Source organism: Amblyomma maculatum, chromosome 1 (assembly GCF_055883805.1).
Source record: "Amblyomma maculatum isolate TAMU_Amacu chromosome 1, ASM5588380v1, whole genome shotgun sequence".
In the NCBI taxonomy this organism is placed as follows: Eukaryota; Metazoa; Arthropoda; class Arachnida; order Ixodida; family Ixodidae; genus Amblyomma; species Amblyomma maculatum.
Genome location: NC_139344.1, coordinates 447,231,285 through 447,375,463, shown reverse-complemented (window position 1 = coordinate 447,375,463; position 144,179 = coordinate 447,231,285). Strand labels below are relative to the sequence as shown.

Below are 144,179 nucleotides of genomic sequence, written 5' to 3'. Positions count from 1 at the left end.
GTCATAATGACCCTGGACATCAAAAGGGCATTCGATAATGTCAGCCACGAAGCGATCCTTAGGCCTAGACAACGTAGAGTGCGACGCAGAATCCATGGATATGTCAGAACCTTCCTATCTGATAGAGCTGCCATCATCGGCATGGGAAACCTTCGATCGAAAAACATTCACGCGCCAAACAAAAGAACTCCCCAAGTATCAGTCATCTCCCCTAATCCTCTTCAATGAATGATAAGGGCTTAGCTGGCACAAAAACTAGAGAAGACCGAAGGCATCAGGCACGCCATGCATGCCGACGACGTGACATTCCGAAAAACACCGGTTCCTTCGGGGAGAAGCAGTGAAAAGAGAAGAAAAACTACAGAACACGGCCACCTGTGTACAGCGGCATCACGTAAAAAAGAGTGCTCGCATGCTCGACCAAGGAATAGGAACTGCTTCGAGTGTGGAGAGGCCCGGACCGTTCCCCGGACCGTTCCAATTTAGCGACAGCCTGACACAAAACATCTGCCCAGGAGGAATCTCCAAGCAGGAAAAGACAACAATAAGGATATAGGGTATATGGGTTCAATCCAACAAATGGAATACACACACTTTTGTCCTGCACAGAGCCACAACGCTACATGTTTCCATACCCCTGTGTCGGGCGGTCCGGTAGGGTGGTAAGAGTGGCTTCTAAGGTGTGTTTTGCGGGCCACGTGAAGACCAGGCCAAGTTGTTAGGAAGTGGTCTAGTGTGGCTTCTATAGCAGGGGCTGAGCAGAAAGGGCAGTTCATGAAAGCAGTCTGGCTGGTCCAGGAAGATTTTACAGCAGGCATTACCGCAGCACCCACGCGGATTCTTCTCCGGCGAGGTAAATTGCCGGGAAGGTTTGATCCACACAGTGGAAATAAAGCACGCATGGAGCGGCGAAAAAATTCTTTTACAGGCACTACGGCACCTCCTACGGAAAACTTTAACATAGGTAGAGGATATGTCCCTTCCTGAGAACAGTATGAAAAAGAACTGAACAAGGGTAAGTGGGGTACGCCTCAGTTCGCAGATGAGCCAATGTTTCGACAAGTGGACTTGTCTTCGTCTCGGTATGGGAAAATTCTAAGAACTGCGGTATGTCTTGGGGCTGTGCGCGCGTGTTGTTACACTGGTATTGGTTCCAGGGACTCCGTTTGTGTGCACATGTCGCGGGTACTGACAATGGCAGGTCGTGGGCGTTCCGGTTTGTTGTCAGGTTTGTGCGTGTTCAGTTGATCCGTGCTGGCCAGAGGGGTTCGTGTGATAGGTTCACATGGCTGCATCAAGTTAAATGACTTCCTGATTCTATACTTGATCAGGATGCAGGATCAGGATACTTGATCAGGAACAGGATCCATCATCAGTTTCTGTAAGACGGAGCATAGTGCGAGGAGCCCACACCACATGGACAGGGCAAGGATAAGTTTACACAATATTGCCAATATCGCTGATAATGTCGAAGGTATTAGCCATTCTCTGTAATGCTCGGACTGCTTGGCTGGATTCTGTATGCAAGATCAAAATGGTCGGGGGTGCAGCATATGGGCGGTCTGCTAATGTAGACAAACATTCGCGAATGGCAACGAGCTCTGCTATTAGAGAAGGAAGGTGCGTTGCATCTGTTTTATATGGACATATGTGGCGTATTTCAGGAAGCAATGGACAAATGAGGGTAGTATGTGAAATCTCATAGTTAGTGCTTGCGGTTACATAAGCTTGAAGTGCCCCTGTAGTGTCTGTGAAATGATCTGGCTCCGCTTCTTGCACCGAATGTTGAACTCTGCGCTTATCTCGTAGCGAAAGGTTGTCATCTGTGGCCGATTCCATGGAAGTTCCGAAGGTGTTGCTGCAAGCAGCGTACGAGACGAATCAAAATAATGCGCTAATGCAGACACTGCAGGAATAGCTCCACGCTTCAGGTAGCGCACTGCCCAATGCTGCTCGACGAGTTCATCAATGGCGTTCAGCTGGGCCTCCGATTGGAGAGTGGGAATGGATGTCAGACGAGGGAGGCCAGTGATGGCTCGCATTGTCGCTCTATTGACTGCTTCCAAGCGGTCCTAATCTCTGAGGTTGAAATTGGGCTTGAAAGACAAGCCGAGGCTGTAATACAGAACACACTAACGTTCGAGCCAAGTTGCTGCAAGTGCCGCCTGTTTTCTGGACTATGCGACGAAATAGGTGCAGTGTACTAGCGGCGTTTGTCATGCAGATCGAACTCATGACGCTGCTGAACCAGAACTATCCAGTTCGACACGAAGGACGCGCATCGACGAATTGGTAGGGAGCAGATGCCCGTTCAATGAAGGCAGTAATTGTGCTTGTGAGAGTCTGCGCCTACCCTATGTGTTTGTGATAGACAAAGTTTGTCTTTTCTACTGAGAGGGCTAGGCTAATTTTCGTGCACCATTCAGATGTCTTGTCAAGAGCAGTTCGAAGGCCTAATTCTTGGCGGCTTAGATCCGTGTTTAGTGACCATACTGTGACGTTGTCTGCATACACTAGATAAAATATGTCCGGAATGGTTGCTAGTTGCCAGGCCAAAGGTAGGAGCGCAATGTTAAATGGTATTGGTGCCAGCCGGGATCCTTGAGGGACACCCCTCTTTACGCTGAAGTGTCCAACACGTTCTTTACGAATCCTTATGAAAATAGAACGGTATTCTAAGAATGATCTTACAAAGCTACATACTCTGGGTGGGAAACGTAGCCAGCGTAGAATGTCTAGAATCGCTTAGTGGCTGACATTGCCGTAGGCCTTGTGGACGTCCATTGTTAAAATGGTCCGGATTTAGTGGCATCGTCCTAATAGTACCATGCTTGAAAGGTGTTCCAAGCCCTCTTCAGTGCCCAGACGAGGACGAAAGCCAATTAGAGCTGGATGTGCCAGTTGTATCTTTCAAGCCACCATGACAGGCGCATAGCTAACATGCGTTCTAGTAGTTTGCGAAGTGTGGATGTAAGCGCTATTGGGTGAAGGTTGCTTGACTTAGTGGGAGGCTTCCCGGGCTTAGGGATTGGCACCACCTCAGCATGTCTCCAAGGGATCGGGACATCTCCAGAGGTCCAAATTGTATTCAGGGCCTCAAGCAGCCACTCTAAAGCTGGAGGTGGTCTGTTTTCCTCTACCCAACTGGAACGAGTTGCAGCTTGCAGTGCAATGCGCGAGGTTTCCTGTGGATCCACAGTTGTGAGCAGGACGTTGTTTAGTAGCGTTCTGAACACGTCCTACTCTGTGACCAAGCAGCAGCGTATACGGCGGCGCTGGTAATGTGGGTCTAAACCAATGAGTAATGGATAATGGTCGCTACCCCAACAGTGTAGTTCTCGATCCCATGAAACAGCACGTGCACCACACACCAAGGTGAGGTTTGGAGAGGAAAGCGGGGAACAGGGACCATCCCAACGTCGTATTGTGGTGCCTGGGCAGTTAAGGAGCACAAAATCTGCATCAGTAAATGCGTCCAACACTGCACTTCCCCGCACAGTAGAAGAGGGATACCCTCAAGTTTTATGCGGGCATTAAGTCCCCTCCGACTAAAACAGGACAATCCGGCTATTTGTAACGAAGGTGCGCAATCCATCCCAGCTCTATTTTAGGTGCTCCACCACTGTACGGACGTATGTAGCACGAGACAAGAATTATATCGGTTCGGGGAAGGCGAACTAGCGCAGCCACTACCTCTTGCCATTTTCTGCACCATGATGTCAGCGAAACCTCAGTTTGGGTGTAACAGTCGGTTGCATATATGGCCGCTTTGCCAGGTGTCTTGGTCATAGCACTGCATCGAGAGTCTGGAATGCTCGGGCAAGAGTAGGCAATGAAGCCGGAAAGCGGGGGTAGAGCATTTGCTTGTTGTAAACGCAATTTCCGAGCAGGAGCATTACCAATGCGCAGTTGTGTACGGATCTCGCCTGCCTTGTTGACGAAACCACAGCAGTTATATTGCAACAAGTAGCTATTGCTCCTCAATGTTGGATCCATGTTTAAGAAACCGGAGGAAGGTTAGCAATGAGCACCTTTGGGACTTGTTGTCGTTGCTGTGCCACGAAATGTAGCAGTTGCACAGGAGACAATGTGGCAGGTGCTTGTGGTCCGCAAGGGACAAGCGAAGTATGACCAGGTGATTGAGACGTAGTAGGAGGATGATCAGAAGGACCAATTGACGATCGTTGCAAACAAGGCTCGTCATAGGAGAGACGTTGAACCTACTCCAGCAGAACTGTAAGTTCCTTGTCTAATTTGACAATTTCGTCTGTTGGTTCATCTGCGAGCTCAAGTTTTCGAGGCCTCTAGCAGAGCCTGTTTTGCCACGCCGTAATACTTGATCATACCTTTGTGTCGCAGAGGAGCCATCATTTACAGCAGGTTTTGCAATGGTCTCATCTTCGCGAAGTTGAAGCAGTGAAAAACGGTTCGATGTTGGCAAGGAACCGTTTGGTGACTCTTATGTTGGCTTCACCCGATGTTTATGGGAGCGTATACGGCGTTTCTTTATTGCGCGGAGCTTTACTGCCAGTCTTTGGACCTAATGTCATGGTTGTCCTGACGGAAAAGGCCAGAGCAATAGTCTTCGGAATCAGAGTCCCTTGTAGAGATGGGTACTAGAGATGGGCAGGAAGCTCTCATGTGGCCCGGGCAGAAGCAACAATAACAATGCACCACTCCGGCTTTGTACACGCGGTGATTAAAGATTCCCCCATAAAGTGAGATTCACGCGGAGGAGACAGAGGCCCTTGCAGTGTAACTACACATGTAGGTCCTTTACCTGTGTAGCGTGCTTCTACCACCTTATGTGTAGAACAGTCTAATAAAGACGCAAGATCTTTGGGGGCGATATCCGGGTCGACACCAGAAATCACATAACGTCGGAGATCCGATCCAGATGCAAGATAAGCTTGTACTGTCAACACGGTTGTGTCGGGTATGTCAGAGACAGGCAGTGTTTTCAATTCCCGGAGCCGATCAACGTCGGAAAGGGAGCGTACCCAGACGGTAATACTGTTAATAGGACGGTGAATAGCGAAGCCTTGAAATCCCGTCGTTCCAAGGCATTTATCAAAGGTTGGTTGGAGAAGACGGTGGGACAAAGTTGTAACATCAAAGCACTCACGCGGCTTCACCACCATCTTGTAAAAAGGGGACTCTCCAGGCTGAGAAGAAAGGTGCCCTCTCTTGTGGGCAGTTTCTTGGAGGCATGTTTCTGACTCCGATGTCAATTGGGCAGCTCGTTTAATGGGAGACATGGTGCCTGGAGAACGAAGGCGTTCCATGAGTCCGAGTCCAAGCTTCAGTGAACGACGACAACTATCACCGGTGCGACTTGGAGAACAGCTGGTGGTTTATCAGCACATGCAGGGAAGCTGCATCATTGGTGAAATGGAAACTCGTTGGTGAAATGGACGAAGCTGATGGACCGCACTGGAAACTTCTTCTTCCTTGATATTTGGCACATACTCACGAAGGGGGATTGGCCAGGGTTCAGTGTGGACTGCCACATGTCCTACACAAACTGAATTAGTGTAATAAAGTAATTGACAACTAAACAAAAACAAAAGATTTAAGATCACAAAAGTTATTGAATGAAAAAATATGAAGCAAAAATTTGGAGTTTTGTAAATTTGGAATGCAATAACAAAGGAATCTCTCCGTAGCTGTGATGTAGTTATGTAAGTACTGACAAATTTGAGGCAATGCAAATCCTTTCGTACTCGCACCGAAGGAGAGTAGAAGCGGGACCGATAACGTAAATCCGAAGCGTGCAATTTGAGTTTCTAAATGCACCCTCCTCTGATGTGAAAACCTTCGGCAAGCGAGAAGGAAGGGATCAATATTTTCAATTTTACCGCAAGCCTCACAAAGGTTTGTGGGGCTGATCCCGCATCTACATAAATAAAGATTTAGGCGAGGAATCCTGCATCTCAGGAGAGTCATCGTAACCTCACACTGCCGTGATTTACATGCTCGAACTTTCCATGAGTATATGAGATGCTGGTATTCGGCTGTAGATATCAAAGAATCATTGCATGTAGCGGCTAGGTATTGATATCGCTGGAAACGGGACATTCCAAAAATGGTGATATTAGGAATGGTACATGAAACAGATGCATCAAGATCTGGTTTAGCCAGGAAATCTGCCGTTTCGTCATGGAAAATACCGCTGTGTCCGGGGATCCAGATGAAGCGTATTTCTTCCCACCCCGGTATGAAATACTTTAGTGAGCGGCTCAACAGAGCATCCCGTGCTGACTCCAGTGACAACAAAACAGAAAGAGAGTCTGATAGAAAAATTATTTTTTATTGACTGCAGGGAAGTTTTAGTAGCGCTAGCCCAATTGCCATAAACTCTGCTCCAGGAAAGAGACTCCGAAAAAATTTCATTCGCAGCTTTGTGCGCAATCACAGACGCATCAGTGGCAATTACAGCTTGATCAGGGAACTTTTCAAGGTGTTCACATAGGAGACTGGATATTAGACTTGAGGGCAAGTGCTTCACATTAGATGGAAATATAGAATCATAATTTATACCCACAAAGGGCGTTGAGCAAGCAATAGGACATATAGGAGCAAGGTCCACACCAATGTTTGGTAAAATGCTCTGCGTAAAAACAACCTGGGGCTTGCAGACCCTTTTCCACTTGTGAGTGAGATAAGAGGGCGTGGTTTGACACAAAAATAGGTATAGCCACACCGGGAGTAGTATCAAATGATCGCAAGAATGATCTGACAGTTAGAAGGCGGAAACGGGAGTTAAGGTCCGGAATGCGGGCCTCCAAGTACAGAACAGTGGTAGAGACTGACTGTGGAAGGCCTAGGCAGAGGCGCAGCGCCCGTCTTTCTAATAGCAGCAAAGGATGCAGCTTATAATTTGGACACCCAGAAAAAAGAATGCAGCCAAATTCCAGAATCAGTCTCACATAGGCTTTGTACGAAAGTAGAAGAGTATCTCGACGCATACCAAATTTCCTGTTATTTATCCGTGTCAGTCTACCAAGGGCACGTTCACCTTTCCGAACATTGGGCTTGATGTGAAGCCTCCAATCCATACTAGCATCATACGTAATGCCTAAATACCGCAAAGATTCCACTTGAGGTATGACATCTGAGCGGTAGTTTAACGAAACATATAAGGGGGTTGCGGTTTTAAAAACTAGCACACTACTTTTGGACACATTTAAAACCAATTTAATTTTGTCCAACCAGACCTCAAGTGCATTTAGGTAAGCCTGTAGTGAATGATATAGGTCATGAATACCTTTTGCCGAGGCGAAGAATGCTATGTCATCTGCATAGACATATACAGTGACATCAGGATGAACCGGAATATCGCACATTAATATAATTAAAAGGAGTGGGGAGAGCACAGAGCCCTGAGGCACCCCTCTTGTCTGTGCATAGGTGTCTGAGGTTAATGTGCCATGAGTGCAAAAAAATTCTCGTCCTTTCAAAAATTCCCTGATCCACGCATAAATGTAGAACTAAGGACGTAATAATGACAACTTGTTTAGTAGAATGGAATGTTCAATGCTGTCATAGGCCTTAGCAATATCGAGCGTCACTAACACTGATACCTCCTTGTTGTACATTGCAAGGCGAATCCTGCTTTCTAAATCAACATGTGCAGACCATATTGAGCATCCATTGCGGAAACCAATCTGGGAAGAACTCAAAGCATTACCCTCTGAGATATGCTTTGAGAGACGGCCATGCACAATTCTTTCTATTAATTTTACTAGATTCGAAGTCAAAGCTATCGGCCGAATGTTTTCAACATGAAATCCTTTACCAGGCTCTTTCAAGAGCAAAATAATTTTCGCCACTTTCCAGATGTGCGGCAGCCATGCAGATTCTAATGATTCATTAACCAGATCCAGGAGATCCTGAGTGAAATCATTTGCTAAAATTTTGAACATACCTACCGTAACCCCATCCCAACCTGGAGCCGAGTTTCTCATGGAAGAAATCACAGATAGTAGTTCTGACCTATCAACCTCAACATACTCTGAGCAGGAAATGGGAGCGTGCAAGGGAACTCTGCACTGCTCCTGGAAATGTAATGCTAGTCCTTGCGCAATTTGTTCCAACTCATCCTTTGCCTCCTGTGGGGACAACACTACTGAACTTAATGACTGTGAAAGGTGCGAGTTTCTATTTCGTTCAATGAAACGATACAAAGCCTTCCTGTGCTTAGGGTTTGGCAAATAAGTATTTAAATTTTCCTTGTACTCGTCCTTTGCCTGCGCTATGGCTCTTTTGAATGACGCAGAACAAAATTTGTAGTTTATCCAGTTTACTGGGCTCTGGTTATAAGAAAGGCTTTTCCATGCTGCTGTTCTACGGCGGAAGGCTTTCTGACACGCGTCATTCCACCATGGGGATGGTGACTTATTGTTTACTGTAGACCGCACAGTGAACTGGGAATCTACAGTAGCATTCGCAATTGAGGAAAATACCTTTTGTGTTTTGTCGGTCCTACATGAACAAATGTTTGATTTGAGGGAGGAGCGTAGCGAAGCTGCATATTTGGCGTTGTTTACTAGTTTACGGTCCAAAGTTCTATCTCGTGTTGTGCTCATCATGATGGTAAATGTTACTGGAAAGTGGTCGCTAGACGTACCACTATCTACTGTGGACCATCCTCTTATACCTATCCCACCTGCTGCCAGGGATAAATCGATGACAGATTGCGAATTTCCGCGCATAAAGGTTATAGCCCGAGAATTGCAGCAGCGCACAGCATTTGCCGACATCCACGTCCATAACAGCTGTCCACATGCGTCGGAGTAGTTATTACAAAGAGTATGGTGCGAGTTAAAAATCACCTGCAATAACTACCCTTTTAGAATTTGTAAGTAATCTATCAAAATAGTCTGTGCCATGTACACCTGTGGGGCAGTAGACGTTAGCGAATGTGACAGGGCCTTAATGCGGCAATGTGATATCTACAGCCAAAATCTCACACTCAGGATTCATTATTGTTTTGCTTATTTTTGCCCAGTGACATAATTTTGACGATATCAAAGTTAATAAACCACCGCCCCTACCGTTTACACGATCGGCGCGGAAAACATGATATTTCTTTAAGGTAAAGGACTTTGCGGGGGAGAGCCAAGTTTCCTGTAAAAGCACTATGTCTGGCTTATGTGTTGAAAGGAGATTTAAATCTGGAAGTGAAGATACAATAGAGCGACAATTCCACTGCAGAACTTGTACACCTGCCATGATTACTTAGCTAAAATTGAGGCCGGAACAGCCTCTTTTAACACATCGGTTTGCTGTAAAACTTTGGAAATCCTTTTTTTAGTTTTGGTCTGGGAAATTGAGGACTTAGAGGGTGAGCTAGAAGCACGGTGCTTTTGAGTAGGGCATGCCATTTCAACATCATTAGAGCAAATACCTTTGTGAGAAATGCATACAGGGACACTGTCGATTGGGTGCACTTGAGCCAGCACTAGAAGAGAATCTGCATTTGAACTTTCAGTATAGGTTTGAGATGAAATAGGTTGGTTTGGCTTGTGGGGTTTAACGTCCCAAAGCAACTCAGGATATGAAAGACGCCGTAGTGGAGGACTCCGGAAATTTCGACCACCTGGGGTTCTTTAACGTGCACTGACATCGCACAGCACATGGGCGCCTTGCTTTTCGCCTCCATCGAAAAGCTGCCACCGAGGCCGGGATTCGATCCCGCGTCCTTGGGAACTTGAGATGAAATAGATGCTGGAGTCAGCACAGGTTGAGGTGGGCAAAGTGACTGGCTACCAACAATACTAGAAAAGCTTCAGTAAAGTTGGTAAGCATACGGTCAACCACGACAGAGAGGGCTTTTTCAACCGTTTTCACAATTGCGGTAGACAACGTGGTCTCAAAGTCTGGAGTAGAAGAGCGCACACAGTTGGCATAAGTGTGCCTTTTCCGATCAAGAAGGGCATAAACATCTGCTCGAGAGCAACGATTCTCTTGAATTATTTCTAGTAACGCTTGCTCCTGAGATCGTTTCTCACAACTGGGGTCATCAGCCGAGTGCTCGTTACTACACAGACAACAGCTAGGTCTTGCAGCGGTACAGCTATTAGAAGAGTGTCCTTCCCCACACACCCTGCATCTTGTCGCAGACTTACACGCTCGTCCACTGTGTCCAAATCGCCAACAGTTGGTACATTGAAGGGGGCGAGGACGTAGCCGGTCAATGCGATAAATAATTGGCCAAATTTTTAACTCAGATGGACACATGAGACCGGCAAAGGTTGTTATAACTGACTCTAGCAACACGCACCCCGGCCACTATGCGAGAGCAGCGATACACTGAAAGAACACCAGCTCCTGCGTCCTGAAATTCCTCCAAAATTTCTTGATCAGTAGATGCAGGATCCACTCCACGCACAATACCCTTAGTGCAAGCCAGCTGTTCAGGAATAAAGGCTTTGACAGGAATCGATGTAAAAGAACTGCAGCGTAGCAGATCTGACACACAATTAATGTTTGCAGATTTGCAAACTATACCTCTTCTGCCGAAAGGTCGCACCTCAGAGATCTCAATGTAGTGATCCGTCAGACTTTTGAGTTGCTGCTGAATAGTTTTCGGATTTTTCATTTTCAGCATTCCATCGCCTATCGGTATGAGTGCGACAGGAATCACATCGACACCATTTTTTGCAAATGATTCCAGAGGCAAGCTTTTATTCAGCAGGCTGGCAAACCAATCTGCCGTGCCCCCTCTCGGAGAGATGAAAGACATGCCTGTGCGCAAGGTAATGACACCTTTACATTACCAAATCCTATAAAACTAGCCTGAACCCTGATCAAAACCCCCTGAACGTGGAAAGGCCTCACCACGAAGAAGCACCAGGCACCGAACACCTTGAGGACTCCCAGGACAGCTTTTGAGTAGCCTTCTTCTGGCTGTAGCTAGCACAGGATCACCACGACGATCACGACGAGCGCGGAACAGCGCGGACCAGCTGCCACCGACGAACCTAGAGCGCACTTCATCTTCAGGCGGCACTTCATCTTCCTCCTTCGCAAGGCTACATATCACATGCATCATCAACAGGCAACATGGTGTGAGCAAAGAGGACAGAATAAAACAAGTCAAAAAACCTGTTACCCGAATAAGGTACAGCCTAGCCTACCATGCAGTGCCTCAAGGTAGCTCCAATTCCGAGGAACATGAACCCCATCCTCCACCGAGGCAAAAGAGAACGAGGGCCAATTAAATCCAATGACAAAACATATGCTCCTCAAGACATGCCAGTGAATGCAGACGCGTTCTCGAGAGGAGGAGACACCTTAAATTTGTGGGAAGGCACATATATTATCCCCTCCTGGCTACAGCGAGGCGGCGAGGGTGAGGCGCTGCATCTCCTCTCCACATCACGTGGCAGCCTCCTCCCCCCCTCTCTCCCTCGACTGCTGTGGCGAGGGAGGCGTGCGCTGTGTGTGGGTGGTGGCGGTGTGCGGCCTGGACAGAGCGGACCGGACGGGCCAGCAGTGCGGACGCGTCCGGAAAAGGCTGGAACCAGGTGAAGTGAATTGCTTGATCGCGCGTGCGCGACTGAGGAAAACCATTAAACCGGTTTACCCTTTGGTCCTCGGTGTTCGTGTTGTTCTTGGGGGCCACCACTGTGGTCTGAGCTAGCGGAGCGCTGTTTGCTCTGAGAGCGGAGCCGCAGCCCCGTAGAGAATCCCACATTTTTGCCGTCGACACTAGCCCTGCCGCTCTGCTCTCGAAGAAGTGCGTTCTTGTTCATTTCCAGCTCGAGTCTAGCTGGCGGGCCTCCGTCTGCGAGCTCCGGGATTGCGCTGGGAGGGTCGAAGTGCACTAGCATTTCCTCGCCCTCCCGCTTGCGATATATTCGTTCGAGCTCGAATTCAAGCTTCTCCAAGAACGATCTCGAATGCGAGCTGTTCCGGGAACCACTGTATGACTGCACAGCCACTGGGCTGCCAGACTAAACATCACCTTCGCCGTTCATCGCCGCCTGAACGCAGACAGCGTGGCCCATGCGCCCGGAGTGCCGGTGTCATAAATAAGGCCAGTCGGCGGGCTAGGTCCCTCTGAACGTGCTAAGCACAGGCTTCGCGTAAAGGAACACTGCCGGCTTATGTATCGACACGCGCCGGATATACACGAGACCTCTCGTGCCCTTCCGGTTGACATTAGGCGACTTCGCCTGCCTTCCGCACTGTAACATCCGGAAAGGACTGCCTTTCCTTGCATGTGCTTGCGCGCGAACTCGCGCGTCTGGCGTTCCTCCTTCAACAGCTCGAATGCGAACTGTGCAAGCAAGGACCGTGTTTGAGGCCTGCATGTGCGCTCTCACGCATGCGGCCTCAACGATTTCGCTGGGTGCGGGTGTTATAGCGATGCCGGTAGAGACTGCTCTCAGCATCGCCCGCCTCGGCGCTCTCCGGAGCGAGAGGCGTTTCCGCTTCCGCAGCATCTCTCTGGAAATACTGCTTCAGCTCTCCCACATGAATGGGTCCGCTTATTCGGCCTGAGTGCGGGTCTTTCAGTCGGTAAATCAGCCACGACTGTTTCTCTGCGATCACAAAGGGCCCGACCCATCGGGGCGCAAGGCCGGCCGCGAATCCCGCGGATTCATCGCAGAGAACGTGATTTCGCCTCAGAACCGTGTCTCCCAACTGGAACTCAAGATCCCTGTGGGCTTGGTCGTAGCTCGCCTTTTGGCTTGCCCTGGCCTTCTCATGGCTGCGGCTCGCGTCCTTAATGGCATTGGCCAAACGCTCTCGTAATCGCCGTGCGTACTCGTCGACATTGGCCTCGACTTTGCGAACATCGTCCGACCGATGGGTCAGACCGTCTCCGTTGGCGTGTTCAGCTGCCTGCCAAACATGAGAAAAGCCGGCGTGAAGCCGGTCGAGCAATTTACGCTCGTGCGCAGAGCGAAGGATACGGCGTCCAAGTGCTCATCCCAATCATTATGCGACCGCGCATATGCGCCCAAAAACGGCTTGATATCCCGATTGCGGCGCTCGCTCACGTTGGACTGGGGATGATAGCACGTGGTTTTCTGCTGCCGTACACCCATTGCCGCGCACGTATCACGAAACACCTTCGACGTGAAATACGTGGCGTTGTCGGTTATCAGTCGCTCTGGAAAGCCAAAACGACAAAACACCTCCGACAGCTTTCCCAAGATCTCCCGGGCAGTAGCTTTCCGCAGCGGGTACAGTTCAGCGAAAGCGCTGAAATGGCACGTAACGACGAGCACGTATTTGTACCCCTTTTTGCTGCGCGGCAGCGGCCCCATCAAATCGCACGCCAGGATTTGCCATGGCTTCGTGCTTATGATGGGCTGGAGTAAGCGAGGTGGTTTGCCACGTCGAGGCTTCCTCTCTTGGCAGATGTGGCATGTTCGCACGTAACGACATACGTCAGCCTTCATTCCGGGCCAGGTAGCGAACCGACAAAGCTTCCGCCATGTCTTTGGGGCGCTCCCGTGACCGTCGGCGTCGTGATAGTGCCGCATAGCGGCGCGGCGCAGTTTGCGCGGAATCACAACTTTAAAGCACTCACTGGAAGCTTCTTTGTCTGGCACGTATTTTAGCAAAGCTCCTTCACAGTCCAGCAGGAAGTTCTCCAACTCACTCGTAGCAATACCAGCTACACTAGAGTTAGCGCTAACCACACTACCAGCGGCTTCACAGCGCAATTTGGCCTGAGTTGTCAGAGCATCCGTCTCTTCGCTAAGACAATTGATTAACTCCTGACAGTACGAGTCTTCCTGCTGAGCTTTGAGAAGCTCTTCTCTGCTGAACGCAACTTCGAGGGGGACTACTGCTCCCACAAAGCGCACGTGCTTTCGGGGCTCCGCAGGCGGGGTGCTGCCCGCTGCGCGCTCCCTACGCAGAGGGGGAGACAGCTGCCCTTCCGTCTCCTCCTCGTCTTCGCCTGCCGGTTGGGTGTCAGGGACCGGCGCCCGTGACAGCGCGTCCGCGACTGCATTGGCAGTCCCTTTTCGGTGGCGCACTTCGAACTCGGAGCGTGGTAGTGTCAGGGCCCACCGCGAAAGCCGACCGCTGGGCTCGCGCAGGCGTTTCAGCCATGTTAAGGCCATGTGGTCGGTCTCGACCGTGAACCTTGTTCCTTCTACGTACATTTCGAAACGTCGCAGTGCGTAGATAATGGCCAAACATTCCTTTTCCGTCACTGAGTAATTGCGTTCTGCCGGCGAGAGCGCGAGGCTCGCAAACGACACTGGTCGCAGCTGATCCCCATCCACCTGGAGGAGTACAGCGCCCACTCCGATATCACAGGCATCGGTCTGGATAACGAATGGCTTGTTTAGGTCAGGCAGCTTCAGAGCTGCTGTCTCAGCGATGGCGTGCGAGAGCTGGCGAAAGCTCCTTTCCTGCTCATCTCCCCATTGCCAACGGGAAGACTTTCTTAGCAATCGTGCCAAGGGCGCTTGCAGGCGCACACAGTTTGGAATGAACTGTCGGTAGTATCCCACCATACCGAGATATCGGCGAACAGCGCTGACATCTTAGGCGCAGGAAACTCCAGGATCGCCCGAAGTTTCTCTGGATCAGGAGACACCTGCCCCCGTTCAACTCGATATCCAAGCAAGCTCACCTGAGCCTGGCATATCTGCGCCTTTGCGGGATTGAGCGTAAGGCCAGCGGACCTGAGCTTTCCCAGAACGTCTCTGAGGTGATCGAGGTGTTCCTCGAATGTGTGGGAATAGACGATCACATCGTCCAGGTAGGCGGGGGCGTGCTGCCATCGGGCATCGCCGAGTACGCGGTCCATTAGTCTCTAGAATGTGCTCGGAGCGCCGGATAATCCAAAGAGCATTCTTTTGAAGTGGAAAAGTCCTCTGTGACATGAGAACGCCGTTTTGTACTCATCGCCTGGTCGCATTTCGACCTGCAGATACCCCTCGCTGGCGTCAAGTATCGAAATAAACTGAGCGCCGCCAAGATTGGAAACAATCTCCTCTATTCTCGGAAAGGGGTATGCATCTTTCTCCGTGACCTCGTTCAGATGCCGATAGTCCACGCACAAACGCCAAGTGCGGTCTTTCTTTGGAACGAGCACCACTGGGCACACCCATGGACTTTGAGAACGGCATATAAGACCAGCATCGAGCAACTCCTGGAGCGCCTCATCGATCGCTTGCCTTTTAGCAGCGCTGACGGGCCTTGGGTTACATTTCCAGGGCAGCGCGTCGCCCGTATTTATGCGGTGCTGCACCAGATTGGTACATCCCGGCTGGTCTGTGAACATCTCGTCAAAGTTGTGTAGCAACGACAAGAGTCGGTCCCGTTGTGCTCTGTCAGCGCACCGGCATCGGCCAGCAATCTCTGCATTTTCTTTTCCGAATGCGGATGAAAAGCGTGCTGACAGGCCGCCGCTGCTGATCGCGGCAACTGACACGGAAACCTACTGTCTCTTTTTTCGCCGGCAGTGGCCGGGGTTGTACGCGTTTTCTTCTCCGACTGCGGAGAGGGAGCATTGAGACAAGCCGCCCTAACCGAGCTCGGTCGGGGGGGGGGGGGGCGAACAGCGCTCATAGGAGGTATGCCTCCCGTCTGCGAGCGGATAGGCCGTGCGCGTTAACAACGACTGCGTTGTAACCGGCGGTTCGGCGAATGACCTGAGCGGGGCACACGGGCTCTCCCGATAACCCCCACTGGCGATATCGATCAGCAGTCCAGTTTTAGCCAAGAACTCTCGGCCTAGGATAATTGGTACTGTCAGGCCAGGCAGGTAAACAAAACGCATTCTGCGTACACGCTTATCGAAGCGCACTACGAGGCGAATGTCACCGCAGGAGCGCACCTCTCCGCTAGCGAGCAGGAGGGGCGTTGTTCGCTGTCGCATCCGAACGGACCGCCGTCGGAGCTGGGAAACGACCGCGTCTCAAATGAGCGAAATGCTTGCACCCGTGTCCAGCAGTGCCTAAAATGTTGCTCCCGCTACGGCGAGGTCAACAAAAGGCGCTGGCGTGTTAGTTGGCTCTCCAACTTTGAATGCGGACGTGACGGGTACAGGCTTCCGAGCATTTTCAGCCTCCGCCGGTGCTGCTACCGGCGGCCTGCCTCGTTTCCCGATCTCGAGGGGCAGTTTCTGGCTATGTGACCAGTTTGGCCACAGCTAAAGCAGCGCACAGATCGCCATGCTTGTTGCTGCGACGCTCGGCGGGTTTCAGAGGCACCCCGACCATCTGGCCATATGCGGCCCTCCGGGGGTGCGTTCTGAGTAGGTGCGGACTTTCGCGGCTGAACCCCGGTGAACTCACGGGGGTTTAAATCAGCCCTGCGCAACAGGTATCCAAAGGGATCCAGGGCGCGATCCGATATTTCGAGCGGCAACGGCTCGCTCGTGAACCCACTTGCCTCAGGAGTGTACTCACTCCTTACCGTTGGGGCGCCGCTCCAGGCACACCTCGGCTCTAGTGATTCTCTAGCCGGTGGCGGGGGCCGGTATTTACGGGCCGCAGAAATCTGAGCCTGGACTCTGCGAGCTTCAATGGCAAGCTCGTTCAGGTCGCTGCATCAGCAGCTGCTCAAGTAAAGGGCAAATGTGGGTTGGCACTGGCGGAGGACGCGTTCCACTCGCTCCGAATGCGAAGCTTCCGTGTCGGCGTGCTCGTACAATTCCTGCATCGCTCGTACGAACTCTACAAGCGATTCATCAGGTGCCTGTGTCCGCAGCTCCAGTTCTCGCCGCATTCGCTGCTTGTAATCGTACGGAAGGAACTCCTCCCTGAACAAGCGTCGAAAGTCAGACATAGTGCTCGCTTTGTGGCCTACCAATAGGTACCACCGGGCGGCTTGATCGACGAGTGCAACTGGCAAAACTCGTCTCAAAATATCGCTCTCGCTCAGGTCACTCGCAAGCTCATACCGGCGCAAGGCCAGTAGGAAGTCATTCGCGCTCTGCGTGTCGCTGTAGCCACTGTATGTCGGTATCGGTACGCCGATCCGAGGGCCAGGCGAGTGCGCCTGCTTCAACAGCTGTTGCAAAGCGGATGCGAGGACGTTTGCGGCGTCTCCCTCCGGGTGACATACTGCGCGCTCACTAGCCATCGGGTGTGATGCGCGTGCCGCTGTTGCGGGCGTTCTCCAATCGGGGCCAATGGGCAATTCCGACTGAAAACCGGGGGGAATAAAGCCTTCGCCAACGGGCGGTAGCTTGTGATGCAACTCGGGATCTCCCGATGCTGGGTACGCTGCATGCCTCTCCGTCAAAGGACGTGGAGCGCTCGCCGCATTGGCGGGTGTAGACGCAATTTGGCCGCCGGGCCAGCCTGCGTGCGCAGCGGGTGAAAGGAGCGAAGTGTAGCCGCCGCCGACGGGCGATGGCTGTACGAGTAATTCAGGATTGCCTGTATTAAGACTCGTTTGGCGAACTGCATTGGCAGTCCCACCTGTTACATGGCGGAGCGATTGGGCCTGGAAGCCACTGCAACTGGGCACGGGCTTCGGAAGCTGGCCAAGAGTTCGCGGCTCGAACATACTAGCGCGAGCCGCATCGGCGGGTGCGCCAGGGGATACGTTCAAAAGAACGGAACTTCTATAGCGACAGCCATCGGACTGTTCCGGCTCGATGCGCTTACCGGGAATGCCCGGCGCAACGTTTCGGACGGTAGCCGCGCCTGCCGCATCATGCAACACGTCCAATTGACCTCCCAACATCGCATCGGTGGTTGGATTTGATGTAGCCAAATGGCTAATGCTCGAGATCTCCCGAGCCTGGCCGCAGACGTCGGCCAACATCATTAGGTCAGACAGCCCATAGCGCGGTCTGGTCATGTTGTTCATACAGAGCTAGCTTTCCCCGCTGGAACGCCAACAGGAACCCACGTTGGTGCTCCAAAAATGTGGGATTCTCTACGGGGCTGCGGCTCCGCTCTCAGAGCAAACAGCGCTCCGCTAGCTCAGACCACAGTGGTGGCCCCCAAGAACAACACGAACACCGAGGACCAAAGGGTAAACCGGTTTAATGGTTTTGCTCAGTCGCGCACGCGCGATCAAGCAATTCACTTCACCTGGTTCCAGCCTTTTCCGGACGCGTCCGCACTGCTGGCCCGTCCGGTCCGCTCTGTCCAGGCCGCACACCGCCACCACCCACACACAGCGCACGCCTCTCTCGCCACAGCAGTCGAGGGAGAGAGGGGGGGAGGAGGCTGCCATGTGAAGTGGAGAGGAGATGCAGCGCCTCACCCTCGCCGCCTCGCTGTAGCCAGGAGGGGATAATATGTGTTTATTCGTCTCTACGCGGTGGCCAGCGCTTCTGTGCGACTGCCCGGTTGCAGAGGCCGATGAAGTAGCCGTTGCTTTAGTGGTGGCGGAGGGCTATAGAACCAGGTGATCGCTCTCAGACACTCTCAAATGCACTCTCTAACAGCCTGCCGAAATTACCTGAATGGCAGAATAGGTCGTCACGCGCTTCGTATACTCGTCGAAGCGAGCAATATAATAGTAAAAAAACATGAAGAAGAAAGCAACAAGACGAGACACAAAATTATGCAGGTACCTGGGCACACGGGGGCGGCAGGGAACCAAAAGGCCTACAGGATTGCTCGAGCATATACCTTCCGAACATCCGACAAGATCACAAATTTTTCGCCAGCACTCAACCAATAAATGATTATAATTGATAACTATAGGGGCAGAAGAATGCCACATCGCCCGCCGTACAGTTCTCTCAAAAGAGAGGCAGGTGTCGTTTGGAGACAGGTTTGTACGCGAGCCCGCACATGCTAAACAAAATGCACTCTACGATTACGATATGTGGATACATGTTACTAATGCGACTTAAACGTTTGAAGACGATTAAGTCACTTCTTAATGCGAAATTTAAACGCGGCTTATCAGCTGTTTCACCTTTATGATAGACTGAGACAAAGATTTTGAGCAAGACGTTTCCATTACAGACAATGTTTTTTTCTTTTTTTAATTTTTCACACATATTCTTTCAAGAAACACTCCACTAACACTTAACTGTCATTATAGTGCCTAGAATATCTGTCATGAAGGAAGCTTTGTGGTCGTTCGAAACCTTCCACCCACGGCGCCTCTTTCTCTCGTTTTTTCCTCATACCTTTCTACTTTTTCTTTACAACTCGGTTAAGGTGCCCACGCAGAATTGTGGCTGTTACTGCGCCTTTTGTTTTATGTGACCTAATTTTAAACGCCGCTGATGCCTGATTGATTTTATAGGAAGGGAAAGGCGCGGTAACTGTATCACTTGTTTCGTGTGGACACCTCAACTGCGCCGTAAGGAAAATGAGGAAGGTGGGAGTGGGAGTGGAAAGAAAGAAAGAGGAGCCGTAGTGGAGGGCTACGGAGTAATTTCGACTACCTGGGGATCTTTAACGTGCGCTGACATCGCACAGCACACGACACATCGCACAGCCTCTTCGTTTCGCCTCCATCGAAACGCAGCCGCCGAGGTCGGGTTCGAACCCGGGTACTCCGGCACAGTAGTCGGGCGTACCCCGCTGATGCCTGCTGTTGCTGTTGCTCCGACTGTAGGAAGAAGGAAAGCCCGTTATACTTTGTGGCACGGGCAGAGGCTCTTTATTTTTCTTTCCTTTTGCATGCCTCAGCATAATATATGTATGAAGAAGGAGAAGAAAATGCACGGGCCTGCTACTGGATCTGTAGCTGAGCCACCTCCTGGTGATTGTACACTAGCAAAAAAGATTCCTTTACTGAAACATAATGGGGGTGGCTATATCTTGGACCATATTAGACCAATATCATTAACATCAAATTTGGTAAAATAATTGAAAGGGTCGTACTCCAACGGGTTACAGAGTTTGTGGAACAAGACTTAGTCCCTGTCAAATCGGTTTTCGCGCAAAATGTTCAATATGCGATGCGCGTGTTGACCGTGAGAGTCGAATTCTCCTAGCGCACCGCCAGAAAATGCATGCGACATTGGTGACTCGATAAAAAAAAGCATTATGATAGTGTAAAACCCAGAATGTTATTGCAAAGGTTACAAACTCTGTGGTTTCCTCAGTATTTATTCGCGTGAATATCAGCATTTATACAAAACAGAAAATTTTACTGTTCATTGAATGGTGTGCATTCTGGCAGATATCAACAAACCAGAGGTGTTCCTCAAGAGGTTCTCTTGCCCATGTTCTGTGACATTTTAATGAGCTCTATTCCCACTCATCAAGAAGTTCGCACGTATGTCTACGTGGATGACATCACGTTCTTTACGGCTGCACCTCACATTCTCACCTTCAATGGGCGCCTGCAATCGTACCTGAGCTCCCTTCAGAAATGGTTATGTGACTTAAGATTTACATTAAACATAAAAACGTGGGCTTTCTTTGTTTTCGAAATTAAAGATCCGGTAAATCTAAAACTTCAGCAGGAAAGGATTCCTCAAGTTAAGTCTTTTAGTATCTAGGAGTGATTTACGATGACCATCTGACATGGAGGGATCACATGTTGCAGCGAAAGGGGCTCGTGCTATGGGTATGTTGCGGAGGGTAAGCCCTTCTTTTCTCCTCCTCCTCTCCTCCTTAAGCAGTCGAAGCTCTGGAATGCGGCGAGCTCTTTTAACAATTTTTGTTATGTATGTCCATTCAAATATAGAATTTGGATTTGTGTTATTTTCTGGTTTACCTGCTAACAAAATTCGCTCGCTTGTTTTTTTATAGCTGTAAGCGCTTAGATTATGCTTTGGTCACCCCAAAATATTGGCTAACAATGTTGTATACCTTGAAGCCGGAATACTACCGTTGTTAGCTAGATTACAATTCTTGACTATCCAAACGTATCTAAAGATATATGAATCTCAATTCCATTGCTCCCTGTCAATTTTTCGTTGCGAGTCAGCCTCCTTTTTTGGAGTCAATTGGCCTCGGTTTCACACCTAGCAGGTAATACTAGTGCTAAATCTGTTACAACCTTTTCACGTAATCTTTTTAACACCCTTGCAACAAAAGTAGGTGGATCTTCGGTTCAAATTGTATATGATGACATTTTCCCAAAAAACGCAAAACACTTATTACCTCGAATTTTAAATGGATTAATAGAAGATCGTTTACAAAATCTTCCATTAGCATAATGATAGCAACTGATGTCTCTGAATGTTATGAAAAGGCCGGCGTTGAAGTATACTGTCCGCTTCTGGACAGGGCGTTTTCAGTTCGTCTTCCTAATTTTACCCTAATTTTCCAGGCTTAGTTGCTGATGGGGGTGCTTGCTCTGCGCAAACTAGACCCACCATAAGACCCACCATACCCAACAGTGGCTGTAATTGCAGACTCTTATCCCTTGTGTTTGTCGCTTTTTTCGAATATAAATTCGCCAATAATAAACACCTTTATTGCATTGCTTATCTCACATTTTAGCCTCATACATATAGTGTGGGTACCAGGTCACAGTAATGTGACACTCAATGAGGTTGCCGATAGACTAACTAAAGAGTATCTCCATAGCCCTGTGATGCCTGTCCTCCTGCCAATAGAGTACATAACAGCAGCGCGCTTTCGTAGACGCTCCTTATTAGGCACGCACTCTGGATCTATTTTATCATCGGACGACTACCTGCTTCTCCAGCATTCCTAGAGTAGGAAATCATGTCAATGAAGGCAGACTGAGGTCTCTCCAACCAGGCTACGCTGCTGTATTCCGCCCCTAAATTTCTATATGCACACATCTGGTTTGGCGCTTACTCCCGTCTGAGCATTTTGCGGGGCACCGAAAACAATAGATCATTTCTTGCGATTTTGCCGCCGATTTTGGGTTTTCTTGCAAGACAACGGTATTTCCTTTCTCTCTTTCCACTTTCACTCCCACTTTCCTGCCTTCCCTTATGGTGCGGTTCAGATGTCCAGAGAGCAAGTGTGACAGATACTGCGCCTTTCCCTTCCTCTAAACCAATTATGAATTATGATAGAAGAAGCCATTGCAACAGCTAGGTCTTGGTTTGAGCAGCCAGATTTTATTAGTTCGGTGTCACCATGCTTGGGTATACCTAGCCACAGGTTTGTTTTTAGCACCATTCAAAATTTTTAATAGAATGAAAACGTCTGCTTTGCTAATATGCTTAGAATTTTTTATTCTGTAAATGCAAATCTCAGTATTCCCCTACTGCGTGTGTTATTACCATTTTATTTTGGTTTTAATATTTTACTTTTCTCCTCTATTTCCTAGCAATAAATAAATAATTGGTTCACGGGAAAGGCGCAGTATCTGTCACACTTGCTCTGTGGACACCTGAACCGCGCCGTAAGGAAAAGGAGGAAGGTGGGAGTGAAAGTGGATAGAGAGAAAGAGGAGCCGTAGTGGAGGGCTACGGAGTAATTTCGACCACCTGGGGATCTTTAACGTGCGCTGACATCGCACAGCACACGGACGCCTCCTCGTTTCGCCTTCATCGAAACGCAGCCGCCGAGGTCGGGCTCGAACCCGGGTATTCCGGACAGCAGACGGGCGTCTTACCACTGCACCACCACGGATTTCCTAGCAATCATTTCTCTTTTTCTTACGATGTCATTATACATCACAAAATATATGTCTGCACCCCAAATCTTGACCGATCTCCTGTGTGGGTATGTGCTTTCAAATAAGAGGAGAACAACAACACCTCCGCTGTTTCGCGCGGGCAGAAGAGAAAATAGAGAAGAAATAAAAATAACTGCATTTATTTCTATATGCTCTTTGGTGCGGCGTCCCAGGAAGCGCCAAATGAAAGGCGCCGTATCTCTTGGTCACATCATCACAAGTCATGACGTCATGAGCAGATGTGACGTCATTATCACTTCCGAATATTAGACAAGGCCGGATGAGACATTATGATGATGGCACATTTTGTCATGACGTAACAGCCAATGTCGTCCCCAACTTACGACGACGCTCATAATAATTGGTTCACAGGAAAGGAAAGGCGCGGTATCAGTCACACTTGTGTCTGTGAACACCTGAACGACGCGCAACATAGAAACCAGCGTCAAAGAGAGAGAGAGGGAACCTTTATTTGTCCAATAGAGTGACTTTTCCGCTCTTCGGAAGTTAGACCCGGAAGGTGGGACAGTCACCTTAGTTGCAGGCCGGTAGTTCTTGGGCTCCGGCGGTATCTTCTTGGGCCAGTGGAACAATTTCTCTTTGGGCTCTGAGCTTCGCAAAAGGGTCTATATTTTAAAGCGCAGCTCTTTGGCGCCAGTTCCTGCGTTTCACGTCAGCGTCGGCGTAGGTGTCGGCCTCGAATCAGCTCCTTCGACATCATCAGGGGGAGCAGAGGAGGCCTAGGCGAAGACTGCCGCCACTCCCCAGAAATGACATCAAAATAAGTTTTCGACCGAAGAAAGGACTCATGGTGAAATCGCTCACCACACACAAAGTAGCGCGCGCCGTTATCATGTTGTGCAGCCAACAATGCAAGGACGAGGACATACTTGTGAGGCTTCGTACAAGATACATCATTATCATTAGCACCCCACATGAAGAAACGGCTCAACTAGTGCGGCGCATTACCCACCTTAAATTCGCCGGAAAGTCGTACGAGGTAAACGTTTACGTGGCAGCTCCGGAGGACGTCTTTCGCGGCGTAATACACGGTGGTGACCCAGGTACGTCTCCCGAAGAGCTCAAAGCACACCTACGAGTTAGAAATCAAGGAGTACCCATTCTCCAGGCAAGGATGCTTGGAAAATCCAAGACCGCTGTGATCACGTTCGACGGCCCGATCTTGCCAAAATTCGTAAGATACTACGGAGGTGAACTACCGCGCTACAAGTACCGCCCCACGAGGCAAGTGTGCTACGTCTGTTTCCAGCAAAAACACCGCTCCGACGTGTGCCCCACACCGGACATTATTATGTGCGGACTATGCGGGCATCAAAATCCGAAGAAAGACTATGTGTGCGAGCTCAAGTGCCTAATATGCGGTGAGGCACATCGCACCAGATCCAAAGAGTGCCCCGAGAGACTGAAAAAAAGCAAGACCAAAGCCCAGCGGGGAAAGAGGGCGCAGTGACCAACGCAGGCGACCACGCAAGCGATGGTTCAGCTCAGAAGGAGAGACCTCGAGGAGCCGATCAAGGTCCAATTCCTTCCTACCTCTGTCGCCGGCCGGTTCACAGGAGAGAAACAAACAAGAAAAGCAGAAGAAGCTTGCCCAGAAAGGCGGCAGCAGGGTAAGCTGGGCATCTACCATTGATTCGCACTCGGTAGAAAATAGTAGTAACACAAACAATACAAACAGCAAAAATATTCCTGTCAAAGTAGCTAAAGACGCGACCAGTGATGCACTCAGACGCGAGCTTCAACTCGCTCGACTCAAACAAAATGAGCTCGAACGCAAGGTCGAGGAACTAACAAAAATACTAAAGGCACAACAGCGAGAGCTGGAAATCACTAGAGCCCTTCTAAAACAGCCACAAGCATCCAGTAATAGAGAACTTGAAACACGAATGCAACAGATGATGAAGCAGATGATGCAGGATATGATGCGGCAAATCCAATCTGAAATGCAACAGATGCAAGCACATTTTCAAGGGCAGATCGCAGAAATCAAGTGCTTATCGAAAACAAAGACATAACGAAAACATTAGGGAAAGAGCGTACAACCGTCCAGCGCAACGGCGTTCGCTGTCGAACAAGGCAACAGCACGAACACGTAAACATGACCAAGACGCGTCAGCAAGACCAAGAAAACTTAGAAATTTGGCAATGAAACTGCAGAGGCTACCGCAAAAAACAGGCCCTACTAAAACAATACATAAACACACAGCTTACACCCCCCGATATGATCGCGCTCCAAGGGACTGGAACCAGGCCCTCTTTACAAGGGTACGATGTTTACGAGAGCCAAAACGGAGGTAAAGCAGCCGTTCTAGTGATCAAAGCCACCACTGCAATCGGGCACGATACCATCGCCGACATGGACATCGAGCAGTCGAAATCATCCCGAAAAAGCGAAAGGGAAAGAGCACATTCGTACTGAACGTGTACAGCCCACCAAGACAAAGAAAAGCCAAATTCTTCGAACTCTTCCACTGAGCGCACAAGCTGGCCGAAGAAAATGCACTCATTATCGTGGGAGATTTCAACGCCATGGACACGAGTTGGGGATACCGGAAACAAGATATCAAGGGAAGAACATTAGCGGACGTAGCCGAATATTTTGGCTGCAGGCTAATCACAGATGCCGCGACCCCCCCTAGAATCGGTAATAGTGTGAGCACGGACATTTGCCCGGACCTCAAGTTCGTAAGGAAGAGCAAGGAGTCACAGTGGGAAAACATGATGGTAAACCTAGGCAGCGATCACTTTATCCTCCGGACGCGAATAGCACCGGAAAGGGTGAGATGCAGAGTCGGACAAGCAAAACTCACGGACTGGAACGCGTTCCGTGGGGCCTGCAAAAAATCTGAATACGGCATCCAATCAGTAGAAGAATGGAGCGGCATGTTGACAGAAACGCGAGACAAATGCACAAAAAGTGTCAAACGAACAACAACAACGGCCGAAGTAGACGGGCACATTCTGCGACTATGGGAAGCCAGACGCAATCTCACCAAAAGATGGCGGAAGCAAAAACACAACAGGAAACTAAAACTTAAAATACCATAAGTTACGGCAAAAGCTGAAGAATACGCAGCGCAACGCGCGAGACAAAATTGGGAACAATTCAGCGACTCGCTCAAGGGAACCTTAGGTACGGCCAGAACCTGGAATCTCCTAAGAGCACTAATCGATCCGACCAAAACAAAATCAGAAAACAATAAAAGCATCCACAGATTCATCCACTCCTTCGAGTGTTCGGACACCGACCTTTTAGAGAAGGCACGAAAAAAGTGTTTCGGTGATCACAAACCCTCACGGTACCAAGGAAGCTATCGCGGAGCCGAGAACGAGAGACTCGACCGCCCAATAACTGTAGAAGTTTATGCGGCCATAAGGAATACGACCAGAAACACGGCAGCAGGAGCCGACAGAATCGACAACGCCCTGATCCGAAATCTGAGTGACGACCTCATACAAGAGCTTGTAAGCTTTCTAAACAAACACTGGGAGGCGGAGACGGTTCCCGAAGACTATAAACACGCCGAAGTATTGATTCCTAAACCTGGCAAACAGCTCCAAATTGAAAATCTCAGGCCCATCTCGCTCACGTCATGCCTTGGCAAGCTTTACGGGCGGGTGGTGATGCTCAGACTGCAAAATTTCATGGAAGATAATGAACATGTACCCCATACCATGTTCGGCTTCAGAGCAAAACTCTCGACGCAGGACGTGCTGCTTCAAATACAAAATATGCTCCGCAACGCACCCGAAGCAGGTGAAAATGTCATAATGGCCCTTGACATCAAGGGAGCATTTAAAAACGTCAGCCACGAAGCGATCCTTAGAGGCCAAGACGACCTGGACTGCGGACGCAGAATCCACGGGAACGCCAAAGCCTTCCTGTCAGATAGAACTGCCACCATCGGCATGGGAGACCTTCGATCGAACAAAATACACGCGCCAAACAAAGGAACACCCCAAGGATCAGTCATCTCACATATCCTCATCCAAGCACGAAAACTAGAGAAGATCGAAGGCATCAGGCACGCAATGTATGCAGACGACATAACAGTCTAGACGAACACCGGTTCCCTCGGGGAGAAGGAAGAAAAACTACAGGAAGTGGCCTCCTGTGCACAGAAATATCTCGGAGAAAGAGGACTCGCATGCTCGACCGAAAAATCAGAACTGCTTCGAGTGTGGAGAGGCAAACAAAACCGGACCGTCCCAATCAGTGATAACCTGAAATTAACCATCTACCCGGAAGGAATGCCCATCCCGGAATATTAGGTATGTGGGTTCAATCGAACCAACGCAGTAGCCACACTTTTACCATGCTCAAAACAACAAAGCTACAAGTGACACGCATGATCACCCGCATCACAACAGGCGGCATGGCATGCGCGAAGAGGACACACTAAAACTAGTTAGAAACCTGGTAGTGAGCCGAATTATGTACAGCCTGTCTTACCAGTGCCTCAACAAGAGTGAAATACAACAAGCGGATGCCCTGCTACGCAAAGCGTATAAGACGGCGCTCCGATTACCGCGCAGCACGTCTACAGAAAAACTCATGAAAGTTGGATTGCAAAACACATTAGAACTACTCGAGGCGCAGCTTGAGTCGCAAAAACTCAGGCTGCTGCAGACAACGGCTGGAAGAGCGCTCTTACAGAGACTTGGATACTGTGAGCAGATGCGAGAAATAGCGAGGACGGTAACAATCCCCGACGAACTTCGCAAGTCCCTCAAGGTAGCTCCAATCCCGAGAAACATGGACCCTAACCTCATCAAGGTAGAAGAGAAGCAAGGGCCGATTTTATTCAAAAAACATACGCTCCTCAAGACACGACCGTGTATGCAGACGCGTCCTCGATAGGAGGGCACAACAAAATTGCAGTGTCCACGGTGGTCGATTCGTCTCTACGCGAAGTGACCAGCGGCTCTATCCGATACTGCACAGTAGCAGAGGCCCTGGAAGTAGCCGTTGCTCTAGCGGTGGCGGAGGACTATAGAGCTGGGTGGTCGGTAACGATACTCACGGACTCTCAAACAGCCTGTCGAAATTTCATGAATGGTAGAATTGGTCGTCATGCGCTTCATATACTCCTCGAAGCGAGCGACAGAACTAAAAACCACGAAGAAAACAAGACCAGGCACAAAATTATGCGGGTACCGGGGCACACGGGGGTGGCAGGGAACCAAGAGGCTGACAGGATAGCTCGAGCATACACTACGTTCCGAGCATCCGACGAGTCCGCGGAACTTTTTCCAGCACCCAAGGCATACTCGACCATGGTAGAAAACTATAGAGGAAGAAGAATGCGATATCCCCCACCGCACAGTTCTCTCACCAGAGAGTAAGCTGTCATATGGAGACAATTACAGACGGGTTCATACCCAAACCTACACATACTAAACAAAATGCTTCCTACCATAAACGCTGACAGATATCCGTGGTGCGATGAAAAACCAACACTATATCACATGGGCCTGTCAAAACATAGATGTGGTCCCCAAAATTCCAAACCCGAGTGGGGAGCAATGGGACACTCTGCTGCCCAGCGACCGCTGCGAAGACCAGCAAGGTCTGGTACAGCGAGCCCAACGGGCGGCAGTAGCAAGCGGATCCCTGGACTGAGGCAACCGACCATTTTGCAAAAGTGGACGAAGTCGACGGAGAACCCTCTTGTGGATTTAACAAGCAGTCATCTCTGAAGACGTCCCAAAAACCGCCAAGTAATATAGGGCTAAATAAAGTTTTTCCTCCTCTTCCTATGGGCCCACGCGCTGCCTGCCGCAACCTCCCGATACCTTAATTGCTCTCTTCATTTCTCCGACCACAAAGCTTCTTTCTTTACAGCCAAGAGCTTATTAGTGGAATGTTTCTTGAAGGAATACGTGTGAAAAATTTTAAAAAGTCTTTAATTATACATACGTGTCTTGCTCGAAATCTTTGCCTCACTCTATCGAAAAGGTGAAACAGCATATGAGCTGCACTCAGATTTCGCATTAGGAAATAACGTAATCGTCGACCATTTTTTAGCCCTGCCAGACAACTTCGCGCATCCCAAAGGTATCCATAGATCTGAGGAGTGCCACCTTAGACGGCTCACAACCGGGTGTTTCCTAAATCCCGACATACTAAAATACATGGACCCGACATTCACGGGTAGATGCAAATTCTGCGGGCAATATGCTGACCTTTACCACATGGTATATGTCACATGTTATGGGTATGACCACATGGTATGGGGCTGCCAGCAAAATAGCAATAGCGGACCTGTAGGCCCAGCCTGTCCTGGTCCAGAGTTATCGGGCAGCGGCGGCGGCTAATGGCGTCCCGGGTTAGAGTCTGCCACTAAGCTCCACAACCAAACGCACCTCCCTTCCCAAATGTTCGAACCCGACCTCGGCGGCTGCGTTTCGATGGAGGCGAAACGAACAGGCGTCCGTATGATGTGCGTTGTCAGCGCACGTTAAAGATCCCCAGGTGGTCGAAATTACTTCGTAGCCCTTCACTACGGCTCCTCTTTCTCTCTTTCCACTTTCACTCCCACCTTCCGTCCTTCCCTTACGGCGCGGTTCTGGTGTCCACAGAAACGTGTGACAGATACTGCGCCTTTCTCTTCCTGTGAACCAACTTTCAACTTTCCCTTCCCAAATCATATCGTAAATAAATTCTTTCTCCTCCTCCCATATTCTATGATCTGGTGATCCCCTTTCCTCACAAAATGAAGAGAGGTCTGATCGTACTTACTACCATATTTGATTGACTAGAACTAGGTTCGGGTGTGTATTTGTCTGTAGCTTTCCCCATGCTATTGCTTCCTCTTTGCTTAACGTGGGGTCTGGGGGCGGTAGGCCCCTCTTGCTCAGTCTGTAGTGCTAAACCTGTGCGAGCAAAACTGGAAGACAAATGCAATAAAATAGAAACAAAATGGGTACGGGTAAAACAGAGCATAATGCGACACCTGCTAGACCCAGAGAAAAATAAAAGGCAAACTTTCATTAAGTTGATAAAAGCTAGGCACCATCGTGGAGGCAATGATGATGACTTTCTTAAAGACCTTGGGCAAATATATCGTAGAAATAGAAACAGAAAAATTAGAAAACTACAAAGGACACGGTAGCTGAAGTGGTGGCAAAAAATAGTAGACTAACGATGAAATCGGCACCAGGGTTGGAATGAGATAACAAGATGCTAAGGAACTTGGATAACGACTCGATAGTGGAACTACTTTCATGCAGAGATGCTGGGAAACAGGGGAAATCCCAGAGCAATAGAAATTTTCCGAGATAGTTCTAATAACCAAACCCGCAAAACCTCCGTCGGTCGATAATTTCAAATCAATATTACTCACATCATGTGTAGGTAAACTATTCGAACATGTTATTCGCAGAAGACTCCCAAGATATATGGAGGAAAATGAGCTCTGGCACTGGGAGGTCATGGGGTTCAGGCAACTTCTTAGTAAGCAAGATATTGTGCTCACGCTACACCATGATATGGTAAAATCAAAATCAAAAGATGGTAAAGTTATCTTAGGATTGGACCTGAAAAAGTTGTTTGACAGTGCAAAACATGATGCTATTCAAAAGCGCCTCACGGAACTAAACGTAGGGGAAAGGATGTTTTAATACACAGTACATCTACGGGAACGTTGCTGATCCTAGGGGTTCACGACACTCTCTCGGAGCTGTGCGAGGCGCACTTTGTCTCCCAGCTCGGACGACGCACTCGCCCGAACGCGGAAGGATCATCCTATACAGACTACGCATTTGCGAGCAACTTCAAGACAGCGATGCAAAAAATCCGTTACCCATGCACACATTAGCATAACTATACTCATTAAACCCTTGTTCAGGAAAATGCATTTCGCGCACCACGCAGGTCAACGCATGGCGAGGGCTCACGCCCTACGTGCCACTTAGCATATCTGGGCACGGCGGAATATCGGCAAACTCCGAGACAAGCGTTCGCACTGGTCGCGGTGATTGGGAACGGTTCTCCGTTGGCGGCCGCACCAATCGCAACCACCTCCTCCGCGACGGCGTAGGAAGCGGCCATATCTATAGCTGTAGCAAACACGTCCGCTGATATTATATTCAGTGACTATAAAACAGCCATTTGCAATTTCACGAGGGGCCGAATCACACCTACCTCCCTCCGTATTCTCAAAAACGTCCCTGTTCCAATTTGAGAAATCGAGCTATTCTGGGTCCGGGCCCACTCGTCTAATCCGGGTAATGAGGCGGCTCACGAGCAAGCCCTGTATTTCATCTACCGGGCAGCGAGCGCGCCCTCCGACCCGAAACTCACGAGAGACATGTTACTTTCTTTTCGTGGTATCACCCACCACTTCAGATTGGAAAGGCGCACGTATGACCCTTGTCCAAAATCCTTAACGAAGGCGCAGGAATTTACCTCGCTCCGACTACAAACACGCTCCATCCTAAATCCGGTGGTGCTTGCCCTGATGTACGCAGGCCAGCACAACCCAAATTGCAATAAATGCGGCGAAAGAGAGACATACGACCACATTCTCTGGAACTCCTCAAATGATCCGCCTGCGGCGGAATGAATACAGCTCCCCTTTCCCGAGCGGTGGGACACCGTGCTGGTCAGCTCGAACCCGAAGAACCAACTAAAGGCCATCGAGCGGGCTAATGAAGTTGCCGCCAGCCATGGACTAGCGGTCATCTAGTACGTCTCCCTTAGACCTGCTTTCGTAAAGAAATAAAGTTCTCCAAATTAAAACTCTAACGAACAGAACAACAAAAACAAGATACCAGAGGATAGAACCTCAAATATTCGAACTGGGGAGCAGGGGCACACCCCAAGGAGCGGTGCTTTCACCCACACTTTTCAACATAGCCATGCGTGGACTTCCAGAAAACCAAACAAAAATAGAAGACACAAAAAATTGTCTCGGCCTTAGCTAGGGTTAAGCCTGGATACGTCGAAGCGAAATCCTTGGGTGAGCCTTACGGTTAAGCTTATGGTTATGCTTTATGATTTAGCCTATGGATATGCTTACGCTTTAGCTAGTGGTTATTGTTTATGATTTAGGCTATCGATATGCTTATGGTTTAACTTATAGATATGCTTACTGTTCAACTTATAGGTGTGCTTTAGGCATTTCAGACTGGGCTTTGCTGCGTTGTTTAGCGAGACGTTCTTCTAGTTGTTCGGGTGTCTCAGACGTTCGGTGAGCTTTCAGCGTTTCATTTCTTCGTCCCTTTTCAGCTAACTCACGTGGTAGCATAGCGGCGCATAGCGGCGACATTAGCCGCACGATTGATCTGAAGGGCGCCAACTGCCGTGGCCCCCATGACTCCTCCTCTAAGGACTGCCCCCGCTTAAAGACCGAACGGGCAGTGCTGAAGCAAAAGGTGCGTGATCAATCTAAACACAGAGAGGCCGCTGCTAAGGTGCGACGGCGTCGTTCGCGTCGCCGAAGATCATCTAAGAAAGAAATTAAATTTGATAACAAGGCCTTGAGCACTCCTACATCTGGTCCTACTCCTATGCCTGCAGGGTTAAACCAAGGGACCTCGACGGGCAGGGAATCTGGAGGTGCTGCCTCAGAGGTTAACTTACCACCGCTACGAAAAACTTCCACGTCCACTAGGCCAAGAAACTTTCCGCGAGCCGAATGTCCTGCACCTACTGCCGAACTAGAGAAAAGTCAGGATGGGGACATGGCCAAGACCTACAGGTAATTGCTATTCTCACGTCCATGATGATTGCAATCCGCGCTTTGCTATCTAGTCTGCACACGTCAGCAGCAGAATGCGCTAGGAGGTTCTGGAAGCGTTAACACGAGTTCTAGTGACTCTACAGTAGCACACACAATGGCTCCCGCAGCAATAACATTTGGAAAAAAAAAACTCAAGATCGGCCCTATTTTTCAATGAAGTGAACGTGGGCTTCAGTCCCGATGTGCAGATATTCGACAATATGTTCATGCAAATCACATCCCAATCTTTGTTATGTCTGAGTCGAATGTACCAAAGATCTTACGACTGTCAGACTACGAGGCATTTGCATCGCCAATGCACCAGGAAAACAGCAAGGACATAATTTATATTCTGCGAGAACTCACATATGTAATCCATTTGGTTACTCCTAGCAACGATAACCAGCACGTTTGCCTGACAGTGAAGAAGCGCAACCTCACGTTTACACTTGTGGGTGCGTATATGTCGCCATCAAGCCGTTTTGATGCCACACGATTGAGCGACTCGATGGCGATTACACATGGCTCTTGGATCATCATAGGAGACTTAACGCTCACCATATCATGCAGGGAAGTGTTCGAATGAACCTGAAGGGAAGAAAGCTTGTGTCATTTCCCTCTGATCATGACCTGCAGTGTCTTAATGACGGTACACCGACCTTTATTCGAGGGGCCACTTACAGCTGCTGTCTTGATTTCGCTTTCGTGTGTGGATACCTGAGCAGCAGCGTCCAATGGTTTGCAGATAAAGAAACACACAAAAGTGACCACATTCCTACATATGTGATCATTATAATGGCCTTTCCACATCCACGTCTGTCCCACGAATGCACCACATCAATTGGTTGGTATTTCAAGCCCTTATGAAAGATGCTTGCACAGCAGGCCTCTCTGCAGGCATTGAAGAGAAAATTAAGGAGGCCATGATAAACGAGACGTCTTTCTTCACCCCAATGCCTACCTAGACAGAGTTTGGTATGGAATCACAGCACCTGCGAGCATTGCGACGGAGATCAGAGCGTAGATACCGACGCACTAAGTCCCGCCTCGACCTCAGAGATGCGAGGCGCATGCGAAAAAAAATTGAGCGCCGAATTTAAGCCCTACAAGCAAAATGTTGGCGGTCATTCAGTGAAACGCTTTCTTTGGGAATCTTCTTTGGGAATCAGCTCAGAGTGATAAGCGCGAGGGGGCGAAAGTGAAGCTTGTGCACGATAAACTGATTATCAACAACACTGCGTACATCTGGGACTTGGAAACAAACTCTCGTATGAAGCTGTCGGCTACCAACGGAAACCCACCTAGTCCTCAGGAATGACACAAGAAAAAGCATGAACTAAGATTACTAAACGTAAATGCGCGAAGCATTTTAAATAAATCAGAATCCCTCGAGTACCTAACGCTACTGCACAATCCTCACGTTGTTGCTGTGAGAGAAACATGGCTGCACGGCGATATTAGGAGTGAAGAGGTTTTTCCTAGCTCATACAATGTCCTCCACAAGGATAGATCAAACAGAGGAGGAGGTGTGGCGCTACTCATTAAAGACAAATATCAATATGAACCGCTCCCCTTCATTAGTGGCCACAAAAGCGTGTGGTGTAAACTAGTTATACCTGATATGACACTAGTAATCGGGGTCATTTATAGGCCTCCAGCAAGCCCTGTCGAATACCTCCAAAAGATTGATGAGCATCTAAGCATAATAACCAATGATAGAATCAGAATCATACTTGTAGGGGACTTTAATTTACCTGGTGTAGATTGGGATGCACGTATTCCAGGGGCTATCGACCGGTCTCATTGTGATACCATGTTAGAGATTGTGACTAAGTACGGCCTCATTCAGACCGTCCAGAAACCCACCCGAACTCAAGGAAACTGTCATTCGTTGTTGGACCTAATATTTTTGTCAGGAGAAGCTTTTGATTATAAAATAGATATTTACGATGGAATTTCAGACCATAAAATTGTACTTGCTACTATTAATATTAACAAGAAATGCGCCTCTAAAAACAAGATGGTAAACATTTACAATTTCAACGCGGCTGATGACACTTCAGTTATTGACTACTTGGAATCTGCTTTTGATGTAATGCCACAAGATGATAGTGTCGAGAGCATGTGGCAATATTTCATCTCAACAGTGAGGCATTGTTTGAAGCAGTTTATTCCACTGAAAAGAAAACGGTTACGAAAACAAAATCCGTGGATCACGAGAAGTATTATTCACTTAAAACGCCGTCTACAACGTGCTCGTAAAAAGAAACCCAGACGTGACAGTGTAGTTGCAGCTCTCAGTGCGCAAGTGCGAAGGGAACTGAAGAAAGCCAAATCGCATTTCCTTTCTACCACGCTGGCGGAGTACATACAGAGCGCGCCGCAGAAATTTTGGAGATATCTCTCTGGCTTCAACCAAGGCATAAATGGAGTACTAATAAATGGCACTTTAAGCTGTGAACCGAAGTCAATCGCTGAAGCCTTTAATAGCTTCTTTGTATCTGTATTTACTCCAAAAAGAGACGAACCTTTGATGAAAGCGTCAGACCGGCATTACAGTGGTGGTATTGTCATATCACGGGAAGGTATAGTCTCCTTGCTCTTAAAGCTGGATTCTAAGAAATCACCTGGTCCTGATAAGATTCCTAATGAATTCTTGAAGCGTTACTGTGAATGGGTTTCCTATTTTTTAGAAAAGATATTCGTAGCATCGTTACGTGACTGCACTGTACCGAGTGACTGGCTGTTAGCAAGAGTTGTTCCGGTTTTCAAATCTGACGACAAATTTGTTGTTTCCAATTATCGTCCAATATCTATCACATGTTGTGCATGCAAAATGCTTGAGCATATAATATGTAAATATCTTGTAGAATACATTGAAAATAATAGACTTTTTTACAGTAAGCAGCATGGCTTCCGGAGTCGTCTATCGACAATAACACAGCTTTTTGAAATTACTCATGCTTTTGCGACAGCCATAAACTCGAGAGAACAAATTGATGTGATTACAGTGGACCTGTCCAAGGCATTTGACAGAGTGTGTCATACGAAACTTTTGCACAAGCTGCAAGAGTTCGGTATCGACGTGCAAATTATCAGTTGGATTCAGGCTTACTTGTTGAACAGAAAACAGTTTGTGGTTATTGATAATGTTTACTCATCAACATCACCAGTGTCATCCGGTGTACCGCAGGGGTCCGTTCTTGGTCCCATATTATTTTTGTTGTACATAAATGACATTGTAAAGGACATACACCCTCTTGTTGAAGCTCGATTATTTGCTGATGACATCATATTATTCTGCCGCATAAAAAGCCTGCAAGACCAAGTCCTTTTGAATGACTCTTTAAAAGTTTTGTATGAATGTTGTGTTAAGTGGGACATGGAAATCAATTTTGAAAAGTCAATTAATATGATTGTGTCGAACAAGAAAACCCCGTTAGTGTTTTCGTATACAATTAATAACATTGAAATAAAACGTTCCAATAGATTAAAATATTTAGGTGTTACGATTTCTCATGATTTGAACTGGGGTGATCATGTACAGAATATTTGTGGAGCAGCCCAACGAAAGCTTGGATTCCTACGGCGAAAGTTAAGAGATGCGCCACCGGCTGTAAAACTAAAAGCTTATAAATCATTGGTAAGGCCAAGTCTGGAATACGCGAGCATAATTTGGGATCCAAACCAGAAATATCTCATAGATAAGCTTGAACGGATTCAGAGATTAGCAGTGAGGTTCGTGTTTTCTCGCTATCGAAGAACACAGTCCGCAACCGAACTTATTTCACTTGCTGAGCTACAAACCTTGGCTATTCGTAGAAAAATTGCTAGGCTCAAGTTCCTTTATCAACTTTATAACAATAAACTCAGTTTGGATTCCGGCTTGTACTTGCGGCCGCCCGGGAGACTGTCATCTCGAACTAATCATTCCTTTGCAGTGATGTCGTATGTGCCAAGAGTTGATGTATTTAAATTTTCGTTTCTGCCTAAAACAATCATTGAATGGAACAACCTTGACCGAAGAGTATTTGAAAAAACTTGTTCTTTAGAAACTTTTGAGAAAGAGTTCGAAATTTGTTGTACTGCTTGAATGTACATTGCCCAGCCTGTAACAGCCCGCAAGGGCTAACAGTACTTGCAAATAAATAAAATAAATAAAAAAAACGCTTGATTCCCGCAAGCATCTGGAATGTCGTACGCGGTCTTCGAACATCTCTTAAACAGCTCTACCCATTCTAATTTTTCGCAATCTTTTAAAGACGTGTTGAGGTCGAGGTAGCAGAAGATTACTGTGATAGGGTAGAAGGCCAATCGACTTCAACGGCAACGCTGCCTTGCAACGATGTTCCAGCTTCACGGGATTCACAAATGCACCTTCCCTTCTCTGTGGAGGAACTGGACGCTGCGCTGGCTTCTTGCAGACGGTCATCATCGCCGGGTCCCGACGGTGTAACATACACTGCTCTTGGAAATCTTGGCCAAGAGGCTAGGCACGCTTTTTGGAATATTACAATAAATCATGGAGTGAGGGTACAGTTTCAGACGAGTGCAAGTGAAGTCGCTTAGTTCCGCGCCTGAAACCTGGAAAATCGTCTCTGGACGTGACATCATACCGTCCAATTGCACTGGCTAGATGCGTTGGTAAAGTACTGGAAAGAATGCTGCTTACACGTCTTGAGTGGTACCTGGAGCGGTACCGCATATACCCAGTTATACTGTCAGGCTTTGGACGTAGACGCTTTTCAATTGACAATGTAGTGGACCTGGTATCATCTGTACAACGGCACAAAATTTTAAAGCACTTACCCGTAATGTTGCTCCTGGATATAAAAGCGCATATGACAATGCCACTAACCAGGCCATTTTCGACGCTCTGGCAGCTGCCGAACTTGGCGGTTGTGTTTTATGCTGGACACGCAGTTATTTATCCAGCACATCTCACTTTAGGCAGACTGAGGATGGCCTGACATCTCATTTCACTTCCCGTAGAGTCGCACAGGGCGGAGTACTAAGCCCAACGCTTTTCAATCAAACTCATGTCGGGCTTGTCGACCTAATACGACAATCGGCGCCACTTTCAATATAGACAGACGACAAGTGTATCTCGGCATTATTAGTTACGCGCCCACAGGTTAGAGCGAGGCTTCAAAAGGCGGCAAGTATATCTGCGGCCTACCTCCATCTGCAAGGTCTACATATATCTACTGAAAAGTGTTCGCTAGTTGCATTTACACGAAAGAACATGTCACCTTACACCGTACGCATTGATGGCAAAGCAATACACTACGAAAGCAGCCATCGATTTCTAGGAGTGATCATCGACCGAAATCTTTCGTGGACTCCCCATATTTCACTCAAGAAAAAGAGGCTGACAGCAACTCCTCACGTACTTGCCTTTATCGGGGGAAAGTCTTGGGCAGCGTCTGTGTGGTGATGCTCCAACTATACCGTGCATTATTTATGAGACTTCTTCGGTACAGCTTAATTTCACTTGGAAATATCAAGAAAACCAACTTAGTAATTCTACAGAGTGTTCAAGCTCAAGCTTTGCGAACCTGCCTGGGATTGCCGAAATGTGCCTCAACGGCTCATCTTTATCATCATCAGCCTGACTATACCCACTGCAGGGCGAAGGCATCTCCCATATTTCTCCAATTAAGCCGGTTCTCTGCTAGCTGCATCCACTTGACCCCAGCAAACTTCTTAACCTCATCCGCCAACCTAACTTTCTGCCGCCCCCTGCTACGCTTTCCTTCCCTTGGAATCCAGTTTGTTACCCTAAGCAACCATCGTTTATCCTCGCTTCGCATTACATGTCCTGCCCATGCCCATTTCTTCTTCTTAATTTCCACTTAAATTTCAGTAACTTGAGTTATTTCTCTGACGTACTCTGCACGCTTTCTATCTCTTAATGTTACCCCTACCATTTTTTGTTCCATAGCCCTCTGGGTTGTCCTCAACTTAAGTAGAACTATCTTCGTTAGCCTCCACGTTTCAGCCCCATAGGTGAGTACAGGCAAGATGCAACTGTTGTATGCTTTCTTCTTGAGCGATACCGATAAGCTGCTAGTCATAATCTGCGAGTGCTTGCCAAATGCGCTCCATCCCAATCTTATTCTTCTTGTTATTTCCTTTTCATGGTCCGGATCTGAGATTACTACCTGTCCTAAGTAGACATATTCACCTACTACTTCCAGTACTTCGCTACCTAATGTAAACAGCTGTTCCTTCCCGAGGCTGTTGAACATTAACCTTAGTCTTCTGCATATTGATTTTCAAGCCTATATTTCTACTTTTCCTGTCTAGGTCATCAATCATTAATTGCAGTTCATCCCCCGAGTTTCTCAGCAAGGCAATCTCATCAGCAAATCGCAGATTACGGAGGTATTCTCCATCTACCCTTATCCATAACTGCTCCGATTCCAAGTCTCTGAGCACTTCCTCTAAACAAGCTGTGAATAGTACTGGGGAGATTATGTCTCCTTGCCTAACACCTTTCTTTACTGGAATTTTGTTACTTTCTTTATGCAGAACTATGGTTGCTGTGCAGCCACTATATATATCTTCCAGCACTTTCACGTACGGCTCGTCTACCCCCTGATTTCGCTATGTCTTTATCCCCGCCGAGGTTTCAACTGAGTCAAGTGCTTTTTCGTAATCAATGAATGCTATGTATGAGGGCTGTTATATACCGAGCATTTTTCTATAACCTGGTTGAGAGTATGGATATGATCGATAGTTGAGTACCGTTATCAAAAACCTGCTTGATTCTTTGCTTGATTGAAGTCTAAGGTTGTCCTGATTCTATTAGCGATTATCTTAGTAAATACCTTATACGTAACAGACAGTAAGCTGATTGGTCTGAATTGTTTATGGTCCTTAGAGTCCCCTTTGTTATGAATGAGGATAATGTTTGCATTCTTCCATGGTTCCGGTACCGTCGATGATACCAGGCATTGCGTATGCAGGGAGGCCTGCTTTTCTAGCACGACATCCCCCTCGTCCTTTAACAAATCGGTAGTTATCTGATCCTCTCCAGCTAAATTTCGCCTTTTCATAGTTTCTAATGCTTTCTTGGCCTCGTCCTTCGTCACTGGTGGAACGTCTGACTGTTTTTTCCTACCGCCAATATCATTACGGTCCTGACTACTTTGGCTACTGTAGAGATCTGTATAGAACTCCTCGGCTACTGTGACTATCTTGTCCATATTCGTGATGACGTTGCCCGCCTTGTCCCTTATCGCATACATCTGGTTTTTGCCTATGCCCAATTTCTTTTTGACCAATTTAAAGCTGCCCCCGTTCTTTACAGCATGCTCAATTTTCTCCATGTTATACGTCCTTATATTGGCCACCTTGCGCTTATTGATCAGCTTTGATAACTTGGCCAATTCTATCTGGTCTGTTGGGTTGGAAGCTTTCATACTCTGGCGTTTCTTAATCAATGTTTCGTCTCCTTAGACAGCTTACCGGCATCTTCTCTAACTATCCTACCGCCTACTTCTACACCGCACTCACTAATGATATCTGAAATTATTGTTCATTGCTTCTAGGGTAATGTCGCCATCCTCGGTTAGAGCTGAATATCTATTCTGTAGCAAGATCCTGCACTCTTCTGCCCTTCCCCTCACCGCTAATCCGTTGGTGAGTTTCTTTCTTACTAATCTGTTGCGTTCCTTCTTCAGATTTAGCGTTCCTTCTTCAGATTTAGGCTAATTCGGGACCTCACCATGCGGTGGTAACTGCATCGCACTTTCCCGATTAACTCTGCATCTTGAATAATGGCGGGGGTTGAACACAGTATGAAGTCGATTTCATTTTTAGTCTCCCCGTTAGAACTTTTCTATGTCCATTTCCGATTCTTCCGTTTGCCGAAGAAGGTATTCATGATTCGTAAGTTATTGCTCTGTGCCAACTCAACTAGTGACTCCTCCCTGTTATTTCTAATGCCATAGTCACCTACTGCCTGGTCTCCTGTCTGCTTTTTTCCTACCTTGGCATTGAAGTCGCCCATTAGTATAGTATACTGCATCTTTACTTTTCGCATTGTCGATTCTACATCTTGGTAGAAGCTTTCAACTCTACGGCTGCTACCATTTTAATTGCACAGGAGCATCTCATATCTACCTACCTAACAGTTGACTCCCTGAGGGCACATTTCCGACACATTTCCCGGGTTCCCTGTCATAATTTGGCCAGTCTTGCTATTATCAGGCCTCGTAAATGTTTACAGAGACCGTTAATGCGCATCGCGCTATTTTGCTGTCCCAGTTTACACCCCATCTAAACTGTCCTCTTCACTATGGAGCCTGTATACATAACAAGTGCTTCTTTCAATACCCGCCATCAGGAAGAAGGTCGAGCTAACACCGGCAGAAGTAAAACAAACCACTCTTGAATACTTCCATGAGCGCCAAGCAAATCGTTCGCACGTCTACATCAATCATTCAGTGAATGCCGTGAGTTCTTCAGGCTCGGTGGTTATACCCACAATTAATACAGAAATAAAAGTTAGAACAATTCACCAGACTTCTTCAACAGCTGCAGAGCTAGCCGTTCTTCTTGTCGCAATTAGGCATATTAGTCAGCAAAGCCCTCAGCCGTGGTCCATTTACACATATTCAAAAGCAGCCCTGCAAGCCTTAAAAGTAGCTCTTCACCGTGGATCCCATCAACAACGCGTTGAGGAAATACGACAAATTCATCACTGGGTAATTACTGGAGGACATGACATCATCTTCCAATGGCTTCCAGGACACAGCGGCATAGCGGGCAATCTTCGGGTGGACAAGGTCGCACGAACAGCCCAGCAAGACGGCGATGGTGTGCTGATTCCTTTTTCCAAGGGAGACCCAGCGGGCAGACTTCACGCACTTCGCGGGAACACACTCTCCTTGTGGAATCTGGCCAGTTTGCGAAATGACGCTTATATTCCCTGGACCCCGACCTGAAGCTCCGACTTCCACCTGACCTACCTCAACGCGAAGAAACTTTGCGGTGCCGCCTGTGGGTTGGTGTAGCATTCACAAACTCGTATTCTTTTATGATAGGCATGGTAAACAGCCCTGCATGTACAAACTACGGGTGCGACGAGTCTATAGGTCAGGAGTCTATAGGTGTGAGTGCCCTATATACAGTGAGGAAAGGCAGTGTCTGTGCCTTACGCTGGAGCATCTAGATGGACGCCCATTGACTGAAATTAAGAATTTTAGGTCCCTGGCCACGGCTATTGTCTGCGGTGAAGGCCTCCCAGGCTCTGCTCCGCTTTATGAAAAGCACGGGCCTAATCGAAAGACTGACTTTGCTCTTAAGTGGTATGACCGTGACGTGATGTGATGTGGCATGTCTCTGATGTGACGGTACTAACTTCAACCGACTCACAACTCATATATCCACTCACCCCCTTCTCGCTGTGCAGGATAGCAAACCGGTTGCTTTTACGAGTTAACCTCCCTGCCCCTCCTCCTCCCCCTCCTCCTCCAGTGGTAGCACTTCTGTATCGGTAGTAGGTATCGGAGGCATGCTAAAGACGCTTCGTGTCTACTCTTATTTTGATGTCATGTTTACGGCTTGCATAGCGCTGTGCTTTCAAGCCTAATAACTGTGGATGCTTGGGAGTGAAAGTAGAAAGAAAAAAAGGGGATTCACAGGGGAGGGCTACGCAGTAATTTCGACCACCTAGGGATCTTTACAGAACCCTATGTGGTTTACCCGGTTTACAGAACCCGGTTTAAGTGGAGAAATATGGGAGAGGCCTTCGCCCTGCAGTGGGTATAGTCAGGCTGATGATGATGAAGGATCTTTAAAGTGTGCTATTGTTGTTAAGAAGGAAAAGAGAATGCACGGGACTGCTACTGGCTCTGTAGCTGAGCCACCTTCGCTGCCTCGTGCGGACAGAAGAGAAAGTGGAGAAGAAAGAAAGGAAACGAAGAGGGAGAGAAAGACGCGCGCCGCTACAGCCGTCGTCCACGATGTCAGTGGGGCTGGCTGTTCCTGGCCCTGATGGTTCTGGGATGGGTAGATCACTGCCGCTTTCGGGAAGGGGGGGGGCGCTAATAATAATAATAATAATAATGGTTCACAGGAAGGTAAAGGCGATATATCTGTCACACTTGCTCTGTGGACTTTTGAACCGCACCGTAAGGGAAGGGAGGAAGGTAGGAGTGAAAGTGAAATGAGAGAGGAAGGTAAGCCGTAGTGTAGGCTACGGAGTAATTTCGACCACCTGTGGATCTTTAACGTGCGCTTACATCGCACAGCACACGGACACCACTTCGTTTCGCCTCCATCGAAACGCAGCCGCCGTGGTCGGGTTCAAACCCGGGAACACCGGCATAGTAATCTGGCGTCTTACCACTGCACCATCCCGGCGTCGCGGGGGCACTAGCCTGCAACCCAATTGCGATTTTTTGTAGGCCGTCACTGCACCCGACACCGCTTCGGTGGTGGACAAAGCCTGTTGCGGCACGCGTCTTTGTCTCCCTCTTCTTTTTCTTTCTTCTCTATATTTTGCTTCTGTCCGCATGAGACAGCGGAGGTGGCTCAGTTTCAGAGCCAGTAGCAGGCCCGTGGATTTTTTTTCTACCTACAACCACAGCAACAATTAGTTCCAAGAAGCGCCAGTCGTTTCTTTTTCTCGTGTAACAAGGACGTATTTACTGGCATAATCTAAATATTTCCCATTATGCTGATTTTCAGAACGTGAGCTTGGAAACATTCTGGGGATATATACGGGGGTAAACAACTAATATTTGTTGCTAGCCCGAACCAGCTAGCTCGGCTATATATACGTATCAACGTTTTTAGATTAGGTTGGCGTCAAAATGGCAATGCGTAAGTGTGATTAAAATTATATAATTTAGTTCAGATATATATATCCGCGCGTTCCCGGCCTAACAAAGGTGATTCGGCATATATGCAATGGCTGCCAGGCCCCAGATTCAATTACCAGCCGGAAAGAGCTGGTCCTGTCTACCACATTTTGCCATGCTTTTGCTGCAGCGATGTGCTCTGCGCCCATTAAAAATCGTATTGCTCAATATCTGATTTGTCACCACATATAGCTACGATTGTGAATCTCAATAACAATTCCAAGCATCCCTCTGTGACGCCTACGGCAAACAATTTATTTCCACTTTGGGTGCAAATACTTACTGAAACTCCTCTTCTGTCGGTAGATTCTTCCCTTCTTTGTAACGGAGTTGTCCGCGTCAATGATAAATACACCCACACAGGCAGGTTAGTTTAGTACCGAGCTCAACAGATAGAATGTTTTGGTGAGCTGTTCAGAGTTGTCTTTGGGTGCACTGCCCTGATGGTTCAAAAAAATCCTAAGAGGGTAAATTTCATATACCCTACAAAATTACTCACTGCAAGAACCTCGGTAAAGCTACTTTAAGTCTGATTTTTTAGTCAGTGCAGGCTGTCAAATAAATGCACACAGACAATTCCTGAGCTGCAAGTATACATTGCGGCCTTAACTGCGCTCATTTCAAATCACTGGATGTTTCGTAAACTGCGCAGCTCTGAACAGTCTTCAGATTCTGTTTCAGATAATAATATAAAAATAACAATATTGATTGGTTCACAGGATGGGAAATGCGCAGTATCTGTCGAACTTGCTTCTGTGGACACCTGAACCACGCTGTAAGGGAAGCGAGGAAGGTAGGAGTTAAAGTGGAAAGAGAGAGCGGAAAATCGCAGTGGAGGGCTGCGGAGTAATTTCGACCACCTGGGAATCTTTAACGTGCTCTGACATCGTACAGCACACGGACGCCTATTCGTTCCGCCTCAATTGAAACGCAGCCGCCGAGGTCGGGATCGAGGTGCCGGTACTCCGGCACAGTAGTCGGGCGTCTTACCACTGCACCACCCCAGCGGCTTTTCAGGAACGTTTTAGGAACGCTAGCCCTAAAATTAAAACATAAAATTAACGAGTAAAGGGCAACCAGTTCAGTGACTTTTAAACTCATTACGCCATTTTATCTCATGAGCAACGCTTTCTTCTGTAGCGATAATGACACTACGCTAGTTAGCAGCGCATTTCGCCCAGGTGTAAGACAAGCCGCTATTGTGCATGCGCGAAAACCAGAGAGAAGCAATAGAATGTGATGTGATGCGATAGCAGGTAATGTACACACACCATCAATGAACACATGAATTTTGTTTTTGAACATCATAGTTGGAGGGATATTGGCACACAGCACATTTCTAGCGGCCTCACCCAACACCCTCTGGACCAAGGCCCTTCCACGGAGGCCGTGACGTCACGCTAGTTGCCCTCGCCACCCCGGACGCTGCTTTCGGCCGCCTGGCGTTCGCGTTGAATCTCTTGCGGCTGCTTGCCCAGGTGCGCGTTTGTTGCAGGTTTTTGCGTTTGGTAATTATTAAGGGAGCTTGACTAACACTTCGAGTTTATTTTTTTCGCACCACCAAGGCATGCACCGCCAATGTCTAAGGTAACTTTTAGACTTGTAAACAGCGTTCTGAAATAGAGTCGCAAATGCTCTTATACAAATAGTTTTATTGACAGGAAGGGTTGGAAGCGGCCAATTTCATTTCTTGCTTGACGTCTTCATTTTTCCGTCCGCAGCTTTTCTTTTTTTTTGCGCAGCACTTTGAATATGATCGTTTCTCATTTTACAAAGGTTGTTCAAAGTAACGTTTGTTGCGGCACGCACTACATGACGCACTAGTTTCTGGTGTGACCATTTTTGCAGGTTTCGAAGGCGGGATATCGCAGAAATTAAATGCCTACGGGGCTAGCCTGCCACCGGATTTGTATCTTGCAGGCCGTCGCTTCACCCGCCACCGCTTCGGTGGTGGACAACAGCATGGCCCTCCGGGGCTGGGACTGGTTCAATTAACCTGTGCAGTTCGGGTAAATAGGTGGTACGGCACTGGACACAAGATGAAACCTGTCACTGTCAACTGGCAAAGTCTTTCCTGTTGCTGCATCAAATTAATGTCTGATACCCTCTTCATTAGGTCTTTCTCTTGGAAGTGAAGTCCACAAACTTGTGCAATGTATGAAAAATATGTAGTCACTTATTGCCGGTATATGGACACACTATTACATAATTTGCGTGTTATTAAGCAGTCCAGCATATTACTGCATACCTCTGTTCATTATCCCTGGCCTGGTCAAATTCACTAAGACTGCCAGTCTTTTCACGTCAAACATTATCTAAGCACTACATGGCCTTCTGGTCGACCACGTGGGACATGGGGAGTACGGCATAAACTTCAGTTTCTCACCATTGAATGCACTCTGGGTATGAAATACTTCAGCGGGATGACTCTAATCCACGATTCATTTCTTGGAAGAAGGCAGTGGAACAGGCAACAACACACAACATAAGAAGCACGCACAAACACGAGGACAACGCTTCATTCCTGCTGGCATCTTTTGGAAACGCGAGAACACGCACCTTGGAACCAGTGTCATAGTTCCCGCGATCACACAGGAACACACCACCACCCCATGTTACGCCACGTCAAGTGTAGTCTTCTGCGCAACGCCATATCCTCGTTGCAAGCACCGGTAATGCTGGTCACACTTCAATATTTTGCACGTACTGATACATAAAAAAAATGCATGCACACTTGAGCGCGGGAAAGCAACTCAAAAATAACGTCAACGCGGAGCTGTGCAGCACCAAACCTAATTAAGAGAGTAGGCAGCGACGACTAAAAAGCTGATATTCAATTGCTCAAACATTTTCGCTCGAACCTGTTTCCACGAACGTTCGGAGAAAGCCTTTATTGGCTCATACTGTCGTCGAGCAAAGCTATCCGGGCGAGCGGCGCACCTGGTTGGTCGACAGAGAAGTGACATCACCGGCCACCAAAATCGAAGCGACCAAACAGAAGTCTCATTTTGTCTAGCGTTCCTGCCATCTGCAATCCCACACGAACGCGCACCAAAGAACGCCACGCGACAGGAGCGATGGTGTACCGTCCGAACGCCAAAGGTGTTGGCAGAAAAGGACAACTAGCGTGACGTAGACGCTGGGGAGAGGATGATGTGAGCAGGCCTTGTAAAAGTCGAGGTGGTGTTGCCTCACCCAACAACCCAACACCTTCTCGACTTTTGCAAGGCCTGCTCACATCCTCCTCTCCCAGCCGTCTACGTCACGCTAGTTGTCCTGTTCTCCCGACAGCATTGGCGTTTGGACGCAACATCGCTCCTGTCGCGTGGCGTTCCTTGGCGAGCGTTCCAGTGTGTGATTGCAGATGGCAGGAACGCTCCTGTCGCGTGGAGTTCTTTGGCGCGCGTTCAAGTGTGGGATTGCAGATGGCTGCAACGCTAGAGAAGATGAGAATTCTGGTTGGCCGCGAATTTAGTGGCTGGTGACGTCACTTCTTTGTCGATCAATCAAGTACACCGCTCACCCGGACAGCTTTTTCCGACGGCAGTATGAGCCAATAAAAGCTTTCTCCGAACGTTCCCGGAAACAGGTTCGAGCGGAAATGCTTGAGCAACTCAATACGAGCTTTTCCGTCGTCGCTGCCTACTCTCTTGGTTAGGTTTGGTGCTGCACAGCTCCGCGTTGACGTTATTTTTGGGTTGCGTTTCCGCGCTCAAGTGTGCTTTCAATCGTGTGCATGCATTTTTGCATGTGTGTGAAAAATATTCAAGTGTGACCAGCATCACCGGTGCTTGAAACGAGAATGTGGCATTGAGCAGAAGACTACGCTTGGCGTGGCGTAACATGGGGCGGTGTTGTGCTCCTGGGTGTCGCGGGAACTATAACAGTGGCCCCAAGGTGCGTGTTTTCGCGTTTCCAAAGGATTCCAGTAGGAGGGAATCGTGGATTAGAGCCATCCCGCGGAAGGATTTCACACCCAGCGTGCATTCAAAGGTGAGCAACTGAAGCTTTGCCGTCCCCCTAATGTTCCGCGTGCTCGACCAGAAGGTCAGGAAGCCTTAAATAGTTTTGACGTGAAAAGACTGGCAGTCTCAGTGAACTTTGACCAGGGCAGGGCAGGGATGATGAACAGAAGTATGCAGTACTGTGCTGGACTGCCTAATGACGCAAATTATGTGTGTCTATATACGGGCAATAAGTGACTAAATTATTTTCATACATTGCGCAGGTTTGTGAAATTCCCTTTCAAAAAAATGACCTAATCAAGAAGCTATCACACTTCGTCAGCAACAGGAAAGACTTTGACAGTTGGCAGTGATAGAATTCATCTAGCGTCCAATGCCGTACCATCTATTTTCCCGAACTGCCCAGCTTACTTGAACACGAACCGCACTCGACGTGAGTCCCCAGCCTCAAAACGAGCTCGAATAGAAGACGAGGCCTTGAGCAGAGCCATCAGGAGCTCTATGGACACACACAAAAACGAAGAGTAAAGAAATGCGATAGCATCATTTCAAGACCTCAAGCACAAAATTTGTGGAATTTGCAACCGTGACTTCTGGACCATCAGTGTCAACAGTCGCTGTGTGATGTTTCTACGCATCGAAGATAATCCTTCGCCACATGTTAGGTTTTCCGTCACAATATTTGCTGATCTCTCCCTTTCAGTGTCAGCAGCAATGACCAAATAAAATTTCTTACCCTGTGGAGGGGCAATTCCAGAAGACGTGCGTGACACTTGTACATTGTCTGTACTGCTAGAGCCGCGTCTTTCTTTCCCTCTTCCTTTTCTTTCATGTCTATATTCTCTTCTATCTGCACGAGGCAGCGGAGGTGGCGCAGCTACAGAGCCAGCAGCAGGCCCGTGCATTTTCTTTTCCTTCTTCTTACAGCCACAACATTAGAAGAAACACTGCATCAGAAACAACGATATTTTTGCAGCACATCGGCTCCTTGCTGAATGACCTATCAGAAGAGGGTGACACAACAAAAGAACAAAGTGCCTTGATTCGACTGCTAAAGGAGCAAATCACTCTTACTCTCGCTGGTCCCATTCGTCGCTATAGTGCTGATAGTTTAGTTTTTTGCAGCATTCTGCACTCAATTTCTCTCCACGCTTATAACTTCGCGAGATCAGCGTCGATGTTAACATTGCCTCATCCTTCCATTTTGCGCCGCGTTTGCTCGAAATATGGGGGTGACTCGTTGAAAGAACAAAGTGAAGCCCACTTTTTATCCTACATCCGCGAAAGGGTGAAGTTCATGGAGTCCCACGAAAAGACTGTGACTTTTATGATTGATAAAATTAGCATTAAGCCGTACTATGACTATCACGGAGGAAGCATTGTAGGATCTTCGGCGAATTCCCAAGAAGCAGCCACAACTGCCCATGTTTTCATGATACAGTCGCTTCTCTCAGCAAACAAAGACGTTATTCATATTCTGCCAGCGGCTAAAATGAACTCTGATATCCTGCATTGTTACTGGAAAGGGGTAATATTGGAAATGGAATCACTGGGCCTTAAGGTAATTGCTGTAATTACAACTTACTAAATCGAAAAATGATGTCGAAAAAACGAGAAGTGAGCATCGTACATCCCCACCCACCCGATAAAAGCTGTCCCCTTTTTTATGTTGTTGACCCTGTGCATATACTTAAATGCGTGCGTAACAATTGGCTGAATCAGAAGAACGAAGGAACATGTTTTTACTTGCCTGAAATGAGTCTCTCTGGAGTACTTCCCGATGGGCCTCCCAGAATGAAAGCTGCATCATTTGATGGCGTTTGCCAGGTGTATAAATTGGAAAAAACGTCGCTTCTAAAGCTCGGCTACAGGTTAAATTCCAAAGCGGTTTATCCAACTCCCACGGATTGACAAAATGTAAAGTTGGCATTAGACGTCATGAACCAATTTGTCTCAAACGCACTTGAAATGCGGGGCGAAGCGCTTGAAATTGCGAATTCCAGCTCAACAGCTCTATTCATTAACATCATAGCAACTTGGTGGAAGATAGTGAACGTGAAGACCCCTTCTGAAGGTCGTCGTCTGAATGACCCCCTTCAGCATCCAATCAGTTCAGTCCATGATCAACAGATGATATTTCCGAATGGTATCGTAGACTGGCTGGACGCCTGGCGCAGGGTTAATATGACCAGTGGCTGCATGACGAAACAAACCCACTGTGCTTTGAGACTGACGTGCTATTCCCTTATTGAGATGTCGTGGTACTGCCTACAGGAACTCAAACTGAAGTATGTTCTGCGAAGAAAGTTCCAGAAGACCGTTTCGGTCGCTACCGGCAGCTTTCTGGGTCGCAGTACCATGTCTCTGTGAGGCAGCTTTTGGAGTCTGAAAAAAAATTCGGTTACAAAAGCTACTGATGCTTCCAGAGCCAGACCACAACATCGAGAGCGACGAAGAAATGCCAGCGCACAACTTTTCAGTGCTCATTTCAAAGGAAGAAATCTCACGCCCAGAGCATGACATGGAAATCATTGCCTATATAGCTGGCTGCTGTGACTATGCAGCCCTAAAGAAACTTCCCTGTAATTTTGCCGCAGCGCACTTATTCTGGAAAATAAGGACATAGAAACTGAATCTTACAGAATGATTGCCAACATATCCATAGGTGGGTTAAAGTTTCCACAACCATGCACTGTGCACATGGTTCTGCTTACGACGCTTGTTGTTAAAAACGCACCACGGGTGAAAATGGAAATATATTCCTTGCATCTAGACCAACACGCAATTGTCACCTCCACTGCCATTTCATTTCTGCGAGATGTCGCCTTGGAAACCTGCGAGAATGGTCATACACCAGAACCTCTAGTGCGGCATGTAGTGCGTGCTGCAACAAACGTTTCTTTGAACAATTTTTGTAAAATGAGAAACGATAAAATTCAAAGTGCAGCGCAAAGAAAACCTGCGGACAAAAAAATGAAGACATTAAGCAAAAAATGAAATACCCTTCCTGTCAATAAAAACATTTTGTACAAAAGTATTTGCGACTCTATTTCAGAACGTACAAGTACCTGCCTTAGATATTGGCGGTGATGCCTCGGTGGTGCGAACAAAAAATATACTCCAGGGTTAGTAAAGCTCCCATAATAATTACCGAACGCACAAAGCCTGCAACAGACGCGACCTGGGTGTCATAACAAGCCGCCGCGACAAATCCAACGCGAACGCCAGGCGGCCGAAAGCAGCGTCCGGGCTGCCGGGACCGCGTATTAGCGAGCAGACGACGCTTTGGCTCTGAGCAGCGCCACCTGGCGACAGTGTATATATTGTTTAAAACGAATAAGAACGCCTTTAAAGGCCATCGTTCCCGTCGTTTTTGTGGTGCAATGATTCGGTGTAGCTTTTGAACACTCAAAAAGCTGGGAAAGATGTAGTCGGGATAACCTGTTCCGGCCAATTAAAGACGGAGGTCTCGGGCTTGCTCACTTATTTGTGCGCCAGCTTGTAAACAGATTTATTTTCTTTCGCGACGTCACCGACCCCTTTTTGCGCACTGTGTGCCAAGTGAGGCTCGCGCGGGCGTTGCCCGATTTCGTTGTTGCCACGGAAAGCATGCCAGGGCGTCTTTCTAGTTTTTTCAAAGAGGTTGTCAGCAGTTTTCGAATTCTGTCAGCTCGCTTCTCGACACAATACTTAAGTTCAGTGAAAAAGAAGAACCTGTATAAAGCTGTTTGTGACGACTTCTTCCCTGTTCCTGTGTACAGAGCCTTGTATAGCGGCCGTCCAGGTCAAGACGTACTGAAGCGTGTCAAAAGAATGCCAGTTTCTCCTGGGGTAAAGACGTTTTTCTTTAAGCTACATACAGGAACATTATCGGTACAAACTTTTTTTGAAAGCAAGGGCTTTTATCTGCCATGGGGTTCACTTTGCTTAATATGTAAAGAGCCAGAGACAATAGACCCTGTATTTCTGCACTGTTGGGAGGGCGTCTATTTTTGGGACGTGCTGCAACGAACTGTTAAAAAAGAATTACCATTAGACTCATACGGGATTAGATTCCTGCCAACTGAAAATAATGATGAGATTCCACTTGATACGGTTATGCTAATAGGCCTGCACAGTCTATGGCGGTCCAGGGCGGGTTTTCACTGTGACCCTGACGCCCGCCCTGCAAGGCTCTACTTCCGCAAGAGTATACACGCATTGGTTGAAATGCACAAATTGAAGACCACTGTGCCAGACTGGATTTCAAGAGTCGAACCACTATGCGAGCTGAAGGAATTTTAACTTGACAAAGGCAACTCGTATGAGCCTGCCGGCTTCTGTATTAAGTGTCATGCTTGTGGTAACCGCTCTGCTGTGAGCATTTGATTGTAGCGCGTTTTTGTTGGTTTTGTTGTGTGTTGGTGATCGCCGGCAATAAGGAAAAAAAAAGTTTTTGTGGTGCAATGGATCAACATCACCCATCTAAGCACTGATGCCACTGAAACATTAGTTCAACTCCTGTGTTGTGATTTTTTTTTCTGAATACGTTTTTTGTACCACAATTATATTCTGCCTTCAGTGAGTGTATGTTACCTTTAGGTTGCGTTCAGAGCGTCTTTCAGCAACAATCGGCATGACAACTGTTACACTAAGCAATTACATTCCCCATTATAATTTCCTGCGTCAGTGAGTGTATGTTACCTTTAGGTTGCGTTCAGAGACATCTTTTAGCAACAATCGCCGTTTACAGTGAGTTATGTTACCTTTAGGTTTCGTTCCGAGAGACCTTTCAGCAACAATCGCTGTTTAACTCGCTCAGAGCGTCATCTGCTCCAGTGCGCCTACGGGATATGGTTTGGCAATACGCGCCGGGGGCAACTGGCATGACGTCGCGGCCTCCGTGTAAAGGCCTTAGTCAAGAGGGTGCTGCCTCACCCCCATTGGTCGTGCTGGCTAGTTTTCCTGCCGAGGCGACATGGAGCGCCGCCGCGGTGATGGAGAACGACGCGCACGGAAGGCAGGTGGAGGAGTAACACATCTATCAGGTGCAGGGGTATGGTCGCGAAGATTCTCGTTATGGATGTTGCGGTAATACCCACGCTGAGTATTTGACTGCTGAAAAACTGGGCTGTATTGCGATTGTTGGGTACTGTTGGAGGCGCCGGGCGGTTATAGCGGGGAGGGAACCTACTGCGGCAGTACCTGGCAATGTGACCTTCGACGCCGCAGCGGAAGCATATCAGTGGGGAAGGTAGAAAATACTGTTGTGGATAAGATCCAGCTGCGCCGTAGGTAGGGATCGAACGAAGCATCTTCCACTAAGTTGTTACGGTAAAATCAGAATAGACGGTGTTTATTTACAGTGCTGTTGCAGCGGGACAAGGTGAAGCCTACTAGCTCCCAGAAACCAATGCTTCTTCCTCCTCTTCTGACACCATCACAATCCTTCATCGTCGTCAGTAGCGTGACAATATGAGTCAAGAAATAACTGAAATTCATGAGCATGTAGTGTGTTTTCTAATAAGTTAATGTTGCCATCTCCACCTAAAATCAAATAGATCTTATTTTCAGTTACAAAATTGAGCGACCTTTCCAAGTAGCCGAAAAAACTTCATGTTTCTATGAAGGGGCAGGGGGGTGTAAAGCGCCATAAAAAATTTCCTTTCACACTGTAGCGTTAAAGCTTCATGATCGTCATTAGTTTCTAAAAATGCTTCGTGCAAGGAGCACAAAAATTCTTCCGATGCTAACTGTACACACCAACGCCACGTAGATTTGCCTTATTAAATAAAAACTGTATTCAGGCAGATTCAAAACATCATTTTTGCGTGTACCACGTCTCAGTGATCATAACAAATGAAAACTAAATCAAAATTCACTAAGGAACATAACGCGTTCACCTACTTTGTTTCCCGCGCTTTGAGTATTACAGTGCAGGATGGCGAGGGAGCTGCTGCCAAGAGGACAAGCGATGTCTTCCGGCGCAGCCTTAAAACAACATGAGAAAACCGAGATAAATTTATGTGCACTTAAGGGAACAGGGTAGGCAAAATTTCCGAAAAAAATCGATTTTTTGTTTTTGTGTAATTTAAAATCTCTATTCTTTCCTTAACATAGCCCAGTCTTTCATTTGCGCGCACGCGAAATATTTACCTCAAAATCAACATTTTTCGAAACCTAGGCAGCATCCAGCCACACCCCCTTTGACACATGCTCGGGATCTGTGCCTTTCCTAAGCTAAAAAAAAAAATTTTTTTCAGTGCCTATTTTTTGTCACGTTTAGCGGAATGGCAGTCACGCATCTGGCAACAGTGAAAACCTAGCTAGCACACTTCACTTAGCCAAACGAATCCTAAGACGCAGCTGAATTACTCGCAACGCGCGGCATTTTGCTCGTGTTTCGGCGTGTTTTCGCGGACATATCAGTTTGTTTATACCTTTGTGCTGGTTATTTAGCGATAATTCAATGACAAAGCCAAAGAAGTGCTTTAAAAAACGTCTCTTCTAAGAAACCGGCATAAGTCGATCTCCAATGACGCCAATTCTCCGCAACACTACCAAGGAGTGGGCGACGCGGCCACCACGTCTGCGTCTGCACCACGTGCGCGTCTGCGTCTGCGCGTCTGCAGCGGTCCTTGAAGCAGTGAAGCCGGTGTTTCAGCAGCTCTCAAAGCCTGAGCTTCTCCAGAAATGTCTCCATGGAAAAACACAGAACGCGAATGAGGCTTTCGACAACGTTGTATGGGAGCGTGCTCCGAAAAATGTCTTTCTTCGTCTCAAGACGCTGAAAATAGCGACAATGGATGCTGTGCTAACTTTCAATGATGGCAGCATTGCTCGAGTCGAGATTCTGAGGTCATTCAGAGTTTCTCCAGGACGGTTTACAGTCCAATGGTTGCGCGAAGCTGACCGGCGGCGACTGTACTTTCCAGAGAGGGTTACACGACTGGTCACTAAGGAGGCCCGGAAAACAAGGCAGCTAGCGCAGAAAAGAGGTGTTGATGATGGAGGGGACTACCAGGCTGGTGGCTATTGAAAAAATGCGTGAGAATTTGTTTCTATAGTCCTATATTGCAATAAATCTCTTTCTTACACTTCAAAGCCAATTATCTCAAAACACCAAATTTTGCTGCATTTGACCCTTTTTTTAAGAAACTACTGGCGCAAGGGAGATAAAATTTTCCAGACATTGAGCAAACATTACAGATCGTCTACTGAACTAGGATTATAAATATTATTGCAGGCGATTTTTAATTACAGGCTATTTACTGCAGATTATGGCTCTAAAATTTGGTGGATCCAGTAAGAAAACGATAACAAAAAAACTAACCTCTAAAAAGAAACTATCCTAGTTCAGTAACACTACCTAACATTGCTGATTACAATGCCACCATTGTTAATGTTCTAACCCCAGCAGATCATGAGAAAAAGGGTCACGAACATAGCCTAAAATGCATGGCAAGAATAGGACCTACCCGAATTCCCTTAAGGCGTGAGATCCGCATTGTGAATCGTTTCCAGATAAGCTTCACAGCCAATCCTTGTTTCTGTTTTACGAGCGTACACTTCGCCGTTCTTGATTCATGCAAAACGCCAGTTCATGTCACGTTTCCTTCCGATCGTCATGCCTAGCAATTTTTTTTTCACCTTCAGGCACAGATGCTCATTTAAAAAGACCGGTTCTTGAAAACTACCATGATGTTTGAGATAGGTACCATTTTGTTCGGCTGTCCTTCATCATCACTTTCACTGGGTTCTTTCCTGTCACTGGTAGTGTTCCGTGTAGAGACCCGATGGCAGACTTGAACATCCTTCTCTGTTATTGGCTCCATGATTACGTCGCCTGCCTTGGTGAAGATATCAATTTGTTTTTCATTTGGTTTTTGGGGAATCTTTTTTATTTCTATGTTGTTCCTCCTAGAATATTGGTCTTGTGCAGTGACTGGCAGTTTTCATTTTTCCAAGTTCATCTACAAAGTGGTAATTCATTGCTCTGAGAGTCGCATTTTCTTTTTTCAAGCCAGCACAGTCCTTTCGGAAATCTTCAAAATCTTGATTCATATGTTCTAAGCTGGCTTTTTGCTCACGGATTTCTTTGCGCATCTCGCGCTTGAAGTCAGCCAGTTCAGTTCCCATGACAAAGGTCACAGCGTTTGTAAAGCTTAATGCGCAAAAAAAATGAAGTTGGCAGCAAAGCAAAGAAAAAACTATCACAGGAATCACTACGAAAGTACAATGGTTGCAACCTGTGACCAAGTCGAAAAATAATAGTCCGCTCCGTTCGTCAACTTCGCTGCCAAGCAAACGCTGAGCAGCTGGCGTCGTCCTTTTCAAGGTTCAAATGAACCGGGTCACGTGGTTCCGTGCTGAGCTTCCTCACACTGGCCTTCGCAGCTGCCTGATTCACATTATCGCGTGCCGCCTTGATATCCAGGGTAATTGTGACACTTTTAGCCGTTCAGGGTACGTTGCGGAGCGTCTACATCTTCAGTGCCTGCGGTCAGTACTCGAAGCCCTTCGATCCGCTAACTTGACACTTAAGTCACAGAAACGCCACTTTGGCTGCCGAGAGCTTGAATTCCTGGACCATGTCGTAAGCGCCATCGGAGTCAAGCCCGAGCCTCACAAGCTTGCTGCTGTTGTGGAATTTCCGATTCCACGTGACAACAAAGCTGTTCACCAATTTCTCGGCTTGTGCAGTTACTACCGGCGTTTTATCGATAATTCGCTGGTCTCGCTGAACCGCTGACTCGGCTCAATCGGGGAGACAGCCTTGTTCTTTGGAGTCACGAGTAAGCAGCTGCTTTTGCCGAGCTGCGTCTCCGCCTCGAATCGCCGCCTGTTCTAAGCCATTTCGATGAGCAAAGTAAGAAAGAAATACACACCGATGCCTGCAATATTGGCCTTGGGGCGGTTCTCGTGCAACGTCAAGAGGGTGTTGAACGCGTCATCGCCTATGTCAGCCGTACTTTATCCCGCGCCGACATGAACTATTCACCTACTGAAAAGGAATGTCTCGCTATTACTTAGGCTGCTGCGAAATTTCGCCTCTACCTTTATAGTTGTCCATTTAAAGTGGTCCCTGGCCACCATTCCTTGTGTTGGCTGGCCAACCTGCGTGACCCACGCGGCCGCCTGGCGCGATGGAGTCTTCGCCTACAGGCTTTCGACCTAACTATAGTCTATAAATCCGGACATAAGCATGAGGATGCTGACGCACCCTCTCGTGCGTATGTCGAGGTCGCTCCACCAGACACGGTTGACGCTGACAGTTTTCTCGGACTCGTTGATGCTTCACATATATCTCATCAGCAGCGTGCCGATCCAGAGTTGTGAGCCCTGGTCGATTATTTAGAAGGTCAGCCAGCCACCCTACCTAAGTGCTTTTCTCTGAGCCTCTCAACTTTCTGCCTGAGGAGTGGTGTGTTTATAAGAACAACTCTAAATCCGAGTCGAGATTCTACCTCCTCGTGGTACCCACAGCTTTGCGTGAGGAAATCCTTTCCGCGTGTCACGATGAACTAACTTCTTGCCACTTGGGCTACTCTCGCACACTTGCTAGAATACAAGAGACATTCTACTGGCCCAACCTTGCCACTGTTGATAAGCGCTATGTTAAGAGCTGTCGGCAATGTCAGCATCGGAAGGTTTCGGAATCAAAGCCTTCAGGCCTCCTGATGCCCATACTACCACCACGAGCACCGTTTTAACAAGTCGGCATGGACCTTCTCGGTCTATTCCCTCGGTCCTCCGCTGGCAACCGTTGGATAATCATCGCCACAGACTATCTGACTCGATATGCCGAGAGCAAAGCGTTACCTGGTGGTACAGCATCGGAAGTTGCCCATTTTTTTGTACACCAGATCATACTGCGGCACTGTACTCCGACCAGTATTATTACTGACAGAGGGACTGCCTTTACTTCGCAAATAATAGCCAAAGTTTTTCATCTCAACGGCATGGCGCATCAAAAAGCGCACCATTCGCAAACCAACGGCCCCACAGACTGACTTTGTCTGTCTGTCAGTCTTTGTCAGTCTCGGTCGACGGGCTCCTGGCCTGTTCACCAGGTGAGGGGCTCCGGGACCTTCCTCTGCATATAAGGGTGAACCAGAGGTGACATATATTAGGACCCCTTAGACTATTCATACTGCATGGAAAAACTACCTTTAATAAACCTGATCGACCTCCGAAAAGGAGTCGCACCGAAGTGACAAAAAAAATCACGGCACCAACTGCGAACTTCCCAAAATTTCTTGTCCTGCGCTCTATAACAGAATCTAGATCTGTAAACGAACTGTCATTCTTTTTGACTCACAACTCGCTGAAGGCCATTATAAAGGCTAACTATAAAGCAAAAAAACTAGGATCTGGTGACCTATTAATAGAGGTATCAGACAAAAGTCAGTCTGACAAACTCCTCATAACAAAGACATTTGCTCACATTGACGTTCAAGTTTCACCCCATCGCAGTCTTAAAAGCTGTCAGGGTGGGGTTTCTGAGCGAGACCTCCTAAATGAAACAGAATCAGATCTTCTTGAGGGCTTACAGGATCAAGGTGTAACGGCAGTTCGAAGAATAGCAATCAGGCGAACGAATGAGGAAATAAAAATGAAAACATATTGTTCTCACTTTCAACCGGAGCACACTTTCTGAATTCACCAGTGTGGAATTCATCCGCTGCAAAGTTAGCTCGTACATACCCGCAGGTGCTTCAAGTGTCAGCGTTACGGGCATGGTAGCCGGACATGCCGAGGACGCCTTAACTGTTCAAAATGCATTGCACATGACCATGCAACCGATAATTGCAGTGCAACGTACATCAAATGTGTGAACAGTGAGGGCACACACCCTGCGTACTCACGGTCCTGTGTGGCCTTTCAGGCCGAAAAGGAAGTAATCAATCTAAAGGTAACCGAAAATATATCATACGGAGAGGTGCGGAGACTTCTCTCCTCCGCTCACTATGCGGACGCAGCCCGCAGAGGGGCCACGCCGTGTCTTGTAACGGTAGGCACGCAGTGCAATGCTGCTGACGTACTCCCACCACGGCTCCTCACTAAGCAGTCACCGGGTGCACCAATCTTTGTAATCCCGGCGTTTACTTTCTCCCAGACGTCCCGGACACCAAAGACATTTGAGAGGGACTTGGTTCCTCTTGAAAGGCTTCCGGCCTCCATGCCTTCACCAGAGGCAATGAGGTGAGCGTGGACTCCGCAGCGTCAGTGGCGCCTAGGGAGTCCGTCAATGAGAGGCGGTGCCTGCCGGACCGCTTCAAATTGAAACAACATACGCCAATTAAGCCACCTGATAAAGGCTGCGAGTCCTAAAACTCACTGGCTCATTCACATTGCGCACCAACAAAAATGGCTACTGAGAGCATCATTTACTGGAACTGTCGGGGACTACTGAATAATCTGGATGATGTATATGAAATCCTTGCCGAGCACCAACCAAGCACACTTTGTCTGCAGGAAACCCACTTAAAGCCAGCAGACACAAGTTTCCTCAAACAGTATCGGGTATTCAGGAAGGATAGACAAGGCAGCACTCACCGCTCTGGCAGCGTTGCCACTATAATTCAAAAATCAATAACATGTCGAAGCATCTTGCTTAACACACACTTAGAGGTAGTGGCAATACGTACCTTAATTTTCGATAAATAACAACAGTATGTTCTCTGTATATTCCTTCAGATTATAGGCTATGTAGCGAATGTTTTAAAAAGCTAATTGATCAACTTGCAGCACTATGGCTGCTGGTTGGAGACTTTAGTGCACACCATTCATTATGGGGATGTACAAGAACAGACTCCCGAGTTATGCTAACTGAAAAGTTCTATTTCCTCTGGATCATACTTACGTAGCACAAAAAGCCAAGATACTAGAACATAGTACATAACGCTTACACATCTATAAATTTAAATATTGGCTCCCCAATGCTCTTGGCATCTACAGAGTGGGTTGTAATTAACCATCAATATGGAAGTCCCATTTTCCGATCTCTGTAAAGTATGCAGGCAATAAAAATGAAATGCGTCTAATCCTAGAAGGTTTAAAGAATATGCAGCCAACTGGGAGATGTTCAGGGAACACTCATCACTGACTTCATCAGTTACTGACTTAGGCGTTGATGAAACTAAGCACTTGATCACGCTGCAATTTTTTTTCTGTCCTTAGCGAACGGGCCCCCGGGCTTAGGCCTCGCGGATTTTTAGCGCTCGAAGCGTTTGAGGCCTTCACCCAGGTACACGCGCTGCACATCACAAAGGCAGCAGAAGAACATATTCCACATACGTCAAGTGAGCCACGAAATAAACGAAGACCCTGGTGGAATGCAGAATGTAAGACTGCTCGTGAATTTCAAAACAGGCCAAGGTTGAAATTACGCCGATACCCCGCAGCCGAAAACCTAATAGCCTTTAAGCGTGCAAAGGCAAATGGCAGACGTGTTCGACGCATCTCCAAGCGAGAAAGCTGGTCATCATTCCTTTTTTGCGTGAACTCTTTTTCTGATGCACACAAAGTTCACAACAGGATAAGAGCACCCAAAGTATATAGCACAATCCCAACACCCCTTGTCAGCACCAGTGGTGACTCTCTTGAATATCAATCGACACACTAGGGCAACATTTTGAATACATATACAGCTCAGCACACTATACACATTCCTTTTCGCGGCACAAGGCAACTGCGGAGAGGAAGCACATACATGATAAAAGACCATGCACAGGAGGGTGCAGAGGCCCTTTCCCCATGCAGGAGCTGAAGATTGCACTAGGCAAATGTGGTAACACAGCCCCAGGTCCTGACAGGATCACATTTGGAATGCTCAGGCACCTGCATGTGGACACCCTTGAAACCCTACTCTGCCTGTATATTAAAATATGGGCCACAGGGCTCTTTCCTAAAGCATGGAAGGAAGCGATCATTATCCCAATATTAAAACCTGGAAAAGAACCCACACTTGCTGCTAGTTATCCGCCTATTGCGCTAACAAGCTGTCTATGCAAGCTTTTGAAAAAATGGTAAATCGTCGCCTTCGTCGTTTCCTTGAATACAATGACCTTCGTCATCAAAATCAAGCTGGTTCTAGAGCTGAGGGGTGAACAGCTGATCAGCCCATTGCATTGGAGTCTTATGCAAGGGATGCTTTTGTACATCAACAACACTGGTTATCTGTCTTTTTCGATCTTGAAAAAGTATATGATATCAGGGTGCTATGGTATCATCCGCGACCTCTTCTCTCTTGGCATCACAGGGAACATGTTCAATACAATATGAAGTTACTTGTCTGAACGGACCTTCAAAGTTCGTTTTGGCAATGCTTACTCAAAGCAGTACATACAGGAAAATGGTGTCCCTCAACGTGGTGTTCTCAGTTGCACACTTTTCATAGTCAAAATGAACTCTTTAAAAAGCGTGCTGCCACAAACCATTTCTTGTTCTGTGTAGGTTTATGGCTTCCAGATAAGCTTCAAATCTTGCAATGTGGCCATCTGTGAACGCCAGATTCAGCTAGGTGTTAACAAATTCTCCAGGTGGGCTGATGAAAATGGGTTTAAATTTAACTCTGAAAAGAGTGTTTGTGTACTTTTCTCAAAGCAGCGCGGCATCAGGCCTGACCCCAACATTACACTGAATGGTCGGAGCCTTGCCTTTCAAAAGGAACATAAATTTCTTGGCATAGTTTTTGACGAAAAACTTTCCTTCATTGCCCACATAAAACAGTTGCAACTGATGTGTCTCAAAGGAATGAGTCTACTAAAAATTCTCTCTCACTGGCCGTAAACCATAAACCGCGGCTGCTTTCTGAGCCTTCCGAATAGTGTAATTCTATTACGCATTGACTATGGCTCGATGGTTTATGGGTGAGCATCATCCTCTCCACTAAAACTGCTCGATCCCGTACACCACATAGGCCTTCCCCTCGATACGGGTGCTTTTCGAACTAGCCCAATGGCTAGTCTTTATGTCGAGGCGACCCAATGGTCACTGCAACAAAGAGAATTTTGCTTGTGTAACTTATGCTATGAAGGTACTATGCCAACTGGATCATCCATGTCACCGGCTCCTGCTTGACAAAACTAGCACAGCACTTTTATCAAGAAAACCATCTCTAACACCACCATGTCCAATCAGGGTTCCACGCATATTGAACACCTGGACGTTCCGGTTATCAGTCTTCATACAACTTCCATAAAAGAATTAATTCCTCCTTGGGAAATACATGATGTTAATTGTCACCTGTTGTTTCTCTAAGTGGGGAAGCATGCATCCCCTATTACCACACAGCAATACTTCATGTCACTTCAGGCGAAGTACACTTGTGATGAATATTACACTGATGCTTCAAAGCCTGCTCAAGTGTCCTGTGCAGCACATGGACCGCAATGTGCACTTTCAAAAACACTGAACAGACATACAGGTATATTTACCGTCCGATACCATGGAATCCTGCTGCTGTAAGACACATTATATAAATAAAATACAGACATCGATCATCGATACAGACTCCCTCAGTGTTTTAACTTCCCTATCCTTTTGGAAGTGGCATAATAAGAACCCAGTCCTGAATTCTCTTTATAACACCCTTATGTCTGCCCATCAACTAGAACTTAAAATTACACTGTGTTTCGTGCCAGGCCACCGCTGCATACCAGGTAACGAGGCAGCTTATAGGCTTGTTGCATCAGCTGCCCTTCGAAACACTACAGACATTGACAACATTCGGACCTCAAGCCACACATCAAAACATGATCCGACAATGGCAAGAGGGGTGGGACACAGCAACTGAGAATAAACTACACACAAAACCAAGCATAGGCAAGTACACTACAGAAAACGAAACAGATTCAAAGAATTAGCTCTGCATGGGCAGGCTGAGAATAAGTCACACATATACAACACATTCATACCTTTTAGCAAACTCTCCTGCACCACATTGTTCGAGATGCGGTTACCGGCTAACAGTGCTCCATGTTTTAATTAAATATCCGAGACTTGAACACCATATGAGACGTCATTTTCCCGAACTATACACCAACCAAATACCCACACATTCGTCCATCTTTCTTGGCGATCATCCAATGATCCCTCCAGAAAGAATTTTTAAATATTTAACAAAAGCAGGCTTTTTATCAGGAATTATTTATCAACATGGGCACCAGCCCGTTTCTTTTATAGAAATTGTTGCTGAGGCAGCTGAGCCTTTTAACACGTACATGTCTCCTTTTAATTTTTACTGAGGCCACTATACACCACAATCCAATTTTTTAGGCCCTATACACCACCGTTTTTAACTATAAACTCCGAAATAACTTTTAAGCCCTCTATACCACCATTTTTAAGTACATCAATAAACACCACACCTCGGACATTTTATTAATTTCAGTTGACACTTCACCTTGTGTTCGGCGCTCTTTGACCAAAGATACCCTTGCGCTATAAAACAAATCGCTCCATCATCATCGTCATCATCATCGCAGACCAACGGGCTGACGGAAAGGTTTAATAAGACCGTCTCGGACATGCTCGCGATATATGTCGACGCCCAGCACAAGATTTGGGATGCGATCTTACCATATGTGACATTCGCGTACAATACGGCAGTCCAAGAGATGACACGTTTCACACCATTTCGCCTCGTTTACGGCCGGGAGGTTCGGACGATTCTGGACGTAATGCTGCCTTGCGAAACCGACAGCGAGTTTTGTTCTGACACCGAACAGTTTGCCCAAGATGCTGAGCAAGCACGCCAGCTAGCCCACGTCCACATCGCCCAGCAACAGAGCAAGGATTCATGACGGTACAACCTCCGCCACAGACAAGCTTCCTACAACACCGGGGACAAGATGGGGGTGTGGACTCCTGTCGACACCGCGGCCTATCAGAAAAGCTAATTTGCCACTGCTTCGGACCATATAGAATCATGCGGCACCTCAGCAACGTCGACTACGAGGTGCTCCCGTATGGACCAGAGCACAAAGGCCGTCGGCTATCTTGTCCAGAGACAGTTCATGTCTTGCGATCCGTATTTTCTGCGGTGACTGACAAACTGCATCTGCAAACGTTTTTTTGTTTGCTTTTGTCCGCTTGTGTGCACTGTGACTGTGTGCGTTATGCAGCATAAACTTCTTGCACAGTTATGGGGTGGCGAGTCTCGTTTTTGCTCCGCAATACGTTCCATGGTATCGCGAGGGGTTTTGATCACCGAAAAGAGGTCGTTTTCTCTGAGAGGTCGTTTTCCCATCCCTCGAAGGAGGGGAGGAATCTGCGTGTGGCATAATATTTTTTTCTTTTTGCTCGGAACGATTTGTTCTCTTTTCAGATTTCAGGTTCTGGCCGTGCCTAAGGTTCCTTTCGCTGCATTGTTCACAGTTTCGTGTCGCGAGTTGCCTCGCGTATTCTTCAGCTTTTACAGTAACTGCTGCTATTGTGAATCTTATTTTAATGTTGTGTTTTCGCTTCCTCTATCTTTTGGCAAGATTGCGCCTGGCTTCCGATAATCAGTGAAGGTACCTGTCTATTTCGGGAGTTGTTGTTCACCTTCACGTTTTGTGCATTTGTCTCACGTTTCTCTTCGCATGCCGCTTATATGCCGCCTTAAGGTATTTAGCGAGCCACGCGAAACGCGTTCTAGTTTGTGAGTTTTGCTTATGCAATCCGGCGTCTTATCTTGTCCGAACCTATTCGCGTCCGGAGGAGAAAGTGATCGCAGCCTAAGTTTTACATCATATTTTCCTGCTGTGACTATCTTCCCATTGTTAAGAACGTGCGGTGCGGGCACATGTCCTTCTTCACACTATTTCCAATCTTCGTGGAGGTCCTGGGATCTAGTCTTCCCTCGATATCTTGCTTTTGGTATCCCCAACTCCTGCCTATGGCGTTTAAACCTCCTACGATAATGAGTGTATTTGCTTTGGTCAGCTTATACGCTGCTTGGAAGAGGTCGAAGAATTCGGCTTTCCTTTGCCTTGGGGGGGGGGGGGGGGGTTGTAGACGTTTAGTACGGATATGATCCCTCCTTGTCGCTTTTTTTGAAATGATTTTGTCAAACATGTGCTAGATGTCTGCGTCGGCGGTGGTATTGTGCCTGATTGCCGTGATGGCATTGCTGACTACGCCGGCCGCTTTAACTCCGTGTTGATTCTTGTAAACATCGTGCCCCTGTTACGTGGCCTTGGTTCCAGTCCGTTGGAGCGCTGTTACATGGAAGGGGGGGGGGGTTAAGGTGAGTGTATATTGTTTTATAAGGCCCTGCTTTGTGCGGTAGCATCTGCAGTTCCAGTGCCAAATTTCTAAGTATTCTTTTTCTTTCTGTTGTGTCTTGGTCTTGTTTACGTGTTACTGCTGTTTTCCTTGTTCGACATTGAACGCCGTCGACGCTAGAAGGTTGTGCGTTCGTTGTCTACAGTTTTCGTTATGTCTTTGTTTGCAAAAAGCCTTGCTTTCCAAGATTTGTCCCTGAAATTGTGCTTGCATCTGTTGCACTTGCGACTGCATTTGCCGCATCATATCCTCCATAATCTGCTGCCTCATTTGTTGCATTCGTGTTTTAAGGTCTCCATTGCTGGATGCTTGTGGTTGTTGTTTTGGAAGGGCTGTAATTATTTACAGTTCCCGCTGTTGTGCCATTAGTAATTTTGTTAGTTTCGCGACCTTGCACGCGTGCTCATTTTGTTTGTATAGACCGAATTTAAGCTCGCATCGGAGCGCTTCGTAGTTGGAGTCTTTCGATTCTTTGACACGATTAAATTTGCTGCTAGTATTGTTTGTACTGTTCTTGTTACTGCTCTTTCCTGCTGAGTGCGGATCAGTGATAGATGCCCATCTCAACTTGCTGTCGTCTTTCTGGGGAAGCTTCATTTCCATTTTTTCTTGTTCCCCTCCTGTGAGCCGGCCAGAGACAGGCGAGAAGTAATTGGACCTCGATCAGCTGCTCGATGCATCTGCCTCTGATCTGAGCCATCGCATGCGCGGTCACCCGTGTTGGTCACTGCTCCCTGTTTCTCTGCTGGGTTTTGGTCCTGCTTTTTTCAGTCCGGCCGGGCACTCTCTGGACTCAGTGCTGTGTGCCTCACCGCTTATTATGCACTGCAGCGCGCACATGGTCTTTGGCCGGATTTTGAGCTCCGCACAGTCCGCTCAAAATAATGTCCGGTGTGGGGCACCCGTACGAGCAGTGTCCTTGCTGGAAGCTACTCAGCACACTTGCCTCGTGGGTGGTGTTGTTTGCATGGTCGTTCACCACTGTAGTGTACAACAAATTTCGGCAACATCGGGCCGTCGAACATGATCACTGCTGTCTTGGATTTTTAGAACATCCCTGACTGAAGAATGGCCACTCCTTGAGTTCTGACTCGTAGGTGCGCTCTTCGGGAGGCGTACCTGGGTCAACGACATGTGTTACGCCGCGTAGGGCGTCAGCCCTAGTTTGTACGATGGTCGCGCATGTTAAGGGCGCAGAGGTGGCCGAATTTCTCCGCATCCTTCCATTACGGGACATCTTTCCCTCCGCATCCACTACCATATTCCTGCTCTAAAGTCTGCAGATACTGCGCCTTTCGTTTCTTATAAGCCAATGCACAATATACAAAAAAATAAACATGATCTTGAAGTGATTAGGTGTAAACTTCCACAATTCCGCGGCGTCCGCTCAAAAGTGTGACTCCTTCCTTTCCACAAAACCTAATTTAAATAAAAAATCAGAAAAAGCCGCGGATTAAGAAGCGGGTGTGACAGAGGCTATCGCTACAATACCCAGAGCTTTCGCTCAATAACTAGGTTTAAGCCATGCCTAAACCACCGTAAATATGTCTCTTTTCTATACCATTTCCTGTTCAGGACGAGTTTGAGCACACAATGTGCTTTGACATATCTTATGTTTGAAAAAATGTCAATGTTTCTACTTACCCAGGAGAAAATTCAAGCAAAAATGTATTCACATCTTTACACAGTCATTACTTCCACTAATATTTATCGTGAGGCATGGTAGACCAAATCAAAGAAGAAGCTCGTTAAGAACGTAGTAATTGTTTTCGAGGGCCAAACGGTAAATGTCGTTTTTTTTTTTTTTTTGATGCCATAGGTACACTGAAAACTCATGTTACTGTGCAACCTTTACTGAAGAGGACTGAAGAAGCGCTCTGACTTTGCAGCGGAAGTGTTCGAAACGCTGGTTACGGACACTGCAGCCTTTCAGTTCTTTTAACTAATCATTCTTTGTACTTACGCAACCTTACGCAACCTTACACTAGCTGATAAAACTGATTAGTTTGTAGGAAATTATATCTCACTAATATTAACAGCTATGCCTTTTAACCATATAGTCTGCTCGCTTTTAAATTATTGCATTATTATGAAATCAACGCAAACCAAGGTTGTGAGGAATGAGCATACCAGATCTTGAAAGAAAGGAAAACAACAAAATTATAAGTGAGCTAAAGACACAGCGCAGTGGCCGAGTTGGTACTGCGTTTAAACGAATGGAATACGCAAATAAAAACTTGTGAAAAAAAACGATCACTCAGGCTGGTTTTAAATCTCGCTGCTTACTCGTAAAGCAAACCTAAATATCATTTCGTCAAGTACAAGTTTAATTCGTCTTTTAGAAAATACTCCTTTTCATCTCAATCTGATGGAAAGTACGCAGTCAATCCTTTCCGTATAGCCCCATCTGGCACGTATACGCGCTGCCGTGGAAGAAGTTTGTTCCTGCTTCTTGGAAGATATAATATGCCGCTACGATTTTCTGACAGCGCTATTTTTTGTTGTACTACACTACAGCTTTGTACAAAGAAAGATGCATTCGCATGTTTAATCCGGTGTCACCAATATCAACAAAGCGGATCGTTCAGACCAATACTTCCGTCACGAGAACACTTCCGATCCTCATTGAACTCAATATGTATTAAGCCTTTCAAGAACAGTTGAAGCATCCGGTGCTACACGAGCGCGTTTTTAATGAGCAATGAGATTATTCCTTTGTCTGCATTAGTTGACGCCAAATGTTCTGTCGACAGAAAAAGTATAGCGTTCTAGCCAAAGCGCGGTGGTCTGTCGTCTCTCCGTCGTCTACTGTCGTCTGCCCGTTAGTCGCAATTAGTCTCAAAAAGAACGCGTAATTGGAATAATGATTGCACTATTTCAGCGTACACAACAGCAGTTCGCATTTTACGCCTCAGGTCACCTAATCTATATTTCCAGTAGTCAATGAGCGCCGTAGTTTCTCTTTTACTCCACGGTTTTCGCCCTACGCAGTCGAAGAGGACGACACCTTTTCTTGCACTGGCGGTGCATCATTCTGTCTAGATGATAAAATTTGCTCGATATAAACAAGCTTAATGTTCTACCAATGTTCTAACAATGCCTTAAAAATGTTCTTTCATGCTTTTAAATTTTAAATGCTTTTAAATGGTAATTTTCGTCTTCATAGCCACTGCCATGCATCGCGTGCTGGCGCGCTCGAGGACGAAGAAGTTGCTCGCTGCCTTGCTGATTCGCCACCCTGACGCTCCGCTGCGAGTTCCTCCTGAGCGGCTATATCCATCTGAATAAACACACCCCTACAATTGGTGGAGGTGCGGGGTACGTTCCCATCCACGCTGGAACTTAGAAGCCGCACATTGACCTCTGCTTCCACCATGCCGGACGAGACCACCTCGACATCGGCGCCCATACCAACCACGGTACTGTGTTCTGGCGTTCTACGGCAGCGTGATCCATGCCTCTTCAGTGGCACGGCTGACCAAGACGTCGACCACTGGTTATCGGCGTATGAACGTGTCAGCAGTTAACAGAAGGGTCGACACTATCAAGCTAAGTAATGTAATATTTTACCTGACCGACGTGGCGAACCTCTGGTTTCGCAACCATAAGGCAGACCTGCCATCTTCGTCTCCATTTACGAATTTTTCAGAAGTGTTTGGCCGTCCTGCAGTTCGCAAGCTCCGAGCAGAACAACGCTTGCGTGAGCGCAATCAGCATGCCGAAGAGTCATTCACAAGTTATATAGAGGACATCGTTGACCTGTGCAAACGTGTCGACCCACTAATGTCTGAAGCAGCTAAGATCGGACACATCTTGAAAGGTATCTCCGAGGACGCGTGTCAGATACTCTGGGTGAAAAATCCTGCCTCCTTCAGTTCAATTCAGTTCAGTTCAGTTAAGTTCAGTTGTTCAGTCATGTCCGACTCTTCGTGACCCTATGGACCATCCGTCAGTGACCGTGATTAAACTTTGCCGGAGCTTCGACGAGCTTCGAAAGAGCGCGCTTCTACCCGGCGGTCCGGTGTTAGAGACGACACCATCTCTACACTAGCACCAGGTGGTTCTACTTCATCAGAGGACAGCCCTTTGATGCAACAGATCAAAGCCTTCGTTCGCGAAGGGGTCGCCCGCCAGGTATCCCTGGTCCCTCAATTACAAGACACTGGTCACCTTATTCCCGACATGGCTCCATCTTTGGCCCCTACCATATGGCGTGTCGTGCAAGACCCTATCGCTGATGTCCTTCCGCCTAGCCCCGTGCTCCCGCCCAGCTCCGTGCTGCCGCCCAGCCCTGTGCCGGCGCAAGTAATGGCACCATTGACGTATGCCCAAGTTACAGCCAGGTCGCTAATGCCAACCGCACCTGTTTCCTACCAGGCCGCCCCTTCCAACCATCCTTCGCCTTTGCCTGGATCGGCGTTCCGTGTCCGTATTCCAAGGGTACGCCAACGCCCTACGAACCCTTTGCGCACAGCAGATAACCGGCCAATCTGCTACTCTTGCGGGCTGCCGGGCCATGTTCTGTTCAGTTCAGTTCAGTTCACTTTATTTTTCCCTTTCAAGTGAAAGTGGAAGACGAGGCAAAAAGGCCCGTCTTCCGTCTTTGCCGTCTTCCGTCTTTCCGTAGCCCGTCTTTGCCGTCAACGCCTTCAACCTTCTCGCCCTTACCCCTGGGACTACTCGTACGACGCCGACCAGCCCTCGCCGAGAACTCAACCCGGTTCCGACTTTCTTTCTCGGGACAATCAAACGTATACCTCTCGCCGATCATCTTCCCCTCGTCGCCGTTCACCATCATCGCTTCCCCGACGTTCTACCGGCGCTGTTGAGGGAAACTAACAGTCGCAGTTCCCGGGGCAAGAACTGCGTTTGGTTCGAACTCTTCAAGTCCTCCGTCTTCTCCCGCTAACTTAATACAAGTGTTCGTCGACGGTGTCGCAATACTCGCTCTTGTTGACACGGGCGCTGCCGTATCCGTCATCAGTGAATCTCATTGCCGTCGTCTTCGCAAGGTGACCACCGCACTATCCGACTTTTCGCTTCGCACCGCTTCATCTCAGAGCATTTATCCCTCAGCAACGTGCACGGCCCGTGTTCTCATCGAAGACGTCTTATACACCATCGAGTTTATTGTACTGGCTCACTGCTCACACGACATCATCCTGGGCTACGATTTCCTTTCCACTCGCCATGCCGTTATTGACTGCGCCCGCGCGGAAGTTGCCTTTTTTTCTGTGTGTGATACTGTTCTGTGTGACGTCCCTACCCGGTCTGTAAAAGTCCTTGTCGTCAATGACACAGGCATTCCTCCATTTTCTGCTGCCCTCGTTCCACTCTCCTGTGAAAGTGTTACCACTTCGTCTCTCTTCTTCACACCATCCGATGCCGCTTCACGCCATCCGTGCCTCCTGCTTCCATTTGCTGTTCTCAAGTTCGAAGAAGGTCTTAGTGCAATGTATGTATTGAATCCATTTTTGTGCCCATCCGTCCTGCTACGCGGCGTGTGTCTCGGTCGTATTGAAGAACTTGATCCTGCGCGTGTAAATACTCTTCCTGCCACGCCTACTTCATTAGACGTTAATGTTCTCAGCTCTTGCGATATAGCGACCGCTTCGACACTACCCGATGTTCTTCTAGAAGCTATTGACGCAGATCTTCCACCCGCGCAACGCGATCAAATCTCTGCCCTTCTACGCAGCTTCACTTCTGCCTTCGACCTTCCTCACACTGCTCTGGGTCGCACGTCTGTCGTTACGCACACAATCGACACTGGTACAAACGCACCTTTACGACAGCGTCCTTACCGCGTGTCGGTCTCAGAGCGCCAAATTATTGCTGATAACGTGGACGATATGCTTCGCCGGGACGTCATACAGCCATCAAACAGTCCATGGGCTTCTCCGGTTGTTTTGGTCACCATGAAAGATGGTTCCATCCGGTTTTGCGTCGATTACCGTAGACTAAACAAGATCACGCGCAAAGACGTCTATCCTCTGCCACGAATCAGCGATGCCTTGGACTGTTTACAGGGAGCCGAGTATTTCTCCCCTTTGGATTTGCGCTCTGGCTACTGGCAGGTGCCGATGACTGACGATGACCGCTCGAAAACTGCCTTTATAACACCTTATGGCTTATACAAGTTTAACGTTATGCCCTTTGGCCTTTGCAATGCCCCGGCTACTTTCGAGCGCCTGATGGACACTGTTCTTCGTGGACTCAAGTGGCAGACCTGTCTTTGTTATCTGGACGACATCGTAGTTTTTTCTACCGACTTTTCTTCTCACCTTCTCCGCCTAAAGGATGTCCTCACTTGTCTCGCAGACGCTGGGCTTCAGTTGAATTTGAAGAAGTGCCACTTTGCCGCTCGAAAACTCACAATTTTAGGCCACGTAGTTTCTAAGGACGGCATTCTTCCCGACCCCACCAAACATCGCGCAGTTGCAGAATTTCCGAAGCCAACCTCTCTGAAGCAGCTCCGGAGCTTTATCGGCCTCTGCTCCTACTTTCGATGTTTCATCTTGAACTTCACCTCTATCATCGCTCCCCTGACCCAGCTCCTTGCCGGCAGCTCCGACCTTTCAGCCTGGACTCCGGCATGCGATAAAGCCTTCTACACTTTGCGCCGGCTTTTGGTTTCGCCTCCCATTCTACGCCACTTTGATCCGACTGCGCCTACGGAGATTCAAACTGACGCCAGCGGTATTGGGCTTTGTGCCGTCCGTACCAAACGTAAGCCTGCTTACAGCGAGTATGTTGTGGCATACGCCAGCCGAACATTGACGAAAGCAGAGTCCAATTATTCAGTCACAGAAAGGGAATGTTTGGCCATTATTTGGGCCATCGGAAAATTTCGTCCCCATGTGCATGGCCGACCGTTTTATGTTGTGACCGATCACCACGCTTTGTGCCGGCTGGCCTCTCTGAAAGATCCATAAGGTCGCCTTGCTCGCTGGGCTCTCCGTCTCCAGGAGTATGACATCCATGTAATTTATCGATCAGGTCTGAAGCATTAGGACGCGGATGCTCTTTTCCGCTCGCCATTGCCTAGTGCTACCTCGTCTGAGCCCGTCTGTGCTTACGATTTGTGAACTCATTCCACTTTCGACATGGTTACCGAGCAGCGAAATGACCCGTGGATCAGTGCACTTTTGCATTTTCTTTCAAGCCCTACTCCCGGTCATTCATCCAAAGCGCTCGTCCGGCAAGCCCACCACTTCTCCATTCGTGACGGTCTTCTCTATCGCCGCAATTATTTGCTTGATGGACGGAAGTGGCTTCTGGTCATACCGCGTCATCTCCGCGCCAACATTTGTGCTGCGTACCATGGTGACCCACAGTGTGCCCACGGTGGCGTATTGAAAACCTACACGCGCCTACGTCTGCGATTTTATTGGCATGGAGTGTACCGCTTTGTACGACATTTTGTGCGCGCTTGCGAATCTTGCCAACGCCGAAAAACTCCACACAAGTCCCCTGTTTCGTTGCAGCCGTTACCCTGATCTGCTCGTCCGTTTGACCGCGTTGGCCCTCTTCCTACTACTTCCACTGGAAACCAGTGGATTATCGTGGCAGTAGACCATCTCACTCGCTACACTGAAACATCACCGTTACCCTCTGCCTTCGCAAGAGACGTTGCTTTGTTCCTTCTCAACAACTTGATTCTTCGCCGCGGGGCTCCGAAGGAACTGCTCAGTGACCGCGGACGCGTTTTCTTGTCCGAAGCTCTTGAGGCACTACTGAAAGAATGCCGCATCATTCACTGCACCGCAACTTTTTACCACCCTCAGACGAATGCCCTGCCCGAGCACTTCAACCGTATTCTTAGTGACATGCTGGCCATTCCGACAACGACGCTCATTCCAACTGGGACCAAGTTCTTCCCTTCGTAACCTACGCGTACAATACTGCGATACAGACCACCACTGGATTCTCTCTCTTCTTTCTTCTTTACGGACGCGAGCCAACCTGTACAATGGACGCGCTCTTTCCCTACCGCGCTGATGTATCTGAATCGACGGCACTCTCGGACGCCGCCCAGTACGCAGAAGAATGCCGTCAGCTCGCCCGTTCGCTTACAACGGAAAACCAGTGGCAACAAAAACACCACCGCGACACCGGCGAGCCTTCTACATATGCACCTAACTGCCTGGTATGGCTCTGGGTCCCTGCCACAACCACCGGCCTTTCAAAAAAGCTTCTTGCTCTATATCATGGTCCATACCGAGTCCTCCAACAAATATTCTCCTGTCAACTACGTAGTTGAGCCTGTTACGCCCTCTGCGGACTTGCGTCGCCGTGGACGCGAAACAGTTCATGTCAACCGAATCAAGCCATACTACGATCCGTCTGTTCTGTCGGCTCCATAAGTCACCAGGATGGCTCCTTCTCTACCCGGGGGGAAAATGTAGAGTGGTAATTTTCGTCTTCATAGCCACTGCTATGCAACGCGTGCTGGCGCGCTCGAGGACGAAGTTGGTCGCTGCCTTGCTGATTCGCCACCCTGACGCTCCGCTGCGAGTTCCTCCTGAGCGGCTATATCCATCTGAATAATCACACCCCTATACCATTTATATGTTAATATTTGCGGTTTTGTTGCATTCATTTGTTTTCATATTTTAGAGCTCGCTGATGCCGAGGGTGTCGACGACCACTTTCGAGAGCGGTTGATATCTCAAGATTGTTGGGGAAGCAGCGTCGAGTCAAGCAGGCTCGATTGCACTTGCAAGTTGCCGTGCGATATCGACCTGCATTAAGATGAATGCAGATTGAGGTCAATGAGGATCGAAAGTGTGCGTGTGACAGGGGCATAATTTTCACGTCCTTACCACATTTGAAATTTTATTCATATTAATGTCGACATTAGGAAGTAAGGCGTCCAATGTCGCAGCATGATTTCTTTTCCACAACTCGAAACTCGTCGAAATTAGGGCTTACGACGGAACAGCAGTGGATTCTACCCGTACACACCGAACCATCACATGATTCACAGTACAATAGTATCTATACAGATCGGATACATTTGCTAAACATTTGCTGATGTCCACTTGTAATGGGTTATTTGAGTGAAGAAAAACACAGCAACAGAAATGGATTGAACACAGCGCAGGCAAATTTGGGAACAAAGTAGCGGTAGTACACTGGGATCATACCTTACCAGACTACTAGAAGGTGGTGCAAAGATTTCTTGTCAAGATGATGTTTTCTGCCCACAGATATTGAGCGAAATTCTTGCTTCGTTGGAATACAAGACATAAACCCGCATAACCGCAGAGGTATGTGGCACGACCACAGGATAACTCACGTGGCGATTAAGGTACGCATTGTGTAGCGGATTCATTTCTCTTGTGTCCACGTTTAGTTAGGCGAAGCAAGAAGACGGCTAATGAACGCCCACCGCAAGAAGAATATTCGTTCGGCGCTTGCACGCATTCGAAACTTATCCCCCTTTGAAAAGCCTGAAAAAGCTCTTTTTTCGCACAAAACGCTTGTGTTATAGTTCATAAATACAAACTCATTAAATATTAGGCATGCAAATATCAACCAAGACGCAGACAAGCCCGTGAGCAAATCATCTGTTTACTAAGGCGAAATAGATCCACAAGCTTTGCTGCCTTTAATGCACTGGAATTAACAAATGACGTATCAGTTCTGTAAATACCACAATAAGCTGGTCATGCCACGGATTTCCTTTTATGTGAACTTTTCCGATTTAAAATTCAATTCAGAGTTCAGCATCATTGTGTGCATTTCCTCGAGTCCATTACTCACGTGCGATGCCGTATTTTTCAAAATACCTGAAAATAATGTAAATAGAAGACCCCATTAACACTGAGAATCTTTAACAATTGTCAATGAATACCTAGAAACAATTAGATAATAAAAAATTGTTTTAGAGATAGCAGTTTACGTTAAGAATATTTGAATTACGGCCGCTGAACAGTAAGTCCGTGCACTGACAAAGTTACGCATTTTTCAGAGAAATATGGTCACAGGATAGTGATCTCGGCATTCCTATTCTTGCATAGCTCAGGAGCATGTGGGTAGTATGATGCGGAATTAATCCTAATACTATCAAAGAAAAGCCGCACATATTATCAGTGATGTCGAGGTGCTTGCAGCGACGTTCGCTGCCTCTGTCTGCTTCTTCATCCTTCGCCCAAAGAAACGATAATTGATTTTGCACTTATCCACTAATGCTAATGGTTGTAGCAGCCGTTGTTTCTACAGTAATGCAAACTTGCCAATTGTGGCGCCATCGCAACATCGAGTAGAGGGCATTGTGGTGTACAAGAGATATATAAACGATCCGCCTGCCATGCCGCATAAACATCTTATTTTCTTTGCGCAAAACACTCGAGCCAATCTGGGGAATTAGTTGTGTATAATCATTCAGGCCTGTCGGCTTAATGATCCAATCAGCCGAAGCGATATATTAAACGGTCTTTTCGATTTCTCAAACGCTGCCTGTTTCCTAAGAGTTTACTTGATGACGTTTTGATGTCTGCTATAAAAATCCTAACCCCGTGGTACAAAGCATCGACCAATTAGCGTTCAAAGTGACGCCATAACCACACTTCAGATGTCGTTATTTGTATTACGAAACAGCTAATCGCCTCCGATCGATTCAATTCAATTAATTTAATTATTCAACTCAATTTTATTATATCTGCGTTGTGTACATTTTAGCATATACATACAGAAGGAGGTGCCAGCGTCAACGCCACTGTCGGGACTTCCTGGTTTCCTTCAGCCGTTAGCGATGCTGTCTTGAGAAATCGTGCACTCTAATCAAGAAAACCTTTACAAACCAGGTCGCGCTTGACAGCTACGAAAGAGTTAGCGCCAACCATAGATATCTTCCTCATGAATGACATACCTGTTTGCTCTCGTTGATAGGTGTCAGTTATATATGTTCGTTAACTTTCTGAATCTACTCCAAGCATTATTACGAGATCACTCTCACTGATTTTGCGTCATTAGTTCGCCAATTATTCTTCATATATCTTCGAACGATGCAACATCGTACTAGACAAAAATGCTCTTATCAGCCGAAGCCGAAAAATGACCTCGCAGTTCCGCCCTGTGATGTGATGACCGGAAGTTTTTTCATCAAATTTATAACAAAATTTACACTGAGACATTAGGATGGATGTGTATTTATGCATTATCTGGACGCCATTAAGCGGACAGGGCTTGTCTCCAAGGCGTTTTTTTTTTTCACCTATGCTATAAAAAATTGCGCCCGGTCGTTCACACCACTGAAAGGGAACACGATAACGACTCTCTTCTTGCTGCCGCTTGATAAAAATAATTGCGAGAACTAGTAGTCAGTAAAATACTACAGTAAAATGAATTTGGTTTTGCGAAATAATAAGCTCGTACGTTCAACGACACTTAGTCCGGGCTTAAAGCGAAACCCGAAAGCTTGAACGCTAAGCTCTCTGCACTCATTTGTGCTTGCCTTCCAGCGCTTTGTGTTTTACCTTTTAAAACTCGATGTCACCAATTCCTGCTTTCATTGCTTAGGATTACGCCGTAATCCTCTGCGGCAAGTGAGCCTGAACTCTCTAGAGTGCCATAGGTTTTCTAAAAAAAAAACAAAATAACACAGAGCCTTCGCTCCCGTTGTCGCACAGAATATTGTTAAGGCAACGTTGCAGTTTCCTTTTTTATTTCATCATGCTGAGCTTGCGCTTAGTGGCAGTACTAGAAGTGAGCTTACTGATCTTAATTTTGCAGAAGCGCAGCACCGCTGCCGCATGTTGCAACATCATATTATCCTCTGAGTGTGTGGACTGTCAGCGTAAAAGTCTTCAATGGCGCTGAAGATATCTCTAATGGTGATTTCCGTGGAGGAGCTTGCCGTCATGATTGCCATATATAGCTACAGTATATCGCTGTACCCTCCCCAAGTGTTAAAGAAGAATAAAGCAAGCCTGCGGACACGCATGCCTACATCTAGGTACTACCTACATTATTGCCCTAGCCGATAATCTTTGTATTTGTTTGATCCCAATCGCATTTCACCATTGGTTTTCATTTTGAAACAGAATGCAATATTTCTTAGCCACCGGTCCTAAGTTGAAGCACCGGCTCAAATAAACATCTTTTGCATTCTGTACAAGTGTATGGAAGCAGAACAAAACGTTTTGCTCCATTTTGCAAATTACTGAATCATTAAGTGAAATAAAATCTATCGCCCTTACAAATCCTACAAATTTGACATTAAATCATCGCACTAGGGGAAATGTATTGAAAGTATTTCATATTTCATGTTTTCTGAAAAAGCCTTGAAATCTGTAAATGCGATTATGTGTTTTCTAAGATGCTTTCAACAGGCTGGCATCCAATTATGTGTGCCTAGGTGGAAATGTATATCCACTTAAACAAACATTTTTCGCCCTAATTGCAAGACGGCCTCATAAATACAACTTCAAGGCCAAAACGCAGTAAATAAAATGCATTTAAATATCCAGGTCACAAACGCACAATATATGCTGGAGTGCGTGGTTTCGAAAAATACTAGCACGACAAGAGTGAGGCGCTTGTTCCCAGATAATGCTAAATGGTTCGTTCGCACTGTTTGTTTTTCTTTGTTGCCTGGTCTTGACACGAGAACCAAATATACAAAAATCCCTGAAATGCTGTTTACAGACGCTATTTACATATGACACGCTAAAATTCACGCATACACAACAAAGGCTCTAGCCTTGAGAACCACTCGGGAGGTCCTGCTGTAGCTTTCTGGATTGCCAAATACCTGTCCATGCTTTCCCGAAAATAAATTCTGGCGGGCCATGCATCTTTATCGCAATGGTAACCTGCCATTCTTGAGCGCCATATACAGTGGAGGCCCAAGAGCATAATTAAATAAAATGGTACCCCATCCTCATTTTCAACGCATAAGTACCGAATGCCATGCGGGTCTAGCGGAAAATCTTTCATTAACGTTCTTTGCAATACGTCCCAAAAATATACCCCTTCCCAACAGTGTAAAAAAACGTGGTCTATGGTTTCTGGCTTCCGCGCATATTAAACAGTGTGATCCCCAGGGTATGAATAATCCCTTTTTCTCCAAAAATGTTTACACCGGCAAGGTTCCGGTGTGCAATTTAAAAAAGAAGGTTTTTGCTCCTGGCGTCACCAGTATTCTTTTTTACCCTTTTTAAAACATCTGCATCTGGGCCTCCATCGTACATGGCCCTCTACAAAGGCACAGAGAACATAATGTTACACAATGCACGATATAATTTCTTTCGTTTTACTGTAGACAAATAATCCCTTGAGAACCGCGCTGAAAGGAACCGAACACTTGCTCGACTTCTCTATAAAAGCCCTTAATCCCTGCGGAAAAATCTTCCGCTGAAACCACGTACTCCTGGAGCAGCCGCCTCAGCCTGACTTGGCATACCGTGCGTAAGAACAGGTCGGTCGTGTCTCTAAAAAACAAAAAAACGACTGACAAGCTGTCGCAAAAACAGATGGCCCAATCCTAGCCCACCATCTTTTACTCATCTGAACAAGTTAGTCCGGTTGCAGCGCTCCCATTCAGATGCCCAGACAAATACAGCGAAATTCCTCTGCAGTTTCTGAATATTTAACCGAGAACAGTGCAACACCTGCATAACATACCAGAGCTTACTGATAAAGAACAAATTGCAAAATGTGGCCTATGCAAAAATAGATAGGTTGGTCCCTCTCCACTTTTCAGCTTTATCTTTTATCTCTTTAGCCTGCCCTCTCCAATACTGTTCACTGTCACGGTAAGCCGTAAGCGGAGCTCCCAAGTACCTATCTGGTGTCGTCGTCCAAGGCACACATGCAAACAGTTCAGGCATAGATGGCCACCTTCCATGCCAAAGTCCGAGGCATTTCGACCAGTTAACTCCACCACCGGTGACGCGACTGAATTCGCGCAAACACTTCACAGCTTGGCATATGCTCCCCTCATCATCGGTAAAAACAGCGATGTCGTCTGTATACGCTAAAAGCTTTACTTCGGCTGCTTGTACACTAAATCCCTGAATGCTATTATTCTGGAGTAATTTCAAACAAAGGGTCTCTATATAAATGTTAAATAAAACAGGGCTGAGCGGACAGCCCTGGCGTACGGAACGCTGTACACTGATGGGGTCCCCTAAACATTTGTTAACAATCAATCTTGTCGTGCAGCTCCGGTACGCCAAAGCCACGCCCTCATGGACAACAGAACCGACCTTCACGTGGCCTAAAATGGCGAACAACAGTTCGTGAGCGACACAGTCAAATGCTTTTGCTAAGTCAATCTGAAGAAAGGCAACCCGATCATTACTGTCATCACAGTATTCTAATACACTGCGCGCTTTATGGATATTGGTGAAAATGGAGCGCCCTTTGATCCCACACGTTTGATGAGGCCCAACTATGTCTAATCACGGTCTGCAACCTTCGCCCTAGAACCTTCATAAAAATTTTGTACTCCGCGTTTGTGAGCGCTATTGGCCGGTATGCAGTAACCAGTCTTAACTTACTTATTTCATTTGTTTTCAGAATGAGCACAGTGTGGGACGACCCATGTGACGGAAGAAGAGCCTTTTCTTTGAAGGCTTCGTTAAAGATTACAGTTAGGACAGGTGGTTCGTGGGCACCGGTGATGGCAGTGGGTGCCCTGAAACGACCCAGGCATCAACTCATACCGAGAACCGAACACTTCCTCGTAATGATTTGTGTAGATAAATAGTTGGGTGTTCTTTATTCAAGCAATAACATGGTGTAGGATACAAGAGCTAAGGTCAGATTAACTGTGCCTCACGGGACCCCAGCACCCGAATACTATGCTCAGAACAAGCAAGCAACAGAAAAAAAAAAAACATCATAAGTTCACATTACACAGAGAGCTAATATTTATAAAATAAAAAACAAGCATGTCTGAGTAAGTCACATTATTCTGCCTTGAGGCATATGTACACAGAAAATTTACAAGGTATATTCAGAATGAGACTATTCAAACAGTATTTTTTCAAAAGCATAAGAAATTTCTGCTTGGACAACTATTTAATAATTTGAACAAGAAAAGAAATAAGCTATAGCATTCTTTTTGAAGGGTGCCTGGGAAACGCATTTCTGAATAATTTCCATCGTCTGTGTACACTTATGCACAACGATGGGAATGAAAAACGAAAGCATTCTTATCCCATAGTTGGTTCACCCAAGTAGTACTCGGTAACTGAGATGTCTTAATATGTAAAGCACTTTACTACTAGAATATAATTGAACATATTTAGTGGCACTAAGTTTGAAACTTTTAAAGACATAACGCAATTTCAGCTAAAATAATTTATCTGATTTTGGAACCGAATGCTCTGAGAAGTACAAACCTATAGGAACATTGTATACAAGGTTTTCTGGCAGCATTATTAGCCTGAAAAAGTTAGTTTTTTTTTTGTTGACCCCCATGCCAGTAAACGATAAGGTAGATGTCAACGAATTAGGCTAAAATGTAGCTAAACTGGTACATGTCACTTCAGCCATGTCGGCATAAGGTCGGTGATATTGTATAGCACACAGAGTTATCTTAATATATTGTCATGAATCTTATTAATATGCAGGGTCTAACTCAAGTTTACTTCAAAAATATGACCTAAATGTTTGCAGGATAAACAGGTTCAATTACACTGTTTTCAAATGCAAGCTTAATTTCAGTCATCAGGCTTTACGCGCGCCTTAATACAATAATCTTTTTTTACTGACATTTATTTCTAGTTTTTCACATTGGACCATAAAGATGCGATCTAATCATGCATTTGCCTCGGCCTGAATATTATTAAGATGCGTGCCAGAAAAAATTTTCTGTATCATCTGCGTACAAAATTACTGAGGGAGTATTTGGGATGCCGGTATCATTCATATAAGCAATAAAAATATTGTACCCAGAATAGACCCTTGCGGAATACCGCCTATTTTTTGGTTAGGTTCTGACTGCTGACATTTAAACAAATATGCTGCACGCGACCGGAACAATAACTACGGAATAGATTTATCGTATTGCTCGACTGCCATAAAACGGTAACTTATGAAATAAAATATTATGATAACATAATCAAATCCTGTTTTGAAGTTTTAAGTTAAACTGTAAATGTTTTGTCACCCACATTAAATATTTTTCTCCTTTATACGAAGAATGCAATTTCAGTTCACTTCTTTTCACTAAACCCGAACTGTTCTATAACAATGTTTTTTTGTTGTCAAAAAACTTACACAGTGCGATTTTGAACAAATGCTCCAGGAGCGTAAAAAATAAAGGAAGTACAGATATAGCTTCATAAGTATTTATATTGTCATAAGGACCCACTTGATGCAAAACAGTCACTCTGGCAATTTTCATGCCATCTGGAAAAACACCTTTAACTAACACGTTGTCACTTATGTGCTGCAAGGGCAGGCTGATTATATTCGCAACAACAATAATAGCTCTGGCCTTATTTTCATCTGTCTGGTTTGGTTCGGTTTGTGGGGTTTAACGTCCTAAAGCGACTTCATCTGTGTCTGCCTCAGTAGATTTGTCTAAGTTTAATAGGAATGTGAACACCATGTTCATTGCACTTATTTAAGAATATAGAACTTCCAACTAGAGCAGCAATATACTGATCAATTTTCATGTTTGCTATCCTGTTCCTAAGACGATTCACCATAGGATAGGAAATGCGCATTAAACCTATATGCCAAAGCAGCGCCCTTTTATTCACCGGCCCCCATCTAGTGCAAGGACCAAATTTACTCAATAAATTTTAATGTCAGTTATATTAATTATAATACGGTAATAATAAACACGTTATAATTAAAAACGCCATCACATGATATTATTTATGAACTTCATTATATAATAATGTGGTAGGAATATGGGATGTCGTCCTTACCTCAGGTCGTTAAAAAATTCTAGGTTTTCTTAGTGCAGTTGGAGAGTGCGACGGGTTTGTATCTTTTTATATAATTCTCTTGATACCCGCGGCTCTCGAGGCATCTTGTGGGTTTTTCCCACTGTCAAAAAAAATGCGCAATAATATTTGCTTTTAGTAAATGAAGAAAGATAGTGTATGCTATACTAGGATTTAGCTTTCTGTAAGCATCGCTCCAGATAATGCATTTTTTAGATCACTGATCTAAACATAGCCAACTGTCCTTGACGAAACTGCGATATACTCTCAGTTAAGTTGATAGTTGTTTCCGTTTTCTTATCTCTCGCGGAAAACAAAAAGCAGGGTATGGGCATACGGCCGCTTAAATCAAAGTGGGTCCACCATAAAGTATTCTTGATAAGTCATGATTTGTAACACACAAATCTCATAATGGATCACTCGCTTCAGGTGTTCTTGTTGATGCCTAAATAACGATTGGTGCAGAGTAAAGTGTCAACAGCTAAGTAAAGTAGACGTCGTGTGGGGCTGTTTGTCAAGATATCAATATAAAATCTACAATTAAAACATTGTGGATAATTACGATGCAAACATACTCAAGAAGGTTGCGTACGAACTGAGTAAATTCTGCACTTTCACTTTGACAGGGGCCAATCACCTCCCCTACGTTTTTCTCTGAAGACGCCTTCAAATTTGTAGCCAGGAAAAGGCATAACATTTTAAATCGTGAAGCATCTTGTAGTGTACCCTAGTATATCAAATCTATAATTCGGGGAACCCAAAGCAGTTTGGATTTTGCATTGCTTATCTTTTAGGCTTCTAATATTCTCATAAAAGATTGACATCTTGTTATTTTCGTGAAAAGCCAACTTCACACCGAAGAAATAAAAAAGCAGCGTAGTATAGTAGCAATAGAAGCTAGGCTTTTGATCCCATAAAGAAAAAGAAAGGAAGAAACCGATAAGTGAGACGATACGTGACGACCAGTTACGTTACCTTTTCAGAGGTTAGCGTGACATGCGATCCGTATTGCCACTTCATTCTTGCAGTACAATAAGCTTTCTATTACTATGTCAAGAATGAGATCGTTTTTCTGTAGCCCTTGTATTTATCAACCACATAAGCCTTTTGCTATGCGCAGTTAAATTGTCAAAAAAGTAGACGGTCTATTGAGCTTCCCGCATATTCTGCTTCTTTTCCATACATTGGTCCTTCGTTACACGTAAAGAAAAGAGAATCAGAACTGCCAGGGCTTTGCCACGTTAGGAGGTAGCCTATGAGGGCCTTCAACGTGGTGCTCAGTCATCTGATGAAGCTCAAAGTCCGGTGCGATAGCATTGATATTTTTGGAGCAACTTTTCATTTTCGTTTGGCAAGTTCATGTACTTCCAAGTTATTCCGTCTACTGAACTGATGCAGACTGTTTATTTGCTGTCGCAGTTCGGTGAGTTCCTGATTTGTGCTTTCTGACTCAATGCTTGCCTCAACCTTTCAACCTTTTTTGTTAAAGCCACAATTTCGGTTCACTGAAGCTTCATTTTCGTCAGCGATTCATTGTACTAATCTGAAATGTGCTGGACGTACGTTTCCAGGCTTTCTAAGCTCTATAGCAGGCAGCTCACCAAGCGTTTTATTGCTTTTTATCAGTATTCTTTCTGTCAGAGTCTGCTTATTCTGTGCTTTTGTAACAATTCTTGAGCCTCGAGCGGCTGACACTACACATTTCTGACACTTCCCACTTGTTTTATCGGTATTTGTTTTTGATTTGTAGGCGGCCTTGGTTGTATTCTGGTATTCTGAGTGGATTAGGCACAGACCTTCTGCCGCAAGTGATTGATTACAAACCAGGCATATCAGAATCTGGATCACACAAAGCATTCGCCATGTCAAACACGTGGGGCAATGAAAAAGGAATCACCGGAACAGCCCAGGAAAGAGCAGCGGCGGTGTATGGCAAAAGCGTTTCTTTAGAATGAAATGTGAGAAAACACACCAACCTGGAAAATGAAGGATTTCCAGTTACGCCATTTGTCTTTGTTGCTTCCGCCACCACCACTGAGCAAATGTCACTCTAAGTAACGCGTCTGAACATCCGTGCTAGGGTAATGGGAAAAGCCGCAATCGGAAGACTTTTGATGTTGCACCAGGAACTAGAAACAAAACTGTTACTCTAGCGGTCCGTCATCTACATGTTCGAGCAACTGAATATACGTAGGTGATAAGTTGCTGAAAATGTTCACAACAGAGAATCAGCCATTGTTGATGTTCTAGCACTGTTGGTAATTCACAAGAATATTTCGAGGTCAAAAGTTTATCCTTATTATTTTATGGCTCTACAAAACAGCGACCAAACATCATTATCTTGTCACGAGTCATTTGGTTTATTGTTCGTCTCAACACGCTAGAGCCTCTGCCTTTAACCTCTGGGGGAAGGAAGGTAATCTTCTCTGTGACCACATTAAAATACATCTGAGGCCATGAAGAGCATAAAGACTGACAAGAATGGCGAAGTAACGACACTCTTGACTAATTTCCTTTTCATGTATAATTTACTTGCTGAGATAAACTTTTATTCACGAATTTAACTCAAAATCTTTATAACCGACTGGCTCGTAAGCAATACCCTTGGCCTAAATTATGCGCATCACGCTGGAAACAGAGCACCCGCCTTCGGGGCGAATGCTGCTTGTGATAAGTGAAAGCACCTAATAGCTATCACAAAATCAAGTTTTGAATGCGATCAACCATATCATCTGTGTGAGCTCTAATAATGCAAAGCAGCATGGAAGGAGAAATATGTGAACATGTTCAAATTTTCTGAAATAACAGGCTTCCACTGTAGCAGGAACCGCAAAGTGGTGGGAACGACCGATTTATATAAATACTCTTTTATATCTTGATTTCTTCAGCTCCATCAGAAAATTGATCTTCTGGTTATAATTATTCCAGGCGCACAGTAACTACAGCGCTTGCTTGCTAGCACGCACTAGAAGAAATTAAGACTTACGAGTAATTGCGCTTCGAAAGATGTGCTGTAGATCGTGCTGACGAATGAGCCAAGGCGTGCAAGACCCGGAACGAACGGCTTTTTAAATAAAGGCAACCGCCTCGTTTTCCTTTCGATAATCTCTGAAACATTCGTAGAAGTAATTTCCTGGTTCGCAAAGTTTATTACTTGATTAATGATCCAGGTCAAATAGGCCGTAATAATACCTGAAATTGGCAACAATAGCATACTTCAAGAATCGGTAATAAATATCCCCTATGGAGTTATAGACGTGCCTTATGATTTTACAAAGGGTTTCGGCCATATTGGGCTCCTCTCGTAGCACAGGAAAGTGCCGACTGCTTCCTTAACAGCCCTGTCAAACCGGTTTCTCAAGGGGTCGTAAATGGTGTATATTGATTCATATAATTTGGTTGTTTCAGGCAGCCTGGGCGTCTATCTTGTATACCTTACCAAAACATACATTTTTATACTGGAGTTCGACCCTTTCAAAAAAAGTGAAATGAGTGATAGCGGTTTTTTGTCTTTAGCACACGCTAAAGCCAGGGAATCAGGTGTTGCACAAGGGACGACGGTTCGCATTTCACGCCTCATTTACTCCCACAATAATTGCAATGCTTGCACAAAGTCTTCTAGAAAAATATAAATAAAAAAGTAGCTCAGAACACGAAAGACGTCAAGCAAATGACGCGCACTCGTGATATGATGGCCCATTTGCTTAAGCATCATTGAACCGTACGGCAGTGGCAAGCAGGCGCAGTGCGCTATTATTATTCTTTACAGCGTACTATCTCGCATCCATTTTGCCAGGCATCGCCGATGAAGGAAGTAAAAAAGCAAATCTTTATTGAAAGTCATTTTGTTTATATTAATATACTCCGAGCGGGTAGCTGTGAAAAAGCTCTCTTAGGTGCGAAATTCTACATTGGCGAAAGTCAGTAGGTGGACCCAGAGTGTCTGGCGGAAGATAGTCTGAACGCAATTTCAGCGTCATATCAATGTCAGTAGGTCCTTTAATGGTTGTAAACATTTGTTTACGTCAATATTTCATGCTATATAGACGAACGGAAGAGATATTTACTACATACAATACGTTGATAAGGTTGCTGTGTTTAACTTAGAATTTTTCAACACGCTTTTCGCGGCAACAACAGAGCCACTCAAAGCTGAGTTCTTTTGCACGTGCCATACAAATGCCTTGGGGAACATCTATTACGGTAAAGTGCAATGTGGGGAAGCCAACTCAATGAATCAAGAAATTGGTGAATCCTGTTGGCAGGCGGCACTTTGCTTGAAAACAAAACCATTCTTAAAGAAAGGCTTAATGCGTGTGTTCGCTTCCAATTGAAAACTTTAAACAACAAAGAGAAAGCAGCATGTATCACTGAAGCTTCTATAACCGCGTTTACTTCAACATGAAAACTTTGCCTACGAATACGTTACTTTCTTGCGCAATATTTGAGCGCACCCCATCAGCATTTTCAGCTTTTCGATAGATCGCTTCCGGAAGTGGCCGTGGAAAGGCCGGCGCGCTGTCTAAATCTGTTACTTCTTACAGGTTGGTTATCCACAATTGCTGTTTTTCGTAGCAAACACTCATGCAGGCTTACTCCGCCACTGCTGCTGCCACGCTTATTCTTGTGTTTTTGTTTTTTTGTTTTTCACATTAGAAGTGCTCTTAGCCGTGTCCTTCCAAGAGGTATTTTCTTTTTCTCTTTGTACAGGTAGCCGAGCTTTTAAATTGCATTGAGCGATCTCGGCGATGCAACCTTTGCGATATGAATGGTCATGTCATCTGAAACTGGACACACGGAGGGGTATGAATGCTTAAGCTTTCTCTATTGCGTCTCTTGCTCTGCAGTCTCATAAAAAACGTTTGAGTGGAAAGGGGAACAGTACAAGAAATCGTGGAAATGTATACCATACCGGAAGTCTCAGCCTAATGTTTCCTGGCCCAAAGACGCTGAGGCTTCTGTTGTTGCTCTGCTTCTGGGGATGAATAGAAACTCTAAGAAAATGGTTTATGACCTGGAAGTATCGGTCAAGCCTATGTCTGACAAATACGATGCTATCCTTGGTGAATTAAGCAAGCATGAAAGTGATAATAAATATCTTACCGCTAAAGTTACAAAATATGAAGAAACAAAACAGCCAGCTGTAGAACCGAACTGCAGCACATTGCTTCTTCTGTAAATGACATTGAATACTAGAGCAGAAAACAAGACGAATGGCTGCTTACAGAAATAAATGCTATCGCATCCAAAATCAAACCAGATATGCTGAATGATCAGACAGTTTTGGAAATCCCCTGGCTGCCAGCAAGAGCAGATAATATTCCTCATTTCTTCATACGTTTTGCGAACCAGTCGGTTCAAGATAAGTCACTAGATAAAAGAATCTTTCCCGATTGTTCAATCAGGCCTACGTGTGATGGAAAATTTGACAATGAATAACAGAGCTCTACTTAGGAAGGCTAAAGAATGGGCGAATGTGAATGGCTTTTGCTGTCTGGCACCACGGTGGAAAAATATTTATTAGGAGGGAAAAGGGAGATAGCGCTCATGTGGTAAAGATTGTAGCTGATCTAAACAATGTAAAATGACAAGTCAAGCTGCATGTAATCAGTTCACCATGTCCAGTGCAGATTGGATATAGCCTTCAGCATTACTTCACTACTTCAGTTCGGAGCAGTGTCTGTCTACTAAATGGTTTTATCTCAGTCTGCCAGTGTGCTCGAAGCAAACATGAGTTCAATATGTTATTTGATAGCCTTAACTTTAAATTTGATTTCATCATGTTATTTGTGACATGGCATAAACACATTTCTCTTGTTTGGCAAACACTCGCTACCAGTGTTTAAACCAACTTAGGACTGCCTCTCGCGCTGGCGGTCTTGAATATATCTTATGACTTATGACAATATTTTATGTGAATGATATATTCTTGAGAATATCAAGGCCGACTACATCGAAGAACTGTAATGCGTCACAGATGATTACAGATGATAACGAAGTTATGTCCTTTCTCAACAGGAGCAGTGTTTACTCAGTATTTTATCATCCACTAGGAGGCAATATCGCACGTTTCTTCAGTTTTCGCGAAAAAAACATTTTCACATATGAAAATGTGAAAATGACATGTGATGACGTTATTTTCACAAGACGTCATCTGGGGTGGCAACTTTCACATTGATCTCCTAATGGATACTCGCATAAATCAAGAATTTCATATATTCCTTCAGTCGAATTTTTGCGCAAGTGTTATCTCCGCCCCGACACGTGTACCTATGCTACGTCCACTTGAGTGAATTTCTTTATCAACAATGTTTCAACGGTTATCATAAAGGCCAGCGTTCTTTCATGTAGTCTGAGCGACCATATGGCTGTTTCTGTCTCAAACGATTCACACACAAAAAAAGGACAGCATCGAATGTGCTGAATCGTCATACGAAGAATGTCTGCGTATTTTCAGCACGTGTTAAAAAGAAACATTTCCTCTGCGAGCTACAAGCAAGTGATCGCCACACGTTCCTAAACCGTGGATCACGGATGACCTCTTTCGCAAAATAAAGTTTAAAAACATGCTCTAAAACACGCTTGTTATTCGCGGAACGCAACCAATCTAGACTAATTTAAACGCTACCATAATAGACTAGCAAATGAGCTTCGGAAAGCCAAGACTTCTTATCAATATCAATATTTTCATGTCATGTCAGAATGATAATCGCAAAACGTGAATAAAAAACTAAATATTATGCTAAATAGATCGTCTGCGTCGTAACAAGTGGCGAGTTTTTTAAAGATGGCATTAGTATACAGGACCGGATGATTTTTGATTGCTTTAATTATAATGTTAATAATGCCGTTAGCATCTGTGTAAACAGTATTTCCGATCGCTATGCTCAGGTCAGATGCCCCGTTAATATTTCATTATACCCTGCAACTGAATCCGAGCTAATCCATTCATTTTCTGAGTTGCGAAATACCGCATCGTGTGACATCGATGATATACAGGTTTTAGCATACGTTTACAACCTCTGGGTGTTATCAGGGGTTGTTGTTGTGGCTGTAGGAAGAAGGAAACGAAAATGCACGGGCCTGCTACTGGCTCTGTAGCTGAGCCACCTCCGCTGCCTGATTTATTTATATGAAGGGAAAGGCGCGGTAAATGTCTCACTTGTTTTTTGTGGACACCGCGACCGCGCCGTAAGGGAAGGGAGGAGCAGTGAAAGTGGAAAGATAAAGAGGAACTACATTGGAGGGCTACGGAGTAATTTCGACCACCCGGGGATCTTTAACGTGCGCTGATATCGCACAGCACGCGGACGCCTCTTCGTTTCGCCTCCATCGAAACGCAGCCGCCGAGGTCGGGTTCGAACCCGGGTACTCCGGCACAGTAGTCGGGCGTCTTACCACTGCACCACCCAGGAGGGCACCTTCGCTGCATCGTGCATACAGAATAGAAAATAGCCCTCCACTACGGCTCCTCTTTCTCTCTTTCTACTTTCACTCCTACCTTCATCTCCCCTTACGGCGCGGTTGAGGTAAGAGGCGTCGTGTCTTAAGGGAAGAGAGGAAGGTAGGAGTAAAAGTTGAACGAGAGAAAGAGGAGCCGTAGTGAAGGGCTATTTTCTATTCTGTATTCACGAGGCAGCGGAGGTGCCCCACCGGGGTGGTGCAGTGGTGAGACGCCCGACCACTGTGCCGGGTTACCGGGGTTTGAACCCGACCTCGGCGGCTGCGTTTAAATAGAGGCGAAACGAAGAGGCGTCCGTGTGCTGTGCGATGTCAGCGCACGTTAAAAATCCCCAGGTGGGTCTCGTACAGCGAGTCCAACGGGCGGCAGTAGCCAGCGGAGCCCTGGACTGAGGGCAACCGACCATTGTGCCAAAGTGGACGAAGTCGACGGAGAAGACTTGTGGATTCAACAAGCATACATCTCTGAAGGCGTCCCAAAAACAGCCAAGTAATATAGGGCTAAATAAAGTTTTTCCTCCTCCTCCTCCCCAGGTGGTCGAAATTACTCCGTAGTCCTCCACTACGGTTTCTCTTTCTATTTCCACTTTCACTGCCATCTACCTCCCTTCCCTTATGGCGCGGTTGAGGTGTCACCGTGTGGCCCGCCGGGGTGGTGCAGTGGTAAGACGCCCGACTACTGTGCCGCAGTACCGGGGTTCGCACCCGACCTCGGCGGCTGCGTTTCGATGGAGGCGAAACAAAGAGGCGTCTGTGTGCTGTGCGATGTCAGCGCACGTTAAAGATCCCCAGGTGGGTCTGGTACAGCGAGCCCAACGGGCGGCAGTAGCCAGCGGAGCCCTGGACTGAGGGCAACCGACCATTGTGCCAAAGTGGACGAAGCCGACGGAGAACTCTCTTGTGGATTCAACAAGCATACATCTCTGAAGACGTCCCAAAAACAGCCAAGTAATATAGGGCTAAATAAAGTTTTTCCTCCTCCTCCTCCCCAGGTGGTCGAAATTATTCCGTAGCCCTCCACTACGGCTCCTCGTTCTCTCTTTCCACTGTCACTCCCACCTTCCTCCCTTCCCTTACGGCGCGGTTGCGGTGTACACAGAAAACAAGTGAGACAGTTACCGCGTCTTTTCCTTCCTATAAATAAATCAGTTAAAAATCAATTGAGAGGCGTCGTGTGCTGTGCGATGTCCGCGCACGTTAAAAATCCCCAGGTGGTCGAAATTACTCCGTAGCCCTCCACTACGATTCCTCTTTCTTTCCCCTTTCTCTCCCACCTTCCTCGCTTCCCGTACTGCGCGATTGAGGTGTTCACAGAAAACAAGTGAGACAGTTACAGTGCCTTTCCCTTCCTATAATTGATCAGTCTGCTCAGAGGCAGCGGAGGTGGCTCAGCTACAGAGCCAGTAGCAGGCTCGTGCAGACAGAAGAGAAAATAGAGAAGAAAAAGAAGCTGGAGAGAAAGACGCCCCGCCGGGGTGGTGCAGTGGTAAGACGCCCGACTGCTGTCCGGAGTTCCGGGGTTTGAAACGCGGCTGCGTTTCGATGGAGGCGAAACGAAGTGGCGTTCGTGTGCTGTGCGATGTTAGCGCACGTTTAAGATCGCTAGGTGGTCGAAATTACTCCGTAGCCCTCCACTACGGCTCCCCTTTCTCTCTTTCCACTTTCACTCCCACCTTCCTTCCTTCCCTTACGGCGTAGTTCAGGTGTCCACATAGCAAGTGTGACAGATACTGCGGCTTTCTCTTCCTCTGAACCAAATATTATTAGATTATTAATATTATCAGCAGCCAAAATGCAGATAGTTAAAGTACTTCCACTGTTTAAAAAGGGTAATAAAACTTTGTTATCTAATTAGACTTATTTTTAATCCGCCTGTATTTTCAGAAGGACTTGAAAACAAAATATTGCGGCGTATTTCAGATTTCCTTAGCATAATCTGTTAACGGAGTGTTAAAATGCTTTTCGAAAAGGACGGCGAATCCAGGCCGCTTTACTAGCATAAAAGAAAGTAATATTGAAAAACTTTGATACAAGCTACTCAAACTCGGGCTCCAATACACTTTAATAAAGCGTTTGAGTCTATTAATCACGTACTTTTGTTAAAGAAGCTAGAGTACTATGGTATTCGTAGTGTTACTTTAGATATAGTTAACTTCTATTTAAATGAGCTGAATTAAGTTTTTGAAATTGTTGGCATAACCCCTCAGCTCACATAAGTAATAGTTCCCTAGGGGAGCATATTGGGTCGCCCTCTTTTTATTTTATATGTAAATGATTTTGTTTATGCCGATAGTGAACTTAAGTGCATTATATACGCAGATGATACCACGGCCCTCTTTTCGTCGAACAGTATCGCAAGCCTGGTTGCAATCGTAAGCTGTGTTCTTGCCAAAAATGCAGAGCTGGTGGCAGGATAATGGCTTAAACGTTAATACTGACACATCCAAAGCTAGTCTATTTCAACCAAAAAAATTAAGGTGCGAACTTAGAGCCCTATATAAAAATAAGCTCTCCATGAACTGAGCTTGTCAGACCTGCGAATACACTTGGTGCGTTTTCTGACAGCCATATGTCATGAAATCATCGCACAGAATTTCTTGGAGAAAACTTGCACAAGTCACTGCTATACTGTTCAGTTTAAGAGCGCTGCCACGTAATGTCAAACTTCTTTTATACGATGCCCCGAGTCACGTACACTACTGCTGTCTCGTGTGGATTCCGTCGTCTGCTACAAACATAAATCAGTTATTCCTGCTTCAAAGAAACAAGGTAAGACGTAGCATATGTTCCCGTAGACGCTCATATACCGCACCTCTCTTCAAACAGTTGAAATTATTCACACTGCACTCTCTGTTATATTTCCGGCTGTTGCTAGTCTATCCGAAAGATGTAGAAGACCAGTCATTGATCACTCCCTTAACGCAATTAATGAAAAATAGAACAGAATACAGTATGCGGACACCGAACAGTGGTATCTGCCGCGTCTTCGCCCTATGTCCTTCAAATGTTACGCCATCGCTTACCGCGCCTGTTAAACACCCTCACAGTAAAAACACTGCCACTTCTTGTCCTGCCCTGCCGGGGTGGTGCAGTGGTAAGACGCCCGTTTACTGTTCCGGCGTTCCCAGGAACGAACCCGACCACGTCGGCTGCGTTTCGATGGAGGCGAAATGAAGGGGGTTCTTTTTTGTCATGAAGGAAGCTTTGTGGTCGGATATATAAATGGATATAAGCTCGTTTAGCTGCACCAATTCCTGGTTCTCAAAGACGAGATCTATGCAAGTATTTTGCGAAGTTGTCACAGCCGTGGGAAGGGTTAATCGTGAGTGGAATAGTATGTTCTCCCGCATACGTTGTAAGGAATTCCTGTTTGTCCTTATATTTGCATTAAAGTCTCCCGCTACTAACATTGGTGCGGATCGATGGGCAGTTATTGCTAGTCGCACGAAGTGTGGCTCGCAGTGGCGAATGGCGGCGGCTATGCTTTTCGACTTGGGCGATGCGCAATTCGAGATCCGATGCCGTCATTCCAGCCGGGCTAGGGCTCGTGCCACACAGTGGAAAGTTCCTTTCCTTGGTGGTGGTGAAAACCTTTATGCAATATTGGTAACCTTAAGTGCTTACATCATAATGACGGGTCGGCTCTTGGCTACGTGCTGTGGCCGGAAGCTGGTGCTTCCCAGTGACTCCCAAAGCATAATCCGTCAGCCGCTTTTGAACGGCAGGGTCAGATCTGGACACTGCAGCCTCCTATCGCTCGAGGTCGCAGAGTTACCAAGTGACGGGAGGCTGGAATTCCGAGCATTTGATCATAATATTATAGTGCCTAGAGTATATTCTAGGCACTATAATAATATGTTCAAAGCCACCTTTAGATGCCTCACACAGGGTGCACTGTGGCAAGAACAGGCCTAGATGGATCAAAGCTAAGAAAGCAGGGGATGGGAATGTGCGGGACTGAAGCCGGCACACGTCACCTGTTGTAACTTAGTCAGAATTTGAACAAGAACATCTTCGGCGGAACTCCGCCTGGTTGGGTGCTTGAAACAAAAGTTTGATAAATACTATTCAGTTCAGTTCAGGCGTTCAGTCGTGTCCGACTCTTCGTGACCCTATGGACCATGTCACGCCACGCTTTCCGGTCTCTCACTATCTTCTTAACATCACATAGCTTCATCTGCAATGCCTCGAGAATGCCATCTAACCATCGCGTTCGCTAATACTACTAAATACTATACCAACCAAAAATACTTATTAGAACCTTACGTTTTGAGACCAACGCGGTCTCTTCCTCAGGGGCGACTAACCATAGGAAGCAGCGGCCTTTGCTTCCCCTTTCCCAACACCTGGCGGAGTCAATTTGTGTGCGCGGAGGGTAGCGTCCCCGGTTTCCTATTCACTGCTGCTGCTGTCAATCGGATGAACCAAAACTCAACGTGTCGTCTTTTGAACGGATTCGTCTCCACGGCGAAGACGCTCACCTCCTGAAAGGCGATTTTGTTGTCGGAGCGTTCACAGTGCTCGACGACGGGGTTGCCTTCCGAGTTCATTTGCCGGATGTTATTTTTGTGCTGTAATATTCGCTGACGGATTTCTTTTTTTCTCTGATATACGAGGACGGGCATTCGGAGCACGCGACTTTATAAACAATGCCTGGTTGTTTTTCTCTGAGGATGCGGTCTTTTGGTAGCGGTAGAAAGCGGCCGACTGTTGAGGCAGGTTTGAGAGGCATACAGACGTGTTTGCGCAGGATGCGTGCCAGCGCCTCACTGGTGTCCGCCACGTATGGGAGCACAATGCCAGGGCGCTTTGTCGTTCCCGTGCTGACCGACCGTCTTGCCCTGCGAGCCCGACGGCGGGAAGCACTTTGAATAAAGGCGCGTGCGTAGCCATTTTTTCTTCTGAACAAAAAGCACGGGAACGACGAAGCGCACTCGCATTGTGCTCCCATACGTGGCGGGCACCAGTGAGGCACTGGCGCACATCATGCGCAAACACGTCTGGGTGTCTCACAAACCTGTTGTTGTTATTGTGGCTGCAGGAAGAATGAAACGAAAAGGCACGGGGTTGCTGCTGGCACAAACCTGCCTCAACACTCGGCCTTTTTTTATGGCACCAAATAACCACATACCAAGAGAAAAATAACCAGACATTGCTTATAAAATCCCGCGCTCCGAATACCCGGCCTCGTATATCAGCGGAGCAAAAAAAGCAATCGCCGTTAGCAAATATTACAGCACAAAAATAACATCCGGCAAATGAACTCGGAAAGCAACCCCCTCGCCGAGCACTGTGAACGCGCCGACCACAAAATCGCCCTTGAGGAGGTGGGCGTCTTCGACGTGGAGACCAATTCTTTCAAAAGACGACACATCGAGTTTTGGTTCATCCGGATGACAGCAGCAGCAGTGAATAGGAAGCCAGGGACGCTACCCTCCATGTACACAACTGTGCTCCGCCCCTTGTTGGGAAAGGGGAAGCAAAGACCGCTGATTGCATAGTGCGGCCCTCGAACTTTAATTGCCCTGAGCAAGGGACCGATTAAGTCTCGAAATGTCGGGTTCTAATAAATATTTTTAGTCAGAGTTTATGAAGATCGTTATGGATCGTTGATCACGGCAATGGCGAGAGATTTCGTGGTGGCGCAGTGATTAGGGCGCTCCGCTACTGTGCCTAAGGGCGTGAGTTCGAATCCCGGCCTCGGCGGCCACTTTTCAATGCAGGCGAACAGCAAAGCACTCGTGTGCTGTGCGATGTCAGCGCATGTTAAAGAACCCCCGGTGGTCGAAATTTCCGCCGTGCTCCACTACGGCGTCTCTCATAACCCGAGTCGCTTTGGGACGTAAACCAATATCATGCGCTCGCGAGCATTCCCCCTGGTGGTGTAGTGCCTGCTCGTTTCCTTGGCGTGCGCTCTTTACAGTTGAACTCAACTCATTACATTGTTTTTTTTTTTTAAATTATAATTGAAGGCGAGGAACTGTGTGTATCACACTTTCTTCGGCAAGTGTGTTTGGACGGTTCACCGTCGCTCCTGTCGCGTGACGTTTCTTGGCGCGCGTTAAAGTGTAGTATTGCAGATGGCAGCAACGCTAGATAAGAACACATCTCGCAGAATCTCGAGAACAGGTCTCACGCAAGCGAGATTGTGGCCATGAGCCAAGAAAGCCTTTCACGCTAAAACTTGCAGAGGCTGTGCTTTTCCTTCCACATAAACCAACACACGAAGTCAGCGTGAGGCTGTTGCTAAGCGGGGCAGGTGTCACAACTATTCACAGGGAAGGAAAAGCGTAGTATCTGTCACACTTAATTCTGTGGATAACTTAGTGGCGCCAGGAGCGCATGCAGCTTGAGCAGCGCGCTGCCCCGGCTGCAGAACTGTTTACGAGAGTGAACGGCAACGCCAGGAAACGCAGGAACGGGCGCCACAGGGCTTCGGTCTAAAAAAAACAAATGTGTAAACGTTTCGCAGAGAAGTGAAATAAAAGCGAAAATAGTGAGGGCAAGTCACGCCTTCTCTTCTCGGAACAGACTCTCTCGAAAATTCGACTTCAGCCACGGGTCTCTGAAATCGTGGCTTATGAGCATTTATTTGGTGCAAAAAGTGCATTCATGAAGCAAGCGAGAATTTCAGTAATTGTTTCATTGTTTTGGGTACATAATGGTATTATTCTTTTTTCTTGTTTCTTCTTTGTTCCAGAATTGCTCATTGTGTACGTATTTGATTGCTTCGACGTAAAAGAGAAAAGTTAGAATTCCTTGTTTCCGTTATGCGTGAATGGATGTGTTAGCACTTTCTTTGGCAGCAGCTATGCCCCAACTACACAAGCAAGTTTTGTAAACATTCCCCGTGTTCCCATGCATTCATCGCGTTCTGCATCAATGTTTTTTTTTTTTGTTTATTTCCTTGCTTGGTTTTCTAGGGATCTCGAATGCTCTGTAATATTGTTCTGGCATATTTAAATCATAACCAGGTGGCGTTCTATTTGATTACTCATTGCCTTCTGTTACAAAAGAATAGGTAACTTTGGATTATACACCCACACCGAACTTTACAAAAATGTGTCAAAATAGGTAAATATTACATTAACTTAAGCGATATAAAAGGTGGAGTGCCCGGCGGTCACTTCTAGATTCACTTTTATTTCACATTTCTAATAATAATTTAGCTATATTGTCACTTCAACCAAAACTAATTCTATGCAGATTTTGCGGTACTTGTACTGCCTTTGAACAGCTTATAACAATCGCCAAGGCATATTTCAAACTTATATAAAACACGTTATTTAAGGGTTGACCAGAACAACATTTATTCCCAACATTTATTTGAAACGTGCCTTCAATTGAACTAGGAAGGTGAGTAGATCAAGCACTTCTCCATCTAATTCGTACGGTTCGTTTTTCCTGTCTCAAAATTGCTGTTGAACGGAGCCCGCATGGGTGAGATGCTAAACCGCATCAGTCAATCCGGTGCTTACGCACGGTACATTTAAATAGCCCGAAATGGCTACGTGTAAAACTGCATGAAAGTGACAATCGCAATACTGGCACAAACCAAAGCTCGAGCAGAAATCACGTTGGACGCCAGATGAAGGCTCCGCCCTCTAAAAAACGGGTCCGCAATAACTGGGCTCGCCCAAAGAGTCAGAAATTCGCAGTCTGTATAAAAAACGATGGTTTATTGCGGGTCAACAAAAACCACATCCGAACAATACATCGGAAGGCACTAGAGTGAATCATACATTAGAGGATTGTCGCAGCGCTACGCCAAGATTATAAAAAGGGGGACTGTGCTTTTACACCATGCGGCAAGGCTAAACCAACTAGGTCGCGAATAGGTGGTGCGGTACGGAAAAACCTTTGTTAGCGAACCCAGAGACATTTTTTTTCGCGCGTGACAAAAACTTACGCAAACAGCGTGACCCTTCTCCGGAGCCACCGCCTCGGTGTTCATCCTGGTAAGGCTCCGCTCCGCCGTCCTTGTTCACCCAGGATGCGTCCTGCCGCTTGCTGACAGCATGACGAAGGTGAATAAAATATGTCGCGCTACTTGGAAGAAAACACCTGCTGATGCCTATTTCCAGAATCATCAACTAGGTAATGATGATGAACGATGCAAAGGGCCCCTGCGAACTATATGACAAAATATTAAAGCACAAATTAAGACTGCTGCTAAGAACTAGAACGTAAATATAATATTCACTCGCTGAAATGAATGCAACTTTCTTTCTTGCGTAAGAAAAAACGTGTCATATTTATAATCATATTTTAACTTTTTTTTTTACCCACCTCTTCCTGCCATTTAGTATGCGCTGTGTACTGGCCCAAAGCTCAGATATGGCTCAGAGCAAAGTTTTCTCGGCCGCGGTGTGGGTGTGTCATCGGCCCCGGTTCAACGTCAACGTTGCGTGCTGTGTGAAGTAGTTTATCTGTGTCAAACAGTCAGTATTTCGTTCTGCTGGTTGGGGTAGAGCTTTACAGCAAGGCGAAGACAAGTGCGTGCTCGATGTGAAACTGACAGTTAAATATCAGGTTCTTTTTTCTTCTTTTCTTCAAATTTCTCTCATCTCCCGATTACATGGACCGGAATTCACTCTAATTGCAGAATACAGAATTTATTTACACTATATACAAATTGCAGCACAACTTCAATCAGGGTGCGGCCTCTCGTCACGGCACCCGAAACGAGTCTCCTGTTTTTCCGCGTCGCTCGGAAAGTCGTTCTCCCCTCGAATTCCTCCTCGCCAGGCTCCCGGGGAATCCTCACTTCCCCCGTCGTTTCGCCGCGGCTGTGGCTGGTGAAGACGCCTTCCACCCCCGTTACAAATGTTGACCGCCAGCGCCCGTCGAAGTCTCAGAAGCCGACTCGCTGGCTCGGCGGGGATGGTTGCAGGCAGGTCGGATGTCTTCGGGAGCGACGCTCTTCTGCTGGTCGTCCGTGCGGCGCCAGCTCGCAGGCCGCCTCACAATTTGGGACAGTACAGAGGGAGGAGGCGTCTGCCACGGCCGCTACGTTTGCTTACAAACACACAAACGCCAGCAAAATACACACACATCTGGCAGTCTTTTCACGAGTTCTCTGCCCGCGACCAGGGCGCTTCAAACGCGCACTTAACACTGACTGCCGATGCATGTGCGCATTTTCGGATGATGGGACAATGCTGCGTCAAAGCTGGGCGGCTTGGCAAGCTCAGCCTCCCAGGCACGTCGCAAAAGGGGCTGCTTGTTGTACAGATACACGTCTTCAACGAGTGGCGCCTCGCTGCATCTGTTTTAATTGAACGGTGTAAGATTTTATATTGCCCCCAAGACCAGTGTCGCATTGCGTAAAGCCTTGTATTTCGCTCCGCTTTCTGCGTGTTTCACTTACTGCATCGCATTACCGCACCAACGTTGCTGAATGTGCTTTAGCTGGTATCACAGGCATTTTCCTATTGTCAGTGGAGTTTTTCTCAGGTATAAGATTGCTGAAGTTGTAAATTTGTAGCCTCACTTTGACACCTCTCTGCGACAAATGAAGCGCGAATAAAGAAGCATATAATCTTCAACAGGGCGAAATTTTAGTTGTAGAGAGGGAAGCTATATTGCAGTTATTTTTACTTTCCAGAAGCGTTAACTTCTAAACAGCAACAATCTTCATTTTGAATTTCTTACCTAAACTCTTACAGCTGGGTCTTCTAACGCTAGCATAAACATTTACCGTTCATTTTTTTCTTTGACAAGGATATGTACTTGCTTATACGCTAAATATCTCACTCTTTTATAATTTCACCGCATCTCGTTTGGAGACCTACACTCAGATCTTTTTGTTATGAGGATTTCTTGAAGACCATGACGAACGAATGAACAGGGGTCACTTTCCAACAGTTCAAGATTTGCATTGTCGTGATTTGTCTGTGTGAGTAATCGTGAATTATAAAGCCTGGCTTTCGATGCAGCACATCTCAACTCATTTATATCCTTAGTGAAGTCCCTCAAGCCATGGGGGGTGATTCTTATCCATGTACTTGCCGATTTCACTTAAAGGCCCTTATGTTCAGAAACGTGCCTATAGAGATAAGCCGCAGAATGCGCTTACATGACGCGCGACGAAAGACTGAGCTAATGACGACGGATCCAGAGCGATGCTATGATGAGGTGTTGAAGGTGCCTAACATTTCAGTTAACGTATAACTTGACAGTCAAAATCTATGTCACGTAATGTTGTCTGAACAGTTACGGTGTCCATTTTGCCGCCTTATCCGATCATCGTTCTGCCTCCGTCGTCTTTGGCCTTGTTTTTCTTCCAAAAGAAAAACTATCAAAACCACCAAATTCCCCGCCAATGGTACGTCACTGAGACGTCACAAGCTTTTGTGACGTCCCAAAGCCTCGCTCAGAGTCGACACGCAGGCTTCTATGGGAATACGCTACCATTCACGCTTTCTATTAGGTATAGTTTAATGTTTCGTTAATGATTGATATTGCCGCGAAACCTTCAAACAGTATTTGTTGTTTTTTAACAGCCGCCGGCATACAGGCTTATCACTCTGATTCCGGATCGCGTATCAGTTCTGTATTCTTTGTTTCTTATTGCTCGATGTCGCGAGTCACACCTTTATCAGTTTCGTTGTAGCGCAAGATGCACCGAGATCTGTCTCAAAGGTTCCGGCCACTCGGGTGTCTTTCCACAATGTTCCAGCCCGTGCTGGTAGCTGTTTGCGACATTATCTAGATTGTTCTGTGCACCCTTTAAATTGAGCGTTGACGAGTGTGACGGGCATTCTTTGCCCGACGATCGACGAGCACGTTTGTTTCTATCGCCGCCGCCGAGTTGCTTAGTTCTTTTGCGGGCGCAAGTCAGCCCAAATAAAGTTTCTTTAGTGCAATCATCTACCCTTCAATTGTGTCGTCGACCTCGTCACCACTCCGTGACACTATCATGGAAAGAGCGCGCCCTAATGTCTTTCTCAAAATCCCTTTTCTTGGCTTTCCGCCTTCTTTATCAAGGCTATGTCGAGCACATGTGCACTTGCGCTACCTATGCGCGCACAAAGGAGTGGAAGGAGCGCGCGTAGTTCAAAAAGCCAACAGGGCCGCGGGTTCTCCGCAATGGATATGTACGTACGTTACCAGGCTGCATGTTTTGCGTCTCGCTTCTATTCTAAAGTCAACATTGATTCCCAGACAGTCACAATTTGTTAAGAAGTGAGGACAGAAACTCGCCTTTACTCTGCACAGATTTCAGCTTCAGAAGTGGCACGAATTTTGTACTACTCGTCTGAGAAGCGGAACACACAGCCTGGTTACTTTTGGCAAAAACGGTACATACTGAAAGTTGTTTTCCTGAGAGTTCATCATGGGATATAGCCCTCTGTAAGCTGCACGGCGAACAGCACAAGAACACAGCCCGTCTAGGCGCACAAAAGCGAGCTCGAGCAGCGCAGCGGCACTTCGTCGTTCTCTTCCTCGCCTTCGTGATATCCGTCCGTAATGCACTACAATTTCCCCGGCAGTGAAGACAAGTCACCCTGGCGACCTATGGAGAGGACAAGGCGAGCGGGTCGTAGTACGTTTTGAGACGGCTCACGTGGACAGTTTCGCGGCTGCGATGATGCATGTCCAAAGAGGGAGCACAACAGCAGGGTTAGCAGAGCCTCTTCCAAACGCACACCCCTGAAGGAGCCGGGCGCCAGGCCGGGGGACGTTTGTACCCAATTTTACCAGTGGGTGTCCGGCGGCGGGTTTCGAACTGACCACCTCCCGCAGCCGAGACGGGCGCCCAAACCACGATCCGATAGGGGCCGTGGTACTCAGTTCGAAATATTGATGACAATCCTGGTGGGGTGCCATGAACCCAGAGACAAACGAGGGATCCTGTACGGAAAACGTGTTCCGCCTGATCTTTGTCGTGACGATGCTTTTGGCGGCCTTGAGATTCTGATGTTAAACTGCGAGCCAGCTGGCGACATTCCTCCGCATGATTTGCAGCGTCGGTAAGGAGAGTTCACTCGGAGGAGTCTGGACGATATGGTAATATAGTGTCCATCGTGGACGACACCTCACGCCCATAAAGGAGGATGAAAGGGCTGAATGCAGTGGTTGACTGCGTGGCGGTGTTGTAAGCGTACGTCCCGAAAAAAAGAACAGCGTCCCAATTTGTCTGATCAGCGGAAACGTACATGTGAGCATATTTCCGAGCGTACGATTGAAGCGCTCAGTCAGCCCGTTAGTTTGAGGGTGATAGGCAGTGGTGGTCCGATGTGTGATGCGACATTCGGCCAGTAGAGCTTCAACGATGTTGAAAAAGAAGAATCGGCCCCTGTCACTCAGCAGCTCACGCGGTGCGCCGTTGCGAAGAACAAAATGATATAGCAAAAGCAGGGCAACTTCACGTGTAGAAGTGGCAGGTAGGGCGGCGGTCTCCGCATAAATGGTGAGGTGGTCGATGCTGACGATAATCCAGCGGTTCCCAGAGACCGTGCAGGGAAGTGGCTCATAAAGATCAATGCCAACGAGATCAAAAGAAGGGGCCTGGCATGTATGTGGTGGCAAGGGGCCAGAAGCACGAGGTGTAGATTACTTGCGGCGCTGACAGGCGATGCATGAGTGGACGTATTTGCGAATATAACCGTACATGCCGCGCCAATAGTAGCGTTGAGAAATTCTTTGAAATGACGTGACTACAGTAGGATTAGCACACAAAGGGTCAGAATGGAAAGAGGTGCAAATTTCCTGTCGTAAATGGCGGGGATTGACAAGAAACCACCGTCGACCATCAGACATATTGTTGCGGGCGGTAGAGAAAGCCGTGTCGTAGAGCAAAGTGTGGTACTTGACGGCGTAAAGTCCGAAAAGGCGCAGCGTTTGGAGAAGTGGACATGATGTCGATAAGAGATGCGAGCAACGGGTCTTTGCGCTGCTCCGCAGGCATATCAGCGTTGGTTAGAGACTAGAGGACGAGATCAGCCGCTGTGGAGCCAGCGGGTTCACTGGATAGGGGCGAACGAGACAGAGCGTCGACGTCCATGTGTTTACGACCAGAGCGATATATCACGCGGATGTTAAATTCCTGAAAGCGGAGAGGCAGTTTTGCGAGGCGGCCGGACGGGTCCTTAAGAGAGGACAGCCAAAATACCGCGTGGTGGTCCGTGATGTATGGCGCCGGAAGATGAGCCCCCCAGGTTGGAAGGCGTCCCACATATTACTGGGGATGAACAAAGGGCGATTCCTAGTAGCTCCAGGACGAATGAAGCAGCTGGGCTAAAGCCAAAAGGACGCTCAGTTGTGGATGTGTCAAGAAGCGACCGGAAAGTCCGATGTTGCAAGGAGATATATCACATAGCAACATGGAATGTAAGATCTATGACGCAAGGTAAACTGGATGTCGTCAAGCGAGAGATGGACAGATTGAACATTGATATCTTGGGTATCAGCGAGCTCAAGTGGACCGGAATGGGAGAATTAACTCCGGCGACCATTATGTCTTTTATTGTGAGCACCAATCCAAGAGAAGGAGTGGGGTCGCTCTCATAGTAAACAGAAGAATGGGCAAAGCAGTGCTAGGGTACAACCCCAAAAACGACCGAATGATTTCACTTCGGATCCAAGGTCACCCTTTCAACATAACAGTTATCCAAGTCTATGCACCGAACACTACTGCTGAAGAAGCTAACGTTGAGAGATTTTATGCGGACTTACAATGCCTTTTAGACCGCACCCCATCATCAGATGTCGTTTTTCTCATAGGAGACTGGAATGCTAAGGTCGGGAGTGAAGAAATATTCGGAATTATAGGCAAGTTCGGTCTTGGCGAGCCAAATGAAGCTGGGCAGAGGCTAGTAGCGTTTTGTCAAGAAAACAACCTGACCATAGCGAATACTCATTTTCAACAGCCCAAGAGGCGCCTGTACACATGGGCTTTAGCGGACGGTCTGTACAGGAATCAGATCGATTATATTCTTTGCCGACAGAGATGGAGAAGCGCTGTACAAGCAGTAAAAGCAAGGCCTGGGGCCGATTGTGGCACGGATCATCAATTCTTGTTGCCAAAATTAAGCTTCGATTGAGGAAAACACAGAAAACTAGAAGGCCTTTCAGGTATGATCTAGATCAAATTCCATTAGAATATGCTGTGGAAGTGAGGAATCGATTTCAAGAATTAAATCTAGAAGGCAGAGAGCCCAAAGTGATGTGGACTGATGTTCGTGATATAATACACGAAGTTGCTGCTAAGGTAGTTCCAAAGCAAAAGAAATTCAAGAAAGCAATCTGGTTGTCTGAAGAGGCTTTGCAAATAGCTGAGGAAAGGAGGATGGCAAAAGTTATGGGGGTAAGAGAAAGATACAAGGTTCTCAATGCGGGTTTTCATAAAATAGCAAGAGAGATAATAATGCCTTCCTGGACATACAATGCCAAGCAGTTGAGGACTACAGCCAATTAAGGAACACAAGAGCTCTGTATAAGACAATCAAAGATATCAAAGGAAGCTTCTGCGCTAAGCTGGGCGTGATAAAGGACAAACAAGGTAAGGACCTCACTGAAGCCTCAGAGATAAAGAGGAGGTGGCAGGAATACACAGAAGAACTGTACAAGAAGGACCCGAATGTGGAAACCCTACATAAGACGGTTGTGATTACTGATCTCGAGCCGGGCATCCTGAAGACTGAGGTTGAATGGGCCTCAGCCAGCCTTGCTAAGAACAAAGCTAGCGGAATTGATGGTATTCCAGCTGAGTTGCTTCCAAACCTCAACCATTACGCTGCTAACATTCTGCATACATTTGTCCGAAGATTTGGACAACTCTGCGGTGGCCACAGGATTGGAGGAGGTCAGTTTACATCCCCATTCCAAAGAAAGGCAGTACCAAAGATTGTTCCAACTATCGCACGATCGCGCTTATTTCGCATGCTAGCAAGGTGATGTTGAAAATCCTCCAAGGAAGGCTGCAGCAGTATGTGGATCGGGAACTTCCGAACGGGCAAGCTGGGTTTCGCAAGGGCAGAGGAACTAGAGACCAAATTGCCAACCTTCGCTGGATCATGGAAAAAGCAAGAGAGTTCCATGAACCCATCTACTTCTGCTTTATTGATTATGCGGAAGCATTTGACTGCGTAGATCACAGCAGATTGTGGCAAGCTCTCCAAGAGATGGGAGTTCCAATTCACCTCATCTGTTTCCTCAGGAACCTGTATGAAGGACAAGAGGCCACAGTCAGAACTGGGCATGGTCTTACTGATTGGTTTCCGATTGAGAAAGGAGTGAGGCAAGGCTACATACTGTCGCCCTGCCTATTTAACCTATATGCAGAGTGCATCACGAGGAAGGCCGGTCAGGACGAGTCTTCAGCTGGAGTCAAGATTGCTGGAAAACGTATCAACAACCTTAGATATGCGGATGATACCACTTTAATGGCAGAAAGTGAAGTGGAACTCAAGAGACTTTTGATGCGCGTACAAGAAGAAAGTGAGAAGTTTGGGCTTAAACTGAACATTAAAAAGACAAAGATCATGGCGTCTTGCCCTATCATGTCCTGGAGCATCAATGAACAAGAAGTGGAAGCTGTGACAGATTTTCTCTTCTTGGGCTCCAAGATTACCTCGGAAAGAGACTGCAGCCATGAAATTAGGAGACGCCTGCTTGTGGGAAAGAGAGCAATGGTTAGCCTTGACCGCCTAGTAAAGTGGAGATACATTAGTCTGCCAACCAAGATCCGTATAACTTGTGCTATGGTCTTTCCAGTTGGGATGTATGGATGCGAGAGTTGGACTGTGAAAAAGGCTGACCGCCGAAGAATTGACGCGTTTGAATTGTGGTGCTGGCGAAGACTCTTGAGAGTTCCTTGGACTGCCAGAACATCAAATCAGTCAATATTGTCGACCATAAACCCTGACTGCTCATTGGAGGGTCAAATTCTAAAGTTGAAGCTCAGCTACTTTAGTCATCTGATGAGAAGAGAGGAGTCGCTGGAGAAAGATTTGATGTTGGGAAAGGTTGAGGGTCGCCGGAGAAGGGGTAGGCAGCGAACGCGATGGTTAGATGGCATCCTCGAGGCACTGCAGATGAAGTTATGTGATGTTAGGAAGATAGTGAGAGACCGGAAAGCGTGGCGTGACATGGTCCATAGGGTCCCGAAGAGTCGGACACGACTGAACGACTGAACTGAACTGGTCCGTGACGACGTCAAACTGGCGACCGTACCGCCATGGTCGGAATTTCGTAGTGCCCACACAATGGCCAAACACTCATTTTCCGTAGCTGAGTACTTGCATTCAGCTTTGACAGAACATCACTCGTGTACGCGATGGCGTATTTTGTGAAAGCCGTTTTTTTCGTTGAGCCAAGACAGCTCCGAGGCCAACGCCACTCGCATCAGTATGGACCTCTGTGGGGGCTCTCGGTTCGCAGTGGCGAAGTATTAGTGGCGATGTCAAAAGATGACGCAATGCGGTGAACGCTTCGTCACACTCGGCCGACCACGCAGTTAAGTAATTGTTTCCCCCGAGTTTCTTAGTCAGGTGTACAATAATACAAGCAAAACTCCGTACGAAGCGCCGAAAATACGAGCACAGACCTATGAAGGTTCTAAATTGCTTGAGTAAGACTAGTTTCTCAAAAGCATTTGACAGAGTTGCACATGGCCGGCTTTTTACAAAATTATCTACCCTTTCCCTTGATTCCCTCACATTATCTTGGCTTCGAAACTTTCTCTCATTACGTCAGCAATTCACAGTTGTCAACGGCTCTTCCTCATCCCTATGTGACGTAACCTCAGGCGTACCACAGGGAAGCGTACTTGGACCCTTACTTTTTGTAATCTACATTAACGACCTTCCCACTAACATTTCATCCCGTTTACGCCTTTTCGCAGACGACTGTGTTGTTTACCGTAAGATCGCTTCTGAGACTGACCACCTGACCCTTCAAAATGACCTTGACACTATAGTTGATTGGTGTCAAAACTGGCAAATGATTCTTAACCCTAATAAATGTAAATCAATGACTTTTAGCCGCAAGCATGTTGTTTCTAACTTCATATACTCTAGAAATAATACCTCTCTATCAAGGGTTACGTCGTACAAATACCTTGGAATTCAGTTCACACCAAATCTTTCATGGTCCTGTCATATTTCTGCAGTCTGCAACAAAGCGTCGAGGACATTGGGTTTCATACGCCGGAACCTTCGAAACTCACCTAGCTCCGTTCGAAAACTTGCATATTTTACATTTGTTCGCCCACAGCTGGAATTTATCTCACCTATATGGTCTCCCCATCAGAAATATCTCATAGATATGCTCGAGTCCATTCAAAGCAGAGCTGCCCGGTACATTTTTAGCAATTATAGTCCCCTCGCAAGTGTATCCCAGCTTAAAAACCTTAATGACATACAGATACTTGAAATTCGTCGCTCCATTTCACTTCTGTGTTTATTCCATAAATATGTTCACACCCGTCCTTCGTTGTTACCTCTGGCATCACCTTTCCGCTCTTCACAACGCTTACACAATCACAACCGGATATATGGGAAGACCCTGTCGTTTAATTCCTCTGCATTACCTAGAGCAATAAAACTCTGGAATGATCTTCCTGACAACATAATCTCTTTCATTGATCCTGGTCAGTTTAAAAAACATCTATGTATACATCTATTGCCATAGTGATTTTCGAAATGTACAACAGTTTCATTTGTTCTTAACGTTGTTTTTCGTGTCTCGTGTCTGATGTTATTTTAACTCGGTTTTGTATAAATTTCGTGTTCCTTTCTTGTATTTGACTTGTACCGCGTTCTTGTACGATATTCTTGTACCGATTTGCCCCCCTCACCCAATGCTCTTCGGGGCCTGTGAGGTACTAATAAATAAATAAATAAATAAATAAACTCCGCCTCTGCGTGCAGCTTGGCCGGATCAAGACGAACAACTTGTTTAGAGAGAATGTGACCTAAAATTGTCACCTGCCGGGTACCGAAGTAACACTTCTTTAGATAGATTCAGTTGTGGCCAGCGTCATTAAGACAAACCAAAACTTCCCGCAAGCGCTCTGGGTGCGTGGTGAAATCAGTGGAAAAGACAACAATGTCGTCCAAGTAGCAGAGGCAGATGTGCCATTTGAACTTCCGCAAGTTGTTATCCACACTTACTCAGCGGCGGTGGCGGAAGCAACAACGACAAGGGTGTAACTGCAAATCCCTCATTTTGCAGTTCTTGGCCCGGCTTGCCGCGTTACACCTGGTGGACAAAAAAAGCAAGAAGGACAACGATCGGCATCGCAAGATAACGAGAGCACCAGCCAGCAGCGTATAAAAGGACGATACTCACCTGTGCCTCCCACAGGTGCTCAGCGGCGGTGATGGAAACAACAACGACAATGACGTAACTGCAAATCCCTCATTTTGCAGGTTGGTGCGTTTCCACACATTTAAGCCATAAGAAACACTTCTGCCAATCGCCGCCGCTGTTGTGTCTGTAGCTGTGCTGTTCCGACAGTTGTTTGTTATTGCGCCGAAAGCTTTTCTTGGCGAGTGCTATGGGCGATCTTGATTGTGATATATGCCTGGTTTGTAATCTGTCACTGCCGGCAAAATGCTTGTGCCTAATCTGCTTAGCGTGCCAGTATGGCTAGCACTTAGGAGCCTGTTCTAATATCACCAAGACTGCCTACACAGCAATGAGAGATACCGAAAAAAAGTTGGAAGTGCCAACCCCCTTTAGTTTCAGCCGCTCGAGGCTTGAACAGTGTAACAAAGTCACAAAACGACCAGCCTCTGATTGAAAGCAAAAAGCTCAGTGAACTACCTACAAATAAACAAAAGTTGGATGACCTTTACCAGAATAAAGCGACAGTTGAAAGCAGGTAAAGTCTGTTCAGTATCTTTCAGATAAGTACGATGAAGATCTGTCCCAAATGAAGGTTCAGTCGACTGAGATTGTTGCCTTAGCAAAAAGGGTTGTAAAGGTTGAGACACAGATTGAGTCAGAGAGCAGTAATCAAGAAATCGGCGAACTGCGACCGCAAATAAACAACCTAGAGCAATACACCAGACGGAACAACCTGGAAGTTTATGAACTTGCCCAAACCAAAAGTGAAAACGTGCTAAAAAATTTATTGCTATAGGGAACCCAAGCTCAAGTTTGGCAGCGCCGCATTCCTGGCGTGGTGGCGAAATGTGAAACGATGGGGCTTCGCCGGAGCAGACGCTCCGCTAGCTTCCTGTGTACGCGCGGCGATCGCGTTGCGCCTGGCGGTTATTTGGCGATACAAAAACGCTTCCGCTGATGAAAAACAGATGTACTAAGTAGCATTGTGTTATGGGAAGTCACAATAGTAGGCGGAGCACCAAAAGACGTGGCTCACGTGTAAAACTTTGCAGATTCCTTTGGAAGCGTGTCCGCAAGACCTGTTTTCCAACCACATGACAGTGTTCTGAGAAGTCTCGCGTTCTTTTTAGAAACAAAAAGAGCCAATTTCCCCTTTCTTCATAAACTCAGAAATGTTGACAGTTGACAAAGACGGCTCGGCGAGGCATCAAAAAAGTTCAGTGTTTTAACACTATGCCTGTGAGGAGGATGGAAGATTATCCTGCTCTTCGCTCCCCGCGTGTCCAGTTTTGCCGAATTTCTGTGCTCTCTATCTGCTTTGCGAGTGCTCTGAAAGCAACCAAATCAACAGAAGCGACGTCCGCGATTGAGACTGATGTGTGAAAGTGCCCTAAGTGTCCACAGCTGCCTTTTCATTTTTAGATTGACCAAGAATATATCTAGGAACGAGGCCTTTTTTTTTTCGGGGGTGGGGGCGGCGTTGGAAAACATGCCTCTCTGAAACGCTTTTACAGATTTTCGCAAATTGGCCAATAAGTGAACCAATTATTATTATTATTATTATTATTATTATTATTATTATTATTATTATTATTATTATTATTATTATTATTATTATTATTATTATTATTATTATTATTATTATTATTATTATTATTATTATTATTATTATTATTGTTGTTGTTGTTGTAAGACGGGAGTTTATTGAATAGAAAAGCAGGACTGGGCAGGTCAGCGGCGAACACAGCGGCAGCGGACACAGTCAGGTGCAACACGCGCAGCGATCACGATGTCACTGCCTGGAATGTTTCTCGTGCACTACTTCCTCTTCACAATTACCCTCGGGACGAAGAGGAGACATCCTGGCGACTTACGGCGTGAGCTAGGTGGCGGGGTCATAATAGGGTTCTAGGCGCTGGACGTGAACAATCTCTCGTCCGCGCCGGCGTAAATCATGAGACGGAGTAAGAGGTTCCACCACATAATTAACCGGGGAGGTGCGCTCCAGAACTTGGTATGGGCCAAGGTATTTAGCAAGAAATTTTGAAGACAGTCCAGGAGCATTTGAGGGTATCCACAGCCACACAAGTGCGCCAGACGAGAAGTCCGGCGTCGAGTGTTGGTTGTCATGGTTGGATTTATGGCGGTACTGGTTGTTAGCCGTGAATGCGCGGGCAATTTGTCGACAGTCTTCCGCATGCTGGGCTGCTTGAGGCGCAGGAGCATACTCTGATATGTCTGGCTGATACGGGAGTATGGTATCGATTGTAGCAGAGAGGTGACGGCAGCAGAGGACAAAAAAGGAGAGAAGCCAGTAGTAGACTGCGTTGCGGTATTGTAAGCGTAAGTGACATACGGAAGGAGGAGGTCCCAATTTGAGTGGTTGGAGGAGACGTACATAGATAGCATGTCGCCAAGGGTATGATTGAAACGCTCAGTGAGGCCATTAGTCTGGGGATGATAGGTGGAGGTGGTTCTATGAATAATGTTGCACTTGGTGAGCAAGGCTTTCACAACGTAACTCAAGAAAGCGCGTCCTCTGTCGCTGAGCAGCTCTCGAGGTGCGCCGTGGCGAAGAAAAAATCGCTGCAAAATGAAGGAAGCTACTTCTGATGTTGTGGCAGATGGAAGTGCGGCGGTTTCTGCATACCTCGTCAGATGATCAACGGCTACGATAGCCCAGCGGTTGCCGGCTGCAGTGAAGGGAAGCGGCCCGTACAAATCAATGCCGACGCGGTCGAAAGGGCGTGGCGGGCTGGGTAACGGCAGAAACTCTCCAGCAGAACGTTGAAGAGATGGCTTGCGACGTTGACAGGTGAGGCATGAGCGAACGTGCTTGAGTACGAAGGTGTAGATGCCCCGCCAGCAGTAACGCAGCCGGAGACGAGTGTATGTCTTGAAGACGCCCGCGTGACCGGATTGTGGGTCAGCGTGGAAATAGTCACAAATTTGCGAACGTAGTTGCCGGGGAATAACTAGCAACCACTTGCGGCCATCTGCGCTGTAGTTGCGGTGGAAGAGGAGGTTATCACGAATTGCAAAGTGGGAAGCATGGCGGCGGAGAGCACGTGATGGAGAAGCAGCTCTAGGATTGGAGATAAAATTGAGGAGAGAATTTATCCAAGGATCTTGCCGTTGCGCTGACGGTATGTCATTGATGTGAAGCGATGGCAGGGAATTGTCGGAAGAGGAAAGGCTCGCGACCTCAGCTATAAGGGGGCAGCGGGAAAGTGCGTCGGCGTCGTGATGCTTGCGGCCGGAGCGGTAAACAACGCGGACATCATTTTCCTGAAGGCGGAGAGCCCATCTTGCTAGTCTGCCGGACAGGTCTTTTAGTGAGGAAAGCCAGCAAAGCGCATGGTGGTCCGTCACTACGTCAAACGGGCGGCCATAGAGGTAAGGGCGGAATTCAGTAAGAGCCCAAATAATGGCTAAGCACTCATTTTCAGTGACAGAGTAATTGGATTCAGCCTTCGTGAGTGTACGGCTGGCATAGGTGACCACGTATTCAGTATAACCTGATTTGCGCTGAGCGAGCACAGCGCCGAGACCAATACCACTGGCGTCCGTGTGGACTTCAGTAGGCGCTGTGGAGTCGAAGTGACGTAGGACAGGCGGTATCGTGAGGATGCGGCGTTAAGCACTGAAGGCATCGTCGCACGTTGACGACCACGACGAAAGGTTGGAACTGCCGGACAGATGGTCTGTCAAGGGAGCAGCAATTGAAGCAAAATTTCTAATAAAGCGGCGAAAGAGCACAGCCCAAGGAAGCTACGTAGATCTTTGATGGAAGTTTGTTTGGGAAAGGCTGCTACGGCACGAAGTTTGGCAGGATCTGGGGATACACCTTCTTTGGAGACAACGTGGCCGAGAATGGTGAGCTAGCGGGCGGCAAAACGACATTTTTTTTCAATTCAGCTGCAGTCCGGCATCAGATAGGCAGGTCGAAACGTGCTTGAGACGGTAGAGGTGCGTGTCAAAGTCAGGAAAAAAGTCGACAATGTCGTCGAGGTAGCGGAGGCACGTCTTCCACTTTAGGCCACGCAAAATGGTGTCCATCATCCGCTCAAATGCTTCTGGAGCATTACAAAGGCAGTTTTGGGGCAATCAGCCGCTTCCAGGGGAACTTGCCTGTACCCGGAACGTAAGTCTAGGGAAGAAAAGAGCTCGGTGCCTTGTAAACAATCGAGAGCATCGTCGATGCATGGGATAGGGTAGACGTCCTTTCGCGTAATCTTATTAAGGCGGCGATAATCGACACAAAAGCGGATAAAACCATCTTTCTTTTTTACGAGGACAACAGGTGACGCCGAAGGGCTGCTTGAGGGCTGAATCACGCCATTCTTATACATTAGGTCGACTTGCTCTTCAACAGCCTTGCGTTCGGTTGCAGACACACGATAGGGGCGCTGTCGCAGTGGTGCGTGGGTGCTGGTGTCGATGCGATGAGTGACTGTAGAAGTTTGACCCAAAGAACTTTGATGAGAGTCGAACGAGGAGCGAAAGTGATGTAGTAGGTTCAAAAGCTGAGTGCGCTGCGCTGGAGGAATATCGGTGTCGATGGAACGGAGGAACAAGTCTGTAGAGGGGGGAGCGGGCGCAGGTAAAGGGGGGCTGAGCGCAGTCACGGCACAGTGCGGCGCGTCGTCAGGTTCCTCAGAGATCAGAAGAGATGCGATTGGCTGGATACTGCCGAGGCATTCACCATGGCGCAATGCAGTAGGGGAGTTAAATGGGTTAGAGACCCATAACATTGAAAGGCCAGCGGAAATAGCGAGCACAGCGTAGGGCAATGGTAGGCTCTTGCGGCGCAGAAAAGTATGGGCTGGTGTGAAGATAACGGTGTCATCGCTAGCAGAGGCACAAGCGATGCCAACAAGCACAGAAGAGCAGGGAGGAAGGTCGATATTTTCGGCGACGAGGGGTTTAGCACAGGAATTTGGTAGCTCAGCGTCTGGTAAGGCATCGGACAGAGTCGAGAACCCCACTTCAGCTCGAGCACAATCGATAATAGCAGCGTGACGCGATAGGAAATCCCAGCCTAAAATTACAGCGTGTGAGCAACTTGGTAGCACGACGAGCTCAATTGTATAAAGGCAATTCTGGATAACTACTCGAGCGGTGCACGCTGCTAAAGGCTTGATATGTTGAGCGCTGGCCGTTCACAACGAGTCTCGCAATTGGCGTCTTCACTTTCTTTAAAGAGCTACATAGTTTTGCGTCCATAACCGAAATCGCAGCACCAGTGTCAATTAGAGCCATGACAGCAACACCCACGACGAAAACTTCAATAAGGTTTGCCCGCGACAGATGAGGACTTGGGAAGTTCGACGGGGTCGCAGTTCTCGCCTCAAGAACTGCGGCGTCTAGTTTTCCTCAAGTGAAGCGTTCTGTCGACGTCGCATCGGAGAGATAGACCGGGGTCGCGGCGACTGTGAACGGCGATCGGACATGGCTGAACGGTCTGAGGAGAAATGACGTCTGGCTGGAGGCTCAGTAGGCGCGGAATACTGAGGCGTCGAAGACCAGTACCTAGGGTCATGAGTAGGTGGAGCCGACACTGGGAGACGGTTTCGGCAATAACGAGAAATATGTCCAGCCAGCCAACAAGTGTAACAAATTGGCCTGTTATCTGTCGTGCGCCAGGGATTACGCGGTCTTGGAGCCGGTCGAGAAAACTGCGCAGGTTCTCGAGCAGGACTAGGAGGCGGCTGAATGTAGGCAGGTTGCGGCGGAGCGTACGTAGGAGGGGGTCGGGCAGCAACAGCCGCATATGTCAACGGGGCTCCGACAGGCATGGATTGAGGGGCTGGAGGAAGGGATTCAGCTACCTGTTCTTGAATGATCTGGCGCAAACTAGGAGCGAGGTGGGCGGAAGGCCCTTCATGGCAGGACATAATAGAGCGCTGTTGAGCAACTTCTTCCCGAATGAAGCTCTTGATTTCTGGCAGGAGCGCAGAATGTTCAGCTGCATCTGTCAGGCCAACAAGTGACTCAGAATGCATGGTGTTCGCGCGAGTTATGGCCATTTGTTTGCGCAGTTCATGATAACTTTAACACAGTGTGACCACTTCTGCGACGGTGCGGCTATCTCGAGCATTCAGCATCTGGAAGGCGTCGTCATCAATGCCTTGTAGAATGTACTTAATCTTGTCGGCCTCTGACACCTGAGCATTCACGCGCTTGCACAAGTCGACGACGTCCTCGATATAACTCGTGAAATTTTCGCCAACCTGCTGAGACCGCGCACGCAAGAACTGTTCAGCGCGGAGTTTTCTCACAGCCCGACGGCCGAAAACTTCCGAGAAGCTGGAAGATATGTCGGAAGTGCAGTAAAAAGTGATCCAAGCTATTGCTCGACTGACCCTACTCGCACGGAGCACCCCATTCGCGTCACAGGGTTCGTGAGTGCAAACCAATTATCATAAATGAAGCACGACCATTTAATAAGAACCGAAATAAAACACTATGTAGTACAAGCTTGGATTTCACCTGCCTTCCGAGGCAGTGAGCCGGTTATTTCGCGTGCAGCGCACGGAGCACGAATGCGCTTATGAGATTGCTAGCGTTCTTGTCTTTGAAGAAACACCTCCTTCGAACTATATACTTATTCTTCTACTGCAAGATTTCCCCTTTGGTAACGCCGTAATAACAAAAAAACAAATCCTTATATATAGATCGCATGCTACAGGCCAAAACGATGGTCAACGATCGGGCTACTTTATTTCACAGTACTGATGATACTTTCGCGTGCAGCGCACGGAGCACGAATGCACTTATGAGATTGCTAGCGTTCTTGTCTTTGAAGAAACACCTCCTTCGAACTATATACTTATTCTTCTACTGCAAGTTTTCCCCTTTGGTAACGCCGTAATAACAAAAAAACAAATCCTTATATATAGATCGCATGCTACAGGCCAAAACGATGGTCAATGATCGGGCTACTTTTTTTCACAGTACTGATGATACTTTACAGTTTTTAAGCATATTATATACGACAATATAATTTCATAGCGGACTTACCTCGAGATACACTTCCTACGTTTTTGATAACGTGGGACGCATTCACAATCAATATTTAGTCATCCCCGTCTGTTGTCTGCTTGTGATAATGTTGCCGATAATTACGTCATATAATGGCGTCGGCAGGCACCTAGCAATAGCTTTGCCTGTGAAGTATGGCGACTTGATAATAACCTCCGCCTCAGGCGCTTCGATGTCAGAACCATCCGCTAAACGTAAAGATGCTCGCTCACCGGTATATGCAGCCTCGGGCACCAAAGCCTGACGCACCACGATGCTATTAGAACCAGTGTCGCGCAGCACCGACACTGCTTGTCCGAACACGTCTCCATGCTCCACTGGCATGTTGTTAATACTCTGAGATGGACTAAGAGCCGAATCGTCCCTTCGAACGTCTAGGCATGTTGTTCCTAGCTGACGACCAGGGCGGGAATCTCGAGGGGACGTGCAGCAAGCAGACGTCTCCCGGTCATTTGAATTTCCGTATCGACACAACTGGGTTTCATGCCCAGATTTGCGACATAATGAGCAATATTGGGGCTTCGGTTTTGTACGGCAATCCGCCGACCTATGTCCGGTCTCTTCACAGATGAAGCATCGAATTCTAGTCTTTGGGTTTGGAACTGCGTCCTGCGGTTTCCAAGAATTCTGCTCAGCTCTATCTTTAAAAACCGCGAGGTTATTCTGTCGCTGAGCCTCAAGAAAGTGATCGGCGGCCTCAGCAATCTCGTCCACCGTTTTACAATCACGTTCTCGCAAGAAGAAAACTAAACGATTGTGACAGGTGTTTAAAAACTGCTCAGCCACTATCATGTCCCGAACCACTTCAAACGTGCGACCTTGACCTCGCATCTCAACCCAGCGGTCAAAAAAACTTAACAGCCTTGTGGTGTACTGGGAAGCTGTCTCACCATCTTGCGGCTTGCTTCCACGAAACTTCTCTCTGTAGCCCTCAGCCGTGAACCGAAACCTCCGAAGTAAGGCAAGTTTCGCTACATCGTAATTGACTGAGTCCTCAGGAGAGAGTCGTCCAAAGACTGAGAGCTTTTCCGCCGAGGCACAGACTCAAAGCCGTGGCCCACTTCTCTTTCGGCCAACCTTGGCCAATGGCGACATGTTCAAAACGCTTCAAATACGCGTCCAAATCGTCCCTTTCCTCATTAAACAGTGGAATCAATCCACGAGAACTAATGGGGAAAGACGGAGCTGGTACGGTACCGCGCTCAGCGCTTCCATCACTAGGGGCGGTTTCTCCCAATTCCGCAAGTCGTACTCGTAGCTGCAAATTCTGGTTTTCTTGCTCTAAGCGCTGCTTCGCTCTTTCATGTTCTGCAGCTTTCGCTTCGCGTTCTGCAGCTCTCTCTTCGCGTTCGGCAGCTTTGTCTTCCCTTGCCTTTTGTAATTCTTTCTCAACCCACTCGCGCAACTCGATTCCCTGCAAACCTATACGTTCCCCTACCGTGAGCAACTCTGGTGCACTCATTTTCCTCCAATCTCTAGCCACGGGAAAATGCTGCTTGGCCGGTCTGGTTCGGCCGTGGACGCCAAAATTGTGAGGTTCTTTTCTTTAAATCTTCTGGCCACCTTGTTCTGTGGCTTATTCAGAGACAGCAATCTAAATGGACGACCAGACCGACCAGTTTAACGACGAATACTTTTATGGACAGACATGGACGGGACGAGAGTAGAACGAGCAGGTGGGACGATGACAAAACACAAATTGTCAAAAAGTCACCAAGTTGTTGGATGGAGAAGCCGGTGCAGACGCTCCGGGTAGTCAGAGTTTTGAAGGGTTGGTGCAGTTGGGTCTCGGTAAGCCCAGCGGAAGGCTAGGCCACCGGACGGGGCCCAGTAGAGGCAAAAGGCCTCGAGTTGCCTTTCCACGGCCGATGCGTCAGGCCTCCCCGACGTGCCTGGGCTCAGCACGGCGCCGAACGCTCGTGCCAGTGAAGAGCTGGGGCTGTGGCACTCCTGGGCCCGACCACCGTTCCGAGTTTCGTGGACGACAGGAGAACAGGACAGGATACGGCCGGTAGGCCCCAGGTCTGGATCCCCGGGTCAGGCCTGGCAGAAGACGCACCGCTCCGAGCTTCTTGGACAGCCGTTCGGCTCCGCTGCTCGCCTGTTCTCCCCTGCTCGTGCCTCGCGCTCCTCGAGCCAACCTCCACGTTTTCCTCTTCTTCTTTCTCCAAACGTGGTTTTCTTCGTATTTTATCCAATTATCACATGTTCTTCACACTGCTCTACAGTACAGACGTGAATAAAAAGTTTCCCGCCTATAATTAGGTATCCTTCATGAAAATACGCATCAGGTTGCCCAATCAAGACGGAATGCAGGTGGCATGTCGCGGTGCGCCTGCGGGGGCGCGTGCTCGTGTGAGAGAAAGCGCGCGCGGCGCACGCCGTGAAGACAGCGAGCTGAGCCGGCGGCGTCCAGTGTGTGCCCGCGCGACAAAGCAACGCGAGACGTATGCACGTCCGCGGAAGCGAGCGAGCGAAAGGAGAAAACTTGCACGGGATGCCTAGGTGGTGCCGCCGCGTGTATCCCCAGTTTCTATTTTTCTGTCAGAGATGGCGCTCCTTGTCAGGAGCAGCAGCGCCGCTCGACGGTACTTTGGAAACCTATAGGACAGGGCATAGAGCTTCCTCAGTTGACTGAGCATGACGTTGAAGGTCTTCAAAGGCTGCCCGCTGAACTTGGACACATCCCCGAAGTTCTGGTTCGCTTTTCTTCACGTGTAACGAAGGACCAATCGATCGCAAAGAAGCAGAGTACGCGGGAAGCTGAGCCCGAAATCTATTTTCTTGACACTTTAACTACGCATAACAAAAGGCGCGTGTGGTTGATGAAGACTAGGGCTACAGAAAAGCAATATGAATATGCTTAGAACAGTAATTTAAAGCTGTTTGTGCGCAAGAGCCAGGGTGAAACGGCAATTCGGATCGCATGTCAGGCTGACCTCGAAAAAATGAAAACGGGCGTCGCCTTTCTTTTGCCTCACTTATCGGTTTCTTTCTTTTTTTTTTTTCATTTCGGCATCACAAGCAAAGCCTCTTTATTACGATGCTTGATCTTTTAATTATTTGGTGCGCAGTTGCCTTGTTCACGAAAACGACAGGATGTCAATCTTTCATGTGAATATTAGAAGTTTAAAAAATAGGGAACTAATTGAAATCCAAAACAGCTTTAGGTTCCCTGAATCATAGATTTGATATACTAGCATGCACTGAAACATGGTTCACAAGTGAAACTGTTATGTTTTTTCCTGGCCATAAATTTGAAGGTGTGTTTCGAGATAACCGTAGAGGAGGTGGCGTTGAATTGTATGTTAAAAACCTTTATACGAAGTTTTATCAGATTTTTCTCTTGTCACTGGGCACTACGAAGTAGAAGTTGGTACGAAATGCTCGGGAACACTGATTGCTTGTATTTATCGACCCCCATCTGGTGAAATTGCTGAATTGTATTCAGTTTGTAAGCGATCTTCTTGAGTATACTTGTATCATAAACATCCCTGTTGTCGTTGTTCGGGATTTCAACATTGATCTATTGACAAACAGCCCCCCACAACGTTTTTTTTTTTCGTGAAGCCATGATACATTTCCGTGTACCAACGTTATTCAGTCACCAACAAGAATAACTTTAGAGAAAGAATCATTACTAGATTTGTGTATTACAAGTTATGATTTATCAAATGTTCTGTCAGGTGTGATCATATTTGATTGAAGTGACCATCTGCTTATATTCTGTTTGTTTCCGCGGAAGATAATAAAACGAAAGCTACTAACTCACCAGATACTGTATCGCAGTTTCAAAGAAATTTGGCTACGTTTAGATCAATGATGGAAAGCATAGCCTGGAGCAATGTTTACAGTGAGGTAAATCCTAGTATAGCATACAATACCTTCCTTTAAATAGTAAAAAGCAAGTACGATACCGCATTTCCTCTTATAGTGGGAAAACTCCAAAATAGGTCTCGAAAGCCGTGGGTTTACAAGAGAACTATATCAACGGATACAAAGTCGGGAAAAAACGTTTTGGGAAATTCAACCAATTCAGAGATGCAGACGTACTCAAGGATTACAAAAAATTTAGAAATAAGTTAGGTTCTGACATCACAAAAGCAAGAAAAGTATACTACAAGAACAATTTTTCAGCAGTCTCCAACTGCACTAAGAAAATCTGGAATTGTTTTAGCGAGTTCAAGGGAAGGAAAACAAGTCCTATTCCTAGCACATTAATACTAAATGACATTGAATATAGTGGCGGTGCTTTAGCAGACAAGTTTAATTTGCACTTCCTATTCTCTGGTGAATCATCTGAGAAACGGGACAGAAAACATGAAACTGATCAGTATATGTTTTCTCCAATTGGAGGTTCCATATTCTTGAATCCATGTGTGAACATGAAGTATTCGCTTTCCTTAGAAACTTGGATAAATCGACGGCGGCTAGCGCAGATGAAATTAAGGCCGAACCTACTATTGCTCTCACAGATCTAATCAGTTTGCCCTTGCAGCATATATGTAACAACGCATGAGTCCAAGGTGTTCTCCCGGATGCTATGAAAATTGGCAGAGGGGTTGTTTTACAGAATGGTGACCCTTATGACAACATAAACATTTATAGACCTATATTTTTTTGCCTTTATTTTCTAAACTGCTGGAACATTTGATAAAAATCACACTGTGTAGGTTCTTTGACGACAGACGAATTTTGCGAAAGAACAGTTCGGGTTGCGTGAGAAGAAGTCAACAGAAATTATTTTATTTATTTATTTTATTTATTGATACTGCTATCCCAGTGTTGGGATTTTAGCAGGGTGGGAATACAAACTATGTAGTTTACAAAACAGGCAAAAAATAAACAATAATTACAGTACAAGTTGAAGCTCTTCTGAACAATTATTAATAAAACCAAACATATACAACACAGCAGTGAAATAACAAAAGCAATAAAAAGAAACTAGGTTATATGTTGCGAGAAGAACGTCAGTGATGGCTGCAGCACTTCATTCTTAGTGAGGTTATTCCAATCGGAAATAGTTCGTGGAAGGAATGAGTATTTAAAGCAGTTATTTCGAACGCGAAAAGGAGTTAAAGTTACCTGGTGTCGTTGTCGGGTTGCGTATCCGGACGAAAAAACAAGCAAATCGGTGAGTTTTGATCTGTAGTGTCCTTTAATTAATTGGTACAGAAATTTAAGTCGTGCACAACGATTTCGCTCAGTTATTGTCGGAAGGCCAGCTTGAATTAAAAGGTGAGTTACTGATGTACGCCGGTAATTATTATATATGTATCGTGCCGCCCTCTTTTGAACTTTCTCTAATTTATTCATGTTAGTTTGCGTGAATGGATCCCAAATGATTGAAGCATAATCTAAGGTAGGCAGAACAATAGATTTGTAAGGAAGCAGGCGTACAGATGGGGTAGACAACCGCAATGCCCGTCTCAAGAAAAAGAGTTTACGGAAAGCGTTACACGTTATGAAATCAACATGTTTATTCCAACTAAGATTGTTACTGACCCAGAGCCCTAGATATTTATATTCTGCCACTTCAGTTAGTGTCATGCCGTTAATACAATAATCGAAGGGTAAGACTTTCTTTTTGTGAGTGATTCGCATTAGTACAGTTTTTTCAAAGTTAATGGACATTTGCCATGCTTCACACCATGCGAAAACTGTTTGTAACGCATTATTAAGTAGTTGTTGATCAGACACATTTCTCACTTCTGTATAAATAACACAGTCATCAGCGTAAAGTCTAATTTTTACAGGAATGTTAACAACAATATCATTAATATATATTAAAAATAGCAGAGGACCAAGAACAGAGCCCTGAGGGACGCCAGAGTGAACTGTAAGCCTGTCAGAAGAATGATGGTTAAAGACAACGAATTGTTCTCTATTTGAAAGGTAGGCTGATATCCATTTTACTAATTGTTTGTTATGAAGTATTGTATCCAGCTTATAAATTAACTTTTCGTGAGTAACCTTATCAAAAGCTTTCGAGAAGTCCATAAATACGGCATCAATCTGCGTTCCATTGTTAATTCACGAGGCGAAATCATGTATAGTTTCTGCTAACTGTGTACAAGTTGAGTAACCCCTCCTGAATCCATGCTGATATTTAGTAAAAAAATTATTTGCTTCAAGCAAGTTTCATATGTGATTGTGAATTATGTGTTCAAGTAGTTTACAAGCAGTTGATGTGAGTGAAATAGGGCGGTAGTTCTTGATTAATCGCTTGTCTCCACTTTTATGAAGCGGTTTCACTCTAGCAGTCCCCCAGTCTCTCGGCACCTGACCCTCATGTAAGGACCTTGTAAATATAACAAATAAGTACTTAAATGTCCATTGTGCATATCTTTTCAAAAAGGCGTTAGGTATGTTCTCTGGTCCAGGTGATTTCTTTATGTCAAGGTGAAGTAACATGTTTAAAATGCCATGCTCACTAACTACAACGTCATCCAGAGGCGAGAGGGAAGCTTCAAATTTCGGAAACATGTTATTGTCATCATTAAACACGGACTTAAAATGTTTATTGAATTCATTAGATACTGTTTTTGCATCACTGACCAAAACACCATTGATTTCAAACTCATTATTAACCTTTGATGTTGGGGAGACCAAACGCCAGAATTTCCCGGGAGACTCCGAGATAAATTTGGGTAACGATTCTTCAAAGTAACGCTGTTTGTCAGCGATAGTGTTTTGTTTGAGCTGGGAGCTAAGCAAACTGATCTTTTGTTCTAATTCCGGAGAATTACTAGTTGCTTTTTTTCTTTTTCATCCGTTTCAGTTTTCTTTTTAACTGCAGTGTCGCCAGAGAAATCCATGGGTTTTTTTGTTATCTTTTTAACAATAACCGGCACGTGGCATTCAATGCATTCTTGTATCATAGCTTTAAACCGGTCCCAAAGTTCGTGAACACTGTCAGTGCTATTACAAAATGTATCAAAGTTGAAGGAAAGAACATCGACAATGGAAACATCATCAGCTCGAGAGAAGTTTCTAAAATGCATTTCTGAGCAATTTTTATCAACAGTTAAGCCGGAAAGAGTAAGTAGAACGGCTTGGTGATCAGAGATACCGGGTATGACTACACATTTAGCTGTATCTAAAATTGTGCCAGAAACAAAAAAAAAGGTCTGGTGTGGATTTTGAACTCCCTTGTATTCGGGTCGGCTGCTCTACAGTTTGTGTCAAGTCATATGAGAACGCTATATCAAGCATGGCCTCACTTGATTCATCGCTATAGGTTTTGATTGCGAAATTAGGCCAGTCAATGTCCGGTAAGTTGAAATCGCCTGCTAAAATAATTCGATCATTTGGCTTAATAAATGTTCTCATATAATCTGCTAGATTATTTAAAACACTGACAGGTGATCCAGGGGGCCTATACAAAGATCCAACAATGTACCGGACATTGTTGTGGTAAGCCTTACAGAAAATGCATTCGATATTAGGCACTCCAGGCATGCTCACTATATTTAAATAATTTTTGAAGATTATGGCGACACCTCCTCCTTTGCTACCACGGTCTTTTCTAAGTACACTGTAGTCAGCTGGTGCGAATTCACTATCGTAAATGGTTTCGTTTAACCATGTCTCAGTTAAAATCGCGATATCTGGATCTTCGCAAAGTAAAATTCCTTCTAACTCACTAACTTTATTTAATATGCTTCTGCAGTTTACATTCAATATTTTTAGCGATTTGGGAACGGGCTTTTGCTGTCAGTTGTTTTTGCTGTTTAGCTTGAAACGGGCATGTTTTTCTTCATCCCAGCCATACATTATACTGTCAACGGACAATTTATTATACACCAATTTCACCTTGGCTCCATTTTTCTTTTCCTGGGCGGCACTCTTCCACAGGTGCTTTCGGATTTCCCGCATTCTGGTAGAAAAGTCTTCAGAAATTGAAATTGAGGATCCCTTTAGCTTGTAGGCGGACTTTAATGCTGATACTTTTTCTCGGTAATCTATATACTTCACTATCACAGGACGTTCCTTATCTCTATTTTTTCGACCAAGTCGATGACACCTATCAATGCCAGATACAGTTAACCCAAATTTGTCTTGAAACACCTCAGTAATCAGTTTACTTTCAAGTTCAGCTGCTGTTTCTTCGTCTTCCTCAACTAATCCTTATATAACTAAATTGTTTCTGCGACTCCTATTTTCCAAGTCATCGACTTTGGAGAGTAGTGCCAATAACTGTTTATCAACTTTCTCGACAGTGTCCTCTAATAGACTCACACGGTTGTTCAAAGCGTTCAAATCTGTCAGCTGTTTTTCCAAACCTTCTATGCGTTCGGTCAGAACTGAAATGTTCCGCTCAATATCGGTTTGAGAACTACGTAAGGCTTCCATAGCAGCGGTCAACTTTCCCTGGCCGTCCAGTAATTCTAAAAGCATTTCTGTTTCAGTAGGGCCCGGATTTGCCTCAACATCCCCACACGCCAACAGGTCTCTCGATATAGAAATGACATAACTGAAGACATTCATCAAAGGTAGCGGGCAGGGCAGCAGCACTAAGAAGCGGTTATCGCTTCGATAGCATTTAGTAGATAAGTATCGACTAACCTGCAGCACAAAACAGAATGGGTTCCTTAGCATGTTGCCGCTGAGGCTGCTGCCGTGCCCACTGATGAGGCTCGATGTGGTCTGTCCTTTTATAGCGGGGAAGCAGGTCATGTGGATCGACGTAACCGCTGTTGGCATTGACGTGGCGATGATAGCTGGCGCTGTCGGATCTTCCACGAGGCAAATGTTACCGATACGTGTCGATGATATCGGATACGCCCCCAGGCTTTCACTGTGACTTGGCGTAGCGCTGAAACAACTGCATGACGATAATTCAGCTTGCAGCAGAACCGCAACAACCTGCAGCACAAAACAGAATGGGTTGCTTAGCATGTTGCCGCTGAGGCTGCTGCCGTATCCACTGATGAGGCTCGATGTGGTCTGTCCTTTTATGGCGCTGCTTAGTTCTAATGTGGATGACAAACAATTTACATTCGGATTTTTTTAGATTTGTAAAAAGCATTTGATTCTATTAAACATCATATTTTATTTTATAAGCTACCATTTTATGGCATCCGAGCAGTTCCCTTAATTCTGATCCGTAGTTAACTTTCTGGCCGCGTGCAGTATACTTGTTTAAATGGTTATCAGTCACAACCTAGACAATTATTATACAGTGCTCCACAAGAGTCTATTTGGGCCCAATATTTTTATTGTTCATATAAATGATATAATTGCCATCCCGAGAACTCCAGCAATAATCTTGTACGCAGATGATGCCATTGTACTTTTTTATGGCATGCATCTAATGATATTCAGTTCGAGGCAAATGCATGCCCTCATGAATCATCTTTATGGTTGAATATAAATAAGCTAGAATTAAATGTTAATAAAACACAGGTTATTTTATTTAAAGCACGCAACAAGCCTGATGACTGCATATCAGGCGTACGTTTCAAAACAGTGTAATTGAACGTTTCTTCCTAAAAATGTTTAGGTGTCATTTTTTATAGAACATTTGAGTTGGACTCTGCATATTAATAGGATTCATGCAACATATCAAGGTCACTCTAGGTAATGTACAATATAAGAGACCTTGTTGCGAAATGGTTGAAGTGGCAGTTATATTATACCTTAATTCGTTCACACCTTCATTATTGTTTACTGGTATGGGGGTCTACAACAAAAAACTAATCTCTCAAGGCTAATAGTGTTGTAGAAAAAAAGGGATACGACTTGCCGAAACTCATGTGTACAATGATCATACAGCTTTGTACTTCTCACAGCATTCCGTCCTAAAAGTGAACAAATTATTTTAGTTTAAATTGCTTTGCAATGTCTTTACCGATTTCACTTTTATTCCAACTAAATATGTTCAATTATACTCTAGTAATAATGCGCCTTATACATTAAGGCACGACAGTTACAGAGTACCACTTCTTCAGACTAACTATGGGACAACAACGCTTTCGTTTTTTAATTCGCACTGTTCTTAATAAACATACACTGGTCATAGAAATTCTTCAGAGAAGTGTTTCCCAGAACGCCTTCAAAAAGAAGGCTACAGCTTACCTTCTTTCTTGTTCAGGTGATTAAAAGGTTGTTTTATGCATAAATTCCTTATGTCCTTCATGGTCTATTAAATGTAAAATTTCATATTTCTTATTTTGAATGTGCCTTGTAAATATTCAATGTATAGTTATGTCACTGCAAACATGTGAACCTTCATCTTTTTGTTCTGCGTACGTGTGAGTTCTCTGTGCATTGTGAACATATGTTGTTCTTGCTTCTTCTGCTTGTTGTGAGCATTGTGTCGGGTGCTTGCGCCCAGTCAGGAAGAGGTTATCTGCATTTAGCCCTCTGTATCTGAGGCTTTGTCTGAATAAAAATCAAATCAAATCATTCTCTCAAATGTGACGGCCGCGTTACACAGACCGTTGAGCATCACATCAAATTCATACCGGCCATCCGGCGTCACAGATTCAGTCTTCTCTATGTCACAGGCGGCTATTGGCACTTTCCAGTAAAAGTGACATAATCAAAAGACGAAAAGTACTCGGAACTTTGGAGGCAATCAAGAGCGTCGTCTACACGCGGAAGGGGGTAATTGTCCTTAAGGGTAACTTTGTTCAGGCGCCGGTAATCGATGCAAAAGCGAAACGAACCATCTTCTTTACTAGCACCACTGGTGAAGACCAGGGGCTTTGAGACGGACGGATTACATCACGTTGTAGCATGTCTTCAACTTGCTCATTGATCACACGACGCTCCGCCACTAGCCCACGATAAGGGCGCTGTCAAAAGGAGAATTAGAGCCGGTCTGAATACGACGCGCCACTGTGGAAGTGCGGTCGAGATGTGTGTGGGCGTCTATAAAAGGGGCACAAGCTGCGTCCGGTAGGTTGAAGGAAGAGCGTCATCGACGGTGGTTCGGAAGAAGTCGTCTGGTAACGAATCAGGCGCCGGATCGGACTGCAGACTATCGATGTAGTTACTACGGTAGGTCTCGGAGGCGTCCAGGTCAGAGAGAAGGCGGGCTAGTTGAATATAACCGGGAGATTTCTTTCCACATATCAGAGTAATCGGGCTCGGAGACGGATTGTAGATGAGTAGCTTCGTGAAGCCACCGTGAACATCGAGAACAGCATATGGCAGCGGCAGGTGCTTGCGGTGGATGAAGGATGCAGGCGGCGTAAATAAAACAGTAATGGCTGACATGGCAAGACACAAAAGAGGCACAAGGGCACAAGCATCTGGTGCTACGTCGACATCTTCAGAGATGGTGAGCTTTTGAGGACGCACTAAACGGTGGACGTCGGGCAGTGCGTCACACAGTGCAGAAGATGACACTTCAGCTCGGGCGCAATCAATCACGATGTTATTTTTAGACAAGAAGTCACATCCGAGGATCACGTCGTTGGAACAAGGCGACAAAACTATGAATTCGACACTGGGCAAAAGCCCATCAATGACGACTCGACCTGTACATGCTGCTAAAGGTGTAATCCTCTCTTCGCTGGCAGTGCGGAGCGGCAAACCATTAAATGACGTCGTAACGCTTCGTAATCATCGGCAGAGTCGCTCATAAATCACAGAAACTGGAGCACCCGTATCGACCAGTGCATATACAGACAGACCATCTATAGATATCACTTTAACGTTCGTGCACAAAATATGAAGCCTTGAACTTTTCGGAGAGCACGCAGTTCTCGCCTCAGGAACTGCGGACTTTAGTTTCCCTCGTCAGCAGGTGGTGGTCGCCAGCGCATACGAGACAGTGACCGGCGACGTGCAGAAGGAGAACGACGGGTCGTATAGGGACGCTGTTCGGCGGCGTACGCAAGCGAAGAGAAAGCAAAACGAAGCGGTAGTGGGGAGTAATCCAAAGACGCAGGCTCGGGAGGCGCAGTCATGCTACGACGACACCGACGGGCGACACGTCCAGGGCAACCACAGTAGTAGCAAACTGGGCCATTGTCCCAAGTGCGCCAAGGGTTGTAATAGCGCGGAGTCGCAGGATGAAAAGGAGCCGTTTGAGAAAGCGGTGCGTGGCATAGGACAGGCTGCATGGGTTCAAACGGCTTAGGGGGGGGGGGGGGGCGCAGCCACTTTCGCGTAGGGCAAAGGCGCTGGAATAGAAGGTTGGCTATACTCTACTGGTGCTCCGACGTATGTCAAAGGAGCGACAGAATTAGCTTCAGGAAGCGTGAGAAGTGCTTCTGCGACTTGCTCGCGGATCACTGGCTGCAACATTAGCACCACAGGAGAGGGAGCGTCAGGACATCGGGGAACGAAGGATAGTTGACGGGCACTTTCTCGAACAAAAAACTGTATTTGTGGCAGCAAGGACGACTGCTCTGCGTCAGGTGTCAAAGTTGCAAGAGGCTCCGAGTGTGAGAACGAAGAACGAGTTATTTGACGGCGCTTGCGTAATTCATCATCAAAATTTTGGCATACATTGAAATTGTCGATGACGGTTGCTGGGCTTCTGCCCAGAAGCATCTGAAAAGCGTCATCATCAATTCCTTGTAAAATGTGATCAATCTTGGCGCTTTCTGTCATTGAAGCGTTGACGCACTTGCACAGGTGTACAACATCTTCAATATAGCTTGTAAAATACTCGCTGGGTAGCTGTGCATGGCCGCGCAGGCGTTGCTCAGCGCGCAGCTTGCGTACTGCAGGCCGGCCGAAGAAATCGGTAAAACTAGTCTTGAAAGCAGACCAAGATGTGACATCGGCCTCATGGTTACGGAACCACAGGTTGGCAACGTCCTTTGAGTAGAATATGATATTATTGAATTTTTGGATGTCTTCCCATTTGTTGTGAGTACTGACCCGCTCATATGAGGAAAGACAGTCTTCCACGTTGGGGTCGCCGGTTCCGCTGAAAATAGGAGGATCCCGTTCGCGCAAGGCTCCAGCGCAGAAGACTGGGGCCGTAGATCCGGTTAAACTGGGGGTGGCAGCGTCGCTCATAGCTGTTCTCGGGACTGTGCGGCTGCCGAGCTCCAAAGCGGCAGGAAATCCTCATCTCCACCAGTGAAAGATGTTTTACTGAGGGTTCAACAGGGGATATAGACCTCTGTTATCTGCACGGCGAACAGCACAAGAGCACAGCCCGTTTTTTTTTTTATTGCCTGCTTAGACATACATCGCTACACAACAAAAGTGAAAGAACACTAGAGAATAATTTACATAGCGTCGGTATGGGCTAAAACTTCCAGCCAAACCTTGACTGATGTAAAGGGGCTAAAAACTCTTCATGTGCATAAGGGACTCAATTCTTGATACCCATTCGGGCACCGGGTACACATTCTTGTGCACGCCGGCACGCCGGCCGGCACGGCCGGCACGCCAGTACTTCTGCGAATCCGTTGCGGCGTTCGCGGCAAGAGCACAGCCCGTCCAGGCACACAAACGAGCTCGCGCAGCACTGCAGCACTTCGTCGTTCTCATCCTCATCTTCGTGATATCCACTCGTAGTTCACTACAATACGTACACCCTTTGTCAAAAGTGTGCAATGGCTAGAACTTCCACGATTGTTAAAGAAGCGATAATATACGGCTAAAAGCAAACCCTCCGGGCTCTAAACATTTGACAAAGGCTGTTGATACATACATAGATACATACATACATACATGATACATACATACATACATGATACATACATACATACATGATATATACATACATACATGATACATACATGATACATACATGCATACACACACGCATACACATACACACACGCATACACATACACACACGCATGCACATACACACATACACACATACACACATACACACACACACACACACACACACATACACATATACACATACACACATATACACACACACACATACACACACACACACACACATACACACACACACACACACACACACACACACACACACACACACACACACACACACACACACACACACACACACACATACACACACACACACATACATACATACATACATACATACATACATACATACATACATACATACATACATACATACATACATACATACATACATACATACATACATACATACATACATACATACATACATACATATATACATACATACATACATACATACATACATACATACATACATACATACATACATACATACATGCATACATACTGATGACTGTTTAAGAGCAAGAGCGCTTCATATATGTAAATCTGGGAGCAAGCCCAATGTTGGAAATTACAGACCTGATTCAATAACTTGCACGTGCTATACAATACTGGAGCACATCTTGTCAAAAAGCATGTTTCGTTACTTTGAGAATTCCAATGCTTTCAATCCAAATCAGCATGGCTTCAGACAAAGCTGCTGAACCATAAAACAACCTACTGAAACTGTTCGTGATTTGGCATATGCTATTGGTAATAAATGCCAAATCGATGACATGAATTTGCCGAAAAATTTGACCTGGTTGAGCATTCGTAGCTGTTCACAAAAATGGCTTACCTTGGTGATACAAAGAAAATTATTTTGTGGATACAGTTTTACTTGACGGAACGCAGTGTGTTGAAGTACGGCTCGTAAAATCTGAGATATGTATAGTAACTTCTCAAATCCCCTAGGAATTCGTTCTGGGTCCAGTGCTATTTTTATGTATTATTAATGATATTTCTCAATGTTTGCAAGCAAAATCGTGGTTCGTTTATTTGCAGACGATAGTCTCATTTACTAAGTTGTTTCAGGTCGGGAGGATCAGACCTTTTTGAATGGGGGCTTGCACCTGTACAAGAATGATGTAGCAGATAGAAAATGAAAATAAAGCATGATAAAGCAGCTTTTGCATGCCTTACTCGGGACACTGACATATTTTACGTTTTTATTATGAACTATATGGTAAACCTATAGCACGGATCAGGCATTTCAAATATTTGGGCTTGACTAGCTTTATTTGATACTTTGGTCATCTGATGACAAGAGAGGAGTCGCTGGAAAACGATTTGATGTTGGGAAACGTTGAGGGTCACCGGAGAAGGGGTAAGCAGCGAACGCGATTGTTAGATGGCATCCTCGAGGCGCTACATATGAAGTTATGTGATGTTTGGAAGATAGTGAGAGACCGAAAAGCAAGGCGTGATATGGTCCATAGGGTCACGAAGAGTCGGGCATGACTGAACGACTGAACTGAACTGAGCTTTATTTCAAGATCTGAAATCGAAACTGCATGTGAGCAATATCTGCGCGTCAACTGAGCGATAACTTTGGTATTCGAAGCGGAAACTTCGACTTGCGCCTACAAATGCCAAACTTGCGACCTATGTAATGCTAGTGCGCCTCTAACTTGAGTACGCATTTGTTACATGGGATCCTTTGAAACAAATCCAAATAGATAAAATTGAAAAGGTTCCGAGAGATGCCGCAAGGTTTGTACGATCAAAATATCGATTAACAGGCTGTCACAGAATCTTTTGAGCCAACATTCACAACAAAGACAAATAGCCAGCTTAAAATTTACTTAACAAACCACATTTTTAATTTTGATTAAAAATGATCATCGCGTCCAGTACGTGGAACTCACCTTGCATATTAATTCCTCTATGGATAAGGACGGATACGTTTATGTTCTCTTTATTTCCAAGAAGAATTCAACACTGGAATTCTCTACCACGAGACATACAAATTAATACACCGAACCAATTCGAACGATCCACTATGGCGTTATTAAATTATTACATAAAATTACAAAACAGCAATCTGCAAGGTACGTGTTTTTGTTTTCTCTCTCAAATGCACTGTAATCTTATGGGCAGTCTGGTCGACAACACTGGGACTCCATTTTGAAGTTTTTGTTTTATTTCTTGGCCTCTTATGGTTTTATTCTTTCCTGTATTTTTCGTGTATTATTAATCCATACCAGAACGTGAGTTGGCAAGAACTATTCGCGAAGGAAAATTTGTTTATGTAAGTGTTTTATTAGCTGTACTGTGAACTCATGTTCCCCTCGATACAACGTGTCTCTTCTGCTATGAACGTTACCTACCACTTTGTGCCGACAAAAGAGTGGTTTTCTGGCTTGTTGGTGCTCGAACATAGCGAGATTGTAGCGCAGAGCAAGACAGGACACAAGAAACTAACAACACGAGCGCCCGTGTTGTTCGTTTCTTCTGTGTCCTGTCCTGTCAAAAAGGGGTTAACATATGAATAAATAACTAAACATCAAAAATCGAATTTTTGCTTATAATCCTGCATCTAGGCCACGCTGGTTTCATTAACAAATTACAAATCACTACTCAGTAATACCTCACTTCAGCAATATTACACTTGCTGCTACCCCCAGTCAAAAACCCATACAAATGTATCATATGCATTCGTTACAAAAGAGCCTTTTCCGGCCTTTTTTTCACTAGTCTATAAAGTACACGCACAATTTCATGACGCACTTGTACGCAGAGAACCCATGTATCCTTTAAGAGACGTTACGGTTTTGAAATCCGATGGCCGTAGCATAAAAGTGCCACAGATAGCTTTTCTTCAGCAAGACTATGACGCATTCTTCAAAGATTCATTTCAAACCGGAGTACGACGAAGGGTTTTCAATAGAACGAGTCAAGTACGCGTCACGTAAAACGAAGACAATGTGTTTTTGTGGTCGAACATTGCTATCGATGGCAATATTGTTACAGAGTGGAAAGTCGTTGAACACAGGAGAGCAGAGAGAATATGGCCGATGAATGTGAGATGAATAGCGGCGGGTCAACTGCGAGTGCTCCTGCCCGCTTCTTCCACATCCGTAACATTCCTCAGGGCCACCGAGTGATCATCCCGATTATGGAAGAGCAAGTTGGTCGATATCAATGAGATTCATAGCACGGCGATGGGCGTGACAGGATGAAGAGCAGGAGGAATACAACTGCTTGTCGCCATGATGATTCCCCGATGAATTTTGGCCCAGCACTCATTCGGGCCAGAGGTCGTAAAGGGCCAATAGCCGAAACAAGGCACGCATCGCATGGCATGGGTAAAGGATGCCCTTATATGTGGTGTCGTTTTGGGTCAATGGGACCTTCTGTTCAGCGTCTGGAGTCATCATGTTAGCCGGGTCTCTCGTAGTGTCTATGGTCGTGTGGTTGGCGGCTAGGGTCGGTGGAATCATTTGATCTCTCTTTCGTTGGGTCTTGTGGTCGTGACGGGGGACACGCAAATTCGTACCGGTGGGTTGCTGTACTCTAATATATGTATTGTTGTTAATTGTGACGTCGCGTCGGGTCTTTCAAGTCTGAGAACAGCCACTCGATGCGCTCAAGGGAACCCGCTGCTGACGGCTCAAGCAGACACAGGATGCCAGTAGAATTTATGTTGTTCGTTCCTCTTCGGAAGGTTCTTTAAACCCTCCCTGTCATGTAGTTCAGCGTGGAGAAGACCAGGAAGCGTAGTTGAAAGTGATGATGGTAGAGCATATATTTACAGCATGTCATATATACAGGGAGTAAAAACTGGGAGTTGAAATGAATTTACAAAAAAGACACTCTGCGCTAACTGCGCTAACCTAACTGGTTAGAGCCTAAGCAGAACAGCCACGTTACATGCCCACGCATGGAGCCCCAGCTCAGACTGGACATGAACTCTCTTGTATCACGTCTCATTTTACACCTTCACAAAACAGAGAAATAGGGGCGGTCATTTTCAGAGGCCAGCCCCACACATCGTATGTCCAATAAGGAAATATGCTAGATGGGCACCGCTCCGTGGGTTGGCCTTACCCTCGAACCAAGGGCCCCCTAGCAATACAAATTACAACAAACAAAAATCACGGTGAAACTCTTTCTCTGGTGACGGTGTCGAACCCTCTCCTGTCGGGAGACTTTCTTCCCGCTTGTCTCCCGCACACCATCGCCCCATCCACGCTGCCGCTGCTGGTTGAATTCTTTCCTCAGAGCATTGCCCCGCGTCACCCGTGCTTACTGCTACGAGCAACGACATGAAAAAGGAAACATCACTCCAGCCGCCATGCTGAAGGCTGTGCGGCGGATTGAAGAGGAGCTTCCGGCTTGCCCGCTGTGAGACCAATGCCAGAGTAAAATCCTGAGTGCTCCTTCAAGCGCTCTTTGCCACATCAGTAGACAAGATAAACGAGACTGCCTTTTTCACTGCTCAAAATCACAGTGTAAAAAAAAAGGTTTAAAGGGTCATTTGGGTGCTCGTTACCGGCCAGAACGAAGGGCGTCATACAGGCGACCACCCGACAGCACGTTCCGCTGCGCCTCTCCCTATAATGACCCTCGGGCTAAAAGGGTCCCGCAAAGCCGGCGCCGACGATCCCGTCGGCCTTCCCCACACGTGGTTCGCGTGTAGAAGGGGGACCGTGTCCACAGTACAAGAAGCAAACAGGCGTGTGGCGGCGGCAGACAGAGACGCCCACCTGGAAGTAATCAGCCTCAAGCGTGGCCCCACACGCCCATTCTAAGAGTATAACTGAGCTTGCTATCAGCTCGTTCATACTAGATACTTCACAAGGGCCGCATTACCTTTGCGGCAGCACTGTCATTTCTGCTGCGACGCCAATGTTTATAGGTCACCACGATACACAGAGAAAAGCACATAGAGAAATAAAGAAATCGGTGCAACACCGGTGCATGCTGTTGGTGCAGAGCTGCTAACCGGTCTGTAATGTCACTCTGCAAGGAGTCCAATTTCATATACACAGGCGTACACACGAAGTCTTATTGTTTATCGCGGCTCACAAGTCCGAGCACACAGCACTCACGAACATCAGCTGAATATCAGCAAGAACTGTCTTCAAAGCGTCCGATATATCATACACATAGCCGCACACAGCGTCGGCTGAGTGGGAACATTCATGCATGTCTAGGTGGCATGGCGGCATCACTAGTTCTGATTCGCAGGTCAAGCTAGCGCTTCTGCTTTTCCATTCCAGATGCCTCTTCGGTGTTTCACCGTTATGTTGCAACGCTGGAGTGCCAGCGCCCACATTTTTGTCCCGTGTGGAGTGCATGTCGTCAGGCGGTTGTCAAGACAACATTGGCATCAGCGCCATAGAGCCAATAATCGGGTTTGTTTAGAGCGCAAATAATAGCGAACGCCTCGCTTTCTCTGGTCGACCACCATGCTTGAGTCGTGTTGAAGCGATGACTTGCGAACGCTATAGGCCTCTCATTGCCTTTTTCTGTCACCTGTGCCAACCAAGCCCCAGCTGCAGTTGCTGATGCGTCAGTGAGCAGCCAGTATGACTCGGGAGGTTGCGGAATGCTCAAAGCCAGTGCTCCGCCGAGCGAGTTCTTCGGCTGTTCTAATACTCAGGGCGCATTATCCGATTTTGGAATCAAGCTTGAGACTCCTCGGTTTCTTTGAGCTGTCAGTGGTACAGCTATTTCAGCACGCTCAGGCACATTCTCCCATGCATTTCTCAAACTCTCATCGGCAACCTGCACTGCCTGAAATATTTCACGCTGGCTAGACAACGAAACTGCATCTTCTCTCTCACTGAGATGAGCCAGCTTGCTCTCTTGGATTGTCGACGTTCAGTGCCTCACCTACTTCGCATGTCAGTGCCTCAGAATTCTGATTTCCTGCGTTTGCAACCGTAACCGGCAGACCACTGACTTCAGTTCTCGAATTTCTGCGCGCCGCCCCTCTAGTCGCATTTAGCAGTTGCAGCCCTCTAACGACAGCACACAGTTCGCCCCATCAGTCAGCTCATTAGTGAGGGCACATACTATGCCTATTTCTTTATATGCAACTGTTCCTTGCTTAGATATTTTTATAGGGATCGTCGCCAACTTCGCCTGAATTGACCTGCCGAATGCCGACATTAGCTTTACTGTCCCTGATGGTTGCGTCAGCTCCTGCGGTAGTATGCTCTCTTGTAGTACGGTTATTTCACTACCTGTATCAAGAACTGCCTCTGTGCAAATGTCTCCACACACCAAGTCTAGAAACTGAAGTTTTCGTGAGGGTGCTCTTGAACTTTGGATCGGCACTTCAACTCTAGCAGTTAAACCCGTAATTTGGTTAACCACTGATTCTTTTAGCTCTGCCTGATCGACTAGCGTGACCTTCTGCACCCTCTGCCCATGCCCATTTTCTTGTTTCAGGTGCGGTTCATTTCCCGTTGCTTGCTGGCAATTCCTAGCAATGTTCCACTGCCCATGGCATAGGTTGCATTGTATTGTGGGATTTTTAGCAATATTCTGTTTTTGGCTCACTTGCTGCACTGGCACCGTAACCTGCTTTGTAGCCCGGCCTTTACCTTTTACCTGCTCAAAGATTTGTAGAGTTTGATAGCTCCTTAGGCTTCAGCCAAGTCTTTCCTTCACGAAGGCGCACATATTCAATGCCCTCTGCGCTGAGACCTGCCTTAATGCGATCCCCATGAGATCAGTCAGCGCCTCTTTTGCGTCCACCTCTATAGACTGGATGTAGTATGCTAGGTACGTTTTCACGCTTCATACAAACTGAGCCCATGCCTCCTCCTTCCTTTTCACAGCTTTTTCAAATCTTTCAAGGCACTCAGTCGGGGTAAGCTTTAGTTCACTTAGAACCGCTGCTTTTATGGCTTTATTGTCCGTATGTTCCGCTCCATCGAGGTTACGAAGCAAGTACCGGACTCGCACTATCAGTGCCGGCATAATTAAGTGCACTCTGTTACTGCACGGCACACTGAATGTAGCGAACAACTTCTCCACCTCATCAAACCAAAGTGGCACATCAGTATCATCACATGACATTTTGTAGCCATTAAGGACTTTCGCATATTGTGTTATTGCATCTCGGCCTATACCTCGCTAATCGCTTCGTCCTGACTGAAGCGGTGACAGTCGACCATTCGAAAGCCCAAGCTCCATCTTCTTTCAGGCGAGTCAATCTCGGGATTCAATTTTATGCAATTGAAGCTCCATTTTCACCTGTAATTCCATACGGCGAAAAGCGATCCTCTCTGTATCGGCTGCTGTCGCCTCTAGTGACAATGTCGGTCTCTGGTCGCCGGCTTGTAACCTGCTCTCCACATTGTAATCACCCTCCATAGTCATTACCTCACTCTTATCAGTAACTATTTCTACTCCGCCCTCTAGCGATTGCTGCTCCTGTTGAGGAGTGGACCTCGATTCACTCTCAAGATTAGATTAGCATTCTTTAGCGGCTAGCATTCTCCGAGTCCCAACTATAAGCGCCACAAACCAACCACCATGCGACCTTCAACAAACGCAAGAAATCCCACTCACCCGGCACAGATATTTTGCTGCCTGCCGCCCAATGCCCGGATGATGCGTCCACTCCAACAGCGTCGGTGGCTGCCGAGGCAGAGTCGTCCCTTGACGGTTCCTCGCTGCCCGTATTGAATGGCGTGTGGTTGCAGGTGCGATGTTTGTGCCGATGCGATGTCGAGCTGCGCCAGTATGCCGACAGAATTTAATTTATGTTGTTCGTTTCTCTTCGGAAGGTTCTTTAAACTCTTCCTGTCATGTAGTTCGGCGTAGAGAAGACCAGGAGGTGTACTTAAAGGTGATGATGGTAGAGCATATATTTACAGCATGACATATATATACAGAGAGTAAAATCTGGAAGTTTAAATGAATTTACAAAAAGGACACTCTGCACTGCTTTAATCTTCGACCAATCTGGTTAGAGCCTAAGCAGAACAGCCGCGTTACATACCTACGCATAGAGCCTCAGCTCAGACAGGGCTGAACTCTCTTGGATCACTTCCCGTTTTACACCTTCACAAAACAGAGAAATAGAAGTGGTCATTTTCAGAAGCCAGCCTCACACATCAACTCTCCAATAAGAACCTATGCTAGATGGGCACAGCCCCATGGGTTGGCCTTAGCCTCTAACCAAGGGCCCCACTAGCAAAACAAGTTACAACAAACAAAAAGCACGGCGAAACTCTTTCTCCGGTAAGGGTGTCGAACCCTCTCCTGCCGGGAGTCTTTTTTTCCCACTTGTCTCCCGCAGACCGCCGCCCCATTCACGCTGCCGCTGCTGGTTAAATCCTTTTCGTAGTGCATTGCCCCGCGCCACCCGTGTTTACTGCTACGCGCAACGACATGGAAAAGGAAAGATCACACTAGCCACCATGCTGAAGGCCCGGCGCCGGATTAAAGACGAGCTTCCGGCTTGCCCGCTCTGAGAGCAATGCCCGGGGTAAATCCTGAGGGCTTCTTCAGGCGCTCTTTATCGCATCAGCGGAGACGATAAACGAGACTGCCTTTTGCACTGCTCAAAATCACAGTGTAAATAAAGGCTTAAGGGTCATTTGGGTGCTCGTTACCGGCCAGAACGAAGGGTGCCAAACAGGCGGTCACTCGGCAGCGCGTTCCACTGAGCCTTTCCCTATGAATGACCCACGGGCTAAAAGAGCCCGCGAAGCCGGCGCCAATGGTCCAGATGGTTTCCCCACACGCGGTATGCGTATAAAAAGGGGACCGTGTTCACAATACTAGAAGCAAACGGGCCGGTGGCGGCGGCATGCAGAGACGCGCACCTGGAATTCATCAGCCTCAACCGCGGCCCGAAGCTCCGGGTCAGGATGACGAATGATGATGACGTACCCCACACCTCCAACTGATATGTTATGGAGCAGCAATCCGATGAACACAGGAAAACAGAAAGAGAAGCCTGATAACTGTGATATTCAATAATTAATCGCGAAGGGCCTAGCACGAGTGCTTCAGCTATGCTACTGCCGCTTCTTCCCAGCACGTAACAATATTGGCAGTGATGGCTGATCCATACCTCCACAGGCCGCTTATTCCCCGCCCGTAACAATATTGCCAATGATGGATGATCCATACCTCTGGAAACACTGGCCTTTCCAATATGTAGACAATCAATTTGGCTCCAGAGCGAAGGATCCTATATACAGGAAGTGGAATGAAGTGTCTGCTTCGATGTCGAGAAGCGCGCCACCACAAAACCAGTGCAGCTGGCATGCATCACTTGGCTCGGCACTGCCTGCATTAAAATGAACGGAAATTTGGTTGAACGTTCCAGCGGATCTATCACAGGGGCACAGGGTCCCAACAGATATTCCTCGTAAGCTTCACTCCCCTAGAAAACCATTTCGTATTTTGTAATGTTTTGCAATAATGATGCAGCTACATTCACATCTTCCCTTGTATATTCTCCCGATACTGTTCATTCTTGTTCGTAGGTCCACCCACTCATACTTGTTTGTGTGTGGGTACGCACCTGTCCGTATGTGCCAATTGTGATCGCAAGAACACCTGGGCCGACTGCCAAATCTACAGAGCATATCAACGCAATATTTCCTGTTATCGCCACAACAATTGTGTTTTATTACAATTTCCAACTGGGAATAGCAGCTTTCCAGTATCGCTCAAGAGGGAATAAACAATCGTCGCATCATCATAAGTCACGCAGTCACCTATGGAGCTAGGGACGGGTGGAAAGCGCGCAGAGTAGGATACAGGAATTACCCCTCTTAATAGAATTCTAGTCGAAATCCAGAATGAATGACAGGACATATAACTGGAGGGCGGTGTCACAAAGTTCGTGCCTGCCTTGTTCCTTTCTTCACCTTTGGGGCAGCGGGGACCTAAGCCTAGTGGCGCCGAGTTCGACCCATCGTTGGGAATCGGGCTTCCGCGCGTTCCTTGCCCGTTCTTTCTGTTCTGCCTTGAGCGCCTTCTTATATTGACGACTTGGTCTGGCCTTGGGAGAGGGAAACTAGTACACTGCCTCCTGATCTCGAACGCGGATGGCTGTGACTGCCGGTTACATAGAGAGTTAATATAACGTCTGTTCTTTCGGGCTGTCCATGGGTTCGGTGAATTTGGCATTTGGTTTCTTTGGTTTCTTGGAAGTGTTCGAGTTGAGCATGTATTTGCGTTCGCTGGACTCCAGCATCAGGTTATAGCTAGAGACGGTGATGGAAACACGCGCCAGTGCGCTTGGAGAAGTTGATGCGTGCGAACAAGTGTGTGAGGTCGACCAGGCGTACGAGGGTCAGCCAGGGTCAAGCAGCGAGCTTAGGCGGAGGTGTGTCGCAGTGAGCGCAGTGGCGGCATCCCCGAGGACGCGTCGGCCCAGACTGCCTGAGTCCACAACATCACATCAACAGCCCAACCATGCTCCATGCGACCGGAATTTTGCAGACCGCCCCAATTAGGCCACCGTTTTCCGCCACTCTTTTCAATTTTTTTTATTTCTTCGTTCTTCCTTGCTTCTCATTTCGCTTTTTGGTGTTGTAGTCATTCCCGAATGTAAATTTTCAGCCAGAGTCATCTGATGGTGGTTTGTGATGTTTAACGTCCCAAAGCGACTCAGGCTATGAGAGACGCCGTACAGGAGTCTGGAAATTTCGACTACCTGGGGTTCTTTATCGTGCGCTGACATCGTACAGCACACGGGCGCCCTACTTGTCTCCTCCAGTGAAAAGCGGCCCCTGAGGCCAGGATTCGATCCTGCAGTCTTGGGAACAATAGTCGAGCGCGGTAACCACTGTGCCACCCCGGTGGGGCAGAGTCATCTCTTTGTTGTTTCTAGCTTTAGGTTATAGTTGCCTGCGTCCTTTTTCTGTTGATACTTGCATCACACCTTTGTTATATTGCCGTTGTGAGCTGTACCTTTCCTTTTGTGAGCTTATGTAATTAAACTGCGTAGCAACTGAACTTAAGCACGTTGCAAGCTATCGGACAACGAACGATCAGGCGTGGCCCCTATAGCCGGTCAACACTGCGAATGTGTTACTTCGAATGCGGAGAAGTTTGCCGCTACGCACCCTTCTACGCTGCCGAGGTGGCAAAGTGGTTACGGCGCTCGAATATTGTTCCCAAGGACACGGGATCAACTCCCGGCCTCGGCGGCTGCTTTTCGATGGAGGCGAAAAGCTAGACGCCCGTGTGCTGTGCGATGTCAGTGCAGATTAAAAAACCCCAGGTGGTCAAACTTTCCGGAGTTCACTACGGCGCCTCTAATAGCGTGAGTTGCTTTGGGACGTTAAGCCCCACAAACCAAACCAACCAAACCAGCTACGCACCCTGCAACATACGCAGAGGGAGTCGGTGGGCAGGTCGACCCGAATATTTATAATTTCGACGCCAGCCAACGCACCTGACCTCCACCACTATGCCGACAAACTAGCGCCCGCAACAGACCTCGCTGACTGCGATTGCGATTGGCCTTGGTTGTAAGGCATGGCGTTGAAGTGAGATCGAGCGCGCAATCAGAATGAAGAGCCAGGTAGTGTAGGCACCATGACGCATTTGGAGAAGATAATATCGGGTAGCAGTCCTACATGTATTGCTTCGGGAGGAACGCATGCGGTACCGCGAGCGCATGAAAATTCCAGATGCTCTTCGAATTTACTCAACTCCCGTTTGGTTTTTCTAATGCCCCGAGCACGTTCATGCGATTGATGAAAATTGTGCTGCATGATACAAGGTTAAACTACGCAATGGCTTACCTCGATGACGTCGTGGTATTCTCACAACCATTCGAAAAGCACCTCATTCACCTAAATTCCGTTCTTGAAAGAATGAGGCCTGGGGGTCCGATCAATCCAAATAAAGTGCAGTTGCCATCAAAGAGAGTGAACCTCTTGGGCTTTGTTTTTGATGATGGCACTTTGAGACAGAACGATGACAAACTTCAGGCAGTTCTAAACTACCCCTGCCCGATGGATGTGACAAGCTTGCAGAGGTTTTTGGGAATTGTTACTTTCTGCAGGCAATTCATACTTCGTTGTTCGGAGCTCCCAGGCCGTTGAACCTGCTGTTGCGTAAAGGCTCGAAGTGCGTCTGGGGCAAGGAACAGAGCGACGTATTTGTTGTCTTGGCTCGCGAGATAGCGAATACCGCTAGTTTGCTCCTCCCCGACCTGAACAAGCAGTTTGCCTTGCAGACAAATGCTAGTGATGCCAGTTATGAAGCAGATTTGTTGAAGGAATACGAGGGCAAACTACACACCGTCGCGTTCGCTAGCCGCACGCTCACATCGGCAGAGAGGAATTACTTCGTGACCAAAAAGGAATGCCTGGCGATAATGTTCGCATTGTCAAAGTTCGACATGTACCTAGATGGATCGGTTTTCACCTTGTAGACAGACCACCAGGCACTTTCATGGTTAAAAAGGCAAAAAGCCCTGCAGGCAACTCGCGAGATGGGCGCTGACTTTGCTACGTTACACATAGGCCATTGACTACCGCCTGGGCAGCATGAATAAGGTGGCCGACGCTTTATCGGGCGCACCATGGACGGCTGGCGGAAGCGCATCAGAGGCGCAGTTCAGTACTGCTGAAAGCGGTGTCGCTGCTATTGAAGAGGAGGAGAGGGCCGACGCGAGTATCATGCCCTGCTTAGTTAAAGAAAGAAAGGAGGCGGACAGAGGTATCGTGCTGTGCTGTGAGAGAGTGAAAGCGCAGCAGCTGGTGGCGGCGACTGCTCGCCTGCCAAGGAGAGGAATCCCCCTTCTGAGTCCTGGCCCCGAGGAAGTTGCGGAAACGATTCCTCCGGTACTTCCATGACTCAGCACTGATAGGCCATGACAGCGGCAGTAAGACTTACGACACGTTATGTCGTGTCAAGACATGGCCACGTTATGAGAAAGGATGTGCTAGGTTACAGACGCACATCTCCTGTTTGCCAGATAGCCAAGCCTCGGGCAGGGAAGCCCGCTGGCATGTTGGAGCCGATAGTTAGCAACTATCCGTGGCAATTGAGCACTTGCGATATCATGTAACCCCTACCTCGGTCCACGCACGGAAGCCAATATATCCTGGTAATAACGGAGCACTTTTCCAAGTGGGTTGAGGTATTCTCCCTTAGGAAGCTTGCGTCGGAACGGATTTGGGAGAAACTGTTGGAGACATTCGCTCGTTTCGGTTTTCCTTCCGACCTGATTAAAGACAGTGATTCGTATTTCACAAGCAAAGTCTTTGCGGATTCCTGTCGTTCGCTTCAAATCCGCCACAGAAAAACGGGTCCCTACCGCGCTCAGAGTAACATAACCTAGAAGGAGAATCGAAATGATAAGAGTATGCTGGTCGCGAAGACCGAGCATCACAGAGATATGGACACACGGCTGTTCGATTTGGCGTTCGCCACTAGAACAACCGTGAGCACGTAGGTGCGTATTACACTGCCTACTAGATTTTTGGGAAATAGATCGCTTTTTCGTAAGAGAACGATCTATTTGGCGCGGCGGGGCTCGTACCCCCTTCGGTTACGCAGTATGCGGTAAAGCTCCGCTAGCGCCTTGAGGCGGCGCAGCGCGCAGCTCGTGAAAACATCGATGTCGCGCGCATAGTGCAGGCGAATCAGTGCAATAAAGGTTGTCGTTACGTCGTTTTCAACACGGGCGACTTGGTACTGAAAAGAACGCACCCGCTTAGTAACGCAGCGCGCAGTTTTGCGGCGTCGCTAGCACAAGTGGGTCGGACCCTTCGAACTTAAGGCATATACGGAACCGCTCACCTACCAGCTGTATTTGTTGACGAGCGGTGAAATCGCTGGTCCAGTGCACGTCACTGACTTGAAGGCTAACCACCTTCGCAAGGACGATATCTGCGAAGTGATGGAAGCTCAAGGCGATTCAGTGATCTCTCCCCCGGGAAGGCGAGCACGTAATGGCACTGTTCGCAACCGACGTTAGAACGTGAGGACTAGGTAAAACCCGTGGCTCTCGTCTAACCGATTCTCTGCCCCTCACAGCATGCACCTCAGACAGCATCGTGGTACACCGGATATGTGCGCCCGCTAGGTCCGCGAGCAACAGAGGCTGTGCCGGCATACTGGAACGAGTCCGCGGTTCCCTCCGTCGCCAGCCTACCGGCCCGGAGAAGGACTGGGGGAGACTCCGCCCCCCCTCCCCCGTGGTGCAGGGCACGTCAAGAGATCTGGGGGCCCACCCAGAGCCCAGGAGCCGCAGTCCAAGCGGAGTAAGATGGTGCGGCACACCACCACTTAGACCACGGTCGCCGACGAGCGGCGGTTTCCTACTGCGCGAGGTCTAGGGGGCGAGATCAGGCCAAGCCTCTCCGCAGGGAGGCCCCGCGGTCGATGCCCCTGCCGTTTCGAGGCCTTACCTTGGATGACCGGGACACCCAGCTCCCGGCCCACTACACAGAATAGGAACAGGTGAGCCTGTGCGCAGCTGGTGTGCCGCTTCGTCCACGAGGGCGGGGCATGTACAGGAGCCGTGCAGAGGCGGCGGCGGCTTAGCCAACGGCTCGTCCAGAGGGACAGTGCGGAGCAGGCAGCCCTACGCCTCCTTCAAACAAGCCGGCTCGAGATGCTGTGCCCGGCGGCAGAAGCAGTGATCGGAGCGCTCTCAAATCAGGCGCGGGCAGGGCCCCCAGCACCTCCTACGGGCTCCACCTTCCCTTTGGTATCTACGGACGCCAGCTCTGATCCGGACGAGTTGAAACGCCTGCTGGCGGACCCCGTGTCGGACGCTTCTGTGGGAGGGGGGGGGGGGGTGGTGGGTGTTTTGTCCCGAAGTTTGTACCTGTCCTGCTCCTTTCCTCACTTTTGCAGCCGCGAGGACGCAAGCGTGGTGGAGTCGAGTTCAACCCCCGAAGCGATCGGGGCTTTCTCCGCGTTTTCTGACTGTTTCCATCTTTTCTGCCTTGAGCGCTTCAATTTTGTAGTGATGACTATGTCAGGCTTTGGCTGAGGGAAACTTGGACAAGGTATATCAGTCTCTAATGCTGACCGCTGCGACTGCAGGTTACACGGAGGGGTAATATACGACCTCATCCTGTCGAATTGTCTATGGGTTCGACGAATTCGACATAGGCTGGGCGCCGGCCTATTTCTGCAATTTTGGTTCCGAAAGCTGGTTCTTAGACGCATTCGAGTCGGGCACGTGTTCGCACTTACCGGGCTCCTACCTCAAGTAACGGCGAGTTTTACCGCGAATGGCGGCAGCGAACGAAACGCGCAGTGGGGTTGGAGTGCGCTTGAGTGCTCAGTGCGCAGTCGGACGCAGTAACCTATGCACCAGAGTTTCCCAAAACCCTGGCCTCCGCTTGCCAGCTCTGCTTAGTGCAAAAACACGAGCTTCCAAGGCCTCAGTTGGCCGCGATGCAATCGGCTAATAACCTTTCTTATAGTGCACTGCGTTTGATTGAAAATAAATCCATTTTTTGTAACTGCGCAGAGGAGAAGCTTCCACTACACTTTTTTTGAAAAACTGTTACGTCTAAAATTTTTTGAAATGCACGACATGAAAGCTATGAATCAATTTTTCCAGCACAGTTTGAATAACAAATTATGCGCTGTAGAACAAAGTTTTTGCAGAAAACATTTGAGCAAACATTCAATGAAACTTGTAAAGATACTCCCATCTTAAAGAAAAACTTACTTTTTTTTTAAATATGTGGACTGACTGACACCATATTAAACACTCTGTGTTAAAAAAAGACTTCTATGTTTTATCTAAAACCAGCCGCAGTAAAACGAGTTAGTTTCCTAACCACCTTCAGGGTTCCTGAGTCAGCAAAGCTATGATCCACTCTCACACGCTGATAAAAGGCAACTTCATTTAATACAACACTGATGTGTGCTAGTATGCGTATGTAGAGAGGATTGTCTGGTATACATCGGTTTTAGCACGCCCACATTGTACTCTTTCCGGCCTAATTAAAGTTCAGCCATTTTATTTTGCTTTCTTTCATGCCAGCTTTTAATTATTGCAGAGCTTCAAAATCCCGTCATCGACTGATGGCATAATAACCCCTCAGTTGTCTAAATGCACGCAGGTTGCACCTTTTAACGCAGTAATTTACGAAGGAGGTTGTAGTAAGAAATGAACAGCAGCGAAATAAGTAGAAAAATTCAGGTGTATTTGTATGCATAGACAAGTGCTCACAGGTCGGTTCGTATAAAGAACATGAGTTGAAAAAAATATATATCGCTAAGCTGCTTGTGGAAGAGATCGCTTAATGGCAGCAATAGGTTGAACCTAATGTGAAGTTCTGACAAGGACACTTCCCAAACAAAGGAGTTGCAATAACTCAGTGCTGGCTTATTCGTTTAATCTCTTTCAGAACAATTACGCTATAAAAATGCTCTAAATATTCAGAAAGCGCGGTGAAATTTTATAATGTCGATAATAGTTTTACCACGTTT

The 144,179-nt window shown here is 46.8% G+C and overlaps 1 pseudogene; it reads left to right on the top strand.

The window, feature by feature from the left end:
- The first annotated feature begins 45,461 nt into the window (after window positions 1-45,461).
- Window positions 45,462-142,655, top strand: LOC146209631 (uncharacterized; annotated as a pseudogene).
- The last annotated feature ends 1,524 nt before the right edge of the window (window positions 142,656-144,179 follow it).